The sequence below is a fragment of the Heloderma suspectum genome, chromosome 1 (assembly GCF_057233095.1).
Source record: "Heloderma suspectum isolate Gila_16-S chromosome 1, 16-S_ref, whole genome shotgun sequence".
NCBI classification, from domain to species: domain Eukaryota; kingdom Metazoa; phylum Chordata; class Lepidosauria; order Squamata; family Helodermatidae; genus Heloderma; species Heloderma suspectum.
The window spans coordinates 49757740-49879635 of record NC_139458.1 but is presented as its reverse complement, the minus strand read 5'-3'; the positions used below and the strand labels follow the sequence as shown (position 1 = coordinate 49879635).

At 44.7% G+C, this 121896-nt stretch overlaps 3 protein-coding genes and 1 long non-coding RNA gene across 12 annotated transcripts; 2 read left to right on the top strand and 2 right to left on the bottom strand.

Moving 5' to 3' along the window:
* Positions 1-9952: 9952 nt before the first annotated feature.
* On the top strand, positions 9953-50591 carry DLST (dihydrolipoamide S-succinyltransferase). The gene is made up of 15 exons (XM_084842241.1): positions 9953-10060; positions 14451-14484; positions 16214-16262; positions 17978-18033; positions 20011-20085; positions 20416-20471; positions 21020-21131; positions 22857-23012; positions 23275-23360; positions 32909-33006; positions 38809-38939; positions 40281-40354; positions 44984-45067; positions 46399-46566; positions 47502-50591. Exons 1-15 carry the CDS (start codon positions 9986-9988, stop codon positions 47634-47636), a joined length of 1389 nt encoding a protein of 462 aa, XP_084698367.1. The 5' UTR covers positions 9953-9985; the 3' UTR covers positions 47637-50591.
* On the bottom strand, positions 49519-66174 carry RPS6KL1 (ribosomal protein S6 kinase like 1). Of its 6 annotated transcripts, none has more exons than XM_084842204.1 (11): positions 65868-66174; positions 63656-63961; positions 62496-62620; positions 60584-60676; positions 59348-59395; positions 57017-57149; positions 54214-55131; positions 53349-53438; positions 53034-53116; positions 52622-52717; positions 49519-52447 (listed from the first exon to the last, which is right to left on the bottom strand). In XM_084842204.1, exons 2-11 carry the CDS (start codon positions 63888-63890, stop codon positions 52334-52336), a joined length of 1935 nt encoding a protein of 644 aa, XP_084698330.1. In that variant the 5' UTR covers positions 63891-63961; positions 65868-66174; the 3' UTR covers positions 49519-52333. The 6 variants fall into 6 exon arrangements, with proteins under 6 accessions (XP_084698330.1, XP_084698319.1, XP_084698308.1 ...); XM_084842193.1 differs by having other exon boundaries at positions 66029-66174; XM_084842182.1 differs by having other exon boundaries at positions 66074-66174.
* LOC146357198 (uncharacterized) lies at positions 65900-74866 on the top strand. The gene is made up of 3 exons (XR_014788921.1): positions 65900-67910; positions 72168-72273; positions 72361-74866. It is a non-coding gene; the product is annotated as an uncharacterized LOC146357198 (long non-coding RNA).
* PGF (placental growth factor) lies at positions 68419-94656 on the bottom strand. 4 transcript variants are annotated; one of them, XM_084842275.1, is made up of 7 exons: positions 94392-94656; positions 83371-83413; positions 82296-82492; positions 80834-80907; positions 77196-77225; positions 77032-77100; positions 68419-72522 (listed from the first exon to the last, which is right to left on the bottom strand). In XM_084842275.1, exons 1-7 carry the CDS (start codon positions 94446-94448, stop codon positions 72510-72512), a joined length of 483 nt encoding a protein of 160 aa, XP_084698401.1. In that variant the 5' UTR covers positions 94449-94656; the 3' UTR covers positions 68419-72509. The 4 variants fall into 4 exon arrangements, with proteins under 4 accessions (XP_084698401.1, XP_084698412.1, XP_084698391.1 ...); XM_084842265.1 differs by lacking the exon at positions 68419-72522 and adding an exon at positions 74183-75442; XM_084842254.1 differs by lacking the exon at positions 68419-72522 and adding an exon at positions 74385-75575.
* Between the last annotated feature and the right edge of the window lie 27240 nt (positions 94657-121896).

Genomic DNA, 121896 nt, shown 5'->3' with positions numbered 1-121896 from the left:
CAAAAGGGATTGTGAAGAGCTGTGAAAGGATCTCTCCACACTGGGAGAATGGGCATCTAAATGACAAATGCGGTTCAATGTAAGCAAGTGTAAAGTGATGCACGTTGGGGCAAAAAATCCCAACTTCAAGTATAGCCTGATGGGACCTGAGCTAGCGGTAACTGACCAGGAAAGAGATCTTGGGGTTGTAGTGAACAGCTCAATGAAGATTGAGCACTGCACCCAGTGTGCAGCCACTGTAAAAAAAGGCAAACTCCATGTTAGGCATAATTAGAAAAGGAACTGAGAATAAAACTGCCAATACCATACTCCCCCTATACAAATCTGTGGTGCAACCACACTTGGAATACTGTGTACAGTTCTGGTCACCACACCTCAAAAAAGATATTGTCGAGCTGGAAAAGGTGCAGAAAAAGGCAACTAAAATGATCAAAGGGCTGGAGCATCTCCCCTATGAGAGAAGGTTACAACAGTTGGGATTGTTTAGCTTGCAAAAAAGGAGGGTAAGAGGAAACATGACAGAGGTCTACAAAATTATGCATGGTGTGGAGAATGTGGATAGGGCGACATTTTTCCCCCTCTCTCAAAATACTAGAACCTGGGGTCATCCCATGAAGCTGACTGGTGGGAGATTCAGGACAGATAAAAGGAAGTACTTCTTCACACAGCGCATAGTTAAACTATGGAATTCTCTACCACAGGGTGTAGTGATGGCCACTGATTTGGATGGCTTTAAAAGGGTGTTGGACAAATTCCTGGAGGAAAAAGCTATCAATGGCTAGTCGTCTTGATGGCTACGTGCTACCTCCAGTACCAGATGCAGTGAGCCTATGTGCACCAGCTGCTAGGGAACATGGGTGGGAGGGTGCTTTTGCACTCATGTCCTGCTTGTGGGTTCCTGGTCGACAGCTGGTTGGCTGCTGTGTGAACAGAATGCTGAAGTAGATGGACCCTTGGTCTGATCCAGCATGGCTCTTCTTATGTTCTTATGTCAGGGCACCCTTGTGGGGGTGCAGTAAAGGCCTTGGGGGCTGCACCCTGTTCTATATGCAAGGAAACAACTCTTTCCTGTATTCTGACATCTCTATTCAAATACAACAGTCTATCTAGGGAAAACTCTGGTATCCAGGAATCATGAAACCATAGAGTTGGAAGGGTAACATTTTATACCCTCCCACAGGGTAGTATTTATTTAAAGCACTTATAACCTGCTTTTCAGCCAGAAAGGCTCCCAGAGGGGCTTACAGATCAAGGAATATGAGGCAGTTGCTGCCCTCATATTTTTACAGTCTAAAAAGGCATGACACAAAAGGAAAAGGGGATGGAGAGGGAAAAGGAAAACAAGAAAACTCAGGTACCAGTTCTTAAGGTTATATGGTTCTTATAATGACGTGTTGTAATGCAGATCTAATGCTGTAATGTCTGTAATGGAGCCAGAAGTTGTTGGTCTTCTTATCATGACCAGCTAGAATGGAAACAATTTCAAAGAGAGGGGAATCCAAAAATTGCTAGTCTCTCAGCAATGTAATATAATTACATTGTTAATATATTCTGTCAAGAACACATCCCCAAAAAGAGGTTCTACAACTTCCCATCAGCCTATGGGTGCTTCCAGATGCGGCTTTAATTGTGCAATTGCTCTGCCTCATTCATGGAGTTTTACAGGGGATCCAAATGACATCATCTTCCACTTCTAACCCTCCCATGTTTTCCCAGCACTTCTTCCATCCTTTTTCTTATCAGAGAATATCTGTTAAGGAGGGAAGGAGGACATAGCTGCACAAAGTCTTTTGATTGGTATCACTAGCAACTGCCTTTCTAGAAGCAGCCTTTGACATTGCTGAACTGTTCTAAGAATGGATTTCCTAGCATTTAACTAAAATCTCTCCTATCAAACCACAGATTTGTATCCTTTCTTCAGTGTATATAGTGGAAGGTGGGTGCCCTCCTTTCCTTGTTTCTGACACTCTTTTGCCTATTTGAGGAGCCCTATTACAACCACTAGGGCAACTGCCTCAGATGGCAGGTTCAGAGTGCTATTAGAGTGGCAGAGCAGGAGACAAACGTATCTGGGTCACGGGGCACAATCCACCAGAACGTTCTCCTGTGGAAACACAGCAATACGCTTTATGGCTCCCACTTATCTATTTATTCATACATACATACATGCATACATATTTATTATAGGGGTGCAGAACCTCGGGCCCAGGGGCCAAATTTGGCCCTCCATGGGTCCCAATCCAGCTCTCCAGGGTTCCCCAGATGGCCACGCCCCCTTCCCCTGATGCCACACCCCCTGTTCCCCAACTGCCGATCATTTGGTTATTTCTCGGCTTTTGTGCAGCTTTCCCCCATTCTGAAAGGTTGAAATGCCTCTCCTAAGACTTTGTTCCTGTCAGTAAGAACTTTAAGTGGTATTTTTTATCATTATTGTAGAATGCCTAGAGAAATTTATTTTATGAGGTGTTTAATAAATTCAATAAATAAATAATATTAAGCTAAAATATGCTGGTATTTTGGGTCCATCCCTTTGCTTTCAACCCTGCCCACTGCTGGCATGCCCCCCCCCCCCGAGAACTTCTGTGAAATGGAATTTGGGCCTTGGGCTGAAAGAGGTTCTGCACCCCTGATTTATTATATAGTGCCATTTGTGTGCATGCTGGTGTACAGAAAAAAGGTATGACGGGTCCATAAGCCAAGAGGCTTACAATCTAAACTAGACACAGGAAAACAACCAGGGGGGTGGAGATGGAGGCCTGGGTAGTAACAGGAAGAATATATGGCTATTTCAATTACATGTAATTTGGCTTAGTTACAGTAAAGTACAGGGTAATGTGTATTATGCCGCTTGCAGAGACTTTCCCAGTATGTTGTTCCTGACACTCATTAGTAGTAGTGGGAGAGGGGGTTGCCATTTGGATTTTCTACTTCAGGCACTAATGTGTCTTGAAACTCATCAATACTTTTCTCCCCCCCCCCTTTTTTTTTCTCCTGACTAAAACCATCCAGTTCTTTTAGCCCTTTATTGTAAAGATTTATCTACCAGACTGTTTTTCATTAACATAGTTATCCTCTCAAGCTCGTCCCCTTTCCAAAACTGGACATCTTATCAAATTTTGAAATGTTGTTTTAGTGCATACCATGGATGCTTCCAGACAGAGGGGTTATAGCACTACCAAACAAAAGGCACCGTGCCGCTATTCCATCTTTTCCTCCTTAACAGATTTATTTCTGGTAAAAAAAAAGGCTAAAGAAGGAGCAGGAAATGACAGGACAGCTAGAAATGGAAGATGACCATGTCTGGGCCACCACCACGCTGTAAAATTCCATGAACGAGGCAGGGCTATTGCACAACAAAAGCCTTATCTGGAATCACCCAGTGTCTGCTGCACTAACACAGCCGGACTAAGAGCCTGAATGGCTTGACTCAGACTCCAAAGCCCACCTGTTTTACACACCTTCTGTAAGCAACTTTCCAAGGACCAGTTTGGAAAGTAAGCTGAAAGAAAGGGCAGTAGTGCTGAGTCTGGAAGGCGGGAAATGAACAGGCATGAGGGATGGATATGCAGCAAAGGGAGCAGAAGAGGAAATACTAGCTGAGGAAGAGAGACAAAGACCTGTGCGGGGCCCCGGCACCCCAACTCCTGACCAATGGGAGCCCTTGGTTTCTGACATCTCCGTAGGCACAGTACACACACTTCCAAATTTTCTTTACAACCAGAATAACTAGAAACTTGTAAGTATTTTCAGTGAAAATCAGGCTTATTCTCTATTATTCAACTGTCCTTGCATGCTGGCCTCCTAAACGCCTCTGTCTACAGTTCATTTGCCAATGCTGAATTGGGTGAGATGTGCATCAGAGTATGTCCTATACAGATTCAGTCTGCAAATTTGTGCCAGTGCAAGCATGCCCACCTGCTGTGTTGTTTTGATTAAAAAACATCTGCATCCTCATAGTGTTGTATAGAAAACCTTTACAAAAACAATATAAAGTCATAAATAAAGTTCCTCAGAATACAGTGGGAAAATATTTCTGGAAGCTCCCCCATGAGCGCTTCACCAAACAGCTGAACCTTCCACTCATCCTAAGTCATCCAACAGTAAGACATTCCCCCAAGATACCAAAACAATTTGATATTCGATGCAAAACAACATCCCTCAAAAAAGATTCCCTCAAAAGGGGTCCTCGGAATTTCATGCATCACTCCTGAGCAGTTTCTGAATCTTTCCGAGGCACATACCAAATAGCTGGTTATCGACCCAGTCCCTTTAATCCTTCCCAAACACCGCAAACAATCAGACACTACCAAAATGATGAAAGATGCTTTTACATACCTCCAAACTGCAATTAGAAAGATATTAAAAAGGAACAACATTGAAAAAGAATTGCATGATAAAGAGATATTATCAAAGAGATATTTTAAAACAAGGTGCTTCTACTTCCTAGCAAAAGTCCACAACTTTAAACTTTTAAGGTGGGGGGAAATCACAATACTTCCCCATGGACAGACTACCCAGCACTAACCGCTGAGATTCTTCTCTTGTGTTCCAAGAGGCAGAATACTCACCTTGGCTGTCATAGGTAAGTATGCCACTCTGGGCTTTCAAAGCATCTGAAGACCGCTGTTGAATGAGAAAGCGGGCACTGAATCACTGATGTTGTCATGAAAGATCCCTCTAAGCACTGCACCACAGTCACAGATAGGGGTGTGAGGGAGGTCAAGAGCAGCCAACCAGCCTGAGGAAGTCCATGAATATGCAAAAAGAGAGATGCATGGGTCAGGTCCAGTTAAAGACATCTCCCCTATATTCATGGCCTTTCCAGTGCATAGGAAGGCTACGGACACATAGTTCTGAAGAGAGTTGTTAATTGTAAGTAGCTTGAGAGAAGAATCACTTCCCATGGCATATACACATATTTATTTTATGCCATGGTCATACAAGTTTTGCAGTTTTTGAAACAATACAAAAACCTGTAAAACCTATTTACCAGAGGCAAACGTGGGATAAGTGGCCACACAACGAGCAAGAATTCCTCTTTCCAACCACTTTAACTCTCCTTCAAGTCTAGTCTAGCCAAAGCAGAGTATATTCATAAGGCTTCGTGTGGGCAAGGTTACCTCAGATCAGGCCTGAATTGCATTGGAGGGAAGTAGGCCAGGCATGACTAGTGTCTCAGATAAACCCAAGAGCAGTTGTTGTCGTCCCTGCCAGTATCCTGCAGCATGCACTACAAAGGAAAAGGAACAAAGAGCAAATTAGAAGGCCTCTGCTACAATCTTGATTAGGCAAACTGCATTGCTTAGTTTTAACTGCATTTATTTACTTATTTGATTTGAAGATTTATCTCCCGCCTTTCAATTGAGTGATCCTCAAAGTGGCTCACAGTAAATTGTAATAACACACACATATATTGTTTTAACTTTTGTAAACCGCCCAGAGAGCTTCGGCTATGGGGTGGTATAAAAATATAAATTAATTAATATAATATATAAACACAACCCATCAACCCTTTGTCTTCCTCTCCAGGCCAGAGTATTCTTTTCAGCTCTGCAGTCCCAGGGCAACTGGCAGTTGATGCTGACTGCTTTTTCCACCAGGGAGGGAGTAAGCAAGCTCCCTGCAGCTGCTCCTCCTCTGGATGATGGATGGGGCCAGGGTGGTCTCCCCCTTGCCATGATGCTCTATCTGGGAGGCAGTGGGTGCAGCCTCCCTTGGTCCCCTGGCTGATAGCAAGTGCCAGTGTGTGCTTCCCTTCTGTTCTGCAGTCCCAGGGCAAATTCAGTCCCAACTCACTTCACACATACTGAGTTACTATACGCATCATGTAAGCAAGAAGATATATATGATGCCTAACCATCTGATATTCGTGAGATTTATACACTGACAGATCGAGGGCAGACAACATTCCCATATATATTCATTTCCACAGCAATCCTGATATTGGTCACTATTATCTTACTGCCAAGGGAAGAAATGGGACTGAAAAAGACTGAGCCCCTGACTGAAATCAAATGAGAAAGCAGTCTGTTCCACATGCCGATCCAACATTTTATCAGTGGCCTATGTTTAACTCTACTGGTGCTCTCTTTTTCCAATAATGGTGGGACTCTTTGGGTAGCTTTTTCAGAGTTTGTCTCCTTCCAGGGCGAAAGAATTGGAAGATTACTTTATTTACAAACTCAGCCTCCACTGAAACTCAGTGTCAGACCGGACACGATTCAATACCTTCTCGTAGAGAACACTCTCCTGGAGGTATGGGTGTATCGTTTCGGGTGGCCCGCAGCTTATTGTGTGATGCATACTCCCAACTCTTTATTTGTTATTGTCATCTGGGATAGTAACATATTAACGTTGCACAAAATCAAATTTTGATTGGCAAGAATTATTGTGGATCTTGAAGGAGACAGTCCCCCAGTCATGGAGATATATGATATGGTGCAGTCCAAAGCTTATTTTGGGGTGCAGGCAAGGACATGTCAATTTTAGTTTCTTATTAAGTTTACTGATTGACTTTCTGTTTCAAACTTTTGTGGAGATAAAGACCTGGACACTAGTAACCTAGTTCAACATGATGTCTTATGCAGCAAGGCCCTTCTTATGTTCTCGGTATGACTTGTGGCTATATCAGTTTGTGAAAAGTGGGAGCGTATCCAGCTAGAGTAACTGGATGTGCAAAGTTCTGTGTGAGAAAGAACTAAAGGACTACTTGGAGCCCCATCGAGAGCATCTGGGTTTAAAAAAATGGAGCAAAGAATAAAAGGAACATGGTGGTTGGAGTCTACTACCGGCCCCCCAATCAAGGAGAAGACGAGGATGAAACTTTTGAAAAGCAAATAACCAAGGTTTCAAGGAAGCATGATGTAGTAATAATGGGAGACTTCAATTTCCCCGATATTTGTTGGGAGACAAATTCTGCAAAACATGGCCCCTCCACGAAATTCCTGACTTGCGTGGCAGATAACTTCCTCCTACCGAAAGTAAAGGAAGGAAATAGAGGATCAGCTATCCTTGACTTGATCCTAACCAACAGAGATGACTTAGTGGATCAAGTAGCAGTTACCTGAACTCTGGGGGAAAACGACCATGTTATACTTGAGTTCTTGGTTCTAACGGAAGCAAAAGCCAAGTGTAGCCAAACGCGTACCCTGGATTTTAGGAAAGCCGATTTTCATAAACTCAGAACAATGATAAGTAAGGTCCCATGGCAAGCGACTCTAATGAGAAAAGGAGTCCAAGATGGGTGGGAATTTTTAGAAAAGGAATTCTAAAGGCACAATTACAAACAATTCCAACAAGAAGAAAAGGTGGAAGACAACAGAAGAAGCCAATGTGGCTTCACAAAAAGCTTAGAGATGACCTGAAAACAAAAAAGCACACATATAGGAAGTGAAAGGAAGGCCAAACAACAAAGGAAGAGCACAGGTAGGTAACACAGAATTGCAGGGATGGCATCAGGCAGGCTAAAGCCGAGAACGAACTGAGGTTAGCGAGGGATGCTAAAAACAACAAAAAGGCTTTCTTCGGATATGTGCATAGTAAAAGACAGAAGAAAGAAATGGTGGTTGACAAAGAAAAGGCAGAGGTGCTCAATTCCTACTTTGGCTCAGTCTTCTCCCAAAAGAGGGTCGATGACCCCCCTGGCAAAGGTGAAGTACAGGCTGAAGGGGCAGGATTGCAGCTTGAGATCGATAGGTATATGGTCAAGGAACACTCAATTACCTTGAATGAGTTCAAATCTCCAGGGCCAGATGAACTGCATCCTAGAGTAATAAAGGATCTGGCAGAAGAGCTCTCAGAACCACTGTCTATTGTCTTTGAGAAATCATGGAGGACGGGTGAAGTGCCAGATGACTGGAGGAGGGCTAATGTTGTCCCTATCTTCAAAAAGGGTAAAAAGGAGGAACCTGGGAACGATGGACGAGTCAGTCTGACATCAATCCCTGGGAAAATTCTGGAGCAGATCATAAAGCAATCCATCTGGGAGCACCTTGACAACAATGCCGTGATTACTCGAAGCCAACATGGATTTGTCAAGAACAAATCCTGCCTGACGAATCTGATCTCAGTTTTGGATCAGGTCACCTCCCTTGTGGACTGTGGGAATGCTGTGGACATAATATACCTCAACTTCAGCAAAGCTTTTGACAAAGTGCCCCATGATACCCTGATGAGCAAACTAGCTCAAAGTGGGCTAGATGAAACAACGATCTGGTGGATCCACAGTTGGCTACAGAATCAGACTCAAAGAGTGCTTATCAATGGAATCTTCTCCAACTGGGGAGAGGTAATGAGCAGGCTACTGCAGGGCTCAGTCCTGGGCTCAGTCCTGGGCCTAGTGCTCTTCCAACCTTTTTATTAATGACTTGGAGGAGGAGGTGCAGGGAACACTGATCAGATTTGCAGATGACACAAAATTGGGCGGGATAGCTAATACCTTGGAAGACAGAAACAAAATTCAAAGTGTTCTGGATTGACTGGAGCGCTGGGCAGAAAACAACAGAATGACATTTAATAGGGATAAATGCCAAGTTCTGCACCTAGGAAAAAGTAACCAAATGCACAGTTACAAGATGGACACGTGGCTCAACAACACAACAAATGAGAAGGATCTTGGAATTGTTGTCGATCACAAGCTGAAGATGAGCCAACAATGTGATGTGGCTGCAAAAAAGGCAAATGCTATTTTGGGCTGCATTAATAGAAGCATAGTTTCCAAATCCCGGGAAGTACTAGTTCCCCTCTACTCAGCACTGGTTAGACCTCATCTGGAGTACTGTGTCCAGTTTTGGGCACCACACTTTAAGAAGGATGCAGACAAACTGGAGAGGGTTCAGAGGAGGATAACAAAGATGATCAGGGGGCTGGAAACAAAGCCCTATGAGGAGAGACTGAAAGAACTGGGCATGTTTAGCCTTGGGAAGAGAAGACCGAGGGGAGATATGACAGCGCTCTTCAAGTACTTGAAAGGTTGTCACAGAGAGGAAGGCCAGGATCTCTTCTTGATCATCCCAGAGTGCAGGACACGGAAGAATGGGCTCAAGTGACAGGAAGCCAGATTCCGGCTGAACATCCGGAACAACATCATGACTGTTAGAGCAATACAACAATGGAACCAATTACCTAGGGAGGTGGTGGACTCTCCCACACTGGAGGCATTCAAAATGAGGCTGGACAGCCATCTGTTGGGGATGCCTCGACTTGGATTCCTGCATTGAGCAGGGGGTCGGACTCGATGGTCTTGTAGGCCCCCTTCCAACCCTACTATATTATGATTCTATGGATCTGCAGGCGACAGAGATAGCAAAAGGCTGTAGGGAGTTAGGGCGCAATCCTGTGCATGTTTAGACAGCAGAAAGTCCTACAACTCCAAGCATTCCCCAACCAGCCATACTGGCTGGGTAATGCTGGGAGTTTTAGGACTTTCTTCTGCTAAACATGCATAGGATTGCGCCCTTAGTGTCAAGAAGAATCTTCATCAGGATTTTTTTCTCCTCCGAAGCGGAAGTGAAAACTCTATTTCACATAGAGACATTGTACGCTATACAAGTCCTGAGTTAGAAAAAGCACGAACTGTTCTTTTTTTTTTTTGCAGCTTCGGGGGGCGGGGGGGGTGAAGTCGCGGGGAAATACGCTGCTTTTTCCACTGTGTCCTATGGGCAGCGAGCTTTCACTTTTGCTCAGATGGAGACCAAAAATGGCGTTCTGTGTGAACTCGGAGGACAAACGCTTTGTGTGTGTCTCATTTATAAGTCTACGCCGGTTCCCTCTGTTCCTCCCTATCCCGTCCTCAGGATGGCTCGGCTCAGCATCACCTTTCCTCCCCTGGCCCGTTTCTTCCTTTCTGCCTCGGTTAGTCCCAATTGGTACGGCCCACTTCGCCGTGCCCCGCCGCTAGCTACAGTTGGTCAATCCCAGGCCGTATCCGGCCTCTGCCGGGCCTGGTTCCGGTGTGCGCCCTGGGGCTCATCCTATTGCCGCCGCGATGCTGTTCCTCTCGCTGGCCCGGGCTCGTTGCCTGAACCGGGTGCTCGGCCGCTCGCTCTGCGTCGTTCGGCAGGTACCTCCCGGGGAAGAATGGAAGGCTGGGAGGAGGGCAGCTACCGGGGCCGGCGGCGGGCGGGCAGACGGGCGCCAAGGGCAACGGGGGGACGCGGGGCGGGGGGACAAGGACCGCAGAGGGGAGCGGCCACAGTCGCGGCCGGGGGCTGCCTTCCCATCCTCTCTCCAGCCCGTGAGTGACTGAAGCCCCCAAGCGGAGTGTTGGGGACGGGCGGCGGCGGCGGCTCCTCTTATAACCGGGGTGCCTCTCGGTGGCTCCACGCCCCGGCCAGCGCACTCTTTTCTTAGGTTGAGGCAAGTCGGGCTGGAGGCGAAGTCTGTGTTTGGGAGGCTCTTGGATGTGTTGGGGGTGCTGCAAGGCTGGATCGGGGCGGGGAACCGGCCTGGCGTGAAGGTGGCTCTGAAGGTTGAAGTCCCCAGTGACATATTCGCTCGTCGGGAATATGTGCTCGTGTGGAAGCGCGCGCGCTCGTACGTGTCCCTGCATGCAGAAGTGGCCTTCTTGTTACACCCGAGTTTAGTAAAGATTAGTTATGCCGGCGTGACCCTAATTGCCCTTGCACCGTGGGTGTTTGCAAACGAAGCCCTTCCCCCTCCTAAACGCAAAGCTGGTGTAACCTGCCTTAATATAGAAGTAAACACTGCTGATCTGTTTTCTCTATTCTATATAAAGTATGTGTAACGGGATCTTCGTTAATGATCCTCACCAGTATTGCACTGTTGCAAATTATTACAGTGTCAACCTAGTTTTGTATTTGTGTAGTAATGTCTTCAAGACAGATTTCCATTGTCTCATTAAAGCTCCTTTCAGCTTAGCAGTTCTTGCCAGTGGCAGCATCCTCATTAACTGCAATTAATTCTGGCTACCAGTGTTTTTTTTCTTTCTCATTTTTTATTCTGTTCAAAATAGAGGAATTGCTATGATTTTTATATTCTGGGAAGTGATAAGAAAAAGCAAAATACCTGCCAGGGTGTAGCAGAAGGTATTCATTCGACTTTGATCAAACACCCTAACTAAAACATCACTGAAAGAACTTCAACAAAGAATGGAGGGTGGGGGGGTTCAGGGAAGGAAATGTTGGTTGCTGTATCTTAAAGAACAAAGGATGAAGGCATTGCGAGGCTAAGCATGCTGTTTTGTATGTCAGAGGAGAGAACCAAGCTATGGACAATTTGGGATTGTTCTGTAAAAATAAAAGCAGGAACGCAAGATGAATTCAAAGTTATGGAATTGAATGATTAGGTAAGATGAGAAACTTAGATTTCAGTATCAGTGAAACAAAGAAGGAATGTATAGAAAGCAATATTGGTGCAAGAGACTATTCCACCTAGTAGAAGAGCTCTTTGTGTTGCTGCTGAACTCACTGTTGAACCTTTTGGGGAGAGGGCCAGTCCTAGGATAAATAGTGCCCTGGGTGAAGAGTGCCTTTGGTGCCCCCCACCCCCATAGTGAGTTTTGCAGGACCACCCAAAGGATTTATGGGGCCTGGTGTAGGTGTGATCTTCATCCAGAATGACGTTGCTTGATCACTCAGCCACCGTGCTACAGTTTGCACAAGCCAAAGTTGGAAAAGCCACATTCTGAGCAGTGGCGGTGCACTATGCAACACAGCTGAACTATTACTGGTTTTATTTATAATATTTTTTGTTTTGTATCAGTTCCTATCCTTTGGTAAACATTCTTTATTTTAGAATATCTGTTATTTTTATCTTTAAAAATAATAAAGAAAAGTTATAAACAAAAAGGTATCCAGCTGATCTCTTACAATTTATGGCTTTATTTTATTATTATTTATGTAGTGCTTGTAGTGTTTACAGTATTTGAAGTGTTAAGTGCTTGGTTGCCTCAAAGTAAAGCTGTGTTCCACAGAATTTACCCAGTGCAAATGACATCAAAGTGGAAATTGAAAAAGAGACATACTTCATAGCTAAATGAAGGAAGATCGTTTTTGTAGCTAGCACCCAAACAACCTGTAGAACCTTGAAAGAAAGGTTGCAGACACTTAGTTTGTGCCACCCTAGCTCACACCAAGCAGTGCATTCCAAAAATAGATGGACTGAGCTCAGATTGGTGCCCCCCTCAGCTCAACTTCATGCCCCCCTCAGCTTGGCACCCCAGGCAACTGACTGCCCAGCTTACTGACCCTTAAGGCTAGCCCTGGCTAAAGTCTATCAATAAGCTGTTTGTAGGTAGAAGGAACAACTGACAGGAATAGCTAAGCATGTTAGATCTTAACCACTAATGATGTACTTGAACAATGAGTAGAGCTGTGACCTGTATTCTAAATATTTACTATATGTGTACCATATTTTACCTGTTCTCCTTGCTGTCACAATGACAGTTAACCAGTGCTTAGACTTTGCTCCATTTAGGGCCACAAAATGTGTGTTCTCTTGAATTCATGACATTCCAATAGTGGAAGTAAAGAGAGGAATAACATGAATTAACTTGTGTATACAAACATAACTATGGAATGCATATAATCTAGGGTATGTGGATGATTACATGTTACAGTGGGTAGCCATAGTCTGGGATCAGTGGCTATCTGTAGTGTGTTGAGAAGTTTTTTGGGGAGGTGGGGGTTCTCACGTGATTTATTTATTTATTTATTTATTATTTCCTGTCTATACCTCCCAATAGCCGAAGCTCTCTGGGTGGTTCACAAAAATTAAATCCAAACAACACACAATAAAACAATTTAAAATATACAGAACATTAAAACCACAATATAACAATACAACCACAATAAAACCTAGCAGCGGTGCAAGAGTTTAAAATGCAGATTTAAAACAGCAAAGATAAAAATTTAGAAAGCTAAAATGCTAAAATGCCTGGGAAAATAAAAAGGTCTTCACCTGGCGCCGAAAGGAATACAATGTAGGATGATATATTCCATTTGGTGTTCCTGTTGGGAATATAGTATATCTATAGCATATGTTTCAGTTGTTTTTCTTAAAACTGAGCCTATTACTCCATGAATGCAAGGGCAATATCTTCCACAAGTGAGAACATCTCTTTTTTGACAGGATGAGCCCTATTTTCTTTTAGTGAAAGGTTACATGAGAGGCACCAGCGGATCTCATTTTTGTTCGTTCGATACAACATAAATGAGGAACCATGTAACATGAAGCTTCAGTTCCATCAAGGAGTTCTGGTGGGTACACTGAGAAGGATAGAGTAGTATTCACTGCTGCACCAATCAATTTCTTTGCGTTATGCTCTGCTTATTTTGACTATTAGATATTCTACATTTCATTTTCTGAAATATGTCAGGGCTGGGCCATCTTTTAAGACTAGCAATCTGTGATATGCAGTAAAGAATATTATGTATTCTTGATTGCATGCTATCTACTAGCCAGAAGCGAACATCATTAGCTGAAAACAAGTATGTCTTCTAATTCCCAGAAATTGGTGTAGCTGATCATACCAAGTTTTCCTGCCAGATTAAAAATGTCATCATCCTATCCCACTCAAAGAGCTTTATAATCTAGTGTGTTTCCTCTCAGCTATGATTATTAGCATTTCACAGGATTGAGGCTTAATTATTAAACTGCCTACAGCATACATGGGTGAGCAAGGATTTGAACCCCCCACCTTTCACTGTACCAGATTCATATTATCATTTTGCTTTCTAGAGATAAATGTTTGTACAAGGGTGATACATAATTGTAACAACCTACTTTTGATAGGATCAGAAGTGCCAAATTGGATTCTTCCTTGATATAATCTATGCATTGAAAGCTTTTTTTTCCACTTTAAATATTGCAGAGTTAAACTCTTAGGCTTCATGATAAAGGGAAGATTTTGCCTCCTAATTTAAGAGGGTTTTTTTAAAACCTTTATACCAGTAATCATCTGAGGTTTGAACCCAAGATACAATTGGTGCAATATGTAACAGTCATACCTGAATATTTAACTACCATATCAAATAACAAAGACACACATAAGGGTTGAATAACCCACTCCCCTTCCTTATTAAGGCTACACCTTATACACACATGGAAGTAAGTTCCATTGAACTCAGTGGGACTTACTTCTGAGTAGACATGCACAGGATTGCACTGAAAATTATCCATTTTGTGAACATAAAAGAGCAGCATATAGACAAAGAAATTTGATCTCTTGTACTAGGCTGTCTGGGTTTCTTTTTTCCTGTTTTTTAAAAAAAATTGTGAAAGGGTAAGGTGTTAACTTGGGGCTGCTTACTTTGGCAGACTAGGGCAGTTGCACCCTAGTGTTGTGAGGAGTAGTCATTATATGGCCTACTGAGGCTGAGTGTATTTATTGTCTAGTTTAGAATGTGGATTACCTTGGAAAGTTGAGTCCACTTTGAGTTACTCCTGACTATTCTTTGCATTGGTGATTGTATCGTTTTTCTCTTTGGCAGGGGAATTGTCCGCAGGGGAAACGTTCACTCCCTGGTGAGTCTTATATTTGAGGTTAATAACTTGTGCTTTTCATAATTCCTGTAAGAAGAAAAACCCGAGCAGAACCTGGATAGAAACAACAGTAAAAAATAACATCCATTTTCATTTTTTCCTTTAAACTAGCTATTTAAGAAGTGGTTACATTAAGCATGAAACCAACTGCATCTTTCCATGAGGAAGACTGATAGTTGTGTGGAGTAAATAACCATCAACCAACATGCAGGAACATAGGAAGATGTCTTATACTGAGCCAGACCACTGGTCCGTTTAGCCCAGTATTGTCGACACTGACTGGCCGTGGCTCTCCAGAATTTCAGGCAGTTTCCAGCCCTACCTGGAGATGTCAGAATTGAACTTGGAACTTTCTGCATGCTAAGCATGTGCTCTGCATGCTAAGCATGTGCTCTATATGTGCTCATGCTAAGCATGAGCTACAGTCCCTCTAACAAGATCTGTTTCTAGGCTAGCATAATTGAAAGTGATCATGACCCAGAAGATGCATTAACTAGTTTTTACCTTCCTTGGTAACTTCTGCTTCCAAAAATAAAATGATTCATGTCTCCTGCCCAAATATTAGGATGCATAGGTGGGCAACCGTGGGTTTTTCGAACCCAGTTAGATAAGTGAGAGATTATGAAAAAGCACTCATGCATTTCCTATTCATTCACTACAGTGAAGTTTGTGCCGGAGAGATTCTGTACGAATTATGCTCTGTGCACAAAATATATACAGCTGAAATAAAAACACTAAGTTGCATGCAAGAGATATTAGAGGTAATTCTGATGTAATGCTTCTACTCGAACAGTGACTTTCTGAGTTCATCCCTAGAGCGCATACATGCTGCAAACTTGTATAAGAATGTATTAGCCCATGTTACTTTCCTTCAACAATTCCTCAGGTGGATCCAGCAGGTATCTAGAGTTTTGCTCATGGGGATTGTTCTGGAAAAACACATGGGGTGACCCATTCTGGCGTAACTTTTCTGTATATAAGTTCTATTAGGATCACTACCACCTGAACGGAAAATTAGTTGGAATCAGTGCTTTGTAGGATTTTTATGCTCTTACCATTGCTCTTATCATTGTAAATGTGCCATCAGTCTTTCCCTTTCCAGTTCTGTTTTGACAATCACTAAAGTCTGCTTGGTTTCCCTACTTGAAATCTGAGGTCTCTTGTGTTTTCATCAGTGAATGCAATAACGTAGTCTTAATTGATATCTTCCATATAGCATTTCCAACAGAATTAGATTTTCTTTGTAGGCCACTTTTACCATTTTAGAAATTGTGTGTAGTAAACTTTTCAGTAATTTGCTAAAGTGGGGAAGGTCATGGAATGTGAAAACTTAACTAGCCATTTCTCCCAAATGTAGGTGAATAGAGTGATTCTGGGGGAAATGTGGTAGTGGAAGGAGGTCTCTAAAATATTCAAAACCTTTCAAGAAAGAGTCACTCTTATGCCAATACATTCTTCATTTCCTGATAGATATTAACCTTATCTATCTCTTTGGTCAACACTTAGCTTTCTGATACTGGGGCTGGTTTCATCCTGTACAAAAATGCATGAAAATTGTTGAGGATTAGGGTAAGTTTGTACCCAGTGCTGATCAGCGGCTGTCCTTCCTAGCTTTTATTGCACTTAAACCTTCTTGTCTTGGTCTACAAGTTACTGTAATAAGTGACCTAAGATAACCAGATTTCTAGTTGAAGTATTTTCTGTTTGACAGGTGTGTCGCGCTGCCAGGGGCTGGCTTATGCCAACAGCAGGAAGCATTTGTAAGTATACAGCTTACAAAGTCAGCATATATAAATTGCCACAACATATTAATGTTGGGGAGTAGCTCTACATCACTGGTTCTTAGTCACATTATATAGGGGTGGGCAACTGGTGGCCCTCCAGATGTTTGGCCTACAACTCCCATCAACCCTAGCCAACATAACCAATAATGAGGAATGATAGGAGTAGCTCATCCCTGCATTATAGTAACAGAGAGGGGTTGATATACTCTGTGTCCCAAAAAATCCTGCACCAGCATTCTTGAACAATCTTAATAATCTGAATTAAGTAAATATGTGTATTTTCTTATTTTTCATTGCTTATTTTGCTAGTTATAGAGGAGGCAACAGTCTAGGAAGGTACTGAAATCTTGATCTCTGCAAGCCCTACGTGATCCCCCTTTGACTTCTGAGACCTCCCACCTTCAATCCTATCTTCATAGCCATAAGGTCTAGAAATATGTAACTTTTCCAGTGAACTCTGAGGTTCTTGGGATGTTTAATTCTGCACTACCAAATTCCAGACTTGTGTTGTGTGATTGCAGAAACACTGAATACTAACACTCACAGCCTGCCCTCTCTATCTCTGATGAGAACTCAGACCAAGCTATTTCAAAACAAAGACTCTGCAGTTCTCATAATTAGGGGGTGTATCAAAAATGCTTTGGCTCATTGTGATTAGAAGTTGAAGGAAAAGGAGGGAATTGGACCCTTTTACCACCCTCTTCATCTTTTTGCTATAATAGAGCACTCATTGCTGTAAACATTAGTGCCATCTCTGCAAATATCTGATAAAAATTTTGAGGGAATAATGGAAGAAGATATATGAAGCTGTCAGACCATTGGTCTGTCTATACCAGTATTGTCTACTCTGACTGACGGTAGCTCTCTAGTATTTCAGGAAGAGGTTTTTCCTAGCACTTGCTACCCAATATCCTTTTAACTGAAGATCTAGGGATGGAGCCTGGGGTCTTCTGCATACACTCTGACACTGAAATATGCCCCCGCCCAAGCTTCAGGTGGTGAGGCTGCTGACTACTGAGGTTATGTATGTGGCTACCTTTTTATGGGAACCCACAGAGTGTTCTCACTGCAAGTATCTATGGTACTACTAAACGGTATCAAATACACAGTTCATTGTTGGAATGATGCTGCAGGGCTATGTCTGTCATGTTGGGCTGCCTACTGCAGCCTTCCCCAACCGGTGCCCTCCAGATGTTTTGGACAATCCCATCAGCCCCAGCCAGCTTGGTTAATAGTCAGGAATTCTGGGAGTTGTTGTCCAAAACATCTTGAGGGCACCAGGCTGGGGAAGGCTGGCCTAGCACCTTCTGTATATGGGTGTGTGAAGGAAGCATATCTTAAGTTGCTTGAATGAGGCTTTTTGTGATGCTGTGGTAACCCATTCAGACAGTTTTATTAAAGATGAGAATAATCACTAAGGCAACTTTGGCAAGTGTGGGTTGGGTCTTTACATTTCCTCTATTAACATGTCTTTCGACCACTGGGGTACTGACTCAGGTTCACCCCAGAAATAGGCTCTCCCTTCCTTCAAGTGCTCTGCATGAACTCATATGCCCCAACAAGCAAGTTAAAAATATTGGTGGGGCTGCTAATTGGCATCCAGCCACCCAAGAGAGAAAACACAAAATCTGAATTACTTATAAACTTCCTACTGTCATCAACTGATCTTTTTCTTCTTTCTTGCTCTCCAGGGTAAATGGCTCCCGTGTCTTCACTGCCCGTTATTTCAGAACCACTACAGTGTGCCGTAAGTAACTGAGGTACCAGCAGCCAACGGGATGTGGGGATGTCTGCTCTACTTGCAAATTCTGCTCAAGTACACATAGCCTTGTCTAAACTATTGTTGGGATCGGGTCCAGGCTCCCTGGTTTGGTTTCTGACTCTGATTCAGATTTGGAGGTGGAGCTAGAAGAAACCCAGCCATGAAATTCCCCAAGGCTCTCCAGGAGTCAACGAAGAACCTTCCCAGGTGCTTATCAAGCAGGAGGGCCAGGCTCAGAGACTGTCTTCCCCCCTCTCCATGGGAACCCGGCCTCTGTCGGAGTGGGAGGGAGTACTGGAATTGACAGATGCCAGAGCTCATCTCCAAGTTAAGTGGGCGGAGCTGAGAGGAGTTGGGGGGCTTTCCACCAGATTGGCTGCCCATCAGCAGTTGGGTCAGGAGGATCCTCCCTGAAGGGATCCCTGAAGGGAGGAGCCCAGAAAAAGACTGTCGAGCATGGCGGGAAACCGTCCATTAGTTGAAAGGCAACTGCCCTGCTTTCAGTAACTCCCTTAGCAAAAGTCCTATTTAGCTGATTATGCCCAGAGGACAGTTCCCAGCCTTTGTAGTTGCTACAGATGCGAAGAGGTGCTATTAACAGAATAAAAGAATTTGTGATTGCACAGAGTCTCTGTTGCATCACTACTCAGCAGGAGGGCTTGGAATCCTTGACAACTATGTGCAGGGGTACAAAGTAATAGGAGATTAGATTTGTGCATCTTATACTGCTGATTGTGATGCTTTTTTGTAGTTTGGACTCTGGCATGTTATGTTGCTTTCTGAACTTTTTCCCATGTCTCAGTTCAAGTATTATTCATTATCCTGTGACATCAATGTAAATGGTGCTGTGCATAAGACTATAATCTAGAAAGACAGTCCCCTGTCCTGAGCAGCTTAAAATTTATGTTTCAATAGTGTGGGTGATCATGGCCATGTTTGCATTTCAAGCCATCATTTGTGAAATGAACAAATGAGCAGGAATGTCCTTTGGGAAGAGGAAAAACTTGGAAGCTTTCTCTTCCACTTCTGTCATGTCATCAGGACTGACAAACTGTGGCTAACATTAACTATGGTTAGTTTCAAACAAACCAATTTGAAACCATAGTTACTTAAGCTATCTTATTTAAACTAAGCATAGTTAAGATTAGCCACAGTTCAAGGTCTGAGTGACACAGCAAGCTGTGATTAATCATTATGCATTGTGTAAAGATGTACTACCTCATTTCATCTGTCCTGAATCTACTACTGATTAATTTCATTGGGTGCCTTTCAAGTTCTAGAATTATGAGAGAAGGAGAAAAATATCCAAATGAGGTGGATTTTAGGCTGGGGTTTGGAGAGAGAGAGAGGGAGGTGGCACCACCTAGACGTTTTTGCAGGGAGTTCTAGATATAAGAGCAGGAGAAGGCAACCAGAATTGGGTTGGGGGCCAGATGACTGCCTACCCAGCCCTCAACAGACCGAATGACATAATTTGGTCCCCAGTGGATATATGGAAGATGATTCTCTTAGCATGTCCATCAGAAAGCAGCTTCACTGTGTGTGGTTCTTCTCCCCTCAGAGAAGGCCCACATGCAACAAAGCCACTTGGCCTGCTCTGCACATTCTTCCCCTGGGGAGAGGATGTAGGGAAGGCACAGTTTTATGTCCCCAAGGGGTACATTGGGAGGATGACCCTCCCAGCACATCCACCGGGAACTGGCTTTGCTACATGCGGCCTTCTCCCACTGGAGAATTCAGAACTTCCACAGGCCAGATTCGGCCTGCTGGCTGGAAGTTTCCATGCCCTGTATAAAAGGTTGCAAGGAAGAGTGCACGGTTGTTTAAGAGAGTACCTGCTTTCACTTTGTGATTATTACCTTGATATTCCTTCCTAGAAATGGCACCGCATATATCCCAGAGTCTGAAATGACAAAATGTGAAGTGTTTTACGGCATACGTATGTATATGTGTCTTCTACAGGAGAGGAACTTGTTACAGTGAACACGCCAGCATTTGCAGAATCAGTCACAGAGGGAGATGTCAGGTGGGAGAAAGGTAAGAAGCTGCTCCTCCCCTCAGTCACATAAGTGTGTGTGTACACACACACACACACACACACACACACGGTCTGTTTTGGAAACAGGCTTAAGTTCTAATTGGGTAAAGAAGCACTGGATACTCTTATTCTGTAGGTAAAGGCTGATCAAACTTGTTTTAGATTACAAGGCCAGTCACGTGAGGTGTGCCTGTCCAGCCCATTATTATGATCCTACAAGTCTGTCATGAAGATACATGTAAGAACTAAGGCTTGCTGTGAGGCATTGTTGTATGCTTGAAGAAAATGGTAGAGCACAGCTCCTTAATTTTTTTCTTTTCTCTGTTTAGCTGTGGGAGATGCAGTAGCAGAAGATGAAGTGGTATGTGAGATTGAAACAGATAAGGTAAATGTCCTGTTGTTGCTTTATTATCATTATAACACACAATGTGAAGATTCACTTCTATTACTTTAGGGATGGGCAAACTAAAATAATGGATAGTCACAAAACCTAAGCAGGGGCAATCACTTATAAAATACCCCAAATTGTTTAACACTCTAGCTTTTGACTGAAAAAGAATTCTTGATTTCAATTATGCTTTGTGGGAGCTGCATATCCTCCCATCATTCTCAGTTTGAGAATGAATCAGTTCTCTGTATGGGGGGTGGGGATGGGGGTGGCAGGCATTATACCACTGGCTTCCTTAAGGGACTCTGGACTTGTGAACATCTCTTTTAAATGACTCACTCTCACTTTGTTTATGTGATGACATACAGTGAGTTGATTTCTAGTGTAATATATATTCTTCAAGGTGTGATATCTGCATGATGCTGTGCTTATTTTCATGACTTTTGCTAAATAGCCAATTGCATTTGTGGATTTTTCCTTTTCAAGAGCTGGTCCCATTTGCTTACATATGATTAGTGGGCAACTCATTTATCCTCTATTTGCAGACATCTGTGCAGGTTCCAGCTCCAGCAGCTGGAATAATTGAAGCACTTCTGGTCCCTGATGGGGGGAAAGTGGAAGGAGGTACACCATTGTTTAAACTCAGGAAAACTGGAGGTAAGTCGAGGCCATAGAACCAACTTGGTCATTTCTCTTTTCTACACTGTCACAGCTTCCAATCTTATTAAATTAGGAATTGATGGGTTTTGCAGTCCCCCCACCAAAAAATATATCTGGATGTCCATGTAGGTTCTGTAGCTGGACTGAATCGTACACATTTGATTGATTTCCTTCGTTCTGGCAGCAGAACTTCACACTAAAGTCTTGCAGTGTTTTAGGAGCTGTGTGGGAAACCATTAAGGTTTGTGACTTGTTGAAAGGCAAATAAAATGAAACAGGTTTTTGGAGGAGTTTGGAATGCGGGAACATGTGATTCACAAGGAGTTGCTGCTTTCGTGCCCACGGAAGCTACAGCAGACTTCCAGAGGCTTGAATTTTAAAACAGTCAGTGGAACTTACTGCTTACCTTCTGGTTGGTGACTGCTGTTTTGTGACCTCAAGTACTTCCAGAAATGGCCCCAAATGAAGATTGCCAAATCTGAGGCCTTCCCTGCAAAGCTAAAGACTGGGGTACCCTTGGTTGAAGATGGAATCATAGAATCATAGAATAGTGGGGTTGAAAGGGGCCTACAAGGCCATTGAGTCAAACCCCCTGCTCAACACAGGAGATAAAGAAAAAAATAAAACGGATATAAAATAATTTACAGCAGCAATAAGTAGAGCATTAGAGTGGAGCATACCCTAAAGTAGCAGAACGCAACCTACTGTCCTCCAGATGTTTTAGATTACAGCCCCTATAATCCCTGATCATTGGCTGTGCTGCCTGGGACTTATGGGAGTTGCTAATTAGGTTTTTGTTTATGTGCTTCTATCCTGCTTTATAGAGCAAAAAGCCTTCACAAAGTAGCTTACAATAATAAACTGGTATAAATACAGTCTAAAATCATAAAATTAAATATAACAATACAATAAAAACAGACATTTAAAGTAGGGGTCCAATAATGCAAGACAGTTAAAAAGCCTTCCAAAATAGGAATGTCTTCACAACACAAAGACAAACCATGAGGGAGGGAGCTTGGCAAATCTCCCTGGAGAATGAGTTCCACAGTTGTGGAGCCACCACTGAGAAGGTTCTGGGTTGGATCCAGATTTAGGCATGTGCAGCTGGGCTGGCGGAAGCAGACATCCCCATCCCTTTTTCGTCGTGGCAGTTCTTCTAGCTCCCTGAAAATGCTACCCTGCTGCATGGGGTGATCTTTGGTGCAGGACAAGTGGGGGTCCCCCCCAAAACCTGGCGGAGGCACCTTCCGTCAACAGGAGGCAGATCCTGGATCTAAGCTTCTGTCTCTAGAATCTTCCAGTCAGATCTTAATTAATGGCAGGCCCGAGAACATGGCCTCGGATCCCAATCTCAAGGCTTGGATAGTGTCATACAGGCATAGGTGGTGCTGGAGATAACCTGGTCCCAAACTGTTTTAGGGCTTCAAAGGTCATCACCAGCACTTTAAATTGAGCCCAGAATCTAGCTGATAAAAGAATTTAGCCCATGGACCTTTCTGCCTTGTAAACTTGCAGCCTCTGCAAAGCTATATCATTTTAAGGGTTAATTCTGTGGTGCTAGCTACTAATCAGACAATGTAGTCCCTCCAAATCATGTTGATATAGGCTCTGCACCCCCAAGAATGTTTTTTTTTTTTTAAGATACTGAGAGGGCCTGCTTAGATGGTCTGTGAAAAAATGTTAAGTTCTATTTGCATTTTCTTTCATTCTCTTGTCATTCAGCTGCACCCGTCAAGGCCAAACCAGCAGCAGCCCCTACACCAGAGCCTGAGGCTCCTACAGCACCTGCTCCTGGAACACCTCCCTCTGCAGCACCAGTTCCCAGTACAATGCCTCCAGTGCCCCCTGTGTCAGCACTTCCTGTTGATGCTAAGCCAGGTGAGACCAAAATCCTCTCTAGTCCTCCTTAACAAGTCCCCTCTGACCTACATAGCAGAGGATCAGTCAGAATGGAAGATTGCGGAACTATCCATAGACACTGATTCCACAACGCCTGTCACTATTTTATGTGCTTCGGGCATCATCTCCCAAATGGGTGTTTCATCTCTGCCTCAGATGGCCTTGGTGTGGATCCATTGCTTGCCGGGACATGAACCCTGTTCTCTCAGTTCCTTGACACCTTTTTTTCACTTACTTTCAGTGTCTTCAGTAAAGCCGACAGCAGCTCCAGCAGCTGCTCCTGCCGTCAGAGCTGGGGCCAGCAAAGGTGCCATACTGGAACAAAGGGTAAATTGGAGGTTTCTCAATCTGATGGGGGAAGGGGTGGATGGCCACCATCTGAATAAGGCAGTGAATTAGGAGGTTGGTTCAGGCTCTCATCTTGTAGGAGAATGGTTTATCCTACACTGGCTGGAGCACTCAGGCAGGACGCCCCCCCCCCCCCAAGCTGTGGCTGGTTATTGAGGCAGAGCAGAGGGGCAATTTTCTTGCCTGAAGGAGGTCAGGAAAAGTCTCTACTCAGAGACTTGTGAGATGTGGTGCTCATGTTGTGCTGTATGATTCATAGAATCATAGAATAGTAGGGTTGGAAGGGGCATACAAGGCCATCGAGTCCAACCCCCTGCTCAATGCAGGAATCCAAGTCAGAGCATCCCTGACAGATGGCTGTCCAGCCTCATCTTGAACGCCTCCAGTGTGGGAGAGCTCACCACCTCCCTAGGTAATTGGTTCCATTGTCGTATTGCTCTAACAGTCAGGAAGTTTTTCTTGATGTTCAGCTGGAATCTGGCTTCCTGTAACTTGAGCCCATTCTTCCGTGTCCTGCACTCTGGGACGATCAAGAAGAGATTCTGGCCTTCCTCTCTGTGACAACCTTCAAGTACTTGAAGAGCGCTATCCTATCTCCCCTCAGTCTTCTCTTCTCAAGGCTAAACATGCCCAGTTCTTTCAGTCTCTCCACATAGGGCTTTGTTTCCAGTCCCCTGATCATCTTTGTTGCCCTCCTCTGAACCCTCTCCAGCTTGTCTGCATCCTTCTTAAAGTGTGGTGCCCAGAACTGGACACACTACTCCAGATGAGTCCTAACCAGTGCTGAGTAGAGGGAAACTAGCACTTCCTGCGATTTGGAAGCTATGCTTCTATTAATGCAGCTCAAAATAGCATTGGCCTTTTTTGCAGCCACATCACATTGTTGGCTCATCTTCAGCTTGTGATCGACACCAATTCCAAGTTCCTTCTCGCTTGTCGTGTTGTTGAGCCATGTATCCCCCATCTTGTAACTGTGCGTTTGGTTTCTTTTTCCTAGGTGCAGAACTTGGCATTTATCCCTATTAAATATCATTCTGTTGTTTTCTGCCCAGCGCTCCAGTCTATCCAGATCACTTTGAATTTTGTTTCTGTCTTCCAGGGTACTAGCTATCCCGCCCAATTTTGTGTCATCTGCAAATGTGATCAGCATTCCCTGCACCTCCTCCTCCAAGTCATTAATCAAAATGTTGAAGAGCACTGGGCCCAGGACTGAGCCCTGCAGTACCCCACTCGTTACCTCTCCCCAGTTTGAGAAGGTCCCATTGATAAGCACTCTGAGTCCGATTCTGTAGCCAACTGTGGATCCACCGGATCGTTGTTTCATCTAGCCCACTTTGAGCTTGTTTGCTCATCAGGATATCATGGGGCACTTTGTCGAAAGCTTTGATGAAGTCGAGGTATATGATGTCTACAGCATTCCCACGGCCCACAAGGGAGGTTACTTGATCAAAAAATGAGATCAGATTAGACTGGCAGGACTTGTTTTTGACAAATCCATGTTGGCTTCGAGTAATCACTGCATTGGTGCTTCCAGATGGATTGCTTTATCACCTGCTCCAGAATTTTCCCAGGGATTGATGTCAGACTGACTGGTCCGTAGTTCCCAGGTTCCTCCTTTTTACCCTTTTTGAAGATAGGGAAAACATTAGCCCTCCTCCAGTCATCTGGCACTTCACCCGTCCTCCATGATTTCTCAAAGAGAATAGATAGCGGTTCTGAGAGCTCTTCTGCCAGATCCTTTATTACTCTAGGATGCAGTTCATCTGGCCCTGGAGATTTGAACTCATTCAAGGTAATTAGGTGTTCCTTGGCCATATGCCTATCGATCTCAAGCTGCAATCCTACCCCTTCAGCCTGTTCTTTGCCTTTGCCAGGGGGGTCATACGCCCTCTTTTGGGAGAAGACTGAGCCAAAGTAGGAATTGAGCACCTCTGCCTTTTCTTTGTCATCTGTTATCGTTTTGCCATCCTTATTTAATAGCTGAACAACCATTTCTTTCCTCTGCCTTTTACTATGCACGTAGCTGAAGAAAGCCTTTTTGTTGTTTTTAGCATCCCTTGCTAACCTCAGCTCGTTCTCAGCTTTAGCCTTCCTGACGCCATCCCTGCAATTCTGTGCTACCTGCCTGTACTCTTCCTTTGTTACTTGGCCTTCTTTTCACTTCCTATATGTGTCCTTTTTTGTTTTCAGGTCATCCCTAAGCTTTTTGTGAAGCCGCATTGGCTTCTTCTGTTGTCTTCCACCTTTTGTTCTTGTTGGAATTGTTTGTAATTGTGCCTTGAGAATTTCCTTTTTTAAAAGCTACCCACCCATCTTGGACTCCTTTTCTCGTTAGCATCGCTTGCCATGGGACCTTACTTATCATTGTTCTGAGTTTATCAAAATCAGCTTTCCTAAAATCCAGGGTACACGTTTGACTACACTCGGCTTTTGCTTCCCTTAGAACCAAGAACTCAAGTACAACATGGTCGCTTTCCCCCAGAGTTCCTGTAACTGCTACTTTATCCACTAAGTCATCTCTGTTGGTTAGGATCAAGTCAAGGATAGCCGATCCTCTAGTTCCTTCCTCTACTTTCTGTAGGATGAAGTTATCCACCATACAAGTCAGGAATCTCGTGGAGGGGCCGTGTTTTGCAGAATTTGTCTCCCAACAAACATCAGGGAAATTGAAATCCCCCATTACTACTACATCATGCTTCCTTAAAACCTTGGCTATTTGCTTTTCAAAAGTTTCATCCTCGTCTTCTCCTTGATTGGGTTGCTGGTAATAGAATGCGACCACCAGGTCCCTTTTATTCTTTGCACCATTTATTTTGATCCAGATGCTCTCGATGGGGCTACCAAGCTCATCCTCCTGTATTTCTGTGCAGAGATATGTATTTTTCACACACAGTGCAACCCCACCTCCCTTTCTGTTCCTCCCTTTCTGTTCCTCCTGTTCTTTTTGAACAAGTTATATCCTTCAATTGCTGTATTCCAGTCATGAGAGTCATCCCACCAAGTCTCAGTTATACCTTTGTTGTTGTTCAGTCGTTCAGTCGTGTCCGACTCTTCGTGACCCCATGGACCATAGCACGCCAGGCCTTCCTGTCCTGCGCTCTCTCCCGGAGCGTGCTCAAGTTCATATTCATTGCATCCGTGATGCTATCTAGCCATCTCATCCTCTGCCGTCCCCTTCTCCTTTTGCCTTCAGTCTTTCCCAGCATCAGGGTCTTTTCCAGGGAGTTTTCTCTTCGCATTAGGTGGCCAAAATATTGGAGCTTCAGCTTCATTATCTGTCCTTCCAATGAGCACTCAGGGTTGATTTCCTTTAGGATGGACTGATTTGACCTCCTTGCAGTCCAGGGGACTCGTAAGAGTCTTCTCCAGCACCACAGTTCGAAAGCATCAATTCTTCGGCGCTCAGCCTTCCTTATAGTCCAGCTCTCACAGCCATACATTACTACTGGGAAAACCATAGCTTTGATTAGACGGACCTTTGTCGGCAAGGTGATGTCTCTGCTTCTTACTATGCTGTCTAGGTTGGCCATAGCTTTCCTCCCAAGGAGCAAGCGTCTTTTAATTTCATGGCTACAGTCACCGTCTGCGGTGATCTTGGAGCCCAAGAAAGTAAAATCTGTCACTGCTTCCATTTCTTCCCCTTCTATATGCCAGGAAGTGATGGGGCCAGATGCCATGATCTTCGTTTTTTTAATGTTGAGTTTCAAACCAGCTTTTGCACTCTCCTCTTTCACCCTCAACAAGAGGCTCTTGAGATCCTCTTCGCTTTCTGCCATTAGGGTGGTATCGTCTGCATATCGGAGGTTGTTGATAATTCTCCCAGCAATCTTAATTCCAACCTCTGATTCATCCAACCCGGCATTTCTCATGATGTACTCTGCATATAAGTTAAATAAGCAGGGTGACAATATGCAGCCTTGTCGTACTCCTTTCCCAATTTGGAACCACTCGGTTGTTCCATGTCTGGTTCTTACTGTTGCTTCTTGGCCCTCGTACGGGTTTCTCAGGAGACAGGTAAGGTGGTCTGGTACTCCCATCACTTTAAGAATTTGCCACAGTTTGTTGTGATCCACACAATCAAAGGCTTTAGCGTAGTCAATGAAGCAGAAATAGACGTTTTTCTGGAATTCTCTTGCTTTCTCCATGATGCAGCGAATGTTGGCGATTTGATCTCTAGTTCCTCTGCCTCTTCTAAACCCAGCTTGTACTTCCGGTAGTTCTCGGTTCGCATACTGCTGAAGCCTAGCTTGTAGGATTTTGAGCATCACCTTGCTGGCATGTGAAATGAGCGCAATTGTGCGGTAGTTTGAACACTCTTTGGCGTTGCCCTTCTTTGGAATTGGAATGTAAACTGACCTTTTCCAGTCTTGTGGCCACTGTTGAGTGTTCCAGATTTGTTGGCATATTGAATGCAGCACTTTAACAGCATCATCTTTTAGGATTTTAAATAGCTCGGCTGGAATACTGTCATATCCGCTAGCTTTGTTGTTACTAATGCTTCCTAAGGCCCACTTGACTTCACTCTCGAGGATGTCCGGCTCAAGTTCAGTGACCGCACTATCATGGCTATCAGGGACATTCAGATCTTTCCTGTATAGTTCTTCTGTGTATTCTTGCCACCTCTTCTTAATCTCATCTGCTTCTGTTAGGTCCCTGCCTTCTTTGTCCTTTATCATGCCCGTCTTTGCACAAAACGTTCCCTTGAGATCTCCAATTTTCTTGAAGAGATCTCTAGTCTTTCCCATTCTGTTGTTGTCCTCGATTTCTTTGCATTGTTCATTTAAGAAGGCCTTCTTGTCTCTCCTTGCTATTCTCTGGAACTCTGCATTCAGTTGGGTATATCTTCCCCTTTCTCCCTTGCTTTTCACTTCCCTTCTTTCGTGAGCTACTTGTAAAGCCTCATCAGACAGCCACTTTGCTTTCTTGCATTTCTTTTTCTTTGGGATGGATTGAGTTGCTGCCTCCTGAACAATGTTACGGACCTCCGTCCATAGTTCCTCATGCACTCTGTCTATCAGGTCTAATCCCTGAAATCTATTCCTCACCTCCACTGTATATTCATCAGGGATATGATTTAGGTCATAGCTGAACGGTTTAGTGGTTTTCCCGACGTTCTTCAATTTAAGCCGAAATTTTGCAAGAAGCAGCTCATGATCTGAGCCACAGTCAGCTCCAGGTCTTGTTTTTACTGACTGTATGGAGCTTCTCCATCTTTGGCTGCAAAGGACATAATCAATCTGATTTCGATATTGACCATCTGGTGACGTCCATGTATAGAGTCGCCTCTTGTGCTGTTGGAAAAGAGTATTTGCTATGATCAGCATGTTCTCTTGGCAAAACTCTATTAGCCTTTGTCCTGTTTCATTTTGTACACCAAGGCCATGCCTGCCTGTTATCCCGGTGATTTCTTGACTTCCTACTTTAGCATTCCAATCCCCTATGATGAAGAGGACATCTTTTTTTGGTGTTAGTTCTAGAAGGTGTTGTAGGTCTTCATAGAACCGATCAACCTCAGCTTCTTCGGCCTCAGTGGTTGGGGCATAGACTTGAATTACTGTGACGTTGAATGATTTGCCTTGGATTCGTACTGAGATCATTCTATCATTTTTAAGATTGTACCCCAGTACTGCTTTTCCCACCCTTTTGTTGACTATGAGTGCTACTCCATTTCTTCTAAGGGATTCTTGCCCACAATAGTAGATATGTGATGGTCACCTGAATTAAATTCGCCCATGCCTGTCCATTTTAGTTCGCTGATTCCCAAGATGTCGATGTTCAGTCTTTGATCTGACATTCCAGGTTCCTAAACAATATTGTTCTTTACAGCATCGGATTTTCTTTTCACCACCAGACACATCCACAGCTGAGTGTCCTTTCGGGTTTGGCCCAGCTGCTTCACTCTTTCTGGCGCTACTTGGAAATACCCTCTGCTCTTCCCCAGTAGCATATTGGACACCTTCCGACCTGAGGTGCTCATCTTCCGGCGTCATCTCTTTTAGCCTTGTGATACGTTCCATGGGGTTTTCTTGGCAAGAATACTGGAGTGGGTTGCCATTTCCTTCTCCAGTGGACCACATTTTGTCAGAACTCTCTGCCATGTCCTGTCCGTCTTGGGTGGCCCTGCACGGCATAGCTTATGGCTTCACTGAGTTACGTAAGCCCCTTCGCCACAACAAGGCAGTGATCCATGAAGGGGTCAGTTATACCTATCAGGTCATAATTTCCCTCTTGTATTAAGAGTTCAAGTTCATTCTGTTTGTTTCCCATACTCTGGGCATTAGTATATAGACGTCGAAGACCATGTGCTTCATAGTCTGGCTTTCTTCCTGCATGTGTCTGAAGACTATTATTGGGCGCTATCAGAGCTGTTCTCTCCGTTGCAGTGCATGTGCCTACGTCCACTGATACCCCCAACATTACGTCTCCCTTCCCCGTAGGATTCAGTTTAAAGCCCTCCTGATGAAGTTCTTCATGCTGTGGCCAAACAGTCTTCCCATCCTTTGTGAGGTGCAACTCATCCCTTGCCAACAGCCCATCTTCCAGGAAGTATAGCCCTTGGTCCCAGAATCCAAATCTCTCTTGACGGCACCACCTTCATCGCCAGTCATTCACCCGGAGTATTTTTCGTTCCCTTTCTCTCCCTCTTCTAACTACTGGAAGGCAGGATGAGAAACTATCTGGGCCCCAAAGTTCTTGAGTTTCCTTCCCAAAGCTTCAAAGTCTGACGTGATCTCTTCGTAGCTCCGCTTGGCGGTATCATTTGTTCCCACATGGATGAGAAGAAAGGGATACCTGTCAGTGGGCTTTATGAGTGCAGGCAACCTTTCAGCCACGTCTCTAATCCGTCCTTCCGGGAGACAACATACCTGGCGAGTCCACAGGTCTTCGCGACATACTTGGGTCTTGATCCCACGCAGCAAGGAGTCATAGAATCATAGAATGGTAGGGTTGGAAGGGGCCTACAAGGCCATCGAGCCCAACCCCCTGCTCATTGCAGGAATCCAAGTCAGAGCATCCCTGACAAATGGCTGTCCAGCCTCGTCTTGAAGGCCTCCAGTGTGGGAGAGCCCACCACCTCCCCAGGTAATTGGTTCCATTGTCGTATTACTCTAACAGTCAGGATGTTTTTCCGGATGTTCAGCCGGAATCTGGCTTCCTGTAACTTGAGCCCATTCTTCCGTGTCCTGCACTCTGGGATGATCAAGAAGAGATCCTGGCCTTCTTCTCTGTGACAACCTTTCAAGTACTTGAAGAGTGCTATCATATCTCCCCTCAGTCTTCTCTTCTCAAGGCTAAACATGCCCAGTTCTTTGAGTATCTCTTCATAGGGCTTTGTTTCCAGTCCCCTGATCATCTTTGTTGCCCTCCTCTGAACCCTCTCCAGTTTGTGTGCATCCTTCTTAAAGTGTGCTGCCCAGAACTGGACACAGTACTCCAGATGAGTCCTAACCAGTGCTGAGTAGAGGGGAACTAGTACTTCCCGGGATTTGGAAGCGATGCTTCTATGAATGCAGCCTAAAATAGCATTGGCCTTTTTTGCAGCCACATCACATTGTTGGCTCATATTCAGCTTGTGATTGACAACAATTCCAAGATCCTTCTCGCTTGTAGTGTGGTTGAGCCACGTATCCCCCATCTTGTAACTGTGCATTTGGTTTCTTTTTCCTATGTGCAGAACTTGGCATTTGTCCCTATTAAATGTCATTCTGTTGTTTTCTGCCCAGCACTCCAGTCTATCCAGATCACTTTGAATTTTGTTTCTGTCTTCCAAAGTATTAGCTAGTGCAGGCAACCTTTCAGTCACGTCTCTAATCTGTCCTCCCGGGAGACAACATACCTGGCGAGTCCATGGGTCTTCGCGACATACTTGGGTCTCGATCCCACGCAGCAAGGAGTCTCCCACTACTACCACTCTTCTTCTTCTTGTAGGCCTGGGTTTCATCGCCTCTGTTTGACTGACCTTTAGCCTCTTGCTCACTCTCATGCAGGTTCCCCTGTGATTCTTCCTCTGCAGGCTGTCCTCCAGTCTCATCCACAAGTACCTGGAATCGGTTCCACAGCTCCACTGCTTCCACTGGTGCAGAGTGGCATCTAGTTCTTCTCCTTTCACCCTTTTCCAAGGAGTATCCTCTATTCCATTTTTCTTCACCTCAGCATTTCCCACTGCCTCATCTTGCTGTTGCTCTTCAAGCTTCTGGTCTGCCCTTTGCTGCTGTAGTTCCCCCATTCTGTCCAAGAACTCTTCGTGTTCTCTTATTCCCCGGAGGGTCGACAGTCGCCGCTCCAGTCCACTTACTTTTTCCTCCAGCAGCGTGATCAACTTGCACTTGTTGCAGGTGTAGGCCATGTTGTTCTCAGGCAAGAAAACAAACACTGCACACACCTTGCAGGTCACCACCACTGGAGAGTCCTGTCCTTCCATAGCCTTTTTTCCCTTTTTGTGTCTAGCTTTGTGATTGTTCTAGACTAGCCTGTGCCTGCTCCTCTACTCAGTAGAGGTTAAAAGCAGAGTCCCACTGGTGTGAAAGTGTGTGTTACAAGACAAATAAATGGAAAAAAGTTAGTTAAAATAAAAAATAAAAATAATTAAAAAAAATGTTAGGAGCCTCCCTTTTGACCTCCCCTGCCAAACTCCCCTGGCCAACTCCTGTTTGTTCCCCCTGTTCACTTTCTTTGATCGCTCACTCTCTGGGAGCTTGATTGCTTCTGTAGTCCCTGGACCAGCTGGGGCAGCTTGCTCTGCTCTGCTCTGCTCTGCTCAGCTGGGAGGCGGGAAACAGACTGAAGAGGCGGGAAACATACTGATTCAGTGGGCAGTGGCTGAATACGGGAGAATTCTTGGTTCGTGATCACTGCCTTTGGGGACGAGGGAGAGGGCCTTTTCTGTGGTGGCCCCCACTCTGTGGAACTCCCTCCCTAGGGAACTCCGTCATGCCCCCTCTTTAATGAGCTTCCGTCGTGCATTAAAAATGTGGTTGTTCAGGCAGGCATTTGGGGTGGGTTAGGGTATTTTAAAAAAAAAATTATGGTGGAATTTTATTGTTTTAAATTGTTTTATGGTATATTGTACATCGCCCAGAGTGGCTGGGTGACCAGCCAGATGGGCGATTAATAAATTTAATAATAATAAAAAAAATAGTGATGGACAACAGCATAAATCTTTGCAGTACTGCTTTTGTCAATATGTGAACTGTGGTTTGCTTTATGGTCCCTCCTACTGGCTTTCTCACTGCTGCAACTCATGAACCTCTCCTGAAGCACAGCTTCTGGCATGTATCAGTTTGAGCCCTGATGCCTCTGCCACTACTTGGCTTTGTTGTTTCTCAGCTGAGCAGTCTTCCAGGCTAAGAAGCCTCTCACTGACTTCTGGGTTCGTTGCTCAAAAAAAGTGTTAGGCTCACTATGTTATTTGGCAGCCTGTTCCAGCATGTTAATTCAGAAGGAAAGCACAAGGTCTTGGTGGCTTGCTTTTGCACAGTTCCATGTAGAAGATAACTTTTCTGCTATCATTTTCTGTTCCACTTCAGGTGAAAATGAACAGGATGCGCCAGCGCATTGCTCAGCGCCTGAAAGAGGCCCAAAACACATGTGCCATGTTGACCACCTTCAATGAAATTGATATGAGGTAAGGACCATGCCCTCATTTAGTATGAGCAAGTCTGAATCATTCTCTGTTTCAATAATGGGAACTTTGGCTTATTGGCATGCAGCTGTCCGGTTCTCATTGAGCTCGTGTGCTTCATCTTCAAAGGTGAATTAAAGTGCCAGGCTGGTGGCTTTGGCCAGCTCCTTGGGATTATTTTTATGGTACTGACAGAAGCTGGATGGCCCATGTTGGGAAAGAAGCATCTCCAACTAGCAGAGGTATAGAAACTGGCTACTACCTCCAGTTAACCTGCAATGTTCCTGTATGGAAGGCTGTATTTTATATTCCTATCTAGGTAGCTAACGTATAGGAATGAGACTCTTTCTAAGCAAGGACTCTCTAGTGCAGCTTAACCAAAAGGCATTCTTGAAGCTCTCACCCATCCCTATCGTCTCTACTTGGGGGTGGGGGAAACCAACTCTGTACAAGCCAAGTGCTTGTGTGGCCTGAGCACTAATGGATTTGGGGAGGGGGAAGCTTATGTTTCAGTGCATTAAGGGAAATGGTGCCCAAATCAAATTGCCCCATGAAATCGTATCCTGCTTCTTAAGACAAAACATGTAAATATTTTGTGCTTGAAATAATAAGGTTGGCAAAATAGTCATGATTGGAGAGGAAGTGCTGCAACGTATCTCCTGTTAGAGGCTAATGGAGGTGTCGCTTTACTCTGGCCTTAGGCTCTTGTTGCAGCCAATAATCTGTTTTGGATTGATTGCCCCCAGCCCGTATGCCATGTAGACAACTTGCAAGGGCCTAGGCCAAGGCCCTTTGCCTCCCCACTGGGGGTCATTGTCTGCTGTGAAGCCTGTTCATGATGGCTTCCTCCTCTCAAACCACCACTTCATTCCAGCAGCCCTTGTGTCTTGGGAGGCAGTAATGTCTTTGGACAGTAATCCTAGCTCTAAACAAGATTAGGCAAAGGAAAACAAACAGTCTAAACCCAAAGGAGCACTTCTACTTGCTAAAAACTGCCTCTACAAAGCCATGTTGTCTGGGAGATGGAAGATGAAGGTTTCAACTTCAATATCTGCCTAGAATTGCTAAGACAAAGTTGTTTAGTTCAATTTGTGCAGCTGGCTTTTGTTCCAGTAAGGGAATGATGGAAGTTTCTATTTTCTGTTCTCACTTTAATGATATTTCAAAGAGTCATTGTGTTGGGAGCCTCTGAAGGCCATAGCCCCAAACTCATGTTACATTTTTGTTTTTTTAATTTTTTAATTGGGTACATATTTTTCTCTTAGATCCTCATTTAATTTAAACTACAGCTGAATTCCTCCAGTGTAGGTAGGCAGAGACTTATTGGAAATACGAAGTTTCTTGTCACTTCTCAGTAAACTTTAAAGCTTTATTCTGATGTGTCAGACCTTTGGTGTTTCTGGCCCAGTGCTGTCTCTTCTGGGTTGGCAGCAGCTCCAAGGTCTTGGACACAGAACTTTCCTAGCTCTGCTACCAGAGACATTTTTACTGGCTCCATAATAGAAACTGGGACAACCTTTAGGAAAAACATGTGCTCCACCACTGAGCCATGGCCTATTCCACCTTTCTCTCAAGTTTATGGTGATGAAAACACCATGATTAAGATATTTGTAGGAATTTAAAGTGTGCACCTGCCTGGCAGTTTACCTTCATATTAGTGATGTGGGGCGGAAAATGTTCTGTTTCATAAGTCCATTAATAAAAATGAATGTATGTCAATTGCAAATACAATATTAGGCAAGCTTGGCAGTTTCAAAGTGATAATCAGTGTTTTTCAGGTGATGATCCTTAACATGTATGTGAGAGAATACATGTACGTCACTGAAATACATATATGTCTCAAAATGAAAGTAGTGACAACAAAACTGAAAGTGCCACAACAACCTTAGTGGAAGAGAGTTGAACTCTGCTGAAATAGATGAGTGGTTGTCAGCATATTGTGCACATTTGGGGGGGGGGGGCTGCTAGAAATTACTGTGAACAGTTTTCAGTGCCTTTATTGTTTCTTAAATTTAAACAATGTAAGGAAAGTAAATGCTGTTGTCTTTAAATTTTTACAAGTATTCCAATAAAAACATTCTACATAATAAAAACATTTGCAGCACATTAAGTGTGATTTAATCCCCCCCCCTCAAATATTTCAGGTCAAATATTTGTAGTGTATTGGGACAAAAAATCAACATAGGATACTTTTTAAAAGCTTCATTGTTACTAAATACAACTAAAATAAACATGCTAAATTACATCTCTCTGATGCAAACTGAAAATTTTCCTGTGCAGATGAACCTAATTTACATTGGGAAATTTTCAGATACCAACTATGCAAATGATCTTATGCAAACAATTTAATTTACACTGGAAAATTTTCCAGTTCAGAATTTTCTGGAAAACCTGTATCACTGCTTCACTTGGGGGAAGACCTTGAGCAATCATGTACATTTCAGGATAGTATGCAATGTCTGTTCTGTTAAAGAGCCTAAGCAGCGGTGCCATTATGGGAGGGCCTACATGGGCATGGGCCCCGGATCTTTTTTTGAGCTGTGCCTCGGATCTTTTGAGCTGTCCCAATTGCCCCCCCCCTTTTTTTTACATTTTCCAATTGACTTGCATTGGAAAACAGAAATGGCTGTAACTTTTTTAGTTTGTATAGTGAATACATTAAATTTGGAGACCTTGTAGCCCCCATGGATATGATTGAACCTACCTAATTTCAGGCAGTTAGGTCTAGTGGCTTTTGTGGTAATATTTGCTATTTTCAAGAAAATCTTTCAAAGCAAAGAGCTATAATTTTTTTGTTTTTCCACATAAGTACGTAGAATTTGGGGACCTGGCAGCCTCTATGGAGCTGACTGAACCTGCCAAATTTCAGATAATTGGGTCCAGTGGCTTTTGTGCTAGCCATGCATAGTCTCCTTTTTCTCAAAGACTAAAACAAAAGGTAAAAAACTGTCAAACCGTACAGGGGATTAGGGATCCTAATCAGAAGGTGTATAAGGTGACCATTAGGAGGTCACTATGCCTAATCTCTGGTGTAGATTGTTGTTGTTTTTTTGAGATGCAACCCCCCCCCCACTTTTCTGCTCTTACATGCCCACTGATGGGAGCTTGCTTGCAATTAAATTTTGAAGAGGGAGAAGGAAGGGAAGAAAGAGCTGCATGTGAAATACTGGTATTTCACACAGCATTTGATTTTACTGCCCCAAATTGGAACCTTTGGCTTCTGCAGAAGTTTAGTAGCTTCAGTACAGCAAAGGATCCAATCAGCCTCCACAATCTTCTTTCTCTCCCGCCACTTTAATTTCACCTAAATAGCTGTAGGACTCAAATTATTCCAAAAAGAGGGTTAGGACTGCTGAGGCTTTTAAATAGGTTCTACAGCTTTAAAAAAGCTAGAAAAAGCCCTCAGCCACCTCAGCTCATAAAGTTAATTTAAGTACATGCAATCCTTACAAACCCTCCACAGCCTCCTAAATTCTTCTGAAGTACTACCTCTCTGAAAGGAGCCACTTGCCTTAGGGATTTCTCTCTACCCACCACCTTGCATTTCCAGTCACCAATCTTCTTTTCTTCTTCCTTCCCCTATCCTGTTCTTTCTCTTCTTTATTCCACCTAGAGCATATCTTGGGGAATTCTTAAAGAGAATTTATACAAACGGACAAGAGGGTTGGTTTTTCTCCTTCTCACACAAGTCTTTGAGAAAAGTGGGTTCACATGATTGCAGAGAAACAAATCTGGGGCTGTTTTGTTTGTCAGTTGCCATTATCCAGCAACAGGAAGGGCTGTGGCTCAGTAGTCGAGCACATGCTTTGCAGATGGTCCCAGGTGCAGTGCCCAGCATCTCCAGGTAGGGCTAGGAAAGAATCTGGCCTGAAACTCTGGAAAGCCACTGCTGCCAGTCACTGTCGACAATACTGGGCTAGATGGACCCAGGGTCTGACTCAGTATAAGGCAATTTCCTATGTTCCTTGGAACAGAAAGCTTTAATAAAAGTAGGGATTCTGGGTTTGTTTTTTAAGTGGAGAGGAGATAAATATTGATCATTTATACAAGCCTGTGCATGCCTACTCAGAAGCCCCATCATGTTTAATGAGGCTTACCCTCAGGAAGGTGTGCATAGGATTCCAGCACAAGTTACTTTTGCAAGGAGGTTTGCACCCTGATGTTTTGCATGTTTACTCAGAAATAAGTCCTGAGTTGTGAGCATGGTACTGAAGACTTAATACAGTGCCTACCCAATTCCATCTAATGAATTGTCTACTCTTTCAGCTCAGTCCTATGCATGTTTTGTCATTTGTGTGTGTGTTTTTAAATTTTGCATGAACTGGTGAGGGAAAGGCACTTAGTATATGCATTTGCATGCATGTATATCCTTCAGGAACTTTGCAGGTTTCTTGCCTGGGGGACACCTCTAATGACCTGTGCATTTTCATACAAACTTACCCAAAAACTATTGGGAAAGGAGAGAAGGGAAGGGAAATAACTCCCTCCCCCAAATTGGAGAACTCCCCTTACACATAAACAGCTGCACCTATCCTTCTGAAACTTTACTGGTTTCTTACTTAGGGACAACTCTAGGCTGTCTGTAATTTTCAGAATAATGGTCTACAAGGAAAATAGGGAGATAAGTATGTCCTGTTTTGGAGACCTCAAAATGTCAAGGCCACCCTTGCACAAAACCCCCTGTGGCTATCTTTCTGAAATTTGGCAGACATGATCTCCTCTGATGGGGCAATGAATCCTGAAAATTTTATCCAATTCTTCCAAGGAATAAAAAAGTTACTGGCAGTTCCTTTTAAAAGAAAATCAAGATATGAACCCTGCACCTATTTTTCTGGCACTGGGCAAGTGTAATCCCTTTCTAGTGGGCTACTATGCCTGAAATTATCATCCAGTTCTGACCAAGAGACGAAAGTTCCAGGTTTTTTCTAATTTCCCATGGTAGTCAGCAGGAAGCGTAAAGACTCATTTTTCCAAACCTTGACTCGGGTTTGGTGCCAAGCTGAAATGGTCTGGCTATAAATTGGCCTGAGCAGAAGCAGAATGTTTTCCAAAATGCTGAATCAGGGTGTGAGTTGAAGTGGGGTCGGGGATCAGTGCTTATGTATGTATGTAATCTTTGCACACATGCAAACATACCATGCGCGTGCACGCACGCACAATTAGAGGTGTGCTTAGACTCAGATATATATATATTGTGTTATGGGCCTGTGCCCTGGATCTTTTTAGCAATGCCCCTAGTCCTAAGATAGTCTTCCCCAAGCTGGTGCCCTCCAGATGTGTTGGACTACAACTCCCACCACCCCCAGCCAGCGTTGCCAATTGAGCGCACCAGGTTGGGGAAGGCTATAGCAAAGAAAGGTCCTGTCTTCAGCTATATCCCTTGAGCATTATTTCAGTCTCAAAATGTTACAAAAGATTTGTATCGTATTTTTGAAAGAGAAAGCTGCATTGCAGTGTTATATTGGACATTAACATCAGTCTTAATCTATTGAGATTTTTTTTTAGCAAATTGGGAGGGTATGTTAGGAACTTCAATATCTCTTGGAACATCTTAACATGGAAAGTGTGTCAATCCATCTGAATTTTAAATCTGCAGTGTTGGTCTCAGTGTGTGAAGCTCTGGCATTGGCATTAAAAAAAGATTGCAAGCCAAGTTTAAGATGCAGGTTGGTCCCACAAGTCAGCTATATGTCAGGCAGAATGTACTGCAGATTTGTTGCCAATGCAGATACAGAAAACAAGAACCTTCCTCTCACTTGGAGTACTTGTAGTCTCTGGTAGTAAATGTTCTTATGGTGTTTGCAGTAACATCCAGGAAATGAGAGCCCGGCACAGGGACACCTTCCTGAAGAAGCACAATATGAAACTCGGTTTTATGTCTGCCTTTGTAAAAGCTGCAGCCTTTGCCCTGCAAGAGCAGCCCATTGTGAATGCAGGTGAGAAGAATAGGCCTGAGTTTCTGAGATGGAGTGTCTGGGAGTGTGCATGAACACACTCAATGGGAGTTGGGATTGCCAGACCTTGTGATGTCTGGCAATCTACAGCTGCATATCTTGGCTCTACCACTGATTGTACTACCTATACCTGTGGAAATATAAGCCATTGTGCTGTGACAAGCCCTCTCTCAGCAAAAAGATATTCAGGTGATGATAGAGGGGGGATGTTTTGGATCTCTGCAGCCAATCTAAATCTGCTAACTTGTAATTAGGACACACATCACCATATTCATCACCGTGTTTGTCTTACTGGGGAGACGGTTGACCTCCTGAGATTCAGATGTGTGCCTTTGCAAAGAGACCTAGAGACTTCATTGCAACCTGAAAATATTAATTTTCCCCAGTGGTCCACAACTCTCAGTCTGGTTTACTAGCCAGCATTTATTTGTTCTTGTTGCCAGCGTCTCCCCTTCCTCCCCCCTGCCCCCACCTCTTAGCATGTGTGGAGGGTTCTAGGGAGAGGCAGGGATTTCTTTTGTTTCTGCTATGGTATAGAGAAGTCAAGAAATGGCAAGATTTTCTCCTGCTGTGGCCCAGTGAGTTGTCTTGCTGAAGTTAAATGGGTTATGGACCTAGTCGGTAATTGGAACGGGAGATTATTGGGAACTCCATGTAAAGGCAGGATATAAGATAACATGAATATTTTGCAAAAAAAAAAAAAAGTTATTCCTGCTGTTTCTTCCCTTCTCCAAGTTGCTGCACAAGTGAGAAGAAACTCCACTGGTCACTCAAGCCCTGTAGCTTGCACAGAAGGCTTGGAAGATGGCCAGAGTTTCCTCTCACTTGGATGGAGGTTTGAATACGATAAGAAGCAGCAGGGTGGACTCCTGCTGTTTCTTATCTTCTCCAAACCTCTGTGTAAATTAGACAAGAGTTTGCCTGTCCTTCCAAGCCCTCTAGCAAATGCAGAGGGTTTGAAAGAAAAAAAATGGAGTCTTCTCTCACTTTTGTGATGATGTTTGGAGAAGGGAGGAAGCAACAGGACAAACTCCTGAATCTTCCCCTCCAAACTACAACACAGAGAGCATATTTTGGAGGCTTTTCGGAATCTATTTTGTTGGAGGGTCAGGGCACTTGCCCCTTGCAAGCTGGTGAGTGGTGGAAACCTGATGTTTCCTCTACACGACAGTTCAAGCTTACTCTCCTCCAGTACTAATCCTCAGTGAACTGAAGGAAGAGATGCAAGTAGGGGTTGATTCTTTCTGCTTTGGGCCCACCTGAGTAGAGCCTTGACCCTTGGTGTTGCTTTATGTAACAGCATGCTTTTCTTTCTCAATGTAGTGATTGATGATACAACCAAAGAGATTGTGTACAGGGAATATGTGGACATCAGTGTTGCGGTGGCAACCCCTAGGGTAGGTACTGTGGGAACATCTGTTGCCTGGCCCAGCCTGTAGCTCAAGCCAATTGAGGGGAGGGGATTTGACTGACATTGGGTCTTCAACCATTTGAAATACCTCTTGGCCTTCTCTAGACCTGTGGCAGGGGAGGGCACTTGCTCCTGTCCAAAACTCCAGATCAGAAAGGGTGATCAGCCATAGATCCATCTGCTGGGTTTGAGCTAGAGGCTCCTCTTCCTGACTTCAAGGACATGATACACCAAGAGATGCTGGGGAAATCTGTGACTGTGGCTCATGTTCATGAATAAAACACAAGAACTATCTGCCTGATTTGTGGCATTAGTCCACCATCATTGCTTAGAGAGAGGAGTTTCACAAATGTACATTTGGCCAGAGGATACTGTATGAACTGTGAAGAAGAGATCCTAAGGCATCTGATATCCCATAGTGAGAACGCAAAGTTCTGCTTGTAGTAATTAGTAATAGACTTCCCTGATACTGGATGATGGAGCAAGAGTAGTTTTGGCCTGTGCATTGTCTCTTTCCTCAGAGTGAGTGAGCTGAGTCCAGTTCCATTCCTTTGCTTCTCAAAGTGAAACTGGAGGCTTCTCTCTTTGAAGTTATACAATCCTGCTACAGTTGGACCATTGGTGGTTCTAATTACCTCTTTCACGCACTGATTAACATTAATAGAAAATCCTACTAGCAAGCCAAATGTTTGAGCTCTCGCATCTCTGTGGTTCTTTTGGATCTGGGGTGGGCAACGTCAGAAAAAACGTAAATTTTTCTTTAAAACAATGCATGCAGTATGTTTTAAAGCAAAATTGTGCTCCCTGGTCACTTAGAGGGAAATCAGGGACACACACATGGACACGGACACCACCACCACCACCCCCCTCGCTGCTGTGCCACTGAATTTTGACAGCAAATTTCACAGGGCAGTGGGAGTGGCAAAATCACCCGTAGGAGAGGGCACATTCTAAATATTTATTTATTTATTTATTAAATTTATTAATCGCCCATCTGGCTGGTCACCTAGCCACTCTGGGCAATACACAACATTAAAAACAGTTCAAAACAATAAAATTCAACATGAAAAACATCACATTTCTAAAATTACCCTAACCAACCCCAAATGCCTGCCTGAACAACCATGCTTTTAGTGCGTGGCAGAAGCTCATTAAAGAGGGGGCATGGTGGAGTTCCCTAGGGAGGGAGTTCCACAGAGTGGGGGCTGCCACAGAGAAGGGTCTCTCCCTCGTCCTCACCAGCCTAGCTGTCCTGGCTGATGGGACACAGAGAAGGCCATCCAAGACTGATCTTGTTGAGTGGCCTATCTGGTGTTGCTGGAGGCACTCCTTGAGATAGGCTGGGCCAGAACCGTATAGGGTTTTAAAGGCCAAAACCAACACCTTGAATTTGGCCTGGAAAACAACTGGTAACCAGTGCAGCTCCTTCAGCACTGGAGTGATCTCGCCGGCGGCTGCCTTTAATCAGGCGAGCTGCCACGTTCTGTACCAGCTGCAGCTTCCGAACCGTCTTCAAGGGTAACCCCACATAGAGCGCATTACAGTAGTCTAAACGAGAGGAGACCAGGGCATGTACTACCGATGGGAGCAGATGGTCGGGAAGGTAGGGGCGCAGTCGTCATATCAGATGGAGTTGATACAGCGCTGTCCGGCTCACAGCTGACACCTGAGCCTCCATGGACAGCTGGGAGTCTAAGATGACCCCCAAGCTGCGGACCTGGTCTTTCAAGGGTAGCCCTACCCCATTCAACACCAGGTCAACATCCCCCAGCCTCCTCTTGTCTCCCACCAAAAGTACCTCAATCTTGTCAGGGTTCAGCTTCAGCTTCTTCCTCCCCATCCAGCCACTCACCGTCTCCAGACATTTGGACAGGGATTCTACAGACAACCTTGGTGAAGATTCGAACGAGAGGCAGAGCTGCATGTCATCCGCATACTGATGACACCGCACCCCAAACCTCCTGATGATAGCCCCCAGCGACTTCACATAGATGTTAAATAGCATTGGGGAGAGGATGGAACCCTGTGGCACCCCACAAGTGAGCAGCCACGGGTCCGAAACCTCCTCTCCCAGTGCTACCCTCTGGTACCTGCCGGAGAGGAAGGTGTCTCCAATGCCCAACCCCTCCAGGCAGTCCAGGAGGATACCGTGGTCAACAGTATCAAAAGCTGCTGAGAGGTCAAGGAGAACGCATTCGCCCCTATCCAGAGCCCTCCTCATATCGTCCACCAAGGCGACCAAGGCCGTTTCTGTCCCATGCCTAGGCCTGAAACCTGACTGAAATGGATCTAGATAATTGGCTTCGTCCAAGTGTGCCTTCAACTGCGTCGCCACCACCCGCTCAATCATCTTGCCCAAAAATGGCAGATTCGAGACTGGGCAAAAGTTGTTCAGAACTTGGGGATCCAAGGAGGGCTTTTTTAAAAGCGGTCTTATCACTGCCTCCTTGAGGGCTGATGGCATCACTCCCTCCTCAAGGGAGGCGTTCACCACCGCCCTGATCCCCTCACCCAGTCTCTCTCTGCAGCCCATAATGAGCCAAGATGGGCAAGGATCAAGTAAGCAGGTGGTTGGCCTTACAGACGAAAGCACCTTGTCCACTTCATCAGAGGAAGAAGCTGGAACCGATCCCACAAAACTGGTTTGCCACAGACTGCCTCTTGCTCACTAACTGTATCCACAGCGCACAGAATAACACTCCTAATCCGATCAACTTTATCTGCAAAGTGCCTTGCCAAGGCCTCACAGGAGGCCTTAGAATGCTCCAGCAGTTCTGGAGCAACTGGACCGACCAGTCTCCGGACCACTTGGAACAGCCTCCTGGGACAGCACTCTGCAGACGCGATAGAGGCAGCATAATATTCCTTTTTTGCTGCCTTCGCCGCCACGTGATAGGCTGAAGATACAGCTCTAGCCCGTGTCTGATTGTCTTTGGAGCGAGACTTCCGCCACCGGCGCTCTAGCTGTCTGACCTCCTGTTTCAGAGCTCGTATCTGCGGATTGGTGCAGTCCAAGCCCTGTTCAGGGGGAGAGGGCGTTTCAGAGCCACCCGATCTAATGCCACAGTGATTGCGGCATTCCAGCCACCCACCAGGGTCTCAACCGAGTGGCCATTGGCATGCTCCAGAGAATCCCGAAGCGCATTCAGGAATCCATTCGGGTCCATAAGATGCCTGGGGCGGACCATTTTAATGGGTCCTCCACCCCTGCAGAGGGGTTGTGGAACCAAGAAGTCTAACATCACCAGATAGCGATCTGACCATGACAAGGGGGTGGTGGATATACTCCCGACTTCCAGATCACTCCCCGCTTCCCCAGAAACAAGCACAAGGTCTAGTGCATGTCTGGCTACATGGGTGGGCCCAGTTGGAATATGGTGCAGCTCCCAGGAAGCCATGGTCTCCATGAAGTCCCAAGGTGCTCCTGTGAGGATGGCCTCTGAATGTACGTTGAAGTCCCCCAACACTAATAAGTTAGGAGACTGCACACGCACATCAGAGACCACCTCAAGCACCTCGGCCAGGGAGTCAGTCGTGCAGCAGGGTGGACAGTACATGAGCAGAATCCCCAGACTGCCCTTCAGGCCCAACCTTCAGTACATGCACTCAGCAACCTTGGTCTCCCGGAGAGGGGGTCTGGCGAAGACCAAGGACTCTCGGTAGATAACAGCCACTTCCCCTCCCCAAGCCCCAGCCCTCGGCTGCTGTGCATACGAAAATCCAGCTGGACACATAGCTGCAAGGGTTGGAGCAGCGACCTCAGCCAGCCAGGTCTCCATAATACATGCCAGGTCTGCACCCTCATCCAGGATCATGTCATGGTTGGGGGAGGTTTTCTGGGTAACCGACCTGGCATTGCAGAGCAGCAAACGAAGGCCAGAAGGTGGAGTCACGCCTCCCCCAGCCATCCTTTGGCTCTGGACAGGCCTGGAGCAGGGGACAGATATTACAGATCTCCCCCTTGTTCTCCTTGCCTGGCATGGCCTGCCCCCAGTGCTCCGCCAGCGCCTGCCACCCAGCCTCGGTATGTTCTGGCCCCCAACGCTCCCCCCACTGCCTCCATCAGGTGAACACATGCCCCTTCGCTCCCGCCTATCAGGCAGGCTACCGACCCCTAAAGACACAACAGAACCCCCCAGAAATTTTTTTTAAAAAAAATTTTGAATCTCCTTTAAAAATACTGCCAAGCAGGAGTCCATGGTGGTGATAGTGGCGGTGGCGCAGCAGCAGCAGGCATGCCTCTTCCCGGGGTGGTGGTAGCTTCTGCAGGCCCTGGCTCTCCCAGGCCACCTCAGCCAGCCAGTTTATGTAGCCCCTCCAGGAAAGGGCAGGTGGAAACAGCACAGCTGGCTCAGTACCTGGGGGCCTGGTCCTGCAGGGACTGGTAGTACACCAGGCAGAAGTCCACAGGGAAGGACTGGTGTTGGTGGTGGCAGCGGCGGCAGCAGCAGCAGGCACACCTCTTCCCCGGGTGGTGGTAGCTTCTCCTGCAGGCCCTGGCTCTGCAGATAAATCACTCTGCCTAGTGACAGCTTACTCCTTCATTGGCTGTTGTTGTAATGCTTTAGGATGTTGTGGATGTTGTGTTTGACTCAAAGTTTTTTCTTGCCTATAGGGTCTTGTGGTCCCTGTCATCAGAAATGTAGAAACAATGAACTTTGCGGATATTGAGCGAGCAATCAATGAGCTGGGAGAAAAGGTAATGGGTGATGAGTGTGAGGGGATCCCAAGGCTGAAAACAAAATGGGAGTGCACACACAGCTTTCTTGTGGGGAATGGAGAGGATGGCAGGATAAAGGATCTGGTTCAGCAATTTCAAAAAATGGAAAGCAGCCTTCCTCAACTTGGTGCCCTCCAGATGTGTTGGAGTGCAGCTTCCATCATTCCCAGCCAACAAGGGAAATTATGGAAGTTGCAGCACAACACATCTGGAGGGAACCAGTTTGGGGAAAACTGAGCTAAAGCAATGCATCTGTAGAGTCTCTACTTTCAGAGGCCTTAAAGTTTGAGGATAGGTCCCCCACTAGATCATAACAACAATCCATCTAGGCCAGCATTCTGTTTCAAACAGTATTCAGGCAGATGCCTCCGGGGAGCCTACAAGCAGGGCACACCAGCAACAGCCATCCACTGTCATGCCCCGGAGTTAATCTGGCCCTGCCAGACCCAGATGTCTGCAGACCCACCATCTGGTATTCTGACGTATAGTGCCTTGAAGCATGGTGCTTCCATTGAGAGGTCATGGTGGATAGCTGTTGACAGACAAGGATCGATCCTTGTGGAGGATAGATCTACCTTTTTAAAAGCCATCTATCAGAGCTAGTGGCCATCACCGCAACTGGTTGCATTGGACAAAAAACATCTTGATGATTATGGTAACTTCTGATGGTATGAAAACAGGTTAGATTTGCATTTCTCAACAGTATGAGGAGTGCCTTCTCAAGAGAGTATGAATAGGTGCTAGAAGAGACACAAATTAATCATGCTTTGTCTTGTCTTGGATACATCACTTTATATGGTGGTGAGATTAGGAGTGAGAATAATAATCTCCTCTCAAGCACTGTAACCAAGCATGCCTTTGTTCCTTCTTTGCATGCTCATGAATGATATGCTAGGTAGTGTAAAATAGGGTCTGTCTCATCTTCCTTGGAATTGCTAGTCTATATGCCCTGCATTGGAAAAGGCACCTTCTGTTACAGTCTTAACCTGCCTGAACACACAGTTATTACTCCCTCTTATCTTGAGTTTTGACTGTTCTAAATTTGATAGCTCCTTCGACCTTGAAAGTAATGTTTCTATATCCTGAAACTGTGAACTTTAAGGGACTGCCCCTTTAATAATATTTTTTCTAGCCACTGTAGATTGGCAGAGAACACATCACCTTTGGTCTAGTAGGGAGACCTATCCGAGGTGTCCACATTCTAGTAACGTTGAAAGTTGGGAACCAGCATGTTGTTTTCTCTCTCCTGACCCTCCTCCATGTATCTCAGCTTAAGTAATTGTTAAAGTTCCTGTTTTCTCTCATTTCAGGCCCGCAAGAATGAGCTGGCCATTGAGGATATGGATGGCGGAACATTCACCATCAGTAACGGCGGTGTATTTGGGTCCCTTTTTGGAACGCCTATCATCAACCCCCCTCAGTCTGCTATCTTGGGCATGCACGGCATCTTTGATAGGCCTGTTGCTGTTGGAGGCAAAGTATGTACTGTATGGAAGGTCCTGAGGGACCTGGCTAAGGGGCATTTAAACACCACCCTGGCAGCTGGCAAGTGGCAGGCAAAGCAAACTCAGCCACTGCCTTAAGGAGCCATTCCTCAAAGCATCCCATGCCAGCTTCGCTCCTATTCCCCAATTGAAGAAGGAGCGAAGCTGACTGAGCCACAGCCTCAAGGAAACCTCCATCGGGCCACAGCTCAGTCACTCTCCTACCCCCACTCCTTTCTCGTCTGCCGCACAGAAGAGAAGGGCAGGGCATCAGGGAGGGGCATTCAAGATGGGGTGGGATCCATGAGAAGGATGGTTGCTTGGGGACCAAATCCAGCCCATGGTCCAGAAAATCTCCATCCCTGCCACTGGGGAGCCACTTTTTCATAACTGGCTCCTGCCCTGCTGGGGGGACTTCTAAAAGACCCAACTAAGCGGACAGGTTTTTTAAACATTACTGTATGCATGCTGGACCTGCTCATGGCAAAGTTTCACCAACATGGCTATAATAACTTTTAAACGGCCCTTTAGTCTAGTTGAAAGGAGGAGAAAGTAGGATAGCCTTAACCAGGACCCCTGCCAAGTACAGTAGAAAAGGTCCACCGGTTTGAAACTTTGACTCCTGTGAAATTCCTCAGAAAAGATAGAGGGATATTTGGGAACAGATTCTGAGTTCTAATCCAGGGGTGTACATGCAGGAGGGGGTTAGAAGGGTTTGTATGCAATAACCCCCCAAATTCTTTAACAGAAGTAAACTCTAGTTCAGGGATATCTACGTATCTTTGAGGGATGCTTTCTTGCTTATGCCAGGGCAACTGGACTATGTGAAGTTGGTTTAAAATGTTACTTGCCTAGGCCTTGAGACAGAAAATTAAGGTGAGTGCCAAAGAAAATGCTCAGTTTTAACTATGGCATTTCTCTTTTTTTAGGCTGAGGTGCGGCCAATGATGTTTGTCGCCCTGACATATGATCACCGATTGATTGATGGTAGAGAGGCAGTGACTTTCCTGCGCAAGATCAAGGCCGTAGTGGAAGATCCTCGTGTGCTGCTGCTTGACCTGTAAAGGGCAACAGCACATCCCTCCCCCCCTCCAGTAGAGCAAGGTGACAGCACCAGCAGACAGAGGACATTCAGAAATCAGCAGGGCTTCATTCCAGTCTCCTCCTCCTCCCTAGTGGCAGGAGGTGCTTTGAAAGGAACCCTGAGGGTAGTGTGCCACCCACCTTTTCTGCCTCTTCCAAAGATGGTTCACTTTCTTCCCAGGACACACAAGCAGAGGTCATGGCCTGTTCAGACATAGCCTACCGTTTCCCCCCTCCTCACTCCAAATAGATCTAACCTTGTCTCTCTTTCCAATATCTCAAGGGAACAGAAGCTACCTGCTGCTTAGGTAGAGCTCCCCTCTCAAGCTGGTCTTGCACAGAATTTCAGCTTTAATTATCACCCAAGGAGGCTGCCGGAAAAGGGAAAGGTTGCTGCTGGGTCTCTGCTCAAATTGAAGGCTCTAGCTTTCTTGCATAAGGAAGCTAGCCTGGGGTCCTCTAAGGTGACTCTGTTGCCATGCCTGATCTTATACACCTCCAGTAATGGGGAGTACATCTTTACTCCAGCCACCTCATGTGATTTTTTTTGTGTTTTTTTACCTTGGCAGGGGTGAGGCACTTCCAGGCGTTGCTTGCCTCCCCAGACATTTTATACACCCTGTATTACTAGCTGAGAGGCAAATCTAAGGATTGTTTTCAGGGACCCTCCTCCATCCCATCCCTTCAAGAGCAAAAATGTGGTAGTAACTACTCCAAGTGGGGAAAGGGTAAGAACTGTTTCTCTCATTCTGACCTCTAGTATGGCAGAATTGGTGTCCCTTCTGACTATCAAGACCAGTTCAAGTTGACTGGTTGCTGGGGAATAGGGGGAGGTAATAACCCTCTGCAGTTGTCCTGCATCCCGTCTAATCCTCAGAGGATGGCTTCATCAACTTTTTGTCTGCAATGGTTTGGCCAGATTGTCCTGTAACGTGGGTTGGGACTAGATTGTCGTGTGTGGCATGTATCCTGACCCAAGACTGCTGGTTCATGGGGACATTCCCTTAGCACAATAGCGTGCGCATGTATTGTTGAGTGAAAGGGTTGCTAGTGCCTGCAGGGTTTATTACTTGCGTCTGCCGCACAGAACTTGTAATTAAAATATTTAACACAACAGATTTTAAACAAAATAAAACAAGGACATTATTTGCGTGCGTGTGTGAGAATGAAAGTTGAATGAAATGCGGGTGGGGGACAGGTTTTAAAGTAGGAATGTGATGGTGTTAAACTCGAAAGGTGTTTCAGTTGCTTAGAAGCAAAAGGAAGGGGATGTGAACTGAATTTATCCTGGCCCCTCTAGTTCTTAGTGGAGGAAATAAAGTCTTGATACCTTGCTGCTGGGAGGAGAATTGCCAGTGTGTCATGTGAGCTGCCTCATTCTTGGTCAATTCATGTATACAGCAAATCATTGGTGCTATGTGAACAAATGTCCTCTTGTTCTGATTCCCTCTCTTGTTTCTGGCTTAGCAGCGAACCATAATTTACCATTACACTGAAACCAAGAAAAACCTTAAACCCAGTTCAAATTAATTTGCCATCATGGTTTGCATATAAACCATAGTTTGCCTGGTTCAAATGTGACAGCAAATCATGACTTAAGTCTCTGCAGCACAGGGTTTTCTATTCTGTGGGAAAGTTTAGGATATGCTTACATTCTTTGTAAAAGCATTCTAAATTTTATGGCTGACCCCATAAGGAATGTTAACTAGATTCACAAAAGTGCTTGGGATCTCTGAAGGGGCTGTCATAACAAAGATGGCTATAGCAAATTTGTTATCTTTCAGACAATGGGCAAAGCCTGTCCTGTTTCCCTGAGCTTTTGGTGAGAGGTTTATTGACGATAGAGGAAGTTTTGTAGCTACACTGTTTTTATTATTTCATTAAAAGAGTGTTGTAAGACAGTGTGTAAACTGCTTTGAAAGCCATCCTAGCATAAATGTGGGACATTTAAAAGATTAGTTTGAAATACAGGCCCACCCTAATTTTTCCATGGTAAAATTGAAAATGCTGTGATGCAGGGATCAAGTTAGTCTGAGACTACTAACATGAAGCTGATGGAATTCTCAGTATGGAGGAAGCTGCTATTGGGACAATTCTTGCAGTTTATACATTTGTGTGTTCTCTTAGCATTGGCTAGAACTCACAGCACTGTCTGTGGTGCTCTTTGCATGCATGCACCCCTCTCAGCTTCTCTTCCCCAAGTTTGGAGGCTCTCTGTGGGGCTGCTGTTGGAAGGAAATGTGTTCATCAGGGCAGGGACTAATGTAGAAGTGCTTTCAGCTCTTAAGTGGGTTGGATTGGAGCTGTTGCGTTTTGCAGGTACCTGTATATTGCAGGTGTCTGTATACTGCAGTAGCTGTGCTTCTAACTAAAGCACAGAGTAGATGTAATAGTTCACTGTATGTCTGTACTATAGAAGAGAGGTGGCTGGCATTTGGCATGTGTGCTATCCTGCCATCTTCTGTCATTCTCAAAAGTCTCAGTGGGATGATTAGAAAAGATGTCCTCACCCAGAAGCACCTCGTGAGGAAAAAGGAAACACACTTTAGGGATGGGGGGAACCTGTAGCCTTCCAGATGATGGACTACAACACTCAGTAGCTATGCTACCTGGGAGTTAGGAGTCCAGCAATCTGTGGAGGGCTACAATGCTCCCCACCCTTGCAGTAGTGGTACTGACAGTCTGAGGAACACATTGAGAGAAAACATGGGCATCCGACATGTCTTAATGAACAACCTCTTGGTGGGGAAAATGTTGGGCAACGCAGCCTGAAATGATACAGTACAGCAGGGGTGGGAAAGCTGTAGCTCTCCAGATGTTGGAGTTCAACTGTCAACTCCAGCCAGCACGGCCAATGAGTCGTAGTCCAACATCTGGAGGGCCACAGGTTCCCCGACCCTGCCATACAACTGTGATGTTGGTGGGTCCCTGAAAGGGTTTCAAGTTAAAAGTCAGCAACTGTAGTTGTCTTGTGTCCATTATCTAGCAAAGCTATATATGTTCACTGGGGATTTCTTTACAGTTCCTTTTGGCCTAATTTGTGATGCTGCTAAAGATGCAAACTGCTTTTCTGTTTAAATATAAAAATGGATTGCCTCTTCCTGTACTGACTGCTATCAAAAATAGCTACTGCAACAGCATCAAAATCCACTCAAGCTATGTAAAGAGAAAAGGGACCTAGATCATTAATATGTAATCTACCTATTGAGATTTAGCTAGACTAGACTAGGACATAAAGCAGTTCCATGTAGGCTGAAGTGTGTGTGAAAGAAGGGTACAGAGTTGTAGGCAGGAAGACTTAAGTGTTGCTGAAAAATGTACTATAACTGCCTTACTGTTCAGCATTTGGAATAAGGTTGAAGGTTGATGTCACTTCATTGCAGAGTGAGAACAGTTTTCAGGATGGTTGAAAAACCTAACCAGAGATCCCTCCAAGTTGGATCTCTCGAGAATGTAGATAGGGCCCACTTAAGATTTTTGGTTGCTTTGTGCAGGACACTGCCTTGCACCTTTGCCCAAACACAGGAGTGCACCTACAGCCTGCGCAACAATTCTGCAGGCACTGCAATGTAGACATTTTGTGCCAGAAACCATCCCTAAAACCACGCGTTCCTTGATTGGCCTGCTGTTTCCAGTACTTCAGGCCCCTCCTGCATGGAGGCTACTTGCTGTGTCCATAATGTTGGGATGGCTCTGCTGTGGAACCCAAACTAGGCCCTTGCATAGGAACCTCAGCTGAGACAGCTGGTAACATCTCTGAAGATTCACACAAGTGCCGAGTTGTGCTATAATCCTTTTATTGGATTTTAAATCATTCATGGACAAGAAAATGGAAGTTCTACAGCAAAGGGGTCACAAGAAGAGCCTTTTGCTTACTTTCTCTCTCAGTAATAACTTGTCTTCATTCTGCAGAAGAAGCACAGTGTAGAGGGTGCCCATGCAATCTATGAAATACATAGATTGTTACCCAAGACATCCATCTAGTGGAACTTTAGCAGAAATGCACCAGTAAGCTGAGATGGGTCATGCTTGTGCAGTTGCAAAATGCTTGAAGGTTAAAATAAGGGAAGACAGGTGTGAGAAGTAATGGGACAGATACAACTGTAGGGCAAGGAAAGATTAGAGGAAGCACTGGAAAGTGAGCTCAACAAGGGATGGGGGTGCAAGCAAGTAGAAGCTTGGTGGGGGAGAAAGCTACCCCTTTGGACCATGTCTGGTTTGAGGAAGCCTATTATGTAGAGTAAGAAATGATGAGACCCTACTTACATTCCTCAGGGAGTACCAAATAGGGCCCCCCAATATTTGGCATTAGACATGCCTTTACACAAATACAATCTTACTTGGGCTAGGATTCTTTGACAGTAGGTCCAGGGATGTAAATGCTCTTCTAATGCCTAACCCAATCCCCTGCAGCTACTAGTGAGAGAGAGCTTCGAAACCAGAATAAGAGCAACTCAAGGCTGAAAAATCAGGACCTGGCCCAGCTCTATAGATTTCCCCGTGAACGACAGTACTGCTAGCACCACCCAGGTTCATCGGGCCCAGGACACTTTACCAGGGGGCAGGTGCTTTTGAAAGGGTTTGCATCATCCAGCAAGGGCACACTCCAGCAGAAAAAACTGCTGGGTGTTACATTTTGGCAGTGTGGCCCTTCCCCACCCCATTTCTTGTACAGTTCTTAGTATGCAACCAGCTTGGTCCACTGAATAGTGCTGAAGAAAGGGTGTGACTTGATCCTGCTCACTCCATCTTCTCCAGCACCCAAACGTTGCTTGGGATCATACTGCAGCAGCTGAAAAGAATGAGAGGGAGGGTAGGTCAAGCTCCCAGTTATAAAAAGAAGCCTGTCCTAGCCCAGGCTAGGAATGATGGGGGTTGTAATACAACATGTCTAGAATGCACCAGGTGTGGGAAGGCTGTTCTAGTTACTTTCCCATCCTTTGTACTAGGGGGGCAGCAGCCTCACCTCTGAGAGCAAGGAGGAAGCAGACTGGCTGAGCTTCTCTGGAAGGTGGAGCTGGGTGTGAGGATGAATCCCTGAGGGGTGATTCTGTGCTAAAGACTGAGAGAGAAATAAAGCAAGTTAGAAATGATGTTCTGCAGCAAAGGCTGTCAAGGCTGAGGGGGTAGTGTCTTGAAAACCACCCAGTTTGCCACGCTACTCATGTAGGGAAACACGGTGACTCTGTCAATACATGTTAAATACTTAACAAGGAAGTGGAAGATATTAAGCCTAAAATGCAGGCAGTCGTGCACCTAGTCATAATCACTGATGTTACACTTCCCACATTGAGAAGTCTTACCTAGCACCACCACCTTTCCTGGATTCTCAGTATTAGACTGCCCCTCTAGATGTATCAGAATGTCAGACTACTCACTGTTCCACTAAGCAACTCATAGAGCAGTGCACCAAAACTCCACCAGTCACAGGCTTCTGTCAGCTCAGAAATTCCACCCACTTCTGCAGAGAAAAGAACATGAATTACAAAGCAGAAAGATGTTGAAAAACCATGATGCTGGAAACCCTCGCCTGCCTCTGTAGCAGCCTGCGTGAAGACTACAAACAGGCTGCATTCACAGCAAAAAGGGGGTTTCTGCTTGCATGTCAAGGGGGGTGGGAGATACCTACCTCCCCATCAGCCCCTCGTCCAAGCTGCAGAGAACAAAGTGAAAACAGATGGTCCATCCCTTACCTGGAGCACAGTATAAATCTTCCAGGGCCTGGTTGCAACACTGTCGCTCTACCTCACTCCATTGGCCGAAGTATGTGAGACGGATGTGGCCTATAAACCCACGAGAATGTCAAGAGGTTACGCAGTGCCAAGAAGTACAGCAGGTATCAGAAGCCCTATTCACATTTCTGTTGCTTGCCTCTCTAGCTGATGGTTTTGCAGCTTTGCTCTGAAAGTAGTGGTGGTGTCTGATTACAGAAGCAAAATAGCACCAGAGGTGAAACTTCAGGTTGTGGAATGGTGAACTATCCCCCATACCCCACTGCCTAAAACCTGCCAAGTTTGATTTGGAAGTCTCAAAAGTCTAGATCTCTGGTGCCTGTTTTACTAAACAACAATATATGCTGTAAATTCAAAGATGACCTTTAGGAGACTAAGGAAAGAGACCGTGCCAGATAGTCCTCTTGTCGAACATGGTCCAATACCAATAACCTCACTGTGCATACAATAGTACAAATCTCAGCATTCCAGACCACTGGCCATGCTGGCTGAGCTAATGGGGGTTGGCCTCCAAAACATTTGGAGGGCACCAGTTTGGGAGAGCTACAATAGTGGGCAATTTTGTTCTGTTGTGCTACAAAGCTCAAGGAGAGGGAAGAGGAATGTTCTTTCCAATGAAGCTAAATGCTACAACTACCCTAGATGAGGGACAAAAGCAGGGGTGGTGCACCTGTAGGTCTCCAGATGTTGGGCTCCCAACTCCCATCAGCTTCAGCCATCATGGCCAATGGCCAGGGATGATGGGAGCTGTGACCCAACATCTGGACAGCCACAGGTTCCCAGCCCTGGACTAAAGCTGTCCACCCCCTTCTCAAGAGAAACTTACCAGTATCATCTAGCAGCAGGTTTCGTGGGTTAAGATCCTGGCATAGGACCCCCTGTTGGTGGAGACCCTCCAGAGCCAAGATCAGTTGGGCTGCCCAAATTTGGATCTGATCCTCCTCTATATTCCAGGTTCCAGAGCCATGCCTTTGGGCAGTCTGTTGTATAGGAAACCCATATTGCCCTGATGGCAGCAGGCTTTTGTGCTGTTTGTGAGCAAGAATCAACTCTTCCTGTACAAAGCTCCCTTCATCTCTAATTTGTGCCATCTCCCATTGATTCTCCTGACTGCAGTGGCTCTGCAGGAGAGGATATGTCTGTCTTTGTCCTAGGAGAGATGCCGGGGAATGTGCAAGCGTAGGCATCTGCCGACATGGTGTTTCTGTCTTTGACACGTTGCATCCTCTTGCTGCCTTCAGCTGAGACTGACTACATCTCTCACCCGTTTGTAGTTTTGGTTTGCGCTGAGGGGTGGCCCTCTCAGGTGTGCTGTCAATATCATCAATTGCAGTAAATGAGTCCCGTGACTGAGAAATCAGACCCTGGCTGACCAACTGGCTATGTCTCTGAGGCACTGGTTTCAAATCCGATTCTGTAGCACCAAACAAAGCATGTGTTGTGCTTAAATCCTTTCCTGCAGTAACTTCCCATGGCCCAGTGGCAAGTCCCATATGCCGCCTGTGGTCATCACGTCTCAACAGGTAGTGATTTACTTGAGTAGGGATTGGGCCAACACTGTTCTCGTGGTAGATGCGGCAGCTCTGCTGGGACGTAGGATCAGCTTCTTGAGGGTTTCTGATGAAGCCTTCCTCACTGCTTTGCCCCGAAGCCACGCTGAGCTTTGGGCTGAACATACGGGAACGGTCAGAAGCATTGCACTGGAAACGAGGCTGTGAGCAAAGATGGAACCAGAGGGTCCCCCCTGTGGGAAAGGGAAGGAAGAAGAATGGCTACTGGAAACATTTCATCTCCTGGTCCCTAACAGCTAAGCCTCCTCATCCGTTATTTCTGCCACTGCAGTTGCCTGCTAGCTCAATACCAGGTTGTGGAGATTAACACTGGGAGAGAAGACAGAGAATCCAAAGAGGTTCAGATCTTTTTTACTGACTTAGTTCAACTGGGTGCATAAGATGGCAAGCTTTCAAGTTGCACAGCGAAAATTATTTTTTCAGGCAGAATTAATGAAAAGCTCTGTTCCCAACCCTGTTCCTACATGAAGAAAAATTATGTGCCACTCAAACCTTTGTTAACCTACTGTTATCTCTGCAGTCAGTCTGATAAGAGGAATGATCTAAATCAGTCTTCCCCAACCTGGAGAAGGCTGGTCTGAAGTCTAAACCATGTTGGGTCCCACAGGGCAACTCCCCAGACAGTTCAGACATGCCTAGCAAGACACTGCATGCCTAATGCCTTCATGTTAACAAGCATGCAGTGGTTGACCTACAAAAATATGTACAACAAATTACTATGAACTGAGGGACAAGACATTACAAGAATTGTCTATACTGCAAACACAGAGCCCGCACTCATAACTACACAATCAAAGAATCTTCACCTGTATTGGCTAGCTCTAATGTTATATTCAAATAACTTGTGAGGCTGCTCTGGAGGAGACCTACAAGTCCTGTGCGTATTACTGTCTAATATTTTCAACATGTCAGCAACTTGCATATTTGGTCATTTTTCATCCTATTCTGCCCTAGCCCCATTAAGGTTGGAGTGCAGCCAAACATTTTGAGCTGGATCCATATTTAGGTGCATACAACTGGGCTGCTGGAAACTGACCTCCCTGTACCTCCTGCTCCCTGAAAATGCTACATAGAGGTTTGGGGAAACCCTGCTAAATGGGGTGAGCTGTGGTGCAGTGGATCCCCCAAAATTAGGTGGAGCAGAGCCCTTCTGTCCATGGAAGGCAGATCCTGGATCTAACCCCGTGTTGGAGGTAGCTGATGCTGTGTTCCAGCTACTGCAACACCCTTTTGCTTGACACATATGTCGACACAAGAATCCTACCCCACACCCCAGTTTCTGAAGGGAACGTTGGTTTACAGGTCAGTTATCTTCTTAGGCCACTGGTCTCTGACAAGCTGACGGATCCTGCAGAAGAGCTGCTCCGCTGGTGGAGACGAGCTCCAGAGGCAGGGCAGCACTTGCTCCACAGAGGAGCTCCCAGGAACCCCAAATATTGTCGCAGAAAGCTCTGCCTGCATATATTTACCATCAGCTATGTTTCAATGGCATTAGGGCTGGGGCCATTCCTGGGGTGGATTGGGGGAGACCTTGGATCCACAGAATGCAAAGCCACCTCATTCCACCAGCATGCACCTGATTAGAGAAACTATTGCAGCCCTGGAGCTGGCATAGTGATCTCCCCTCTTGTTGTCAATAACAATCATCCAAATGGACACACACACACCAATAGAGCTTAGAAAGTGGTGTTTTCTCTGCACCCTCATAGGATTGTTCTGTAAGTTGATTCTTCTATCTTCCTTTGAAGCAGCTGGATCAGGCCAGTACTGGAGACATCTCGGAGGGTTATTTGGGTCACGAACACAAGTAACTTATTCCCATACATGTGTGCATTTACATCTTCCATTATTTTCCCTTGCTAGCCCCATCTTATTCCAACAATTCTCAGTGCTGCCCACTGGTACTTCTCATGGTATCTCCAATTTGTTAGATGCCTTCTTTTATATAAATATAAATGTTGTGCCTCTCACACAAAATAATCCTTATTGGCTCTAAACCATGCAAGGTTTACACCAGATGAAGCTAGGAGATGGGAGCAGGTGTACAGTGACACTCACCTTTCACATGTTCCAAGTGGAGGAAAATGGAGTCCTCACTTACAGAATAGCACAACAATTCAGCCATAAAGGGGATTCCATGTGGGATGATCGTCTGTCTTTCACGGGTCTCCACATGAGATTTGGGGAGGCTCTGAAAAGGAACATGGGATCAAGAGCTGTAGATTGACCAACTGGACAACCCCTGGCCAGAAAAGCCCAGAGGCCTATTCCAGCCGGGCAAGGGCCCATGCTTCTTCCTTACTACCCATCCAACTATAGAATCCAGTTGAGGATTGATCTCTCCAGAGCTACTATTCCATGTTGTTGTTGTTCAGTCGTTCAGTCATATACGACTCTTTGTGAATCCATGGACCATAGCACGCCAGGCCTTCCTGTCCTCCGCTCTCTCCTGGAGTGTGCTCAAGTCCATATTCATTGCATTGGTGATGCTATCTAGCCATCTCATCCTCTGCCGTCCCCTTCTCCTTTTGCCTTCAGTCTTTCCCAGCATCAGGGTCTTTTCCAGGGAGTTTTCGCATTAGGTGGCCAAAATATTTGAGCTTCAGCTGCAGTATCTGTCCTTCCAATGAGCAGTCAGGGTTGATTTCCTTTAGGATGGACTGATTTGACATCCTTGCAGTCCAGGAGACTCGTAAGAGTCTTCTCCAGCACCACAGTTCGAAGGCATCAATTCTTCGGCGCTCAGCTTTCCTTATAGTCCAGCTCTCACAGTCATACACTGCTACTGGGAAAACCATAGCTTTGATTATACGGAACTTTGTCAGCAAGGTGATGTCTCTGCTTCTTACTATGCTGTCTACAGGATACAATTGCCCCATGATTTTTCCAATCGGTTTTCTGGACAGGCAAGTAATTAAGAAATATATTGGCATACCCTTCCATAGATTCAATGGGTTGGACCCAGATTAGACTTTAGCGGAGTTCCACTCACACTGGAGGAAGAGGGGAAGGAGATGATCTTCATGATTCCTCCTTCCCCCTGCAGCCCCTGTGTTCCTGAAAAGCTGCTCTAAAGGGCATGGGGGCAGGGGACACCCTCCAGAGCACCATGAAAGACAATGCAGGGAGAAGGTGGGACATTTGCAAACATCACCTCCCCAGCCTTTTCATCTAGCCAGGGTGCCTCTGCTGGATCCCAGTGCCTTCTATGAGCAGGGAATATGGAATTCACTACCACAAGATGTAGCGATGGCCACAACCTTGGGTGGCTTTCAAAAGGGGATTAGACATATTCATGGAGGATAAGGCTATCGACAGCTGCTATCCATTATGGCTATAGATTACTTCTAGTACCAGAGGCAGTATGCCTCTGCATGCCATTTGTTGGTGAACACGAGTGGGAAGGTACTATTGTGTTCATGTCCTGCTTGTGGGTTTCCCCATAAGCATCTAGTTGGCCACTACGGGAACAGAATGCTGGGCTGGAAGGCCGCTCCTGTGGGTACAAAGGAAGTCCCATCGATGCTCAACAAGCCCCAAAATCCAAGTGAGATAAGGTGATTTCAGGCACCTCATCATTTAGCGTCTGCATCAGGGGTACAAGTTTAATATTTTGCAGATGTATCAGTTTCTAAAATTCCTGAGGTCTGATAGGCTAGGATACAACAACTTGAACTATCCAAGGCAGAGGTGGAGAACCTACAGCTCTCCACATTATGTTGGACTACAACTCCCATCATCCCTGACCATTGCCCATACTGGTTGGGGGTGATGGGAGTCAGATTTCACCAACATCTGGAGGGCCAGAGGTTCGTCAACCCTAAGCCAAGGAGCGCTAGATGCAGTAACTTCCTGAAATCTGAAAGTTGGATACATCTGTGAATTACTTCATATATATTTTTATTTTGATGCTTTCGTCAAAAGTCGGAGAGCTTCACCTTTTGGGCAGTATAGAAATAAGAAATTAATTAATTAATTAACTGTCATGGCAATAGCCTCTGTTCTCCCTAAAGATTCACTTGATAGGATCAGGCAAACAAACCAAAGATTCTCAGCAATTTGGAATGTTCCACGTGAGCCCTAATCCACAAAGGCTTTGGATTCTTCCTTTGGAAGGAAGCTTATATTTGAACATACAAGAGAAGGATGCATTATGTTCTTCTAAAAGGAGATGAACAGACGGTGAACACGCAAAAGGAAAGGAATCCCTCAATAGCACAAGACATGTTGGAAGCTTCCACAAACAGATTCAGCTCTGTGATAGTCTCACAAATTACCAAAGAGAGCACAATTAAGTCAAGAAGGATTCAAAGCCATGTTGGCTCTGCAGTGGCACCGTGCCTAGGATTGCCAAATGAAAAGGACAGAGAGGGAGGGGGAGGCACGTACCTTCAGTATAAAGGTTCCCCCACTAGCTGGGTCCTGCACTATCTGCACCTACAAGCAACACAAAAGCACAGATCACCACCGTCTCGAGGACTGCCTGCTCCTATGTGAACCTGCCAATGCTCAGAGACAGTCTAGGCAGGCCCTCCTGCAGCTTTTGCCTTACTCAAAAGTAAGTGCAGGGCCCTGGATCAGATCAGGGCCGTAGAATAGGAGGGGGGTTTTAAACCTTTGCCCAAATTGTGGTCCCAATCCCGATCACAGACCCCTGCAATTTGTATTTTTTAAAAGCTCCCATTCACTTCAATGGGAATTTTATTTCTCTATGCAAGTTGCAGGTGTGATGATGGTGGGGGAGCAATCTGGACTGGGACCCCAGCAGAGACCAAAGAGTTAAAGCCCTCCAACCCCCACACTAGAGTCTTGATCTGGTTTAGGTCCCTGCATTTACTTTTGAGTAAGAAAAAAGCACCGACTTGGCTGCATGCTGCGTATTAAAGGTAATATGTAGTTTGCGTCTAACATATTTCTTAGGCTGCAGCCAACTTCATCAAGCCCATGAAGTCATGATGAGGCTCTAGCCTATGAAAACTCATGTCACAATAAGTAGTTTAGTTTTTAAGGTGCCCCAGAATTCTTAATTGTTTTTGCTACAACTGCTAAATGTTTATTTTTAAAATGTATAAACTGTGCCTTCAACACAAAAAGGATTTCAGGGCAGAGTACATAAAATGAGCTAAAACAATTAAATAAAAACAAGCTATATACAATATAATATAAACAATCTAAAGTCTAAACAAACAAATCAAGAGGCATAAAACTAAAAATATACTAATTTGAATTTTTAAAATGTAACATTTTGAAAACTTGTTTTCAAAAGCCTGTGCAAATAAGAAGGTTTTAACCTGGCACTAAAAACGTACAGCTTTGGCACCAGGCATACCTCTCATAGGAAGACATTCCAAAGTCAAAGTGCCACTGCAGAGAAGGCCCTCCCTTGAGAAATACAGAAGGAGTACAAACAAGCACCTCCTCTGATGATCTTAACGCACAGGCAGGTTGATATGGGAGGAAGCACTACTCCAGATATTTGAGTCCCAAGCCATTTAGAACTTTAAAGGCAAGCACCAACACCTTGAATTCAGCTTGGTAGCAAGTAGGAAGCCAAGAACATGGCAACTCTTCTGGAATGTTATCTCTGTTGTCCCAAGCTATTCTCAGGTGGAAACTATTAGTTACCTTATCAATTATTCCCACAACTTTACAGTGCCTCAGGTTCTCCACTGGCGTGCTGAGAGTCCTAATTGGCCGAAAGCGAAGGCTGCTGTAACCCTGTCGATCAATGAGAATTGAGAAATACCTTCAGTTGAAAAACTAATGAGAGTGGCATGGAGCCGAGAGAAGGTGACAGTAAGAGGACTCAGGGTTTATTTACCCCTGGAAGCCAACTGTAGCTACACATCTAATGCCAGTGGGTTGGGGTTTCCAGCCTTTACTGGAAGCTTCAGCACTTGCGATCCTTCCCAATTTACAGATCAGTCTTAACCATCCATACACAAAAACCCAGTGCATCTATTAAGTACTCCAAAGGAACTCCACCAGGGTTGAGCAAACTTTAGCCCTATGCAGGCGTTTAGCCTGCTCATGCAAGGACTCAAGTAAGGAAGGAACTTGCACACCCCAGCCCCAATATCCCTATCCCGACCCAGTCTCCAGCCTTCCCATGTTGAGGAGGAAGGGCTGAAGGGGCTTCTATTCGCATTCTCTTGCACACAAGTAGAAGCCTCTGTGAGATCAGGAACCCAGATAAATTGAATGCAAGTAGAAGCCCCTCACGTGAGCAGGCTGCATGTCCACATTGGGCTTTTGTATCAAGGAAATCCAAATTCTGTACTCAGAAATCCAGAATAATTTAGGCAAAGCATTTGCAAATGTTTACATATTCAGCATCCGTTAATTTTGCTTCCAAGATTCAGGTATTTAAAGTACTTGGAATTATCTGAAAAGGATAGACTGGAGATACGCAAGCAACAGAGGCAAAGGAGAGTAACCTGGGGGACAGGGATCTATCTTTATGTTACACTGAAATGGTCCATCATCCACTAAGCATGGAAGTCCTGTCCAGCAACTTTATATTTCAGCTTTCACTAGACCAGGAGTGGGGAATTTGTGATCCTCCAGATGTTGTTGGACTCCCAACTCCCATCAGCCCCAGCCAGCATGGCCAACAGTCAGGGAATTGTAGTCAGACAACATCTAGATGGTCACATGTTCCCCTCGCCTGCACTAGACCCTGAAAATACATTGACAAGATTTCTCTGTCAATATATTGACAAGACTTATCTGCAGCCACAGTAGAAAGACATTTATTTGGTCCAAGCAGTTTTCGAACTTGCACAGTAAACCTATGCAGACCTGGATTCTCAGTCCCCTCTGCCCAAGCACCACTTCACTCAGTGCCCCTCTAGCACTCCTTGGTCTGTCTCTTCCCCTTCCAGTTCAAAATAAGACAATCTGACCTATAAATACATCATTATTTTTTAAACTCCAACCATACCCCTTGTCATGAAATACGCTGGCTCCGAACTAGTCAAATCTTTTACCCTAAATGGGGAAAAGGCTGAAAAACTCCTTCTCTATGCACACAGACAGACAGCAGCTTCCTCCTGTGTTAGCTCAGCACTACTGGAAGCAAAAGAAATCAGCAAAGCCAGGACCCTCACAATGTCTGTCTGCCTCACATACTTTTTCCTTTTCTTATTGCAAGATTATGTGCAGCAGACCACGCTGCCTCAACCAGTCCCAGCTTGCTCCCACCTGGAGATGAGGAGGGGCAGATCTGCCCTGAATGCTTATCCAAACCCACTCTGAACATTTCCTGAACCTTTAGTGATTATTAGGAGGATATTTTTGCAAGCTGTGGAACTTAGGTTCTAAAGAGATGCCCCCTTACCTTCTAAATCAGCATGCTACATAGCCTCACTAGAATGTCTGTATTCAGGCAGGATGCAAATCCTGTTCTTGCTCATCACATCTACCATGCCCTCTCATCCTCACTGCATGCACATTTCTCATGCTTCAATAACAGGCCTGCACCTGGAGGTATTATCTTGGTCAGGAAGCCATATCCCTAACCCACCCAGTTTCTCACCGTTTCAGTGGAATTTCCATTCCCCAGAGTCCGTTGTAGATGGCAATTGAAGATCTCCTCTGCACGTTTCAAATACTGGGTGATTTTCCGCTTCACAGCTTCACGGCGCTCTTTGTTAGGATCAACTGTGTGAGAGTCATGTGCATCAATCATTCTTAGCCCTCATATTAAATATGTAGTTCTTCCTAGATCCTCAGCTTTTCCCAACATCACAACACTTGCCCTATAACCAAGGCCATATGTATTCCACACTAAAATTCAGCAGTGAGGCAATCCAATTCTGTAGTAGGAAAAACTGAATTCTATAACTTGCATAAATTATGTAGATTTGTATAATTTCTCTTATTGTGCATCATTTTGTCTGGTTTTAGCTAGTCATCTGGATGGGCAAGAGCCTAGTCTACACATGCAGCAGAATGAGGTATGGGAATGAAATGGTACAGTCCTGAACAAGTAGAATGGACTGTACCACTTCAGACTGTAGGTGGAGGATCACATTTTTAAAAACTTCCTTATGTAAAAATAATCCCCTTGCAACTCGAAAAGTAACACATGATGGGGCAGGAGAAGGTAGAACCTTTCTCCTGATGTACTAGTTTGTCTTTTTTGCATTTCATGTCCCACCAATCTCAGTGCTTAGATTTCCCCCCACTTTAATATCCTAAGTTGGCAGGTTAACACTTTGTGATGAAGTGGACTTTTAGTCCACAAAAGCTTATGCCATAATAAATTGGTTAGTCTTTTAAGACAGGAGCAGGGAACCTGTGGCCCTCTAGATGTTGGATTCCAGCTCCCATCAGCCCCAGCCAGCATGACCAATGGCCAGGGATGATGGGAGGTGTAGTCTGACATCATATAGAGAGCCATAGGTTCCCCGCCCCTGCGTTAAGATGCCACAGGTCTTTGTTAGGCATTAGGAACCTAAGGACACAAACCTATGCATATTTAGACAGAAAATGTCCTACAGCTCCCAGCATTCCCCGGCCAGCATGGCTGGCTGGGGAATGCTAGGAGTTGTAGGACTTTTTTTTCCTCTCTGAACATGCATCAGATTGCACCTTAAAAGAACAAAAGGAAGTCGCCACAGGAGACCAGGCAAGCAGTCATTTGCAAGCTGGACAAGCACCTTGCAACCCGGCCCTTCCACTTCCCCACCATACCCTGCACCCCGTTCAGCAGTACATCCACGCCATTCTTGTAGTGGTTGAACGCTTCTTCGTAGTCCTCGCTTGCATCCCGCTCCAAAGCCAGACGGATCTGCTTCGCAGCATCCACCAGGTAGTCCCGCTTCCCAGTTCCATGTACATCAACACTTCCTGGTGCAACCCGGCTTCGAATTTGCTCAAGATACACTCGGGCTTGGGAGAAAGCTCGGGTACAGGACTCCGAATCCATGCCAAAACTGGTGCCTGAGAGACACTCTGCCTAAAAACTCGCCATTCTCAAGTAATCCTCACCAGCATTCCCTGTAATGGTTGAGACAAAGACAGAATTAGAGACAGACAAAAGAAGGGTTCAGCCAGTAGCAGGTTAGTGAAGGGTTTGGGGGGGAAGAGAAAGGACTCCTGACCAGAGCTAGAAAGAACCAGGTCTTGCAGGCAAGACAGAGGGTGCTTCCAGACATGGGGTAATATCCAATGTTAGTCCTACGCAGAATAGACCCATTGAAATGAATGGGACAAGTTCGTTGTGACTAATTTACCTCGCACTCATTTCAATGGGCCTACTCTATTTAGAACTAACACTGGATACTACCCAAGGTTTTATCATGCAATCACCCTGCCTCATTTACAACATTTTACAGGGATGGGATTCCAGACATCGTCATCTTCCGTTTGTAATCCCTGTGTTTTCCCCGCTACTTCTTCTGTGTGTTTTTTCTTTCCCTAAGTCTTTGCTGTTACCAAATGAGAGATATCTAAATTTATTAACTGCATGAGTGTTAAAATCAATTGGCGAATTAAATCACATTTGCATATGAATGACCACAGAAGCGTCTTCGGACAATGCTGGCTCTTTGGCTTAGAAATGGAGATGAGCACCGACTGGTTGGGGACATCTTTACCTTTTCTTTAAAACAGTAGTGCTGAAGAAAATAACCATCTACCTTTGTATATCAGGGATGAGGAACCCATAGCCCTCCAAATGTTGTTGGACTACACTCCCATCATCTCAGCCCATTGGCCTTGCTGGCTGGGGCACAGGTTCCCCATTTCCGTTTTAAATGATGCATGCACATGTTTCTGTAAGCTGCCCCATCTTAGAAAAAGGACTCCCTCGTGCACAGGAAAAAAACGGGGAATGCCTCTTAAGATGGTATCAACCACCAGGGCCAGACTCTGGGGAGAAGTCCAGGGCCTACTGTACCAAGTGAGCAGGAGGCCCCCAGACACAGCAAGGCTGACTTGCCATACTTTGAAGTAAGTGAAATCATATACGTTGCCATCTAGAGAGGGGTCTCCCATAAGACAACTCAGTACAGAGTCTAAAATTACCTATCTGCACTACTGACCAACCACCTGTGGTCTTTGTAAATTATTGTACTATAATAATAAATAATAAATAATAAATTTATTTATTAATAAATAATAAATAATAAATGTAGTATTATTGTACTACAATAATAAATTTGTATTGTATTACAAATATGTATTTTAAATTGCTGCCAAATAGGGGCATTTTTGACCTAACAGTTTTTAAATCCATTCTTCTGATTAATCAAACGAATATTGCAGCCCTACTTTGCAGAGATGAATATAGGGGGAGGGTGTGGATGAACCAGTGGGGCTGTTTAAGAATCACATTACTTTGCAGTTTCTCCACCATCTTTTTGTGAGCAGAAATGAAACCCCAGATGGCTATTTCTGGCACTTGTTACTGTCAACAGCAAGCAGACAGGAAGCAACACAACAGCCTCTAAGGGAGCGGGTCTAATCTGTATGGTTAGTTTCAGGGCCTTCCACATGGAGCTAGGTTGGGTGCAGGGAGTTAAAGACTATGAATCCTGCAGTGGAGACAATGGTGCTCTGATAAAGTGCTCTGATAAGGGATGGGCAAAAGGTAAATCTCCAGATATGCGGGACTTCAGCTCCCAGAAGCCCCTGCCAGCCTGGCCAATGGTTGGGAATGCTGGGAGTTGAAGTCCAAAACATCTGGAGGTCTACTTTACGTCTTCTGCCTGCGACAGGCTTCTTACAACCTCCCACGATAATACCACTGTTTGGCACAGCCAGAACTGGGCAGCAGGGGCTGAGTCGTCACAGAAACACACCGCAGGAATCCCAGAAAGGCTTCGGCAAGGCGGTGGTGCTAATGAGGAGGCATCCACTGCTGGCATTGCAAAAGGCCCCACTAGGGAGGTGGCGATCTTACCTTTGCTTCCCCACCCCAGGCCGGAAAGAGGCGATGCCAAGGGCAGCAGATGAGCGAACCCATCGCATTTTATTCCTGGCCCCAGTTAGCCAAGGCCAATGCACTGCAGCCTGGAAGCACCTGATCCCGAGGGTGAGGTAGGCGCGCGTACAGGTGCATACCGGAGGGAGCAGCCGCCACAGACACGCGAGGAGGGAACGCAGTACCTAAAAGAGCCCAGGTTTCGCCTTGGAGGCTGGCAGGAGTGCGGCCGACGCACGGGCTCTCCCGCGCCGACCTCCATCCCAGCGCCGGACCCGTCTTCTCTGTCTAGGAATCAGGTGCAGGCGCCAACTCCCGGGGCTGCGGGGGTCCACGGCTCCGCCGATTGGCTGCGGATGAGCTCATCCTCCAGGCTTTTAGAATAAAGCACCAATCGCCAGGCTGCCCATTCCCTGGCTCTCCCTTAAAGAGGCAGCGTCGGCGGAGCTGGCGCGCCGGGGCCAAAGGAGAAGCAGCTGCATCGAGAGAGGCGGGAGGGGGCTGCGGCAGCCAGCAAAAAAGCCCCGGCAGTCGCGTCAGCAACGGCAGGGGCTGGGGAACGTGCGAGGCTAGGGACAAGCTGCGGTTAGTTACGCCCAAAGAAGTGGTAGGCAGAGAAAGGGCGGAGGGCCCAGTCGTCGCTCCAGACTGGAAATGAAAGTGAGACTGGTTCTGCTGAGCGAGTTTTCCTTGAATATATAGGTGATTTTACTCCGTGATAGCTACCTCAGTTCTGCCCCTACCGCCCACAAGCATTCACTGTCATTACTATTTATTTTCTGAAAAGAAAGGCCAGTGCTCAAGCCTTTCTTCTTTCTTGGAAGCTGTTTCCTTGACCCTGTGATGTGTGGGGCTGTGTTGAAGGAAACACTCTACGCATGTGCAACAGCGGTTTTTTTTCTTTATCGTTACTTCACACAACCACAGATGGCCCAAGCAAAGGACAAGATGGTGCCTGCCCCAATTCCATGTACAAAAGCCAACCAGGCTGGAAGCTGAACACTGGTGACAGGAGGATATCATCCTCCAGGCCGCAGTGGCTCCTTTATGTAAAAAACAACAACAAAAAACACATGCCAGTATTTTAGGACATGCATGATGTGCAGATCCTGCTGAAGGTTGAACTGCCAGATTTCTTCCGCCTGCTCTCCACCCCACCCCTGCCACCCACAAAGGTTAAGGGTACAATCCTAGACATGTCTCCTCAAAGGTAAGTCTCCTTGAGTTCAATGGGGCTTACTCCCAGGAAACTGGGCTTAGGAGAGCAGGCTTAGTAAAGTAAGGCCTATGATGTGACGCTGCCTTTCCGTACCCCAAAGAGTGGCAGCCCACCAAGCTCAGTGAGGCCGTGGAAACTCACAACTAAATTGTATCGTAGCATGCTCCTCCAAACAATCCATGAGACTCCCATGCAACTTGCAGTCCAGTTGTCACAGATATGAGGACTGCCGCCTCCTCCTTCACCTCCTCCTCACAGATTTGATGAAAGAGAAACCTGAGGCAAGACAAGGCCAGCACAAGAGGCAAACACAGAAATAATGGCTCATTTGCTGCCCTAAGCATGCTTCAGCGGCAGGGTGTTTTCACAGCAGCTGTGAAGCAAGTCCAAGCTGGCTCTCCAAGAGAAGTACAAGAGGGACAAGTAGGAGCAGCAGAAGGCAGACAGATGGCTATCCTACACACTGTTTCCTTCAGGCTACCTGCCCTCTCACTCCATGCTTGAAAATGCTTGGCAGGACATACAATCCACCTCCCCTTTGAGAAGGTTACGCCCTGTCCAGTTTGGACCTCCTGGCTCATTTGCCCCTTACAGGGCCATCCCACAAAGATGAAAAAAATACAGTTGGGATACTGTTAAGCCAATCATATTTCTGTGACTAGGCCTCAAATGGCATCAAGTTGAAGCAGTTCTGCAAGGAGGAATGGGCCAAAATCCCTCAAACACCCATGTGAGAGAGACTGACCAGCAGTTAAGAGGAAATGCTTACTTGAAGTCATTGCTGCTCAAGGGAGTGCCACCAGGTACTGAATCTAAAGGTTCACCTACTTTTTCACACATGGATATTGAATGTTGAATCAGTTATGGATAAATTTTGAAAAAGCATGTTTATGTGTCATTTGTTTAAACGGGTTATCTTTTATCTAGGATTATGGGGTTAGATTAAGATCTAATAACATTTTCGGTTGGAAATGTGTGACAATCCTAAAGGGTTCACAAACTTTTTCTTGCCACTGTATACAAGGTTAAGCCAGAATGGAATAGAGAATTGGATTATCCCATTTTGCCTTATCAATGGATAGCTGCTTTAGCGTCTGTATCTGAACTGTCTATGGATCTCATGTTATGCCTTATTCAGCAAAAACTCTTGTTCCGGGTCTATTGGACACCACAACGTCCCTTTAATAAGGGTTTATCTAACTTGGCTAATTGTTGGAGATGTAACACAGCTAATGCTTCTTTAACCATATGCGTTGGCAACGTCCAATAGTTGCCTCTTTGGGGGAGGAGGTTATTGTATGGATAAACTTTGCATTGGAACACTCTTTAATATTTACTGATATACATGACCTTTTAAGTTATCTATCTACATATTAGATAACATTATCTAATTATCTATCTATCTAATTATCTATCTAATTATCTATCTACATATTAGATAATTACATTATCTATCCACATATTAGAAGTTAATGCATGGTCAGCACAAATAGATTTTCCACACCCTTTTGACAGCTAAAAGACTAATATTACAACATTGGAAGAATAAATGCTCACCTCCTATAATGCAATGGATTGAAGACCTTACAATGCTTTCAACAGTTGAACAGGTGGTGTATAGGCAGCATCAGTGAATGGATACTTATGTGGATATTTGGTCTGCTTTTGATGAAGTTTATGTATAATTCTTAGAAAGCTGAATTTTCACACACACACTTCACAGGCATACACTGAAATGGATATATTCAGATGTATGTAGCTACATTTTTTTCTTGTCCTCTTTTTTTGTTTTGTTGATTTTTTTAAAAGAAAAACATGATTTCATTGGGATGCTTAGGACTAAGAATAAATTGTGAAAGCACTATATTGATTTTGTGATGTGGCAGAAAGGAGAGCGTACCCTGTTGGCCAGTTATGTAGGGTTCCAACTATAAAGCGTCTAATCCAGTGTCTTCACGAGCAATTTAGTGCAAAGTTAGAGTAGTCCAAGTTCCTTCTCAACAGATGACATCATCACCAATCTGCTGCCAACCAGCTGCTTCTGTCTTGAAAAGCCACTTTTTCTGAAACTCCCTCTACTCCAATTTTTTTACTGAAAGCAGCTCCCTGGTGGTTTTACCACAGTGTGCTGTGTACCGCCCCCCTCACCACATTAAATCCTGGGCATGCCTCTGTGACCTGGCAGTGATGTAGTCAAGGGGTGGGACACCGCATTCCCTCTTGTTTCCCCAGTGGAAGTAGTTTTTCCCATTGAGAAAATCCCCAGGAGTGCAGCAGCGACCCCCACAGTACTGCAGTAGTGGGAACACCCATTCTGTTAGGTAGCCTGCTTTTAACCTCTAACATATCCCCCCTTCTGTGCATGTTTACTCAGAAGTAAGAAATAAATCTCATTCCCCTGCAGTGAAAGGGTTAAAGGCTAACTTTAGTAACTCCCCTTAAAATGCTCTTTCTCTTTCCCTCTCATTGTGCTTCTTTGATGTTCTGTATACAGGAACTTCTCATTGGGAGCAGGGGGGAGAAAGGGGGGTTGGAAGCAATAATTCCAGGGCAGAGTGCTGTTATGGGGCAAAATTGAGGGGCTGAGCTGCTCTTAATGGGGGTCTTCAGATGCTGCACTAAAGAATTCGGGTTTTTGGCTTCTCAAGGTAAAAGTGCATGCATGGGGAAAAATGGGGTGGGAGCAATAACTCTGCAGCAGATTGCTGGAATGGGATGAAATCGGGGTGGGTGGAAGCTCTCAGGGGGCGCCTTCAGAAGCTGCACTGGAGAACTGGGGATTTTGGCTTCTTTGGGGAAATCGGTACACATGGGAAAAATTAATTGCTCTCCATTCATAATAATGTAGTAGCAGGGGGAAGCCTGGATGTGGGTGGGAAACAAGCCTCTCTCATTGGCTGAGCAGCTCCTGCCAGTTTGATGGCATTCAGTTCTACTCCCACCCCACCCCACCCCACCTCACCTCACCTCACCTCACCTGGAAGTATGTTCTTTTCAAGTGCTGTGTGACCCCTGAAAACTGGATTTTAAAGGTACGCTACACTCGGCTTATCTTGCTTTGTGTGTCCCTGATGGACCAAAGCCAATTCTATGAAAATCCAGGTAATACTCACGCACTTCTCATTCCACTGTCGTGAAGATCCCCCCCCCCAGTCAATACTTGACTGCATTCCAGATACATATTTTACATCATAGCCAACCCAAATAATGTCATTTTGAGGATTTCTGAAATGCTCATCTCAGGAGAGGTACTCAGGAAAACAGACAGAAACTTTGTCTAAACAGGAACTTTCAGCTACCACTATCAATATACTTATCTGGTTTCCATTACCACAATATGCCAGTGTTCCAACAGTCTTACTGTATTTTTACAAGTCTCCTCTGATGTACAGAGCTATATCCAGCAGTGGCCTGTACTGAGTATTATATAGGGAAGGGATCAGAGCACATTAGGGAATACCTCATTCCCTGTTTTCATTAGAACCTCTAACGGTTGTAGATACTGGAATTATCAGCACTTTTCCTACCTTGATTAATAGCTATTGGTATTTCCTATCTTGCATATTTTCCCTAGGTCACGTTGAACACATTTATTTATACAATGCTTCCCATGGCAGAGCATTCCACAGAATACCTGTGCAGCATGGAAAAATACATCATTATCCTTGTTTTAAATCGGGTGTCTTGTAGTTCTTATGCTATATAAAAGGATAAACAGGGCAGTCTCTCCTAGTTTTCTTCAAACCAAAAATGTGTGTGTGTGTGTGTGTGTGTACATATCACTCAGCTCATTGCTGAATCATCACTATTCCAAGATAAAGAATCCAGGATTCATAAGATACTCAGCAGGCAAGCATGCCACTGATTTATATATGGACATTATATACATTCTTGTTATTCTTTGTAATAGGTCCTAATATCCTGTTTGAATTTTGGGGCAGCTGCAATGCTCTAAAAAGACATTCTCTGTGAAATGTCCACAATGGCATCAAGATTTCTTCCCAGAGCTAATTTCAGAGTTCAACAGTAATTATGCATACTGCTTTGCAATTATCCATACTGAGTTTGACTACTATTGTACAGCACACCTGCAATTATTTTTTGTTACCCTTTCCTATATGGCTGATTGCTAACAGACTTCGGACCATTTTGCTTGTGCTAGAGATGGATGGGCACTAATGCACTGGCAACAGCTACCACTGCCAAATGTGACATGGTGGGGTGTGTCATGCACACCTGTTAGAGGAGACAGAATTTGGTGGAAAGTGTGTAGGAAGCAGGAAGGGGCTATGCCGGGACTTTTCACTTGCTTATGTTGTGAAAGTATTTTCCAGTCACCCTAGAGCCAGCTACATCAACAAAACCCAGTACAGCTGATAGTTATAAAATGATTGCTATGGACAGAGATACAGCAGAGAGAGAGAGACTTGCCAAGCACAGGATACTGCTGTAATTCTGTTGGGGAAAGTGATTCTGTGCACTTTTGTAATTACACATATTTTTAGGATTTGAGGGTACTCAATGCTCTCTCTTGTGTAGCTACCAGAACTAGCAGAAATTCTATTTGTGCACTAATTCTGCAGCAACCTGAGCACCACACATGCTGCCTCCCCTCATCAGTAAGGTTCTGGAGCTTCCTTTGGAACAGGGTCCACTGCCTCTGAATGTGGAGACTCTTTCCACACCTTCCAGGAAGCTACTTCACAAGGAACTTTAGTTCATCCAGTTCATCAAGGTAAAAGGTCATTTAGACGTGTTGGAGCTGACAAATCATTGTTCCTTCTGAAACATGAGTCCTTGGCATAGAATGTGTTCCCAATGCATTAGCATTGGTTAAAAAAACAACAAGACTTAGTTGGTAAAGCTTGGCTTGAATAATTTTTTGTTGTTTTGGCACCTCAATCACCAGCCAGGACGTAGCATCCAGACAATTCAGCAGGAAGCATTTGCTTCTGTCTTGAGGTGGTTCATTCTAAGTTTTTCAAACGGCATAATGCTGTATCTGCAAACCAGGCCAACTGCTCTCTTCTCATACTTCCATTTTAATCCCGATCTTGCAGATGTCAGCATGAACTACTGTCTATGTGTTGGCAGGAAATGGACCTAGACAAGTATGTGGCTGCCTCTATAACTGCTCGGTTCACCTGGCCCTGGAGCAACATCCTTGTAAGCACTTATAATAAGCATCTCTTTCATATTGGCCTGAAATAGTTCCTGTGGTGACGTTGTCTTTGTTCCTCCCTTTTTCCTCAGAAATTGCAAGTGTGTGAGCTGCTGCGAGTCCCCCAGAATTCATCAGTCAAAAATGCAATTGGCTCATGTATACAGGAGTACTGAAGAGGACTGAGTAATAAATGCAGGCACTGCGGCACTGCCCTCTGCTGACAAAGCAGCCACCTTCATCAAATGGCACACCTGGAAAGACAGCATAGAACAGGCTCAACAACAACAAAAAGACAGCTGGGTCTAATATTAGTATAATATTATACTAATATTATACTAATATTATACTATTCCACAGTATAATATACTGTGGAAAGTGGACATCTGGAACTGTATTTCCTGCTCTGTATGCACCTTGCTTTCAGCTCTGCAGTAATAAATAATGACAACAGGTGGCTGTACATTATTCGGATGGTAGCATCCAATTAAGTCTTCCCACTGATGGAACTGCTTCCATCAGCAGAACAGAGAGAGGGGAAGTTCTTCCTCCCTTTGCAGCCCCCTGTGTGCCCCCAAAACCTGATCCAAAGGGTTGGGGGACCTCTAAAGCAAATTTGAGGGGGAGCTGCAGAAAGGAGCAGAGGAGGAAAAAGTCCCATTCCATACTTCCACTCACTCAGCATTGGATTTCATGCTTCTAACCCACATTGAAAATTCAGGATGGGTTCGGCTGCAAAATGAAGAATGAAAATAAAATGATGTATGTTTGAAAACTCAGTGAATATCTTGTATTAGCTGACTTCTCTTTCTCATACTGCAGATCTGGGCTTATCGTGTTAAATTGTGGAATATAAATTTAGGTTTATTAATAAAATGCTCTAGCATAGTGATGGGAAATGTGTGGCCCTCCAGATGCTGTTGGACTGCTACTTCCATCATCCCTAGCCCGCATAGGCAATGGTGATGGATGATGGGAGTTGCAGTCAAACAACATCTGGAGGACCACACATTCCCCATCCCTGCTCTAGTGTTAACAAAGCAAATCTATTAGCCATAGGATGCAGGAATTTCCAGCAAATTAAGGTCATGCTGTCCAATTTATGTATGTGTTTGTGTATTATATTCATGTACCACTTCTTTACAATGGCTTGGATCCTAAACTAAAAAGGCCACAGAAGGAGATTTTTCTGTCCCTTCTATCCCCCTGCAGCCCTCTGAGGGTCGGGAAACCACCTGAACAATGTGGGATGCAGGAGACCCCTGGGAGAGTTGGGAATTGAGGTCTGACAATTTGGAGCCATTCCCCCCTCCCTCAGCAGCCCTCTGCACCCCATCCCACATTCCTCTTATTTTCTTATTGTTCAAGGATCCCCTCCGCAGAGGCTTTTCAAGGAGTGCAGGGGCTGCAGCAAGGGAAGGGGGAACAGGAAACTTTCCTTCTATGAACTTCCTTAAGTTAGCTTGTCTTAGGATCCAAGCCAACAGTCCTGAAACAGTTAACTATAAAACAATAAGTAACAATAATATAACTACCGAGGTCACATTATAAAATACTCAGTAAATAATACAACCCTAAAGTCCAAAGAAACCACAGAAAGAGCATTTCTCCAGTTAAACCATCTCCTCTGTGTACACATTTTTGCTTGCATGTCAAAGGGTTTAGGATCTTGGATCTTGCAAAGCACTGGGACACTTTTCACTGCCAGCTTTGCAGCCCATCCTAAGCATGTTTATGCAGACTTAAGTCCCACAGAGTTCCAGTAAATGTATATCCAATTGTGGCCTTGGACTGACTTGCTCTGACAAGCTGTCAATGTAATGAAGCAGCCACTGCTGTCACACACAGTATTAGATCTGTTGTTTCAAATCTGTTATTGTATTTTAAATCTCTGCAATGCTGCTAGGTTTTATTGTAGCTTGTACTTTTATACTGTAGTTTTAAGCTTTTACATTTTATATTGTATTTTATTATGCATTTGAGGTTTTAATTGTTGTGAACCTCCCAGAGAACTTCAGCTATTGAGTGGTATAGAATTATAATCAATCAATCAATAATATTCTATAGTTAAGCATGTAGCTCCTAAAGACAGCTGCACAGTTTACAGAGACAGAAAAAGGTTTAAGGGTACTGTATTCTCCACTGAGTACACAGGAAATGCTCAGTTTGGCATTTCATTGCTTTAATTGTCCACCCCTTGGCCATTAGCAGCACTGCAAGTCAACTAGCAGTGAAATATTTTCCCCTTTTGAAATGGAACATATTTGTATGGTGGAGAAAAATAACAATGTGTGTGATAAGGCAGGGGAGTCTGTTGCTTTGAAGAAGAAAAACATAAAATCTCACTGTACATACCCAAGCTGCTGGGTGCATCTAAAGTAACTCTTTGGATTCTGACCTTTATGCCTCACCTCTGCACTTACACCAACTTTTTCCAATCTGGCCCCCTCCAGATTAGACTAGTCAGTAATTCAGTCACTCTTTATAAGGGTGGCTACTTAAGAATTCTGTGCTCTTTGGTTTTAATTTTTGTGAACCGCCCAGAGAACTTTGGCTATTGGGCAGTATAAAAATGACAATAAATAAATAAGAATCATTAAAAAAGAGAAATGCATCACCCAGAAAAAGAACAAAAGAAGACATCAATTTGCATAAAATGTGCATGTGGTAATTTATATGTATAATGCAAATTTAGACATTACTATTATAATTCTAATAGCAATACATTACATCTCACCATAGTGCGGAAGACTGTGGCGAGATGACCTGTGCCTGCTCAGTCTGCCACCCAGGTGCTAACTATGGATGGGCAATGGTTCTTAAGGTTCTTTATCTTAAAACCAGAACTGAACTGGACAGCAGTTCAAATAGAGGATGCCTTCAAATAGAGGACAGTCCTCTGGGAGCACTTCAAATAGAGTATTCTCTTCCATAAAAGAGGACACCTGGCCACCAACCAGTATAAGCCATACAAAAATAATTAAAATAATAATTACAACAAAACAAGTCTTCACAATAACAATAAAGATCTAACTTATTTGTCATACTGCTGAGATGGTATAAAATTGTAAGTATAAAAGTTGCAAAGGGCCAGCCTATTATGAGACATCATGCTGGCTGTAGATGATGGGAATTGTAGTCCAATGCATCTTGGGAGCACCAGGTTGAGGAAGGCTGTTAAACAAACAATTGCCACCAAATTTACTTTAGTGTCTCCATCAAGACACTCTCGGGATGAGCCTTTATTAGGCCTCTCTTTTTCACAATGCATGTTATTTTTCTTTTAGGCAAACCAGATTCATGGATACTAAAAAGATACAGATTTAAAAAAAAAAAAAAACCATGAGAAACTGGAGAGGCAAAGTTGCATGCTCAGCTATATAAAGCACAAAAACACTTTCTCACGTCAGTAAGGCGCAATGGAAAACTTGCTACATTTATCTCTTCAAATCCTTTCCATATCCTCCCTTTCTCTGTAGATAAGGGTTCCAATCTGTTCAAATAAACCACTGTTTCGCTTTTTCCTCCTGAAAGGTTAAAGTTTACTTTCTGGACAACAAAAGCAAACAAGTCATTCAAGCCCTTGGTATTTGGTCTTTTCTTTTTATCTCAAAGCTTTAGATGCTGTAACAAATGGAAAGATTTTGCCGCAAGCTTTCAAATGACATATAGCAAATGAAATGCATTTTAATTTGAGGTGGAACTTTTAATTGGTTAGTCTGTGCAATTTGTCAACAGAAGGTTTAGTCACAGGTTAAAAGTTTGTTTCTGGCCTGATTAATTGGTGAGGGCAACAACAAGGAGAAAATCTTGGTTGTGAAAATCTTGGGGGATCTATTGCTGCAAAGGCCACAGAAATGCCTCACCAGTAGCAGCAGCACTGTTACAGACTTGACTGAAAATGTGGGTTGGATTCTACTCAAATCCTGTTGAAATAAGTGGAACACATTAGCTGCACTAATGTGCAGCTGCACCCTAACTATTTTAGGGTGCAATCCTTTGCATATATCAACAGAAAAAAGTCCTAAATTCCCCAACCAGCATGGCTGGCTGGGAATGTTGGGAGTTGTAAGACCTTTTTTTGTCTTAACATGCATAGGGGTTTTGTTTTGTTTTTTTGTGAACCGCCCAGAGAGCTTCAGCTATTGGGCAGTATAGAAATGAAATTAATTAAATAAATAAAATAAAATAAATAGTGTTGTATCCTAAGTCTCATTTATTTCAATGGGACTTAAATTCAACTACTTTTAGCTGGATCGGAATTGTTCCCTTTTGGGTTTGAGTCGCAGATGCTATTAAACAACATTCGTTTAGTGCCAACCATGTGTTCCTACATCCAAAGACAGCTTCTGGGAATGAGCTAATAGCCCCTCCTCTCCATAGGCACTAAATGGAATTAGCTAACCCATCCTAAAGAAAAAGAACACCTCAAAAATGATTCTAGTACAAGCTGCAATGTAAGTCATGTTTCTTTGGCCTGAGAACCTGAGGGAGCTATCATCAAAATAAAGCCAGAACCCAAAGCACCATGGGGATGATGATATACATGCAGCAGAAGCCATATGGATGTAATGAATATTTAAAAAGTAATATGAGGTTTTCAGATGGGCAATAGGCTTTTTCTTTGCAGTGGAATCCACTAGTTTCACATCATCCGTGCCGGAAAACTGGAGCCAAAGCAGGCACTACTGGGAGAAAACATCTACCTCTATCCACGATTCGCAGTATTTATTCCTCCCCATCTCCCTGGTGTTGATACTCACATAGAGATCAATTTTTGGGGTCTCTGCCTTGCCCGCTTCCTCTTGCTGCGTCCCTTGGGTCTCCTCCTCCTTTTGGAGGGAAGAGGGGGAAAAAAGAAGAATGGGTGGGAGATGAGACACTGCAAAGAGTCCCAACATCCAGAATCCTTAGTAATTCCACTTACCTCCCTGTCTTCAGAGCACCTTGCCGAGGCCTAGGGAGAAGAGAGTTTGACAGTCACGTTTGGAATATGGTTGTCTGCACACTTATGGATATTAAAGGTCCTGATGCTGTGGAACTACAAAGAGGCAAGGTCAGAGCCTCTGAAAGTGCATGCAGGCCCACACACTGTGGCTGTGGTGTTGGGGTGTGAAGCTCCTTGAGCGCTGTCCATCCACACCCCACCTGACTCAGAAAGCTCCAGAGACTGGTGCTAGTACAATACAAAGGGTGTCAGCAGTAGTGCATCACAAATGTGGGGATCCCATTTTCATAAGGAATTCGGAGCCCCATTCTCTCTTACACTAGTCAGACTCGTGCCCCCATCTTCTGCTGGCCTCTATTGCTCATAGATGCCAAGTTTTCCCACATCCCTCCCCCACTTTCTATCACTGAACCAGGATCCCTACTTACTCTTACTAAAGGCCAGGCTTCCCCAAACTGGTGCCCTCTAGATGTGTTGGACTGCAATTCCCATAATTCCCAGTCAGGATGGTTCATGCTCTGATTAGAGCAATCACCTCATTGACCTGGGCCTCCAAACCCAGGAGAAATGCTGTTAACAGTCTTATGACAGCATGGCCTAACTCTCATGTAATGCTAACCCATGGGTTAATTAAACAATGGTTGTTGCTCTACCTAGGATTTGACCTGGTTCACATGTAACGACAACCCAGTAGTTAAAAAACCAATGGGTTGTCATGCACAAGTGGGGGCAAGTGGGCGTGCTGCCTGCAGCGCAGCTGCCTCTTCCACTTTTACTCCACAACCCATGACCAGCTACTTCATAGGCTGTGGAGAGTGATGTGCAAACCCAGACTACTAGGTTGTTTAGGGGCTAAACAACCAAGTGGTTAATCCATGGTCTGTTGTTGGGTTAACCGCTGGGTCGTTTAGCCCCTAAACAACCCAGAGGTTTGGTTTCACATGTCATGCCCCACAACCTCTGAAGGAGCTGATCATTGGTTGTGGAGGGAAAGCAGAAGAGGGAGGTGTGCTTCAGGCAGCATGCCCACTCGTGCATGACAACTTATTGGTTTTTTAACTGATGGGTTGTCATTACTTGCAAACAGCCCTTTGTCTGGAGACAACTGAACAAACCATGATTTATACCAGCATGTGCCTGGCGCATGCCACTGCCATTTTGAATATGTGCCCTCCAATTGGCCTGATTGGAGGTTGCTCCATGACATCCGAATCTGGACACTATCAGTTAATCTTAGGTTAAACAGTACACAGTTAACCTAACAACTACTTCTAGGTTAACTGTAGGTTGGTTGACCCAAGATTAACCCATAGTGTCCGGATTTGCATGTCACAGAGCAACCTCCGGTTGGGATGATTAGAGGTTACATATTAAAAATGGTGGTGGCATGTGATCCTTGCAAATTAATTAACCCACAATTTCCTGCTGTTATGTGCAAACCAGGTCATGGTTAACCCATAGTTCTAGGTTTGCACGTAACACCCCACGATTCAACCAACTATGGTTAATTAAACCATGATTTATCGTTATGTGCGAACCAGTTCCATGACTCGATTGCACATACACTTGAATTTCAAATATTTGAATGTGCATTGGGGGGAATTGGTAACTAGAAATAAAGGAGGGCAGCACACAGCAAGTGACTTTCAACCCCTGTGTAGATCCCTTTAGGGAGCAAACACAACAAGGATACAGGTTTTAAAAAGAGGGATGCACCCTCAGTTACAAAGCATGTTCCACACAAACAAGATTAGCAGGAGCTAAGAATTATTAGTGCTCTCAGTATCATTGTGAATAACCTGCCAAATATTACCAGTATGAAATCCTCCATTTTTGGGATTCCAGAGGCCTGACTTATTATTCCACATGCAAAATTCTGGTTAAACTAAAGCATAATTGTTTTGAAAAGGCAGTTCTGAACCTGCCTCTGCTTGTGAGAGCAAGGGCACAAGCTGGAAGTGAAGAATTATAAAATGTGTGTGTGTTGCGAAAGAGAGTTGTAATAGTAACAGGGATTGTTTCATTATTCATTTTAGGAAGATGAGGTTCCTATCAAGGTCCCGAGTATCATAGATGGACATACTGCTACTACATTTTATCTCTTGGTTGCCAGCTCATTAAACATCAGGCACGCAGGGCACCTGCAAACCTGTATATATGGTGCAATTCAGCTGGAGCCTAGAAAACATACAGAATGTGTCACTGGGTGCAGAATTTGGCTTCCTGAGAACCTTAGCTTAATGTTTTAGTTTTTAAAGCAGGTTTCTAGCCCTTATGACTGTGAAGATATGTTTGACGGCGTATGAACGATGTCTGCTTAAATCTCTGAGGTTAGGGATGGGGCTTCAGTGGCCTACACATCTATGACTAGCAAAACCAGGATAAATTATGTAAAATGCAAATGCAGAATTATGTAAAATAAGACAAACTATGTATAATTGCATGATCTGTGCCATCACATAATCCAGCTTTTTCTGGCACAAAAGTTAAACTGCTTGGGCACAGATTTTTATTATTAATTTATTTTTAACACAGCAAACATATACAATGTGAGGGGGTTCTTTAAGAGCAGGTAGTTACCTCGAAACTGACAGTTTAGGACAGCCACCTCTTTGGGTTCTAAGTTCTCATACTTTAAGGAGTGGCAGACTAAGGAGATCTAATTACTCTGACAGCCTTGGCTCTAATGGAGCCTACAAATCCTCATTATTTCTGACAGGCCTCAGAGAGAAGTGTACTTTGTGCTTCTGAAAGCAGAACAAATGATGGAACAACCTCTTCCTGCTGAGAGGGGCAGTGAGTCAACTTTCTGACCCCCTAGAAATCTTAAATTAATCTAACTGCTGCTAATTTGGGTATGTAAATCTACAGTGTTGAGGAACCTAATGAAAAAATCCTTTTCAATCCAGGGGTGGTGGAGACCAGCGAAGTTCGCTATGATGACAATTGAGATCATCTTCCCTAGCTGCTATTATTATTTATATTTATATACCACCCCACGGCCAAAGCTCTCTAAGTGGTTTACAAAGATTAAAAACCATTAAAAATACAGTATACAAAGTTTTAAAACAATTTACATAAAAACACACACAGAGACACACACACAGACAACAGATAGACATTAAAAGGATCCCTGAGGCATTTTCACCTTTTGTGCTGGCTCCCTTAGCTACTTTTTTAGAAGGCTAAAATTAGGAGGAGACAAGGGGAGGGGCTTGTCAGTTTAATTAAGGTGCCCCCTCCCCTACCCATCCCAAATTTTAGTATTATGATGCACTGGATACTCAGGTTTGCCCAGGGATGGCCCAAGGCATTTTGCCGCCCGAGGTAAAAGACATAATGGTGCCCTCTCCCCATGCCGTGTACATAAACTGACTGGACTGGCAGTTGAATCTTACTCCAGTACTAGCAATGGGATCCTCCCCTATATCTGAGGCAACAGGCTAGTTTAGGGAACCCAGGACAGGCTGTGCAGCATACACAGTTCAGTCCTCTAACTCTGATAGAGAAGAACAGCTGGGGGGAGCACTCAGGATGTTGACTGAGGAAGCCTTCTCACTCCGCCTAATGGTAGGGCTGGTTCTGGGTTTGCCAAATGGCACAGCAAAGTTGCATACCTGCACAAACATTTCCTGTGCTCAATGAAGGACAGCTCCACGTAGGTTGGCTTCTCTGAATGGATCTTCATGACCTGAAAGGGTGAAACCTTGGTAACTCTCTGAGAATGTCTCTCTCTACTGCCTTCCTGTGCTCCTGCCACATGGCCCAAGACATTCTGGGATCAGAGATGGAAAATCCAAGAGGCACCTCCCTCCCCTCTCTATCGCCCCCCACTAATTAATACACAGGAACAGAGCATTTCCCATTCATTTCAATAGCACTTGTGCAGAAGAATTTCCTGGCTCAATGGGGCAGATCTGCTGCCTGAGAGCCAAAGTAGACAATGTGTTAAACACATGTATGTGTTCATAATATGTATTTGTACTTTAAAAATAACAGTCCAGAGGGGATGATGACAAGCAGGATTAGGACCAGAGAGTGTTGTTGGTTCCAGTAGAAATCATCTCTCTGAGACCATCTCTAAAATCCTGCATTTAAAACGGGACTTTCTGCTTCCGTTTTAAAAGCAGGATCACAACGGACTCTCTTTACATATGCTTCCTTTTCCCCCTCCCCTTTCCCCCTCCTTCTCCCCCTTATCTGAGTCTTCCATGAGTTTCATTGGTCTAGCTCCTCTTCTTGCAGCTTTTCCTTTTTCATGGAGGGAACTCAAGGGGAACGCAACAGGGGTAATTTGATACCTCATTATCTCCAACCTATTGAAAAATGGAATAAAGGTCATTTAGTGCAGGGACGCCCTGGAGGTTGACGGCGTTATTTAAAGGGCCTTAAGGCTTCCGTGAGCAACCAATCTCAACAGTAGGATAAAAGCTCCATGTGAAGGAACCCTAAATTTGCACCGAGGGCGGCTTCCCTCTTGAGGCAAATAATAGATTCAGAGAATTGGTCTCCACTGGGACTAGATGGCGTGAGAAGAAAGGGTTACCCAACTACATGTGCTGTGGTCCTGATCCTGATCAGCATTTGCATACATGGTTTTCATTTTTAAAGTAAAAACAAGACACATTAACAGCATATACATATTTAGGCCCAATCCTGTGCATGTTTCCTACAACTCCCAGCATTCCCCACCAGCATGCTGTTATAAGACCTTTTTTCTGTCTAAACATGCATAGGACTATGCCCTTAAGGTATAGTCTAATTTGGCCCTGAGGCAATAGCCTCATTTATCCTCATGACTGGACCACCTCTGTACCCGCCAGGGCTATGGAGCTGTAAAGTTTTAAAAATATGGAGAAATAATCTCCAGTTCCTGTTTAAGCCAATCATTAGGAATTACTATGGAGGTCCATTTAACCTTCATGACCCTCAGTTTCCCAGATGTGCTCATTGTCTGAGATATGACGACATAAAGTCAAGATGGGCACACAACTATTACATGGAGAGACAGTAGGGAGGGACCCAAATCTTTGAGCTGTGACTTCATGACAACCAGGACCACGTAGTACAATCTCCTACCTGCATGGTGATGTTGCCCATCTCCGTTGGGACACACTGGAGTCTCTCATCTGAGCAGCATCCACTGCAGCGGCGCAAGGAGACACAGGAAGGGCTGAATACATGCTCTACTTCACTGGGGTACTCTGACATAATATTGACCAGTTTTTCCAAGGGCTGGCAGAAGCTGCGATTCCAAACGTCGTGAAAGGATACAACTAAAAAGATACAAATAGGTTTAAAACACACACAACGGGGGAGCGATGTTGCTCTGTTCCTTCAGATAACTGATGGAACAGCAGCCTCGCACTAGGTACCCTCCATCACGGTATTTTCTACATGGCCATGCTGGCTGGGAATTATGGGAGCTCCAGTCTAACACATCCAGACAACACCAGGGTGGAAAAGTCTGGTTTACTCTTAAGTGGCTGTGGCTCTCCATGGTTTCAGGCTGCAGTTTCTCTTGCCACATGCTACCTAACCCTTTTAACTGGAGATGGCAGAGACTAAAACTGGGACCTTCTCCATGCAAAGCAGGTGGTCTGTCCCTGAGCTATGGACCCTCCCCAGTCCTTGGCCTTGGGGTTATTAGCACCATGCTCTCAACAACTAAGCTGGCTGCATTTTTCTTGCAGATGATTCAGGGAGCCAGACTGGATATGCTATTGAATGAGGAAATCCCCCATTTAGCCCTAATGGAATTTCCTCCCTATGCAAATTCCAACTTTTATAGGAGGATTTTCCTTTGGATTGCAGAAGAGTTACATCCCACCCCACCCCCCACCTGGTGTGATCCCGATAATATTCTCTCTCTCTCTCTCTCTCTCTCTCTCTCACACACACACACACACACACAGCAACTGCTATTTGCGTTTTTAGAAAACCTGCACATGAAATGCAAAGATGCATTTAAAGTCATGTCAAATCGTTAGGAACTCACTGGCAGCAAAGTTCCCTACATGCTTGAACCAACTAACAATTCTCTGATGTGCCAAAAGAAAGAGAAAGATGTACGGCCTCCAATTTTGTTCCCTTCACACGTGTCCTCTTGGAGCGACTTTCAGAACTGCAAGAAAGGAACAAGCTTCACACTCACCTGCCCCTTCAGTGGTGCTGTCTGGAAGAACCTTGTCTGGCCTCTAGGGAGAAAGGTATGGGGGAAGAGAGGGAAGGGAGAAATGGTAATTTTCCCAAGGCACTCTGGGAAGAGAGAGCTAAACACACTACAATGAAAAGTTGAATTCAGTGTGGATCTTTTTGTTAAGGCACAGAAGATAACAGCATTGACCTCATATATATACACATACACACACACACACATACACACACACACACACACACACACACACACGGCAGTATTTTCTTTTCTTGAATAAGAGCTACTTAAGAAGATGCTGCAAGGAAAGCCTTCAGCTGAAGGCACTGTCCACATGTTCCGGTCCGGGGCCTACTAGAACACAGAACATTCATTCATTCAGTTAGGGGCAAAGCAATCCTACGGGTGTGGGTGGAGGAGATATGAAGGTGTTCAAACTGCCTTATCCAAAGCCCTGCCAAGCTCATATGGGCATGATGGAAAGGAGGGAGGAGCAGTGTTTTTCTCCCCCACCCCTTTCAGGTTTTTTCTCCTTTAGTTTTAACTAAAGCTTCCCTTCCATCAGTTGCAAAGGGAGTGAAATTATGTATGCTAGCTAGCATATATTTTCCCCAATTCCAAAGGTGTGTTGGGAGAATAGGAAATCTGCAGCCCTAGTTAATCTGCATATCACTTTTTTATTGTTCTATTATTTATTATGATTTATTATTGATGTATTGCCATCAGTGGTCACGATGCATTAGAGAGTAGCAAGAAGACAAGTCCCTGCCATAAAGAGCTTAAAATCCAGTATTCGACACAGCAGAGACAACAAAGAACATAAGAACACAATTAGAGCCATGTTGGATCAGACCAAGGATCCACCTAGTTCAGCATTCTGTTCACACAGTGGCCAACCAGCTGCCCATGGGAAACTCACAAGCAAGACATGAGTGCAACAGCACCCTTCTGCCCAAAACTGGTGTACATAGGCATACTGCCTCTGATACTGGAGGTAGCGTATGGCTTCACTGAGTTACGCAAGCCCCTTCGCCACAACAAGGCAGTGATCCATGAAGGGGCATCAGGACTAGTAGCTGCTAATACCCTTCTTCTTCCATGAATTTGTCCAACCCCCTTTTAAAGCCATCCAAACTGGGGGCCATGACTAGATCCTGTGGAAGTGAATTCCATCGTTTAACTATGCCCTGTGTGAAGAAGTACTTTCTTTTATCTTTATTGAAGGATATAACTTGTTCAAAAAGAACAGGAGGAACAGAAAGGGAAGTGGAGTTGCACTACGTGTGAAAAATACATATCTCTGCACAGAAATACAGGAGGATGAGCTTGGTAGCCTCATTGAGAGCATCTGGATCAAAATAAATGGAGCAAAGAATAAAAGGAACCTGGTGGTCGGGGTCTACTACCGGCCACCTGATCAAGGAGAAGACGAGGATGAAACTTTTGAAAAGCAAATAGCCAGTGTTTCAAGGAGACGTGAAGTAGTAGTAATGGGAGACTTCAATTTCCCCGATATTTGTTGGGAGACAAATTCTGCAAAACATGGCCCCTCCACGAAATTCCTGACTTGTGTGGCAGATAACTTCCTCCTACAGAAAGTAGAGGAAGGAACTAGAGGATCGGCTATCCTTGACTTGATCCTAACCAACAGAGATGACTTAGTGGATAAAGTAGCAGTTACAGGAACTCTGGGGGAAAGCGACCATGTTATACTTGAGTTCTTGGTTCTAAGGGAAGCAGAAGCCGAGTGTAGTCAAACGCGTGCCCTGAATTTTAGGAGAGCTGATTTTAATAAACTCAAAACAATGATTGGTAAGGTCCCATGGCAAGCAACTCTAATGAGAAAAGGGGTCCAAGATGGGTGGGAGCTTTGAAAAAAGGAAATTCTCAAGGCACAATTACAAACAATTCCAACAAGAAGAAAAGATGGAAGACAACAGAGGAAGCCAGTGTGGCTTCACAAAAAGCTTAGAGATTACATGAAAACAAAAAAGGACACATATAGGAAGTTGAAAGAAGGCCGAGTAACAAAGGAAGAGTACAGGCAGTAGCACAGAATTGCAGGGATGGCATCAGGAAGGCTAAAGTTGAGAACGAGCTGAGGTTAGCGAGGGATGCTAAAAGCAACAAAAAGGCTTTCTTCAGCTACGTGCACAGTAAAAGACAGAGGAAAGAAATGGTAGTTCAGCTATTAAATAAGGATGGCAAAATGATAACAGATGACAAAAGGCAGAGGTGCTCAGTTCCTACTTTGGCTTAGTCTTCTCCCAAAAGAGGGCCTATGACCCCCCCGGCAAAGGTGAAGTACAGGCTGGAGGGGCAGGACTGCAGCTTGAGATCGATAGGCATATGGGGCATATGGTCGAGGAACACTTAATTACTTAGAATGAGTTCAGATCTCCAGGGCCAGAGGAACTGCATCCTAAAGTAATAAAGGAACTGGCAGAAGAACTCTCAGAACCACTGTCTATTATCTTTGAGAAATCATGGACGACAGGTGAAGTGCCAGATGACTGGAGGAGGGCTAATTTTGTCCCTATCTTCAAAAAAAGGCAAAAAGGAGGAACCTGGGAACTACAGACCAGTCAGTCTGACATCAATCCCTGGGAAAATTCTGGAGCAGATTATAAAGCAGTCCATCCGTAAACACCTTGAAAACAATGCAGTGATTACTCAAAGCCAACATGGATTTGTCAAGAACAAATCCTGCCAGACGAATCTGATCTCAGTTTTGGATCAGATCACCTCCCTTGGGGACAATGGGAATGCTGTAGACATAATATTCCTCGACTTCAGCAAAGCTTTTGACAAAGTGCCCCATGATATCCTGATTAGCGAACTAGTTCAAAGTGGGCTAGGTGAAACAACGATCCAGTGGATCCACAATTGGATACAGAATCGGACTCAAAGAGTGCTTATCAATGGGATCTTCTCAAACTGGGGAGAGGTAATGAGCGGGGTACTGTAGGGCTCAGTCCTGGGCCCAGTGCTCTTCAACATTTTTATTAATGACTTGGAGGAGGTGCAAGGAATGCTTCTCAGATTTGCAGATGACACAAAATTGGGTGGGATAACTAATACTTTGGAAGACAGAAACAAAATTCAAAGTGATCTTGACAGACTGGAGCGCTGGGCAGAAAACAACAGAATGACATTTAATAGGGATAAATGCCAAGCTCTGCACCTAGGAAAAAGAAACCAAATGCACAGTTACAAGATGGGGGATACGTGGCTCAACAACACAACAAGCGAGAAGGATCTTGGAATTGTAGATCACAAGCTGAAGATGAGCCAACAATGTGATGTGGCTGCAAAAAAGGCAAATGCTATTTTGGGCTGCATTAATAGAAGCATCGCTTCCAAATCCCAGGAAGTGCTAGTTCCCCTCTACTCAGCACTGGTTAGGCCTCATCTGAAGTACTGTGTCCAGTTCTGGGTGCCACACTTTAAGAAGGATGCAGACAAGCTGGAGAGGGTTCAGAGGAGGGCAACAAAGATGATCAGGGGACTGGAAACAAACCCTCTGAAGGGAGACTGAAAGAACTGGGCATGTTTAGCCTTGAGAAGAGAAGACTGAGGGGAGATATGATAGCGCTCTTCAAGTACTTGAAAGGTTGTCACAGAGAGGAAGGACAGGATGTCTTCTTGATCAAGCCAGAGTGCTTGACACGGAATAATGGGCTCAAGTTACAGGAAGCCAGATTCCGGCTGAACATCAGGAAAAACTTCCCGACTGTTAGAGCAATATGACAATGGAACCAATTACCTAGGGAGGTGGTGGGCTCTCCCACACTGGAGGCCTTCAAGACGAGGCTGGACAGCCATTTGTCGGGGATGCTCTGACTTGGATTCCAGCATTGAGCAGGGGGTTGGACTCGATGGCCTTGTGGGCCCCTTCCAGACCTACTATTCTATGATTCTATCTGTCCTCAATCTCCCACCAATCAGCTTCATAGGATGACCCTGGGTTCTAGTATTAGGAGGGAGGGAGAAAAATGTCTCCCTATCCACTTTCTCCACACTGTGCAGGAGGGGAGGAAGACATAGGAGAAGATAAACTAGGGAGGAATATGAGTTTAGTTCAGTTACATGTCCTTAGATGTAGTCTCAGTATAACAGGAGTAGGCAACCTGGTACCCTCAGATGTTTTGTACTACCATCATCCCTGACCATTAGCCATGCTGTTGGGAGTCATAGTCCAAAACATCTGGAGAGCACCAGGTAGTCTACCCCTGCAATGAAGGATGAGGACTAAGGGATTGTGCCCAGGGTTTACTAGATCCCAGAACATTCATTGAGCTAAGTTCTTAATTTACATTCCACCTTTCCGCCTAATTAAGACTACCAAGATGATTCGCAATAAAAATATAATGTAAATGTAACATTAAAACAAGCTCCACAGTTTAAAACAACAACAACACATTTTAGTATCAGATCCAGATATGAAACACTTGTATTTTAATTGTTCTTTGTATTTTCTTTTTATGTAAAACTACCCAGAGTATTTCTATATTGGGGTAGTATAGACATTTTAATAACACTGCCAATAATATGTCTATAAGCAGGCACAGAGTGCTTTTGCTTCACCTATGAGTAAATACAATCAACTTGCACATATATGGGATTAGAAATAAGAGTTTCCAAGTAAGAGGACATGACTCCCTGAAAAGCTTTAGCTGCAGCACCTCTCATTTCCGAAATTAAGCACTTCCCCCAAAATCCTGCTATGAATAATCTAGTAGCAATGTCATGTCTCCTTGCAAACCCCTTGAAACATTGAGTTAGGGACACTAGATGTCAGTCTAGTGCACAACTTCCTGTATCCAGTAAATCTAAAGTTTTTACAAGGAAGGGTGAGGCAAATAAAGATTGCTAGTGATGAGGCAGAAAAGAGGGAAAGATGGAAAAGGGGCAAGGCAGGATTGAATGCATTGCCCCAAATGGGAAAGTTCCCCATGCCTATTGTGATCAGCAACAAATCAGTTTCTTCTTAACAAAAAAAATAGCCATAATTTTTGCCCTGATGGTCCTGGAATCAAAATGGTCGGTAAAATGGAAAGAAAAAAAAAAAAGCGAAACATCTTTGGACCAGTTTCTTCTTGTGGATTTGACTGCATGATCACAAGACCTTATTCAGGCAGCACACATGAATCTGATTATAATAGCTTTCTAAAAAGTGAAGTACTGATGAGTGTCTTGGAATTAAAATTCATAACCATGCTTGGTTGGATAAGAAATTAGTTGGATAAGTGAAAAGGTGCTGTGTGCAACTACCATGAGGTACAATAATGTGATGGACATGTGTATTTGATCAGTAATTTTCAGCTAACGACAAAGGTGGGTATGGGGGATTTTTACTCCCCAGCACTGCCACTGCCTATGAGGAACCTGCTTCTTCACTGGGCAAACCCACCTATAGGGCTTCTTATTTTTAGCAAATGCTTATATTTCAGGGCCTAAGGAGCTCTCTGCTGCTATAACTCCAAGTTCCATAAGCTGACCCTTTTCTGCTGCCACAAATTCTCTGAGAATATTTTAAAACCTCCTGGTATAAAAGGCTTAGGGCACCAACACCAGAGACAAGATGAACTATTAAACAAGTTAATTTATTAAAGGGATATTTTACACATAAGAGAATACTAATATTTACCCCAGGGTTTTCAAAAGACTGCTTAGTGACAATTCTTAAGGACTCAAGAGACACTGCTGCTGCTACAACAAGCCTCTTAATGACTTATTTTACCTCAGACCAAATTCCCCAAATCTCCACCCCAGCCAAAAACACCCCAACCAGGTTCAGCTCTTGTGTACAGTCTTCTTCTGACCTCCAAAGCTCCTCCTGTTGTATTTCTGGCTGCCAGAACAATTTGTCTGGGTTTTTACTGCCTGCTTCTGTAACCTTCTGGCAAGACCTCAGGGCAGCCTCCTGGCATAACACAGCCATCTGCTCCCTACTCCTGATCTTTACCAGCCACGTATGGTTATTCCACAGAGAAAGAATAGCTTAATATTCAAGACTTAGCTATTCATTTTCTTCTCAGCTTTCTCCTAGTCTTCTATAACACCACCCACCAACCAGCAGATTGTCTTCCTCTCTTAACTACCAACAGACTAACTAACTTAACTGTCAAGTCCTGAACTATAATTTCCCAACCACTCTTTTCACCCTAGATAGAATTCCCAGCAAATCAGAACTGAATTTACCTGATCCTGGTCTCCATCTAACAATATTCAGTCACTGTCTCTCTTTGCCCCTTCAGAATGTCAACAAACAACTACTACATAAGCCTTTGATAGTAACAAACCAAGGCCTGAGGCCTACTCAGATACATTATAACCTCACAGGGGCCACACAAAGTAAACATTACAGAACAATAACAGTTATATATATGGCATTTCTTCACAGTTGGGTAAAACCCATCCTCAACCACCCCACATATGCAGTGGTTCCTTGGTATGCCTCGAAATGCCAGCATACACATGGAGGCTCAATCTCCAGATTAGTTTCTTTCTTATGTGCAACAGCATCCCGTGTGAGTTTGCTGTCTATCGTAACTGCATTTTCAGAGCCTCTGCTCTTAAATGGATACCACTGGGTGACTTGAGCTACTAATTGTGTGAGCCACTGTTTTGCTGGATCAACATAGTAGAATATTCTTTAAAGCAGAAAGCAGTGTCCCTCTAGGAGTCAGCAATGACTCAGTGCTTGCACAGGAGGAACCTTTCCTTTTGATCATAGAGATAACCTGAGATGAAGAAGAAATATTCAGCAAAGATGTTCAAAACTCCAGAAAGGAAGAAAAGGTGTAGGTGCGAAGGAGTGCCAGGTTAAAGGATAGTAAAGGACACGTTCGCATGCAAAAGGTCCCAATCCCTAGCATCTCCAGTTAAAAGGATCAGCTATCAGGTGTGGGGAAAGATCTCTGCCATTCAGAGTAGACAATATAGGGCTAGATGGACAAATAGTCTGATCTAATATAAGGCAGCTCCTTATACATCTTTCCTCAACTAACAAGGGAGGAGAGGTAACACATACTTGGACCCCTACAGTACTGATAACATAATGCAGATATTAGCACTGAACATTATCCAATACATGGATATACATCCGCTGCTCCATCCTGTGATAGGGAAGAGCTACCACATTCAGAACTGTGAGGAAGTCTTAAAAAATGCAAACCGTAGTACAAAAAAGAGAAAGAATAACTGCTTAAAGATATTTTTTTTAATATGGTAAGCAGTATATAAATTTATTAAATAAGTAATAAATCCATACTTTATTTTAAAGTTAGGGCTGCAACCTGATTTAAGACATTTCAACTGGTTAATCATATGAGTTTTATCTGATTAATCTATCAGTCATATGAATTGATTAATCTGTTGATTAAGGCTGCAATCATATAGCCTGTCAACTGGCCTCTGACAGACTGTAGGATGCTGTGGAAGTGTTGCACTAGTGGGGTAGCAGTTATGCCCTCAGAGGAGCCCCAGGAACTTCTGGTATGCTGGCGGGAAGCTCTGACGTGATGTATCACTGGCAGTGTGTGTGGGGGAAACAAATGTTCCAGGGCATGTCAGGAGCAGATCAGGGGAGACCTTGAATCAGCAGAAACCAATGCCCCCTTGTTTCCCTGACATGCCCCCTAGGGAGAAAAACTATGCTAGCCCTGAAGGTAACCTAGTGATTTCCCCTCCCATTTGTGTCAGTGAACGGGACATTTTTTTAAAACACACACAATGGAAGCAGGAGAGATTAAAACTCCCCCTCATCTTCCACTTTGGTTGGAGAAAGTGGTGATTCCTCCAGCAGGGATTCTCACACACAGCCGCCAATAGCACTGCTTTGTAAATCTGCCTATTGGTGAAACTATTTCTGAAGCAAAAAACATACTTTATTTTTAGATAATGCACATGACTTAGAGTATGTATCATTTTAGAAGAGAGATTCCCTCTTAATTGAGAAAAAAGGGGGGATGCCTATTTTATAAGGGTTTTTTTTAAGAATTTGGTGCCCAATTAATTGGGGGCACCTTTTTATGTGATTAAAAGTTTTTTTAATAGATTCAGCTCTATTTATTTTATTTTTCCTATGCCAGTAAACATCTTCAAGGTTTGACACTTTGCTGCTTTGAAAGAATTAGCCCAAGCAAATACATCAATTTTTAACTTATTCAGACCAATAGAGAGGTATCCTCTAAGCCACTGGTCTTCAAATGGTAGGTCAAGAAGACCCAGTAGTGGGTGGCAGCCAGACTTAAGGTGGCTTGCAAAGACAGCACTACCACTATACAAATACATGGTAAAATATTAAGAAGTGAGTTCCCCAAAACATGCTTGGACTAAAGGTAAGGCCTGGGTCAGAAAAGATTGAAGACTTTGCTGTAAAACCTTAAGCTTTCAGCTCTTCCTCTGCAGCACAAAGGTGTGTGTGTGTGTGTGTGTGTGTGTGTGGGCACGCGTGTAGTTCTTCCCTCCCCAGCTGTAACTCCCTGAAAATTAACCCGCCTCCCCTGCAGCAATTAGGATTAGAAAAAAAAAAAGGTCTCATTCAGGCAGGGGGCTGGGCCAATAAGGGGAGGCTGTGGACTGGATCCAAAGGTGCAATGAGCCATTTCCAGTCCATGGGTTAGGAGTTTCTCACCCCTGTCTTAAGAATCTAGAGGAGCCTTCCCGAACTGAATGACCTTCGGATGTCGTGGATGACAACTCCCATGCTGGCTGGGGATGATGGAAGTTGTAGTCCAATACACCTGAAGGGCAACGGGTTGGGGAAGGCCAGCTTAAGGGCATGCACTAAGCCAGACGGCAACTTCCCATGAGCCCAGCCGGGCGCTGACAGTAACGACCAGGTGTCCAAGTTATGTTCAGGGGCAAGGATCTCACCACAGTGCATGGAGGAAACTAACAGTGATGGAAAGTCACCGTGAGGATTGGAGGAGAACTGAGGCAGGCATCCATCTGGGCTGCAGAGATTGAAAAAGCTGAAATGACACCCTTGGTCTCCGAAATCCCAACCAGACATGTCCTAAGGATGTGATGCTGGGGAAAAGATAGATCCTCTCCAGGGAATCGCCTTCCAGACGAAGGGGAAGCCTCCTGCTCTTGCTCTTGGCAGCAATCCACCACAAGCAAGAGGCTTCTCTGCTTGTTTGTGTGGGAAGATGTGGGCTGCTTGGCACTGGAGAGATTCAATCGCAAGTTTGGGAGGCAGGCAGGCAGGCAGACGGGTAGGCAAATGCTTACCTGCATTCCATTCCAGTTAATAACTCCAGAAAACCCTTAAGGTGCTTTCAGCCTGGATGCTCTTGACTTAAGTGAGTGTATTTGTGTGGCTTTTTCCTAGTCCTATTAAAAGTCTATCTGGGTGCAGCAACTTGACATAGGAGTTAAAGAGTGAAAATAGCAAGACACTGGAGCAGGGGGGATACTACCTGTGACATTCACATTATTGGAAATAGCTATCCAGATGCTGCACAAAACATACACATACTTTTATGCTTTCTATTGATCTGATTCTATAATCACTGTCACTGCTTGAAGTTTCAGGGTGCTTTGAGATAAGTTTTTTTATGGTATGCCTAAGCACACCAGTTGCTGGGGAACTTGGGTGGCGGGGTGCTGTTGCACTCATGCCCTGCTTGTGAGTTTCCCATGGACAGCTGGTTGACCACTGTGTGAACAGAATGCTGGACTAGATGGACCCTTGGTCTAATCCAGCATGGCACTGCTTATGTTCTTATGGTACGATTGCCTTGCCTCATTCACAGAATTTTATGGGGAGATCCAGATGATGTGGTGTTCCACTTGTAACCCTCCCATGTTTTCCCACCACTTCTTCCATCTTTTTTCTTGCCACAGAAAATCCTCTAAGGAGGGAAAAACCAAATAGCTGCACAAGGCCTTTTGACGGACAGAATCATAGAAGAGCTGTCCATCTGAAAGCACCCTCAGTTTCACCCATAAGGAAGGGTGGAAAAGGGCATCCCGGCTGCAGATAGGATGAGGCAATTAAACAGTATCAATTAATTTTGAACGTCTTGGACGTCTTCACTTATATTGTGGCCACATTGCATAATTTACCAAGCCAATAAATCATTCTGAAACTGAACAATTTGCCAAGAATTCATGCCTCCCCTCTTGAGCCTTTCACATAATCAGCCTCCCCCAACCTGGTGCTCTCCAGATATGTTGGATTACAACTCCTATCATCCCCACCCAGTATGGACAATGACCCTGCTGGCTGATCACGTTGGGGTTGTAGTCCAATACATCTGGAGGGCACAAGATTGGGGAAGGATTCCATACTAACCTGGACTGTGTTTCCTGCCCCACCTGGATTTTCATCTGAACCCGGGAGACCCCTCTCCAATGCCAAGGTTCTGCCTTGGAATACAGGAGATAATCACAGTGCCTCCAAGCACATGTAGAGTGCTCTCCCTTGCATTATTAAGTAATCCTTATAATATATAAGATTATAATAATAACCTATCCATCTGAGATTGGGGGTGAAACTCTTCCAGATCAAAAGCTTTCTATGCAGCCCCAGTACCTCTACTCTTAAAATTTAGCACTAAATATCATGAAGGCAGGGATTTTGATTTGTGCCTGGACTCAGAGGGTTTAGCCCCGGAACCTCTTTTCAGCCTTCGGGTTTGGAACACCTGACAGCAGCAGTCTTCGAGAGTGTGTGGCGTTCACCGCTGAATAATCACAAACAGCTCCCACGTATCTGTGATCGGGGCAAGGCTTCCGGGACAGAGGATGTGAATTCCAGACTTGAGCCCCGATTCCTGGCATTTTAGCAAGGCGACAGGACCAGCTGCCGAGACCTACCCTACGCCGGCTCGCTCGCTCGCTCGCTCCCTGGGTTGGTGGGAGGGAACCCCACGCTCAGCAGTGTGGCAAGGCAAGCGAGAATGGTGCCTTTTTATGGGATGATGACCCCATCCAGGGACTCCCCCAGATCCAATCTGCCAGGGACCGGGGAAGGCTGCTCTGGCCAGATCGGAAGTTTCCCTCACCTGCGCGCCCACCATCTGCAGGGCGAGAACCAGAAGGAAGCCGCTGAGAAGTTGCATCGCGGGCGACAGCTGCCTCCACCCTGGAGCTCCAGTAGCAAGCAAGAGCGAAGTTATCCCCGCACCTCTCGCAGAGCAGCAGCCTGGGGGAAAGCCGCGGCGCCGCGTCCCCCGGATCCCGCGCGTGGGTTTTGCGCCGAGAGGAGCCTGGCGGGCGCCAGGAGAAGCCGGCGTTGTGCCTCCCACTCAGACACTACTCTGGGTGCCAAGTGAGCCGAGAGAGGGGCCGGCTCCAGGGCGCCTCCTGCTCCACCACCAGCTGATCCGTGCGAGAACTGCCGGCTGCGCCTCCCGCTGCCCCGGAGCCATGTGAAGGCTGCCCGCGCCTCCCTTTTAGCCTCCCTCGCCGCCTGCAGGGCGTCCCCGGGGCCCTCGTGGAGGGCGCTTCCGGTAGCCGTGCGTGCAAGCGGTGCAGGACGAGACCTGTGCAGCCTCCGCCTGGAAGACGGCCCTGCGCCTTGGTAGCCTCCAGGGTCATCGCGTGTAACGCCTGCCTGCACCGTGGCACGTTCCACTCGCCCGCAGCTAGTGCTCTCTCCCGCAGGCAGTCTTCGCCGCCGCCTGCAGGACTGTATGGGTGTGTGTTAAAGAACCCTCACATAACCCATGGCTTGCTTTAGGGTTGTTTAACCCTCGCACAACCCACCCCCGCCAAGTTTGGCCAACACGACAAGCCACAGTTGCGGCTTGAATATTCCAACGCAGCCTGGCATGTCCCACAACCCATCGTGGCTTATTTATCATGTGAACGAGGCCATAGTCTTATCAGGTTGTTTCTTTGAACAGTGACCAGCTTCACTTGAGCTGCCACTATCCCTGCCTCAGTTTACCTTGGAGTTCCTTGGGGCTTTCCCTGGGCTTCATAGAGTGTATTCTGAACCAGACTTTTAGGGTATAATTTTTATAACAGTCTATCACCCCACAAATTTCATTTCATTTAAATACCGCCCAATAGCCAAAGGTCTCTGTGTGGTTCACAACAATTAAAAGCATAAAATACAACATGATAAAATACAATATAAACATTTAAAACTACAATATAGAATCAAAATTAAAACTAAAATAAAACCTAGCAGCAGGACAAAGATTTAAAATACAGTAACAGATTTAAAACAACAGAAACTGTAAAACTAAAATCCACTTTAAAATTAAAAATACAACAAGAAAAGAGTAAAGAGCAGTGGTCAAGATGTCCAACGTTGGGATGATGTAGGGGGTCAATAAAAGAACTGTACTGAAAGTTAATAACTAAATGATTCCAGGCACATAATAACCAGTAAAATTAACCGAACAGTTAAAATACTTTGAAAATATCAACTGAGCATCAAAAGATTCAAAGGGTAATAAAATAAGAAATAGTAATAAGCAACAACCTCACAAACACTTTTATGGATGTCACTAGTATCAACAACTTTGATGACAATGGTGATATGAGAACTACCATAACAAAGTCAACAGTAAAAAAAAGAACTTGCAGCTGAACGTTCAGCAGAAACATTTCCAAATTCACAGATTACTGTTGTTGATGGGCATGTGGTTCTTTAGATTATCCACTGGCCACCCTAAGAGGAAGGTGCAGATAAAGACCTCATGTGTTCTAAGAACAGGGATGGAATAAGCGTGGGCTTATTCCATCCCTGCTGCCAAGGGCCTGTCAGCCACATCCTCCGAACATTCAGCATGCATGAGAAGGCCCTACATACATGCTGACATACATGTGTAGACCTCCATCATACAAAGGTTGGGGGATCCTGGCCCAGAATCCCCACCCCACATTTGTGGACGCACTCTTTAAGGAACTCTGGGTTTCCAGAACAATGTGAAAACTGAGGTAGACAGTGCTGAACTGATGAATCAATTATCTGACTCAATATAAGGCCATTCCCATTTCTCTTCAACTGTAGGGTTCAGATTTCAATGGAACAGCACTCTACCCACCAGTGTTCTGTATCCTAAAGCTTGATAGAGCAATGCCAATGGTTTGTTACCCTTTCCTCCCCTGGGTAAGATGCTATGCTTTGCTTTCTCCCCAAACACACAAATAGCTTCAAAATTCAGATCCTTCTGGCTCCCCATTGCTAAAGTCTGGATGCTTGATACCAAACACGGGGTAAGAATGGAGGTCCATTGTTCTAAACCAGGGGTGGGGAACCTCAGCCAATCTGGCCCCTAGGGTTCCCCAGATGGCCATGCTCTCTTCCCTGGCCCACCCCCCTTTCCCCAACCATGGATAGTTCAATGGTTTTCCAGCTTTTGTGTAGTTTTCCCCCCATTCTAAAGGGTTGACATGCCTCTTCTAAGGCTTATTTACTGCCAGTAAGACCTTTAAGCTAAATATGCTGGTATTCTTTTGTATTTTTTGTCTTTCTGGCCCTATCCCCTTTGTCTTTGGCCCTGCCCACCATTGGAATGTGGTCCCTGAGAGATTCTCTGAAACTGAATTTGGCCCTCGAGCTGAAAGAGATGCCCTACCCCTGTTTTAAACTGATTAAAAATGGGATTTGACTACCTGGGAATGATTACCCTCTGGGACTAGGAATGTCCAAAATGTACACATTTTTGGACTGTCAGATGTACACATTTGTGGTAATATGGACCAAATAGTAGGAAGTGACATATAAACATATACAAATAGTGGGAGACTTTACGAAATCATCAGCATAGAGTCACACTTGGAATGCAGCATTGTAGAGGTGATTTTTCTCTGAACCATGGCAGGGAGGAAAAGAATTAACCTCTTCCTCCCCATCCCCATGCTTCTGAAGCTGCTCAGGCTGCCCTGTAGCTGCTATTTCCCAATTTTAAAAAATGCAATGCAATTGCATTCACACAATTAACCCCAGAGTGGTCATGAATGGATTCATACGTTTCACATAGGTGGGAGACCCAATATGAATGTTCAGCGAACATTCATAACTCTGTGTTTTAGAATATAACCTACAGCAGCCTTCCCCAACTAGGTGCTCTCCAGATGTTTTGGACCACAACTCCCATCATCCCCAACCACTGGGCATGCTAGCAGGGACTGACAGGAGTTGTGGTCCAAAACATCTGGAGGGCACCAGGTTGGGGAAGGCTAGTCTACTGTATATAGTGGAATCACTATAATTCACGACCAAGTGTCAAATTTTAAGATGACTGAAGAGAAGAAGCTGGCATGATGTCTCATGATTATCTGAATGGGACCATATAAAGGGTTTCAGTCTATAATTTTTTTACAACTCTCTTCGATGTCTATTTAATCTCTGTGATTATTTTTCTCTCCTTGCTGTTTCTCTCTTTTTTGCTACACACCATTAAGATTAAGAAATCATGCTCTCAGAGGTCAACATGAACTTCAACTTTGCTGCCCTTGGATGTGTGCCTTGAAATAGAATTCATTTTGTACTTATTCATTGTTACCAATAATCTCCATTACAGCCGCCACACATGAGCCAAATCAGGATTAATATTTTATTGTGATTTGTGCTGTACAAACACAGAGGTTAGTGTTGTCCTGGCACCCCCCCCCAAAAAAAATTTTTTTGACATGTTGTTTGCTACTTATCACACTATATAACTCAGTTGTGGTTTGGGATTTTACATGCCTTTGGCTTTAGCATTAAATTCCACAATGTTCATATATATCTGTTTGTGTGTGTTTGAAGCACTTCACAGTTGGAGCCTAAAGGTGGATAAGATGGATGGTAACAGGCCAGGAGCAGCCAAATTAATCCTTGGCTTATAACAGAGATTCAGCAAGTTCAAATGTGCTATTTCTAATGTGGGTAGTTTCCTTTCTAGTCTGGACCACCCTATCCTTCTCTTGCATTAAGAACATAAGAACATAAGAAGAGCCCTGCTGGATCAGACCAAGGGTCCATCTAGTCCAGCATTCTGTTCACTCAGTGGCCAACCAGCTGTTGGCCAGGAACCCACAAGGAGGGTATGAGCGCAACAGCACCCTCCCGCCCATGTTCTCCAGCAACTGGTGGACATAGGCTCACTGCCTCTGGTCCTGGAGGTAGCACATAGCCATCAAGACTAGTAGCCATTGATAGCCTTTCCTCCAGGAATTTGTCCAGCCCGCTTTTTAAGCCATCCAAATTGGTGGCCATCACTACATCCTGTGGTAGCGAATTCCATAGTCTAACTATGCGCTGTGTGAAGAAGTACTTCCTTTTATCTGTCCTAGTTTTCCAATTGCTGGGAAATGTTGGACATAGGGGATTTTCAAACAAGGGAGTTTTGTGTGCATTCTGAAGTGGTACAGATCAGTGAGAAGCCCCTCCTGTACATGGGCCCTCCTATACATTTGAAGGAGCTTTTGAATCAGATCCTGAACAAAGATTCCCTGCACTCAACTATGGATTACTGCAGAGGCCAAAGGTATGGATTCTGTAGTGTATGTGGCCCAGCTTATCTGAGTTAAGTTAGGAGGAGGGCCACTTTATGCACACACACACATACATGTCACACATGTATGTATGTATGTATGTATGTATCATCTATCACACATGTATTTGTATTTATATTCTGCATTTTGTCCCTAAAAAGAGCTTCCAGAATACACCAAACAAACATATAATTAAAATCCAATAAAAAGACAATTAAAAATGAAGAATGGGAAAATAAAAGGAAGGGTTGATATATGATCTGAACAGAATTCTGTGGAAGAAGTTTCTCAACAATAAGCACAAAGGACTGGAAAAGAGTAACAGATTCTAGTTTCAGATCAAAGCCAGTTCAACAGCATTGTGTTAAGACAGCAGAGGTGGGCAGTGAAAGATACTCTAATGCAGGGGTGGTGGACCTCCAACTCCCACCATACCTCAGCATTGGCCATGCTGGCTAGGTTTGATGGGAGTTGGAATCCAACAACATCTAGAGAACTACTGGTTCCCCACCCACCCTTGCTTTAATGGATAACAGGAACTGCCTTGCCCCACATCTCCACAGCCACCTTCTATGAACATACTAGAAACAAGCCAGCCTAACAACAGAACTAATTGTGATGTGAAAAAATAGTGATAAACTCCATAATATATTCCTTTCAAAACAAGGCAGGCATTCAATACCATCGAAGCTGCCCTGTGGATTCTAGCTCACATTTCCATAGCAAATAATTTCACACATCACAAAGTTGCACTGTGAGCTCCTGTGCTGGATTAGTCCAGGGTAGGCCTGGTTTCATGATATATGAAAGGACTAAAAGCATGAAATGGCATCAATAATTCTCACTTCTGCAGCAAAATATGAGCTGAGTCTTCAGGTAAGATGGGTGGCTACCAGAGAGAGAGAGAGCTTTCTCAGTGGTGGCACCCCAATTTAGTAACACTCTCCCCAGAGTATTCTGCCTGGCACCTATTTCCTTCCTTCCCCCCCCCCCAAGGTCTTTTAGTCATAATTGTAGTCCTGTTGATTATGTTTATCTGTCTTTGAAGATCTTGGTGCCTTTTTATTTTTGTGATTATTATGATTGTTCAAATTTGCCTTGTTTGTACTGTAATTATTTTTGTCTTTTCTTCTTAAGAAAACCATTCTGGGAATTTGTATTAAAGGATGATATAAAAAAGTAAAAACTAAAAAGATAACAAGTAAGAGTGCAATGCTAACCCCCCTATCTAGTTCACGGGCAGCAGAGGAAAGGAAGGATTGGGGGAAGGTGCCTCTTTGCTGACCTCTGCCTGCAGAGAGGAGCACCACCAGTAAGGAGGCATCTGCCAGCCCCATTCCATCCCTGAAGAGTTCTGCAGGTGCAAATCTACTTAAAGTGGTCTTCCCACTGGAAAGCCCCCAAAAGCGGACATTATGGGGCAGGGTGACAGCAGCTTTGGATATGCTGAATCCAAAGTCCTGCAGATCCTCTGAGGGGTCTGATGCTCAGGACCCTCACCTAACCAGCTGGGAGCTGGAGTAGAAAAATGGGGGGAAACCACCACTACACCTTCTGTCCTGACTGGCACAAGCCAGCAGGACTTGGGATATGGTGGTGGATCTGCCATTTTCCTCGCTGACCCACTTTGGATTACTCTGTTAATACGTAAGTAGGTAAGTAATTAATATTAGGGCAGAATGGAAGCGGTTCATCATGCTGAGACTACTGTCTTTGGAAGGAGAAAGCTTTTCTGTATTTGTTTAGTAGTAGTAGTGGTAGTAGTAGTAATAGTAATAGTAATTTTATTTATATTTCCCTTTCCTCCAAAGATAGATAGATAGATAGATAGATAGTCAACTTGTATACAAAGTTATATAAAATCAACCAATAATTTTAAAACACAACAAACAAATGGTCAATAAAGACAACTTAACTAGAGCAGCAGCAGCAAAAACTAAAACAGCACAAAGGCAACTATAACAGCAGAATAATTAATGTTAAACGTACTGTTAAAACAAGTATGGTTTCAAAACCCATCTAAAAATGGGAAGAGAGGGAACCTGTTGGATCTCCTCAGAGAAGGTGTTCCAAAGCTGTGGTGCCATCACTAAAAAGGCCTTGTTCCTGGTTTCCACTCATTTTCAGGAGCAATAGAACAGAAAGCAGGGCCTCTTAGGGCTCAGGCAGGTTCATAAGGGCAAAGGCAGTCAGTCCGTGAGGTAGTTTGGTCCCAGATATTATCCAATATCTTTCACCAGAATTGAATTTAGTGTGTCAGGAAGAGGGAAGACATGACATACAGATGAAAGGCAAAGAGTTTGGATACAATGAAAGCAGGTGGGGTAAAATTAGGATGTGGCTTAATGAGAACTTTAGAAAAGGACAAAAGGATTAGAGTTGTTTCTGGCTTACCCTTCTACATAAGTGGGTAAAGTCCTGATTTATGATTGGGCCAAATCTCATATTAGAATGAGGGAATGCATTTTTACCCTGCTTCTCATCCAAGGTTCCTGAAATGCCATTATCACAAGGAAGACTCAACTCCACAAAGGCACAGAGGGAGAGAAGTATGAATCATGATTAAAAACAAAAATGCAAATAATATTTAATATGCTGGGTGGTTCTTGCATACATGTTGTGGAGAGCAACCCCACTAGTCTATGGAATGTTATCTGTAAGTCTGATGATTTACGTATGTATGAAACGATAAATCATACGTACTGATTTATCCTGAACACGTTGATCTCCTCTACATACCTCTCATTCCATTAACATTCTTCAGAAGTAAGAGGAAATCTGGAGGGAGAAGGACAAAACAATGGATACTCTCTGGAGACAGGAAAGCAGTGATGCAAGTTATATTTCTTGAGAACAGGTGAAACTCAGTGGGACTTACCTCTGAGAAAGCATTCATAAGAATGTGATGTAACCATTGTTATATTTCCTATGCAGTCCACATTCCGCTAGAAGCAGGAACAAAACTCCATTGATTCCAAAAGATCTGAATTATATCCTTAGTTCTATTATCTCTAAAGTAGGGGTGGCTTCCCCCAACCTGATGCCTTCCAGAAGTTTGGGACTACAACTCCCATCAGTTCCACCCAGCATGGCCAATGGTCAGGGATGAAGAGAGTTGTAGTCCAAAAAATCTGGCAGGCACCAGGTTGGGGAAGATATCTTTTTGACTGGGTGAACTTATTGCTGCTTATTTACAGTGGTGCAGTGGTAAATTTTGAAGTGCAGGAGCTCATCATGACAGACCCCATAGCCACACGCCCAAGGAGAATCCATAGTCATGCTTTCAGGAGGCAGATTGTTCCTAAATCCGATTTAACCAAAGGCAACTGTGTGGAAATGTGTGTGTAAGCCATGGGAAGCTAAACCTCTCTCAAATAATTTTCAGCTTTCTTTAAAAATATTGTCTTCTCCCAGTTTAAGATGCGTTAACAACATTGGGACGGTTTGAAGCTGCACAACAGATCAAAAGAGGAAACCACTGGGAAGCAGTTTAAAAGGGCAGGGTTTGAAGATCACAACTGAAATAATAATGGGTACCATAAATCAGGACTAAGGTGCAATTAACTGGAGACCCTGCAGGCTTTGATTCTCAACAGACAATAGTTTTAATAAAGCTGAAAAGTGCTTTGAGAGTAGCATCGTTCCTGAAGATGTACACCCCGTTTCTTTTGCTCCACAAGCACATGTGGTCAAAGAGGTTCTGCAGGATTCTTAAATAATACAAAAACCTACACAACCTGTTCACTAAACGCAAAAGTAGAATAAGTGTACACACCACGAGGAATTCCTCTGTCAAACCACTTCCAACATTCCTGGGGGTGGGGGATCATCTGTGTCTGGTCTTCTTTCAAATGGATTTAAATTATAATTATATAGAACTACCAACTCAGCCACTGATTTCAGAACATTTTAAGTCAGAACATTCTTGAACCACATGCTGCTAATTCCTATAACATTTCAGGTTCTTCCAGGCCAGGTGTGTTAGGGCTCTGTTTGCTCAGGAAGCTGACAATTGGGGGAAGTGGCCTGTGTTGTTCATCTCCATTGCCACGTGCATTGCTGTTTTGTTTCTGTCAGCAATAGCAGGAAGCTACAGGCAGTTACTCACCTCCAGCTGCACATGGCCAGAACAGTACTGTTTATTTTTGTTGCTCAAAGCTAAAAAGTACATTTGGCTGGTACATGAGAACTATATCAGCCTTGTCCCAGGGTAGAACAAAATGAGAAGGATAATCAAGTCTCAGGCATTTTTGTCTTGGTTTATACAGCCCCATGGCAGCCAGTCCTGAGCATTGTGTCCAGCCTACATACACGCCTTCCTGATCTCACATGTGAACTCCATCCCAGGTGAGCAGGTGTCAGGCTTTACTAGAACCCTGGCCACCAGAGCCAGAGGCAAAATAGTAACTCTGGAGGACAAGTGGAGGTAGAATTAAGGAACACAGAATTAAGCATATACATTTAGAGCATGTCCTATGCCAAGAAATTTGTTTTCAGTATCACAAGGGTGCTCACAGTCCATTCACACAAAAATCCACTCCAGGTTTTTCCCTAACCTTCCTTCACTTCAGCAGCCTAATTAAGGAAAGCAGGCTGAAGGCAACCAGGGGTGGGCAACTTGTGGCCTAGGACTCCTATCAGCCCTAGCCAACATAGCCAATGGTGAGGGATGATGCAAGTTGTAGGCCAAAACATTTGGAGGCCCACACATTGCCCACTTATGTTAGATGTTGCTATGTTTAAACCCGGGTTGGGGGGAAAATCCAGGCCACATACACCCCTGTAGCTTCTAGTGTAGCCTCTCCGCCCCACCCCCCCACTGCTGAAATTTGGCAGTGCGGTGGCAAAAAGATCAGTTTGTCGCTAAATTTCATCAGCAAACCATGACAAAAGCTTAAAAGCAACATATTTAGCTTGAAAACAAGCTAATGAGGCAGTGAGGTGTAGTGGGACTCAGTAGATCTGGGTTCTAGTGTCCACTCGGCCATGAAGCTCACTGGGTAACTTTGGGCCAGTCACTGATTCTCAGCCTAACTTACCTCACAGGGCTGTTGTGAGGATAAAATGGAGAGGAGGAGGACCATGTAAGCCACCCTGGGTATCTTGCAAGAGGGGAAAAGGCAGTATATAAATGTAACATTAAAAATAAATAAATAATAAATAATTCGTCCCTGTTAAGCCTCTGTTGTGGTCTGACATAAAAATTCAGTTGAAAGCCGCCATTCTTTTTGCTACCACTGCCATGCTGCCACATTTCGGTGGTGGGGTAGCAGTGGCAGGAGTAAAACTCACAGGAGATGGGAAGTGGCCCATGGACTCCCTGCAGCTGTCCACCCCTAGTTTAAGCATTTGGGAGATCTACTGCAAGCTACCCTGGAATCTGCCAGTAAATCCAAATCTACCTCCTGCCCATACCTGAACTACAGCACATCCCAGGAGGCTTGTTTTGGCAAGGCTCCTATGCTTTCAACAGCTGCACAATAGGCAGAAATTCAACAGGAGAAGCAATGATGGAGAACAGTTCACCCACTAGACATCTATCTTTCACAAATATGTTAGCAGGGCCAGAGTCTTGCTAAGCAAATAAAAGTTGGCATCTTTTCACTGATGGCTTTGGCAGAGACCTCACAGAAATTAAGCCTTTTTATGAGGCAGGATCCAAGGCTACTCTTGAGCAATTTGGTTAGAAAGGAAGGATCAGTCCTCCATAATGTGCCTTGGATTGCCGCCCATTTATAATTTTACGGATAAATGTCCATATTTTGAAAGCTTTATCCACAATAAGCAGAAAATGTCTTATGGGTGGAGTTTGTCCTTTTTCAGTCAGACCTGCCTTCAGTTTAAAAAATACGCACTGAAGGAAAATTGGCCTCTTAAAGAGAGCAAAAAGCAGCGGCAAAAATCCCTTTTTTAAAAGGTCCTAAAGTATAATTGTATTGTAGATATATTTATTTATATACTATGTCTAGTTAATGTGTATTATATTTGTACCCCACCCTATCCTATGGGCTCAGGATAACTTAGAACACTCTAATCATCCATCTCTGTTTAATGTAGTAGGAACTACAGAAGGAGAGGGCTATATCCCTCATGTCCTGTTTGAGGGCTTCCCATATGCAACTGGATGGCTACAGTGGGAAACAGGACGCTGGACTAGATAGGCCTCTGGTCTGATCCAGCAGTGCTCTTCTTATATGCTTCTTATTTCAGATTAATTAATCTTGAATGGTGGCATGATCATGAATTTAAGCTATGAGACAATAACAGCAGCAACTGTGGTTCAGCATGCCCTCTCCAACACTGGCAACTGACTGGACAGTTTCATGTCACATTCTATATACTGCAACAGCAAATAAAAATGTTTCAATGACAACATATTTATTGTCGCCTGTTATCAGGAAGCAAATCAGGAACAAAACCTCCAAAAGGGCTCTAACAATTTAAACAGACATCTAGTTCTTGGGTCAGAATATAACGGGCGCTATAATAATGTACTAACACCTCTATCGTCCCCTGGCCATACATATATACAAAAATATTGCTCAAGTGGCTTTAAAAAAAAATTTGCCATCAAGTAAGGCAGATAGCAGAGTTTGGAAAAGTAGTCTTGAAAAGCCACTTTTACAATGTAATTCTATAAACGTATACTCAGAAGTAAGTTCCATTGACCTCAAGGGGGTTTACTCCCAGGTAACTGGATATAAGATTGGAGCTTTAGAGGCAGGAATATAAGATCTTGTAAGTATAGTTGTTGGGCATGCCCAGCCTTAAGGTAATGATACCGCAAGGAAAATGTAAGGGTTGAAAATAGTTTGTGAAGTTGGTGTACTGCCCACCCTGCTGCCCAGAAGCCTTCCTGACCGAGCTGGCAGAGGTGGTCTCAAGTGTGGTTTTGGAGGAACCCAGGACGATCGTTCTGGGTGGCTTCAGCTTCCACACTGAGGCTCTCTCTGGACTCGGTGGACTTCATGGCCTCCATGACAACCATGGAGCTGTCTCAGTTTGTCAGTGGCCCAACACATGAAGCAGGGCATACCCTTGATTTGGCTTTTGCTCCAAGCTATGAGATGAGTAATCTGAAAATCGGGGCGTGGGGGGGTCCAAGTAACTCCATCGTCATGGTCAGATCATTTCCAGGTGAGATTTGAACTCATGGCATTACTTCCCTCCTGCAAGGGTGGGGGACACATTCAGATGGTCTGCCCCAGGAGACTGATGGAATCTGATGGATTTCTGAATGCTCTTGGGGATTTCCCAGTGGAGAAAGCTGGTGATCTGGCCGAGGCCCTAGCCTCACTGTGGAACAGTGGGATGTGAAGGGCCATCGAATCAATTGCACCTGAGTGCCCTCTCCGGTGCCATGGAACCTATTCTGCTCCCTGGTATACTGAGGAGCTATGGGCAATGAAACAAGCTGGACTTCAGCTAGAACACAAATGGCGCAAGTCTCGAAGCGAACATGACTGAGCATGCTGTAGAGCACATAATCATGCCTATTGTGTGGCAGTGCGGGCAGTGAACAAGGCTTACTTGGGACCAAGATACCTGCTTCTCCCTTATCAATCTGTCTGGTCACTGAGGTCATTGGAGGGCTTGCTCCAATGAATACAGATGTATGTATGTATGGCTCCCCTATGCAAGGGAGAATCCTGAGTATCCAAAGACTCCCTCTCACATGAAGCTGTACATGCATGTTTTTATGTCCCATATACAACCCCTCCACACTGTTGATAAATGTGCAGGTGGCAGGGGCATGGCTAGCATGGATGCACATCAGAGTATGGGGGTGTAGCCAGCAGGAATATTCCTGTTTGATCATGTGAACCCCCCTATTAACACAGAAAATTGCAGGCCTGCACATAATTTGCTGGGCTAAAAGGTGGCAACCTTAGAGTTCCCTGTTTTTAGCCCTGAAAGACTGGTGTGAAGGCCCTTGTAATGTCCTCAATGCCCAGGTAGATTTACCAGGCCCTGATCCTGTAAGAGCCTCCGCACCTTTTAGAGTTGCATAGAAGGGTGAACTCCACCAGATGCAGTTTCTCCCACCTCAGCACCACGTCCCCCTTTTTGAAAACCTGCACCCAGTAACATTCCCCCTGCTATGAAACATTGAAGAGGTCAAACACTTCTCCCTGGGTCTGGCCCTGGCAACCTGAGGCCTGGGAAATGTAAACAGTGAAGGATTGCCTGGGCCTGTTGCAGGAATGATCATTACGGGGTTGCCAACTCCTCAACTGGCCTCTGTAGCTGTGTCTTTAAAAATAGTTTGACCTGTGGATATTAGCTGGTGGTTATGTTTATCTCTCCATGCCGTGAAAAGCGACAGCCTTTCTGCAGATAAGGCTGCTGTTAAGGGCACAATAGCAGGCCAGGGCTAGTCTGAGTTGGACTCATCTGTCTGTCAGTGAAGAATCTTAGATTACTGTCTTACAACCTGGGCTCATCCCATGATTGGGGTTTTCCAGAGTTGGGGTCTCAAAAGGAAATGGGGGGGGCAGTGTCACAAGGAAGGTTTAACATGAGACCTTCCCTCCAGTCTCTGACCTACCTATTCTCAGAACTGTAGCAGACAAAGGGTCTTGCCATTATTGTGGACCACATGAAGGGCGCTTGGCAGTCCAAGAGATTCCCGTTCCCATGGCAATTTTGCTTAATCGGCTGCAGAGTTCTGAGCCTAGACAAAAACAAACAGCAGGCTCCAGATGCTAGCTAACAGAGCAGGGCTGTTACCATAGCGAGAGCAGGGTGAGGACGTCTGGCAGGGCTGTGTTTGCGTTGCCCTCAAACACTGTTTATACTGCATGCGCATGCATGCACATACATCCTGCAGCATGTGCAGGAGGGCAGCTGTCATGATGACGCACAGTGGGAGCAATCCAAAAAGCAGCCATGCTCTGCAAGGGAGGGAGGGTTTCTGCTCCACTGGGAAATAAATAGGCCCCCCCTTTTCTCCCTCAAGTAAAGAATACATAGGGCTGTGTGGAATAAGTTGTTGCCCTGCAAAACGTAAATGCTTCTTCAGGCAATCTGAACTCTATGCCAAGAAAAGCTGAATTCTACAATCCGTATATATAAATTGTGCAAACAGATCTGCACACCTTCTTTTCCATTGTTTTTCCATTCTTTTTTGCTATTTGCTTAATTGTTTCTATGAGTATTGCCCATATTCCCTTGAGCAGCTTTCTTCAACCAGGTGCCCTACAGAAGTGTTTGGACTATAATTCTCATCAGTCCTGGCCAGCATGGTCTTTCCCAACCCTGCCTGGACATTTCAGGGATTGAACCTGGGGTCTTTTTGCATGCAAAGCATGTGGGCAGAATATTTGAAAGACTGCTTGCTTCTGTATGAATCTGCCTGTAGTTTAACAGGCACCACTAAGAGAGTCTAAGTCAATGGGAACATAGGACAGGGCCATCTCTGTGCTGGCACCCCAATTGTGGAAGTCTTTCCATAAGAAGGTTAGGCTGACCCCTTCTTTGTTTAGTTTTAGGCAGCCATTAAGATTTTGTTATTGTTGTTCCACATGGCTTTTGAGTGACTTTAACATATTAACTCTGCTTTGTTTCTAAAATATTGTTTTTTTTCCAGTTCTTCATTTGCGGTGTTATTATGTTGGTTTTGAAGTTTAAAATTGTTTTAATATTCTAAATTCTAAGTTGCTTTTGGGGCCTTTTTTTAGTTAAAAGGCAACCCAGAAATAACTGGATGGATAGATAGATAGATAGATAGATAGATAAGCTTTGTGGCTCAGACTTCAGAAGCTCAAATAGTCTACGCTGCCAGCTCAGCATATCTATCTATCCTATGGACACAGCTGGCTTTAGCAGTCATAATAATACCAACCCAGAATGAGATAAGATGGAATTTGTGTGTGAGAGGAAAATAGAAGGGATGCAGAAGGGGGAGCACCTTTTGAGTGAAAGCAGGTGTCAGTGCGGTCGAGTTGACAGAGGACTGGTCCTGACTGTGGGAGATCAGCTGTGAAGCGTACTGGGTGGCCTTGGACAAAATATTCCCAGCCTAGCTGGCTTCACAGAATTGTTGTGAGCATAAATGAGATAAGAACTGTACAGCAGCTTGTAAAGTGAAGAGTCTTAGAAATGAGTCATCTGTATCTTTGTAATCCCAAACTCAGGGTTCCCGTGCAGAGATGCGATGCTGAGGTATTATTTACCAGAGCACTAAACCAATGGATGAGGGCGGGGGGGGGGGGAGACCCATGAAGGAAGCAGATCTTCAGAAAAATACACATTCTGAACAAAAATAAATAAAGCATGCATACACGCCGTGGGAGAAAGGCAGTACATACTACAGCTGCCCTAGGAATTGTGGAAGATGCCATTCAGGCAGTCACTGGAATGCATTACACCGATGATATCTTCTTAGGTGAGGAGACAGGGGGTACTTCCCACCAAGCCTAATAGTGGTAGTGGTGGTGGGAAGTAGCACTTTAACTCTGTCCAGGCATCGGTGGCCTATTCCACCTATTGCTCTTCCACAACCAGCTGGAAGCAGATCTGTCATTGCAGGTCTACATGGCATTTAGTATAGTGCTATATTTCCCATTAAAATCCACAATGCCCATCCTCACTCCACAGCAAAGGCAAAAGTACACAGCATTACTATGCCAGCACTAGAATCCCCCAAATTTGAACATTTGCTTCTTTAAAAAATTGAACATTTGCACATTCATGCTCTAGAGCATAGGTGGGCAGAAGATAGAACTTCAGATGTTTTGGATTTCAGCTACCAGAAGTTGCTGCCAACATGGCCAATGGTCAAGAGTGTTCCAGATGTTTTGGCTGACCACTCCCATGATCCCTCACCATTGGATATGCTGCCCAGGGTAGATGGGAGCTGTAGGCCAAAACATCCAGAGGACTGCAAGTAGCCCACCCTCGCTCTAGAGCAAAAACAAATTTAAAAAAATTAAAATTCAGAAAAAGGGAAATGTGAGCTGTTGAAAAGCAATGGTGGAAAGGACTGCATTGCAGGACACATACTGGATAGCAGAGGTGTAAACAACCAATGCAGGGCAAAAAAGCAACAGTTTGGTGGAGAACAGACTGAGATGGAAGGCGAGAATGTAGCCCCCTGCTCCCTATCCTAAACATAAAATGTGAATTTTGACCAATTTGGAAAGGCTCCATGGGTGCAGGATAAGTAATGGTGGCAGTACAATGGGGGAATACAACGCAAATAGGTGGGGCTTTACCAGCTCTATCACCACCTGCATCACCGATCATTCCTCCATGACAGATGAGTCAATAGCACTTGTCCACACAAGAAAGGCTGGTACAGCAAGTGCATTTAAGTCAGAAAAAAATAACTGGAAATGAGGTCTCGTTAGGGGGGAAAAAAAGGAGGAATAAGGACAATAGGAAAAACACTGGAACACAAGGTTTTAGCAGCAATATACTCTGGATTCTCTAGAGCAGACTTCCCCAGCTGCAATTCCCATCATTCCCAGCCAGCATGGGGAAAGCTGCTTTAAAATATTTGTGTGAGTGTATGATGATGATGTGTATGAATTTTAATCATATCTTAATTGACTCACCATTGCAACGATGGCTGTGTTATCACCCAACTGTTTGTGAATGGCAGCTGTTAAGATAATCATCAATCTACACTTTTTTTGCATTTCAGTTCCCTCTGAGACAGTTTGCATCTCTGCCCTGCCCCCAGCATGTTTATATAAATCTGCCAATTTGAGATTGACACTTCACGCATCTGATGAAGGGGACAGCATCCACAAAAGCATATGCCAGAATACATTTGTTAGTCTTTAAGGTACTACAAGACTGTTTGTTGTTCTTGCTGCAACAGACTAATACAGTTACTCCTCTGGAATGTGTTTGCAAAGCCTCATAGTTTTCTTTTATATACACCAATTGCTCTCAGGTTTGTGTGTCCACACCTTTTTGAGATAGGTTGCTCAAAAAGGCACTGTTGCCATAGTGCCTTTCCAGAAGATGAAAAGAAAGCCAAAGATTTCATTTTTCATGCTGGAGCAGTTTTCATGCTAGGATCCAGCATCAGTGGTAAAATATTCCCTCCTCACATAATTCATGGAGAAGGGCTAGCTTTTGCTGCCAGGTAGCTAACGTTGTTGGTGAGGGGTGTGTGTGTGTGTGTAGAAATAGCTTGCTTGCTTGTCTGTTTGTTTATTCTTAAGTCAAAGATTCAAAGTTGCCCCACCACTGCAGAGACTGTAGGGCAGCCTTCCCCAACCTGGTGCCCTCCAATGTTTTGGACTACATTTCCTATGATCCTGGACAATTGGCCATGCTGTCTGGGGCTGATGTGAGTCGTAGTCCAAAGCAGCTAGAAAGTGCCATATTGGGAAGGCTGATGTATGGACAGGTCCTGGTGGAAATGCACCAAGCCTTCTCCCCAAACACCACCGTCTAGACCAGCATGTAGGAGATTAACAGGAGGTACATTACAGAAAGGGGAGATGAGGGGGAAGGGAGGAGAACGAGTACGCAAAACTGAAAAGGGGAAGGAAAAGCTTAAGACGGCTACACAAAGATGATCACGCCTGAGATCCCCATCATAAGAAGCACAGTCTTGGCAGGAGGAAAGACAGCCTGCCCAATGACTCAGCTTTGCGGTGGAAATAGCCGTTTGAAATGTACAGGCATGAGAATCAGGGATCCTCTGTTTCATAACCAGTGAAATCTGTCTGGGATGTCTATCCAGCAAGGCAGCCATAAGGTATAAAATGAAGGAAGTGCAATGCAGTTTAAATTATATGCGTTTCCTGTTATTTGTTGTATGATTTGAATTGAATTCTAAAAGGACTTGAATAAGTTTTCCCCAGAAACTCCCACCTTGTTTGTATGTATAGTTTGCTTTTCCATCTAAAGCCTTCAAGGTGACTCATGGAATAAAAACAAATCCAACTAAAAAAACTAACGAAGTTATCACTATAAAACACTGCAAATAAAAATATAGGCACGAAGCAGCAGAATATCTCAGGTAAAATATAACAGTTAAAAAAATAATAAATAATTCAGAGACTGGGCAGCAAAAATCAATCAAAAGTCAAGGCCTGGAGGAATTAAACAGACTCAGCAGCTTGGCAGAAGACTTGCGATCCAGGGGTCATATGAACTTCTAGGGAGGGAATTCCACAGCAAATGAAAAGGCCCCATTTTAGGTCACCACCAAACATACCTCTGAATGGTGGCAGGACATGGAGCGGATGACCCCAGCAGGTGGGCAATTCATATGGCTGGAGGCTGACCTCTGGGCCCAAACTATGTAAGGCTTTAAAGGGAACAGCATTTTGAATTATGCCCAGAAACCAATCGGAAGTGAATGTAGTGGCGGTGGAGTAACGTGGAGCTTTTAATGGACACCCCAAGCCAGGATGCTTCCACATGGAGGGCTCATAGCGCTACCAGTTCTATGGGATTGTGGCAGCTGTTCTGTCTTTTTCTCCTTAATGGATTTTCTGCAGTAAGAAAAAAACACAGAAAAAGCGGTGGATAAACATGGGAAGGTTACAAATGGAACGTGACAACGTCTGAACCCCTTGGCAAAATGCCATGAGTGAGGCAGGATAAAAGCCTCTTCTGGAAGCACCTGATGTTGTCTGGAAACAGCCCACCCCAAAAACTCTGTGAAAGAGGCAGGGTGATGCCAGAATAAAAGCCTCATCTGGAAGTACCCCCAGTCTAACCACAGCAACTAGGATCACTTGTAGTTTCCAAACACTTTTCAAAGGCAGTCCTGATAACTACCTAGGCTGCACCACCCAGCTAGGAAGCTGTGGCCCTCCGGATCATGTTGGACTCCAACTCCCATAGTTCCTGACCATTGGCCATGCTGGTTGGGGCTGATGGAAGTTGGAGTCCCACAGGGGCATTGCTAGGCCATGGGGCTCTGGCCCCAAATCTACTTCCCAGGGCCCTGGATCTATTCTACTGAACCCTGAGTGTCCATTGGTGCCAATGGAGGTTTTTCCCCCTCAGCTTAATTGCCATGCAGGGGACGACTTTCAAGGGGGATTGCAATTGGGGAGGGAAGAATTAACTCTCCCCTTCTAGCATGCAGCACCACCCACCACCACCCTGCGCATCTTTCCCTGTATGGCAACTAAGCTTAAACAAAACTTTTCTGGTTGGTTTGGGATGATCTGGGGCAGGGTGAACATTAACTGAAGAATTAATTTTATTTGAGATTATTTGTATGAGAAATGAATAGGCTGGCTTTGCCTCCTGTGAAATTTAATGAAATCCAAGTAATTATTTCTAAATTTACATATATAAATATGAATTAGCATATTCAGATTTGTGGCCTGTGGGCCTGGGCCCCAAATCTTTTAAGGGCCTAGCAACGCCCCTGGAGTCCAATGACATTTGGAGGACCACAGCTCTCCCACCACTGATCATAAGATGTACTTTCTGTTGGAAGTGTGGGTGCAACTCAGCTAGCTTCAAAAAGAAAAGAGAAAGGCTGTTCTGTCTGCATGGAAAGGGGACAGATAGAGCACCTCCTAGCCTCCTAGACTGCCCCCTGATCTGTGCTGACCTTCCTTCTAATGCTAGAGTGATATTCTTAGGGGTGCTGACCTCACTTCCTACTTGCTGCTGCTTCACGCTCTTGCCTCTCAGAAAGGAGACATCTCTTTGGGTCTCCCTCCATCTTGAGTTGGGGACCCTCCTATACAACATGTATTTCCTGCAATAAATGCAAGCTTTCTTATTCCTTTGACCCACAGTCTCCAGTGTGATTTATCCAGGATAACGCGTGCTCCTTCACCTAGGATTTCACACAGCTCGGCCTGGTCAAGTGTATCACTGTTCTGCCAAGACTTTCCCCTCCTCTTCTTCCTTCTCCCTTTCCCTCCATTCATTCTCCAGTTCTGTCCCAGCATCCTGTCTTGTCAACTGCCATTTGGCACCAGCTGTTGCCCAGTACTACCAACCAAAAGGCATTGTGCACTGTTCTATCTTTCCCTCGACAGATTTTTTTGTGGTAAGAAAAGACAGAAGAAGTGATGGGAAAACATGGGAAGATTACAAGTGGAAGTCCTTGTCATCTGAGCCCCATGTAGAATTATGTGAATGAGACAGGCCAATTGGGCAATGAAAGCCTAGTTGGGAAGCACCTGTTGTTCCTATGCTTCAAATTGATCACCTGGAAAGGCACTCAGCATCTGGTATCTCTGCTTCGTTCCCCATTAGTCTCACAGCCTGTTTGGTTTATTTGAAGGAAAAATAAACAAACAAGGACCCAGGTTTGGGATTTTTTCCATTCAATTGCATCTTCTTTTTTGCTCTTTTTTCACAGGTATATATGAGGATGCATCGTATGTGGCAGGAACATCCATGGCCCACAAGCAAAACTAGAGCGGTGGTAGAAATAGTGTAGAACAGCCTTCCACAACCTGGTGCCCTCCAGATATGTTGGACTAGAACTCCCAGCATCCCCCAGCAGGGATGCAGGGAGTTGTAGTTCAACACAGCTGGAGGGAAGCAGGTTGGGAAAGGCCACTTTAGAGGGTTTATGGCAAAAGGTCACCATCTTCATCTGGGTCACCATCAGCCACAAAAGCAGACCCATGCACAGAAGCAAGGAGACCCTGCCAAGTGCACATGCTTGGCCAGCCCAGCGGTGCCACTCTCTGAGATTTTACTAGGCTGTGAGCTCTGCCAGCACAGCAGACTACACAGCCTGGGAAAAGAGTGGGACCCACTTATAAACTGACCTTTATGCTTCTTGCCAATATAGCTGGTTACAGGAAGGCTCCTGGGACACAGGCTCCGACTGTGGGAAGGCAGCCCGGTTCTGCAATAGATAAAAAGGGCTGCTTAATCCCATCTACACTTCCATCCAGGGAGGTTAATTACAGCAAAAGGGGGAAAGGTTTAGGAGTTCAAACTATTTCCCCCACCCCAAGCATCTGTCATTAGCTTCTCTGCAACCAAAACCCCACCTTTCTCCAAAAGGCAACTAGTCCCCTGCATAAATCCAAAAAGATCTGTTAGGTATTAGGATTTAGCCCAAAGTTCTAGTGAAAGGAAGTTTGACCTGATCCCCAGGGAGGTTAAGGAGAGTGGAGGGATGAATCAGACAGTCTTCATTCTGAGAAAAGCCTGATTTCTGCAGCCTAAGCAGCAATTTCCACCTTCCATCAACTGCAGCAAAAGGAGCTGCTTTGGGCTTTTCCCAAACCAGCCCTTCAGGCTGCCAGGAATGGCTGCTTTCCCATCCCATTTACTTTGGCTCGGAATCTCTCAAATATTGCTCTATCCAAAATAAATCCAGCATTTCCCCAAAGAGACTCCTTCCTGATGCTTAACATAGACCTGCATCATACCCTGCAGCCCACCATACAGATTCTTTGTGCTCTTCTTTATATGGACTCCACATCCCGCCCCCAGGACTGCTTCTGTTTCTGCTTCTGGCACAGACTGCGCATCCCCATTAGAAACTTGGAGGTGGCTGGCTCATTTCCATCAGTATTTGAAACTGAGACCTCTGCACTTCTTGTTCTTATGCGAAATCTTTCCCCATCTTTCTACTGCAGCCTTCCCCAATCTGGTGCCCTCCAAATGTGTGGGACTACAGCACCCATAACCCATAGCTAGCATGAGATGATGGGAGTTGTAGTCCAACACATCTAGAGGACACGAGTTTGGGGAAGGCTTCCCTACTGCCTCCTTGTCCCTTCCCAAGCTCTTGGTCTTAACTAACACTGACAATAAAAAACAAAAAGTATTGCAGTACTTAACAGGCTAGCTGACTTGCTGAGGCACAATAGCATACTTCATCATATGCATCATTATGTGTCTAGGAAGGTGGTGGGAGGATGGCAGGCACATGGGTTGAGGTGCAGTAGGCAAGAAACTGAGTTAATGTGAGTTACTTGAGCATAATGTACAGCCAAATTAGAATCATAGTGAGAGAATCTCTTGGACCAACCATCCTCATCCCCATCTGAAACAAAAATTACAGGCTGGACCCAGACATAGTTATACTTAGAGTAGACCCATTGAAACAAATGGGACTTAAGTTACTTACCACTAACCCAAGTCGCATTGATTTCAATGGGTCTATTCCAGGTACAACCAAATCTAGATCCAAGCCTAAGTACATACACTTGTATTTTCCCCCCACATTCATCCCTACCTATTCCTGCTTCCCCCTTCCCCCCTCTTCCCAATTGTCTCCCTGACTGTTGAAATGTACATTGTAAGCTCCTTGGGACAGGGATGTCTTGATCTCTCCTTTCCTTATATTTCTCTGTACAGTTCAATGAACATCAGTGACACTAGATAAAATAAGATGTATTTATTAAATTTATAAATCGCACTCTCCACCTATCAGGCACTGATGTATATTAAAAATATATTAAAACTTCACATAAGATCAAGAAACACAGGAGCAAAAACCATATAATAAAATTGTATTGCATTAAAATGAAAGAATGACACAGAATATTCATCAACATTAAAAGCCTGGCAGAACAAAACAGTCTTTACTGCAAAATAAGGAAGGAACCAATCACACCTCCCTTGAGAGGGAATTCCACAAATGGGGTGCTGCTACCGAAAAGGCCCCGCCTTGAGTACCCACCAGCCTAGGCTCTAGGTCATGGGCCATACTACAGAGCCTCCAGTGATGATAATAAATTACAGACAGGTTCATATAAAAGGAGGTGGTCCTTCAGATATCCTGGCTCCAAACCATTTAGGGCTTTATAGATCAAACCAGTACTTTGAATTGTGGCCATAAATAATTGGAAGCCAGTAAAGTTGTTCCAAGATCAGTGTAGTGGGGTTTACAAAGTGCACTCCTGACAAAATTCTAGCTTTCACATTTTACCCTAGCTGTGGTTTCCCAATAGCTTTTCAGGACAGCCTCACGTAGACCACGTTACAATAATCCAAATGTTAGGCGATGAAAGCATGAATCACTGTGACCAGATCTGTGATTCACTGTGTATTACTGTACAGAATAGTAATAACAACCCAACCCAATATTAACATCTTGGGGCCACATTTTAAGAAAGGCACTGGCAAACTGGAAGGTGTGCAGAGGAGGGCAACCAGGATGATGTGGGGTCTGGACACCAAGGGGCCATCTACACTGCACTGCTTTCAACCTTCACTCTGTAATGACTGCGCAGAATTGGAGCTGTGAATTAGCTTCTGCTGCCGTACACCCACGATTTACTGCGGACTCCTCCAACAGGAAAATCTCCTGGCCCTGACACATAGCTCTTGAAGCGAAGTAAACTGTGGCAGTTGCGCTGCCCTTTTTTTACCATTATATTTAAATGCACAGCTGCACAGGCCCGTGAGTGTGGAGGTGTGACACTTTGGGTTTTAGTGGCTGTTTTGTATTTTAGGGGTCTTTAGTGTCTGTCCGTTCCTTGTTAGGTAAAATGTGGATGGTCTGCTCCTTCTTTACCATGCCAACTGTTTGGCAGTTCTCCAGCCCGAGTCTCTCACAATGGTTCATGTGCCCATGAGGGGTAGGTGCCTACCCATCATTCCAAAATGGTGGCTGGAGAGAAGTTGGTCCTGGACCTTCTGCTCCACTGAAACCCCCTCGCCATTGACTCCAAAGCAGCCACTGGGAAGATACAAAGCTGCAAAGGTGTGTGAAAGTGTGCTTGAAGAAATGATCATGCGTCTCCATGCCTGTGTAACTGAGCAGCTGCAAAGAAATGGGGAGGAGTGAAGGGGTGTTACAGAGTGACACAAGCACTAGGCATGCCTACCACAAAATACAAAGTCGGTTTGGGGAAGGGACAGACAGCTCGCAACCATGGGAAACTCAGAGCAAACCAAAAACATTGAAGCAAAACGCATCTTTGGAAATCCGCATTTTCCTGGTGAAAACCATGGTTAGACTGCGAAGTGGTGACTGAGTCGTATGTCCCGAAGGACCTCGAATTGTAGCAGCCCTGGAGTAAATGGCTCATGTAGATGGGGCCCAAGTCTTCTGAGAAACAGTTGAAAGAGTTCACTATGTTTAGCCTGGAGAATAAAAGTTTAGAGGGAGTCATGATAACTGTCTTCAGATATCTGAAGGGCTGTCCAAAGATGGAGCAGACTTGTTCTCCACTGCTCCAGAGAGCAGGACTAGAATCAGCAGTGGAAATTGCAGGAAAGCAGAGTTCAGCTGAATGTTAGGAGAAACATCCTAATGTAAGAGCCGCTGAGCAGTGGAGCAGACTGCCCCAGGAGGTAGTGGGCTCACCTCCACTGGAGGTATTTCAGTGGAGGCTGGACGGCCATCTGTCAGGGATGCTGTAACTGTATCCTGGACTGAGCAGGGGGTTGGACTAGATGACTTCAGAGGTTCCTCCAACTCTATGATTCCTTTTTTTTTTTTAGTGTTATCAAATTCCATTGATAATGTAATCTAGTCTCTGCTTTTTCTGGAAAATTTGGGTATTTGGTGCCTGGGGAGTGAAACAATTTACTTCTTCCTCTTGTCACATCACCTCTCTCCCCTCTGTTTCTTGAGGGCACTTGGTGCCAAGGCTGCAATAACCTTCCCTGGGAATGCGCCAGATGGGTTTTTTTCAGACAGTTTGCACTAGAGCTGCCTCCCCCAGCTGAAATAACAACTGCTGCCTTAATCCAAAACTTTGATATTGCCGCCAATAGGAAAGATGAGAGACATAGGGCAAATGAAAGAAGCGGGGACCAAGACTGGAGACAACTCAAAGTAGCATCCTTTCTGTAAGGCCAAGGGAAACAGACAAACCAGGCTGGGCTATAACAAACCCAGCCAATCAGAACCAGTCTGCAGACACGCAGAAGCTGAGCAGAAAGCTCTCCGTGGGCATGTATAGGAAAGAGCATGACCTCAGAAACTTCTCATTCAACTGAGAAATCGTGGGACTGTTACTATTTGGATCAGGGAACACCAAAGGGAGTTATGGGTAAAAAATAACAACAATCGTGAGAATTGCCAAGATTAAGCTATGGCTGGGAGACACAGCTCGAAGCTCATCCCACTCTTTCCAAATCAGCCTTACAACAACCTATGTTATTGGACACCCCGCCCCCCCAGGCTCCCAGAGGAAGGAGGCCCTTCCTTTACTCCAGGGCACCAGGCATTCACTTGTTTTGTTAGTTTTGCAAATATCTGGCTTCAAGTCGATGAACTGGCATTATGGGGGGGAAATGTGAAAGCTACTTGCAGTAAACTGTTCAACTCAGGTGATCCTGTATTTAAAATGGAAGCAGAAAGCCCCGTTTTAAATGCAGGATTTTAGGCTGGTGTAGAAATGCCCTAAGGCTGAATCTACACACAGCATTTTTACCGTTATCATACTGCAATTATAACTATTGGTGCACATGATACCAATGGGCACCAATAATTATCACTGCAGCATGATAACGGTAGAACTGCTATGTGTAGATTCAGCCTAAGAGATCAGTAATGGATGTGATTAGTTCTGTGTGAGATGTGAGATAATTGTGAGTAATGGAAAGCATTCTTGGAAATAAAGCAAAGGCTGCCACAAGTGGGTCAGTTAAGTATTGGAAGCAGAAAGCTGCTTAGCAGGGATTCCTTCATCTAGGTGTTATTGGTGTCAATGGCAAACCTGGCTACGTTGGGAAAGATAGGAGGAGTGGTCTGACCAGGCCCAAATCTTAAGATGAGGTCATCGACATCACGGGGGTTATAAAGAGCAAGAGTTTGATCTGATTGCCTAGAGAGAGATCCTGGGAGAACAAGAAGCCCACCAAACATGATAACCTAAGCTCTGCAAACCGTGCTTGCCAAAGGGGTAACTGTAAGACCTTAACGATGACTGCTTTGTTGGTTGAGAGGAATAGAACTTTGATTTTACGAAGAAATATGCTAGCCACGACTTCTGTTATGCTTCTAATCATCCCAACTGCACTGTATGTAGTAATGTGTTTTGCTTGTTTCATCATCATTTCAAAGGTTTGTTATTCTCCGTTTGAGCAATAAATATATGAAGTTTGTAGTACTACTTTGTGTTGTATGGCTTGAGCGGGGTTTCAGGAACCACAACCCATATAAATTAATTCTTGAAGCCCAAAACATTCAGCTGGGATTCACACCTCTGTTGCTGCGCAGGGTCTGTTCATATAGCTGCAGTTTTCTCTCTTGGACAAGTGAGTCACAGACACACTTGTTCAAAGAAGAGAAGCAAGCCAGCTGGATTGAGCGGGAAAGAGTTACCCATCTCAGCAGTTCCTACAGCTGAGAGCCTTTTCTGAGTAATGAGTGATAAAACATTGCCCATTACTATGATTCAGAGTTAGCAGCAATGTCCTCATGTCATGACAGACTAATTCAGAAACCTAGAAATGGAACATGTTGCTTATTGCCCATAGCTGACACAGTAATATGAAGGGATTGGGAGATGTTAAGAGAGAAAAGGGAAGTGTGATTTTTATAAGGAGGTATGAGAGGCTTGTTTGTTCAAGGCCATCCAGTAAGTTTAGGGTAATTAGATACAAAGGCTGGCAGGATTTCTGTAACTTTGAGAAGTTCATTTATTACATTTTGACTGGGTTTGCACAATCACAGAGGGAAAATAAGCCACTGTAGCTTATTTTCCCTCCCTACATGTGCCAGTTGTGAGCCCCCTAATTAGCATAATTCCCCTTGCTGGATGCAGGTTGTCGTGACATCTGAACCTGGTGAGGGAGGGTGGGTGGGGTGGTTTAGAAACCCCATGGGTGTCACAGCAACCTGCCTCTGGTGAGGCCAATTATGCTAATTAGGTGGCTTGCAACCAGCACGTGTAGAAAGGGAAAATAAGCTACCATAGCTTATTTTCCCTCCGTGATTGTGCAAACCCAGCCTTTATGGCCAGAAGTTCGCAACATTGTTCAGGAGGCGGCAACAAAAAACGTCCCAAAGAAAAAGAAAACCAAGAAGGCAAGGTGGCTGTCTGCTGAGACACTGGAAGCAGCCCAAGAAAGAAGGAAAGCAAAAGGCAACAGTGATCGGGGGAGATATGCCCAATTAAATGCAAAATTCCAGAGGTTAGCCAGAAGAGATAAGGAATTATTTTTAAACAAGCATGCACGGAAGCAGAAGAAGATAATAGGATAGGAAGGACAAGAGACCTCTTCCAGAAAATTAGAAACATCGGAGGTAAATTCCAGGCAAAAATGGGTATGATCAAAAACAAAGATGGCAAGGACCTAACAGAAGCAGAAGAGATCAAGAAAAGGTGGCAAGAATATACGGAAGCTCTGTATAGGAAGGATAAGAATATTGGGGATAGATTTGACGGTGTGGTCAGTGAGCTAGAGCCAGACATCCTGAAGAGTGAGGTTGAATGGGCCTTAAGAAGCATTGCTAATAACAAGGCAACAGGAGATGATGGTATCCCAGCTGAACTGTTTAAACTCTTGCAAGATGCTGTCAAGGTGATGCATGCCATATGCCAGCAAATTTGGAAAACACAAGAATGGCCAACAGATTGGAAAAATTCAACCTATATCCCCATACCAAAAAAGGGAAGCACCAAAGAATGTTCCAACTATCAAACAGTGGCACTTATTTCACATGCCAGTAAGGTAATGCTCAAGATCTTGCAAGGTAGACTCCAGCAATTCATGGAACGAGAATTGCCAGATGTACAAGCTGGGTTTAGAAAAGGCAGAGGAACTAGAGACCAAATTGCCAATATCCACTGGATAATGGAGAAAGCCAGGGAGTTTCAGAAAAACATCTATTTCTGTTTTATTGACTATTCTAAAGCCTTTGACTGTATGGATCATAACAAATTGTGGCAAGTTCTTGGTGGTATGGGGATACCAAGTCATCTTGTCTGCCTCCGTGGAGGCAGTGACAGACTTTGTCTTTCTAGGCGCAAAGATTACTGCAGACGCTGACTGCAGCCAGGAAATCAGAAGATGTTTACTTCTTGGGAGGACAGCAATGACAAAACTTGATAAAATAGTTAAGAGCAGAGACATGACATTGACAACAAAGGTCCGCATAGTTAAAGCAATGGTCTTCCCCGTAGTAACCTATGGCTGCGAGAGCTGGACCATAAGGAAAGCTGAGCGAAAGAAGATAGATGCTTTTGAACTGTGGTGCTGGAG

Bases quoted from the DNA above. Each gene is read 5' to 3' on its own strand.
- DLST (XM_084842241.1), top strand. From the start codon at position 9,986: ATGCTGTTCCTCTCGCTGGCCCGGGCTCGTTGCCTGAACCGGGTGCTC. The intron at 23,361-32,908 runs GTAAATTGGAGG...GTTCCACTTCAG, and splicing joins GTGCCATACTGGAACAAAGG to GTGAAAATGAACAGGATGCG. The intron at 45,068-46,398 runs GTAATGGGTGAT...CTCTCATTTCAG, and splicing joins TCAATGAGCTGGGAGAAAAG to GCCCGCAAGAATGAGCTGGC.
- RPS6KL1 (XM_084842204.1), bottom strand. From the start codon at position 63,890: ATGGATTCGGAGTCCTGTACCCGAGCTTTCTCCCAAGCCCGAGTGTAT. The intron at 62,621-63,655 runs GTATGGTGGGGA...ACTCTCACACAG, and splicing joins ACTGCTGAACGGGGTGCAGG to TTGATCCTAACAAAGAGCGC. The intron at 59,396-60,583 runs GTAACTAATAGT...TGTTGCTTGTAG, and splicing joins TTGTGGGAATAATTGATAAG to GTGCAGATAGTGCAGGACCC.
- PGF (XM_084842254.1), bottom strand. From the start codon at position 94,448: ATGCAACTTCTCAGCGGCTTCCTTCTGGTTCTCGCCCTGCAGATGGTG. The intron at 83,414-94,391 runs GTGAGGGAAACT...CTTTCTCCCTAG, and splicing joins TGCAGATGGTGGGCGCGCAG to AGGCCAGACAAGGTTCTTCC. The intron at 82,493-83,370 runs GTGAGTGTGAAG...GTATCTTTTTAG, and splicing joins CAGCACCACTGAAGGGGCAG to TTGTATCCTTTCACGACGTT.